The sequence below is a fragment of the Topomyia yanbarensis genome, chromosome 2 (genome assembly GCF_030247195.1).
Source record: "Topomyia yanbarensis strain Yona2022 chromosome 2, ASM3024719v1, whole genome shotgun sequence".
NCBI classification, from domain to species: domain Eukaryota; kingdom Metazoa; phylum Arthropoda; class Insecta; order Diptera; family Culicidae; genus Topomyia; species Topomyia yanbarensis.
This window is the reverse complement of record NC_080671.1, coordinates 134398018-134512274: the sequence shown is the minus strand read 5'-3', so window position 1 is coordinate 134512274 and position 114257 is coordinate 134398018. Positions and strand designations below refer to the sequence as shown.

General features: G+C 39.8%; 4 protein-coding genes and 1 long non-coding RNA gene across 13 annotated transcripts; 4 read left to right on the top strand and 1 right to left on the bottom strand.

The window, feature by feature from the left end:
* Positions 1-38358: 38358 nt before the first annotated feature.
* LOC131681413 (adenylate cyclase type 10-like) lies at positions 38359-113611 on the bottom strand. Of its 5 annotated transcripts, XM_058962185.1 has the most exons (22): positions 91400-91509; positions 91254-91348; positions 90951-91194; positions 62512-62937; positions 62237-62443; positions 61959-62178; positions 61472-61903; positions 61126-61411; positions 60828-61070; positions 60452-60720; positions 53001-53482; positions 52803-52943; positions 52587-52740; positions 52392-52527; positions 52307-52331; positions 51968-52242; positions 51752-51912; positions 39772-40049; positions 39579-39717; positions 38874-39497; positions 38679-38817; positions 38359-38603 (listed from the first exon to the last, which is right to left on the bottom strand). In XM_058962185.1, exons 1-22 carry the CDS (start codon positions 91410-91412, stop codon positions 38403-38405), a joined length of 5190 nt encoding a protein of 1729 aa, XP_058818168.1. In that variant the 5' UTR covers positions 91413-91509; the 3' UTR covers positions 38359-38402. The 5 variants fall into 5 exon arrangements, with proteins under 5 accessions (XP_058818168.1, XP_058818166.1, XP_058818171.1 ...); XM_058962183.1 differs by having other exon boundaries at positions 38359-38817; XM_058962188.1 differs by lacking the exons at positions 90951-91194; positions 91254-91348; positions 91400-91509 and adding exons at positions 113235-113343; positions 113519-113611 and having other exon boundaries at positions 38359-38817.
* On the top strand, positions 76025-84994 carry LOC131681414 (juvenile hormone epoxide hydrolase 1-like). Of its 4 annotated transcripts, none has more exons than XM_058962189.1 (4): positions 76061-76163; positions 82487-82809; positions 83500-84255; positions 84317-84994. In XM_058962189.1, the coding sequence occupies exons 2-4, from the start codon at positions 82788-82790 to the stop codon at positions 84937-84939; spliced, it is 1401 nt and encodes a 466-aa protein (XP_058818172.1). In that variant the 5' UTR covers positions 76061-76163; positions 82487-82787; the 3' UTR covers positions 84940-84994. The 4 variants fall into 4 exon arrangements, with proteins under 4 accessions (XP_058818174.1, XP_058818172.1, XP_058818173.1 ...); XM_058962190.1 differs by having other exon boundaries at positions 76062-76163; positions 82487-82696; XM_058962191.1 differs by lacking the exon at positions 82487-82809 and having other exon boundaries at positions 76025-76163.
* Positions 89191-90838, top strand: LOC131681415 (juvenile hormone epoxide hydrolase 1-like). Its single transcript, XM_058962193.1, has 2 exons — positions 89191-89993; positions 90055-90838. Exons 1-2 carry the CDS (start codon positions 89240-89242, stop codon positions 90693-90695), a joined length of 1395 nt encoding a protein of 464 aa, XP_058818176.1. The 5' UTR covers positions 89191-89239; the 3' UTR covers positions 90696-90838.
* Positions 97060-98659, top strand: LOC131681417 (uncharacterized). Of its 2 annotated transcripts, XR_009303919.1 has the most exons (4): positions 97060-97114; positions 97304-97573; positions 97626-97954; positions 98007-98659. It is a non-coding gene; the product is annotated as an uncharacterized LOC131681417 (long non-coding RNA). The 2 variants fall into 2 exon arrangements; XR_009303918.1 differs by lacking the exon at positions 97060-97114 and having other exon boundaries at positions 97174-97573.
* Positions 100800-102469, top strand: LOC131681416 (actin-like protein 6A). Its single transcript, XM_058962194.1, has 4 exons — positions 100800-101127; positions 101188-101321; positions 101374-101595; positions 101654-102469. The coding sequence occupies exons 1-4, from the start codon at positions 100929-100931 to the stop codon at positions 102365-102367; spliced, it is 1269 nt and encodes a 422-aa protein (XP_058818177.1). The 5' UTR covers positions 100800-100928; the 3' UTR covers positions 102368-102469.
* Positions 113612-114257: the final 646 nt, after the last annotated feature.

Genomic DNA, 114257 nt, shown 5'->3' with positions numbered 1-114257 from the left:
ACGTTTCGGCTCATGTATTTTGCCTTCTTCCGGGAATCACTAGGTCTGTTCCAGTGCCAGGAGAAACTGGAAGTACTCCGGAGAAAATCGTTCCTGTACTCTATTGTTTCCTTTTTCTTCCTCAGGTAGCAAGCCGGAGAAAAAAGGAGCAAAGATTTTTTGCTCCTGTTTACTCCGGAGTGACTTCCGTGTACTGGAACAAACCTACTATTAAAAAAGTTGACAATCTTTATGTAGTACATGTATGTCTAGTGTATTTTTACTTACTAGGTTTCTGTCTTTTGTCATACTATGTTGTATTTCAACATTCGTTCGTCTGTTGTCTGTCCTGGTCGTGCACATAACTGTACTAAAGATATTCTTTAAATTTATTATGCGTTATTTTGTTTGCTGATGTACTGTTTCATACATGTGGGGTGGACTGAAAATATAAATTGGCGTGTACACTGCTCCGGCATTTATATCTAAAATTCAAATCAGTCAACCTGACCAACTAACTAAACAACACTCGGCCGTGTACGAAGTAGTATCTTGGCTACGTACCCGCCTGGAAAGTGGAGATTGATGTTGTAGTCTCCGACAGGGGCCTTAATTGCGAAATATGGGGTTGGCTCATTCCAGAACCCTTTGCTTCAGTCAGTGCAAGCAAATGCGTTCAGTATAAATCGAGGAGTATAAGAACTTATTTTTAATCAGTCTCGTGACGATCCTTTTGCCGGATCTACTCTTCCAAACTTTGTGCTTTTGAACGGTGCTCGTCTACCTATTCGTCTTTTTGTGCCTCAGGGCATGCCGCCATCGCGAACAATTGGGCCATACAGCTACCCAAAGTAGAAACGTAGAAACCACGACTAATTTCTACGCTCCTTGTCCACAAAAGAGTGAGAGTCTGACACTCCCATTGAGGGAACATGTTCTAATGTCATACTATGTTGCGTTTCGGCTTCGCCTCATCAGAAACCGACACTAACACTTTGTCGGAATAGATTAGCGCCGGCTTGACGCAAATCCCTTAAAACTAAAACACACTATGTGTTTCAATCAAACGACTGATCAAACGTGATGTCTCGTTCGAGCAGAAGTTCTGTTTATGCCGATGAGACACAAGTGAAGCCGTCAAGCCGGCGCTAATCTATTCCGACAATGTGTTAGTGTCGGTTTCTGATGAGGCGAAGCCGAAACGCAACATAGTATGAAATAAGGATTTGTGCCCTCCTGTACAAAGACTGGTTTTTACCAACAAATTTTCACCCTAGTGAGAAATTTTGGTTTTTACCAAATTTTCCTCCTTAGGGTGAAATATAGCATAGTGCTTTCGCATAGGCCTGCTAAGCCAAGACAAGTTTCGGCTTCACTTGTGTCTCATCGGCATAAACAGAACTTCTGCTCGAACGGGACATCACGTTTGATCAGTCGTTTGATTGAAACACATAGTGTGTTTTAGTTTTAAGGGATTTGCGTCAAGCCGGCGCTAATCTATTCCGACAATGTGTTAGTGTCGGTTTCTGATGGTTTTTACCAAATTTTCCTCCTTAGGGTGAAATATAGCATAGTGCTTTCGCATAGGCCTGCTAAGCCAAGACAAGTTTCGGCTTCACTTGTGTCTCATCGGCATAAACAGAACTTCTGCTCGAACGGGACATCACGTTTGATCAGTCGTTTGATTGAAACACATAGTGTGTTTTAGTTTTAAGGGATTTGCGTCAAGCCGGCGCTAATCTATTCCGACAATGTGTTAGTGTCGGTTTCTGATGAGGCGAAGCCGAAACGCAACATAGTATGAAGTAAGGATTTGTGCTCTCCTGTACAAAGACTGGTTTTTACCAACAAATTTTCACCCTAGTGAGAAATTTTGGTTTTTACCAAATTTTCCTCCTTAGGGTGAAATATAGCATAATGTTCTAATGTGCCTATAAATTTCCAAAAAGAAAATCATTTGCTCTCCTAAGCTGCCTGGTAAAGGCCTGAGAGTGTCCTTTGATGGGTGACATTACAAAACCGAAGTAAGTGGCTCCTCGTCCCGGAAATCTTAGAAACTAACAGGAATTTTGTCATGGGACATCCAAAACCCCACGTGTCCCATGATTTTCCTAGGTTTAACACGAAGTATTTGGTTAACTTCCGACGTAGATCTTCAACAATTTTAACATTATTCGCCAGAGCCGAGTTAATCCTCGGTACCAGATATTGAAGTTGTCGGTTGTCAAGTCCGAATCAAAGGCAGACATTGTTCCGCTATACATCGCACCTCAGCTGGTTCAAGAAGACTTCAACTCCTACGGTATGCCATAGGGTTGTCTCCACGTTGATAACCGATCTATCTTATTGCATGATATTCGCGGCAATTTCAATATTATCATGATTACTTCATCACCTATTGATTAGAACATCTACGCGTGGACGAACAGTCCACTATATCCGAAACAATCGAATCAAAACAAGAAATTCCTCCGGTGGAAGCATACAAGGTTTTAACTGGCTTGATTATCAATACTACAATTAAAGGTCTGACGAAACGAGTTCCGGCGCAAACAGCAGTGGACGGTCTTCCACTTCGTGGTGGGTAGAGAACACTCAGAATTGTATGTGAAAAGGTCCTAGCAGGACTTTTTGAATGTCGGATCGCCCGATTTTTTTCCGAATATATGCAACGTTAGAAACGAATGAAATGAAAAACTTAATGCATGCTGAAAACGCGGTTATTGGCACCGGTTTGTCGACGGATTAACGAGAGAAATAATGTTTCATCTGGTGGCTAGGTCCTACATTGTGCATTCTATTCAACCGTTGATTGTAATATACGGAACCAAAAATCCTTTTTCGACGACAGAATCAGGAATCAGAATATATTGGCTCAAATGGCACGTTCCCCGTACATAGTCGGGGATTTGTGCCTAAAACATGATAACAAAGATGCTCGCGCAAAGCATTGTAGTGCGCATATCACTGTAGCGTTCGTTAGATGATGACAGCTTCTATACTAATTATTGTGACAGCAGTGGTGAGGGTGATCATAAAAGAGGCTGTGCTGCATACATTCTCCCCATTAAACTGATGGTTTTATATTTACCCTTCAACGACCACGTACACATCGTTACAGTTCCAAGGATGCTATCCATTCGATGGAGCATGGAAAACACTCCTTGCATTTGTGGACACTTAGATTGGAATGATAATGAGAAAAGGCGAACAGTTAGGAGAATTAAAGCGTCATTTAACTGTCAAAGAAAAATTAGGTAACTCCTCACAACAACGAGAGTTGCATTTAATTTGCACCATCACTTATCAAAATCTTCATAATTTGCATATTTTCCGTGGACCTACCACATTTAATCCATAAAAACCGATAATAGATGTTTTGAAGATCTCAGCCTAAATTACCACCGTTTGCAGTCGGTTACCTTTACCTTTACCTGTTACCGATTATACTTTATTGAAAAACGTAAATATTAAGCGACTCTAGTGAAGGTGATGATAAGTTTTCGTTATTATGCGCTCGTTTCATGTGGAACTGACAAATAGATTGCAAAATATGATTCAAGACCGATTAATCCCAGTGGCACAAACAAGCCTTGGTTCAAGGGGATGGATAAGGCTCGTGACTTCATTCGGATGATATCTCGGGTCCAGTCATTACACGTTGGATGAGCATCTCCGTGGGGTCATAGAGAGCAGTCTCTACGCTTATGTTGACGATTATCGCAACATTAAACATGTTGTCTGGTAATGCGCTACCGGACCTACTAGCTACCTGTAAATATGAACACAAAAGAGTTCCCAGCGGATCCAAGGAGGGCAGTCGGTGATCCGGTTCATGATGTCCTGAAGTATACTTCCATTTTCCAAAACGCAGCGTGTTTAGTTTCTCCTTTTCCGTAACATTGTTGTCCGCCTTCTCTTCACTTTCCTTGATACGGCCTCTGCTACTCTGACATTGAAATGGATTCTTTTGACTTCCTTATAATGAGCCTAATAGTGTTTCCCCTTATTTCAATTATTAATCAAATAACAGTTCGTGCTAAAGAAAAAAAAATCGTATATCTAATCTGAAAATATTTCTAACTTCATCCTTCACTCTGAATAAAAATGCACTAATATTTTTTCTACACATCGATCTGAATTCCTTGTTTTAAAATGTAGATGTGTCAAAATATATTCCCCTTAGTATTACTAAAAAATAAGTTTAAATTTTAAACAAATCCTAATTATTGAACCATATTTTCAAGAAATTTAAATTGTAAGCCAAAAGAAATTTGCATGTCAATAAAAAAATGAAATTATTGTGCATCGAGAATTTCAGACGCATGCATTTTGTGCGCAAGACAAATATGCGATTAATTTCAGGGGTGACATTGCGCATCTTGAAACGAAACGTTTATTGTATGCAAGCTTGTATGAAAAAGTCGATTCGAAATGGTTCCATAATGTCGCACCAGGTTTTAGTTTGTTCCAAACTTTCGAGTGGGTATGTCCCCTCCCAGTTTTTTTGAGTGGGTAGTAGTACCCATACCACGGAATAAAGTATCAGTGTACTCTGTTATAAACAAAAATGTTTATTTAGGAAAAATGTTTATTTAGCAGAAACATCTCTTTTTTCAGCATAAATGAAAATATGTGTTCTATTCTCGCCTCAATAATCCAATTACCGCCTCCTAGGTGTGTCAAATTTTACCTCATCGAAAAATAATCTGGTTAAAACGTAATGCCTTATATTCCACTAGCTAATATCCATCGCACGTTGCTGCGACTTTCAATGAAATAGGAGTAAAACAGAATTTGTTCCGAAGTGCCATCAATTGCTTACCACGCATAAATTTTTACGGCAATCGGTTAAGCCGTTTGGGAGTCCATAAATCACATACATACAAACATTCACTTTTATATAGATGGATAGATATAGACATAGAATATAGATAGAAAGATTTGCGATTCTAACTAGGTATCCATATTATGGATCCAAGCGCATGATCGGTAAAACGAATCATTCTACTTTTCTCACCCGATCAAAACGAACGTAAACATGACGCACATGAAAGAACCTCATCAGCTGTTAGAAAAAGAGCGCCCAGTGGGGAGCCGGACATAGCGTAGTTGGTAAATCGTTCACCTGGGTTAAATTCTCAACTCCGCATATAGGGTTAGAGATTTTTCTAACCCGAAAAAAGCGGCGAATGACCTTAAAACCTCTATAACCGAGTTAAAAAAGAGCGCTCAGTATTGCACTCGCAAGAAATGCCTACAACTGGTAATGACTAGTTTCACATCAAACATTACATTGTCTCGAGCCGAACTTTATGTTCAGATGAAAATAAAATTTCTGCAATTAATAATCAGTTTCAGTTATATCTGAAATTGCATTACAATATACTTTCAACTTTATATTTTAGCTTTAGCAGACTCTTGATTCTTTCCTGTGTACTGGATGCAAAAATCTTGTTTTGATTGTGGTAGTGTATCTGAAAAAACAAGGCGATAATATGTACTACCGGGAAACACGTATTATAACACCGGGCCTATCCTAACGTGTAACGAGTGCTTTTGTAGTGAATTAAACAGATATGAATTCTCCTGCTAAAATAAATGTATGTATCAGTGTATTTAACTTATTTCTGGTGGAATACTGTGATATGAAGCGGTAATTGCCGGCTCATAACACATAGCTTTGTTAAGCGCCGTTGTGCCCTGCTTCGGTTCACTACGTAAAAGAGGCGAAAAAGCAGATATTTAAAGGTGATTTTATTTTCATCAAAAATGGGAGCTATTTTTGTACACCTCTTTTAGCAATATAGAATTTGTTATTATCCAATATGCTTGGTTCAGAGGTGCGAAATAGGGTCTACTGCCATAATAGGCACATTATTGTACACTGAGCAAAAAGCATCTGAGAATTTCATAAGTCTCGGCATATGAACCAGCCTTCTGACGATGCCATTGAACGCTTTCGAATGTCATAGACAGGCTTATGAATTCATTTATTTTTATTCATGCACTCCATAGACGCACAAATAATGTATTTCATAAAACAGTCTTATGATTTCGCTACAATATATGCGTTTAAGAATTTCATAAGTTTTTCTCATGAAACCCATATGAGATCTGTTATTGATTCTATAAAATTATATTTTGGTTGATCGTCCAAGCCAGTACTGAATTCATAAGAAATAATTGTAAACTTTTCACAAAAGAGACGTTTATGAAAAACGTCTCTTTTGTGAAAAGTTTATAATTATTTCTTATGAATTCAGTACTGGCTTGGACGATCAACCAGGAGCTAATAGTTTCAGTCCAGCACTTTTCGGTTACCGCTGTTTGAAACAAAAGAAGTGAGATTTCTAGTAGAATTGCAGCAAAATTTTAAATAATTGTTTTTTATGTTATTCAATAAATTATTGTGAGCATTAAATCAGTTTACGTGGCTATGATTTTTACAGAAGATATCCGATTATTTGAAATGAAATAAGTTGTGCATATAATTAGTGTCTGGCGCATATTTTATAATTATCAAAATCATTTGAGAAGAAACATTCACTATCCTTCAGTTGTCAAGTCCAGTTTCCCAGTTGTCTAAGCCCAGTTTGCCAGGAAATATTGACGAAGCGTTACAAATTTACAAATTTTAATATTTAATGAGATTTTTCTCTTCAATCTTCTGAAGGAATCTACACTTGGCGGTTCATTTGTCCCGAATTGAGTTCTACAAGATGAGCACACTAATGAACTCATGATGAATGACGTTCATGTTTGACAATTCTCGGTGGTTTGTTTACTTTGTCAGTTGCATGAGTTCGAGTGCAACTGGTGTCCATCTGTTAAATTCAAACTGACGTAACTCCCATGTAAACAAACCACCGAGAATTGTCAAACGAAGTTCACCCGGCTCATTTTGTGGGGTTATGTCGGTTGGTGTAAAACCTAATATCCTCTCAAGGTTGTTTTTACTGTTGATTTTTTGTCTACTAAAACGATCGAGAAATGTCAGCCATGTTCTATTTTTTATGTAATAATAATATCCATAAATAAAAAACTTATGGTATTCATTCGAACATTGTGATGAATTTCATAAGACTGTTCTATGAAAATCATTATTTCTACTATATTTTCTGCTTATAAATGTCAGCAATTTTCATAAATGGGCACCTATGCCGTTCAATCGGACATTTTCATAAATTTCATAAGACTGTCTTATGAAAATAACAAGAGATGGATTCGGAAAATTTCCCCTCCAAATCATAAGACAGACTTATAAAATCCATTTAAAATCCTTATGTCTGAAAGTCATAAGACGTTTTTAGGAAATTCAATGTAAATTTTGCTCGGTGTAGGGTTAACGTGCCCTTATTCATGTCATTAGTCGCGATGTCACACTATTTCACTGAAAACTCGGCTTACAATTCTTGGGTTGCGCTTACATAGATGTCAACATCTTTGCTTCGGTCTTAAGAAGCATATTAATAAAAAATCTGCCTTGAAAAAAGTGAAATACTCGCGTTAGAGCGAAGCGAAAAGTCGAGTACAACGCAGCCTTATTCATCCTACCATTTGAAATAATGCGTTGAATAGAGATAGCAGACACTGCTCTAACTAATGTGTTCAAATGGGTGGGATGAATAGGGGTGCTAAGATGAATTAGGGCGCAGTAACCCTATGTGTTGTTTGCTCGGTAAAAAAAATCACAAAATGTTTGAAATACTCATACAAGCAGACGTCATGAATCCAGCTTCTGATGTCAATATCACAACAATGACGGCAAAAATATATCTACTTTTTAACGTAGCCTTTGGCAGAACAATTCCAAACAATGCATCTATATGGCTGATTTGGCTAGTATCACTCCCAGGTATCCTGTGAGTATTATCCAACCGAGTTGTAACCATAAACGTTCCAGTTGATGACTGCGATGTTCAAATCTACCTCCATGTTTGAGGCATTTCAAACTAGAAGGAAATTTGATAATAAGATTGGAATGGCTTTGAGGTTTTCTAATGACTTGAATTAATGCAATTGGTAAACTAACTGCAGGGGCTGCTGTTATAATTGCTGCTCATGTATAATTAATAGGAAATGTGACTTTTATGCTTTTTTGTGAACTTTTTTTAATATTCATTATTATTCAAAGTTACACACCACTTGCACATACCCATACGGTTATTTTGCTTTTCTTCGTAAGGCTCAAACAGAATGTTTCGTTACTGATGCAGCGCTATACCGATTTGAAAAGTTTTAAAGCTGCCGACCCGTTTCATTTATCTGTTTCATTTCTGATATTAAAATAACTCCGAAGCATAACAAAATTAAAGTATAAGGAATCATCCATAAATCTAAGACAAGACATGACAATAGAGGGGGTCGTTTTTGTTCCAATTTTACGTCAGAATGTTCCAGCTCCTGATTGGTTGATTCTGACTTTTTGCACCGTACGCAATGTTACTGCAGGGATAAATAAATTATGTTTGGCAGTGTTGCTATATTGATAGAAAAATAATGTAATTACTTTTGACAAATAATATTATTATCGTTAGAAGAGTAAAAATGAATAAATGAATCTAAAATTTGTCAGAAAATGGTTTCATCAAACCTTACTAAACACCCATGACATGGAAAAACGACGCCCTTTATTAATACAATGGATTCAAGATACAAAATATTGCAGGCATAAAATAAATTAACAAGAATCCATTTTCATTTTAAAAATAGCACCACTGTTCGGAAGATTTCAGCAGGGTGGAAATCTGCGAAAAGAAGAATGTCGAATGAAAAATAAGAAGCCGATTGTCACGTCTTGTCTTAGCCATAAATGACGTAGCATTATATGGGGGAGGGGGGAGTTTTGTATTTTGTGATGATGTGTGACGACAGGGGGGTAGGGGGTCATGTCATGCTACGTAGCTTTTTTAAAGGGGAATAACTAACATCGTTTTTTATATTTAAAAAAAAATGCGGGAACAAATGGGGGTAGGATTACCGTCAAGCTACGTAATTACCAGGGGGGTATTTAGAGGTGTGTGACGAAATGCTACGATGGGGGAGGGGGGTGTTAAGAATCACTCAAAAAAAGCTACGTCATTTATGGATCGTCCCTAACTAGGATGACCATTCGTCCTGGTTTCCCAGGACATGTCCTGGTTTTGCATTCACTGTCCTGGTGTCCTGGGAAGTCGAGGAAAATGCTTGATTTGTTCGGGTTTTTCTCCTGTAAGCCTAATATATTTCTTTTAATTCAGTCTTTGCTTTTCACTATGCTTCTGATCGCAGTTACGACCGACCGCAATCATAACTGCAACTCATCCTCAATCGGAATGCGACAAACAAAACTTAATGCAGTCGAATCTCCCAATTGTACCTTCCGATGGTTTTTTTCTCTCAAGAGTGCTCGTCAATATCGATGAAACAATGGTTACCAGCGCTTCTTCTCGGCTTCAATCGTCTTTCAATCCGGGGGCCGAAGAATTCCCTTTCGTACCTCTGAAAAGACACATCGGCGATTTGGTGCTTCTCCTTCTACTTGAGTTCTCTTACTAGTGGCTTTTTTTCGTCTTACTGGAAATCCATTCCATAAAAAGAAAAATAGCAACTATCGTGGAATAATTTCATTGAGCGCTCTCTCGAGCTGTGGATTATGGAATTACTACAGGATCGATACCAGTATCTAATCAGTCGTTATGCTTTTTTTTTATTCAAATCGTTTATTTGATAAGGCACGTTGCGTTAGCTTAAAGGTGCCAATTTTGTTTTGTTTTACATTTTAAATTGCTTAAAACTAGGGGATTACATATTGATTTTTTTTAAAATGAAACTAATGCAATTTTATAGCTATCTTATATATCTACACAAGGGGATAATATTATTTTCGTAAGATTAGGGGGGTCATTTAGTTTTTGTGGCAATATGGTTTGACATTATTATCAGTGAGATTATTGGAGCAAATAATGTTTAACTAAGGGGGACAATTGTTTATGACTAACTTAAAACTAGGAATAACTAGAGGGCATGATTGAATTTTGTGAAGATTCGTAATTATAGTTATTTTTGTGGGTAGTAGAGTTGGGCATTTTCAACGAGATTATATAATATAATAGTTAAAACTAGAAGAGACAAGAAGAGCTAAATGCTTCGTGATGATTATGGGGGGGGGGTAGGGGTGTTACTTCTGGGTATAAGAGTCAGGGGAGGGGGGGTAGACAAAGATGGCAGGGAGAGAAAATTATTTCAGTTTCAGGCATCGTGAGATCAACGGATGGATTACAAACTCGGGTGGCCTTCATCAGGGGAATCATGTACTGGGACGCCGGGTGGTCCTCCTCAAGATGGCAGGGGTTTTTCCGGACGATTTCGTAGTACGGCTCAGATGTGGATCGGCTACATTTCGAGTTAAGCGTGTTATGTTCGTGCCGTAGGTCCCGTGTCTGTTGGCTTATTCGATAGAGATGCTCTGATACAGGTGGAAGAGGGTTCTGAGAATGATAAGGAAAATAAGAAGGGGCAGTTAGACTTGTATATTGATGGTTTTCACAAAGGTGTATATAAGGGACATATAGAGGACATCGCGGCTTGCCAACACATCTCGAACCGGGACGTTGGTTGGTCTTCCTCGCCGCCCAATACGCCGGAGATGTGCATCCAGCGTGTAATGGTTTGCCATGAGTCGGGACATCACACGAATGAAGTCACGACCCACATCCATCCCCTTGAACCAAGGTTTCGTCGATACCTTAGGGATTATCGAATGTAGCCACCTTCCCAGCTCTCCACTGCTCCACGAAGTTTGCCAACTTTCGAGGGTTCTCTGATGAGTAATACTGAAAAATTCGCTGAAGCAAATTGGTCTTTCGTAAACGTCTCCTTCTAAGGCACCCATCTTAGCTAAGGAGTCTGCCTTCTCATTGCCCGGAATGGAGCAATGATGATACGCAAACAACGATACTGAATTCTTTCGAGTTTGATGAAATGTATGTTCGCGGCGGAGCGAAAGCAGAAGCATCCGTATTCCATTACCGACAGTATCGTTGTTTGATACAACCTAATTAGGTCTCCTGGGTGGGCACCCCACCATGTTCCGGTTATTGTACGAAGAAAGTTGATCCTTTGCTGGCATTTCTGTTTCAGATACCGAATATGGCATCCCCATGTACCTTTCGAGTCGAACCAGACCCCTAGATATTTTACTGTGAAGACCTGAGCGATAGTTTGACCCATTAATAGAAGCTGTAGTTGTGCTGGTTCACGCTTCCTTGAAAATACAACTAGCTCAGTTTTCTCCGTGGAGAATTCGATACCCAGCTTAATAGCCCAAGCAGACAAATTGTCCAAGGTATTCTGTAATGGTCCTTGTAGATCGACAGCTTTGGGTCCCGTAACAGACACCACGCCATCGTCTGCAAGTTGCCTTAACGTGCAGGAATTGTCAATACATTCATCAATGTCGTTGACGTAGAAATTGTATAACAGGGGGCTTAGACATGAGCCCTGGGGAAGGCCCATGTAGCTAAATCGTGATGTCGATAAGTCACCATGCGAAAAATACATGTGCTTTTCCGACAACAAGTTTAGTAAAAAGTTGTTTAAAGTCGCTGAAAGACCATGCTGGTGCAGCTTCTCTGAAAGAATGTTGATCGAAACTGAATCAAAAGCCCCCTTAATATCTAGGAACACTGATGCCATCTGCTCTTTGCTAGCATAGGCCATTTGAATTTCAGTTGAGAGCAACGCAAGACAATCGTTCGTCCCTTTGCCTTTGCGAAAGCCAAATTGTGTATCTGACAGTAAGCCATTTGCTTCGACGCAATTGTCGAGGCGGGATAGGATCATTTTCTCGAACAACTTCCGGATACAGGATAGCATTGCGATCGGACGGTACGAATTGTGGTCGGAGGCTGGTTTTCCTGGTTTTTGGATGGCGATGACCTTCACTTGTCTCCAATCGAGTGGGACAATGTTAGCCTCGAGAAACTTATTAAATAAGTTCAACAAGCGTTTCTTGGCAGAGTCTGGCAGATTCTTCAACAAGTTGAATTTGATTCTGTCTGGCCCCGGAGCTTTATTGTTACACGACAAGAGAGCAAGTGAGAACTCCACCATCGAAAAAGGTGCTTCGTTCGCGCTATCGTGAGGAGACGCGGCGCGGTAAATCTTCTGTGCCGGGGCGGAATCCGGACAAACCTTCTTGGCGAAATCGAATATCCAACGGTTTGAATATTCTGCACTCTCGTTAGTACTGTTCCGGTTTCGCAAACGCCGGGCCGTGCCCCAGAGAGTGCTCATCGATGTTTCTCTCGTTAGTCCGTCAACGAACCGGCGCCAGTAACTACGTTTCTTGGCTTTCATCAAACTCTTCATTCGCGTTTCTAATGTCGCATATTGTCGATAGCTAGCGGGTAACCCGTCCTCCTGGAAGGTCTTATACGCGGCGGCCTTCTCCGCGTACTCGTCTGAGCACTCTTTGTCCCACCACGGATTAGGAGAGCGTTTTTGTATGTTCGCGCCGGGTACCGGCTTAGTCTGAGCTTGATTCGCGCTGTCGAGAATCAAGCCAGCCAAAAAGCTGTACTCTTCCTCCGGAGGAAGTTCTTGGGTAGATTCGATGTTGTCGGATATCGCGGCAGCATAGCTCTTCCAATCGATATTTCGTGTGAGGTCATACGAAATATTGATTGATTTCAATGGCCTTGAACCGTTATTGATTGAGACTACAATCGGCAGATGGTCGCTGCCGTGGGGATCAGGAATTACCTTCCACGTGCAATTTAACCGCAGCGATGTTGAGCAAAGGGACAAGTCTAAGGCGCTCGGGCGCGCTGGAGGAGCAGGAATCCGTGTCATTTCACCCGTGTTTAAAATTGACAAATTGAAGTTATCGCAAAGATCCTGAATTAAGGAAGACCGGTTATCATCATAGAGGCAACCCCATGCTGTACCGTGAGAGTTAAAGTCTCCTAAAACTAGTCGCGGTGCTGGCAGGGATTCTAAGATGTCTTGTAGCCGTCGGTGCCCAACCGCGGTGTTGGGGGGAATATATATGGAAGCTATGCAAAGGCTTTTGCCTTTGGTTGTTACTTGACAAGCGACAACTTCAATACCTGTTAACGAGGGAAGGTTAATTCTGTAGAAGGAATAGCACTTTTTGATCCCCAAAAGCACTCCTCCATAGGGGGTGTCTCGATCCAGGCGAATAATATTAAAGTCGTGGAAGTTGAGATCTATGTCGGAAGTTAACCAAGTTTCACATAATGCAAATGCATCGCAACTCAAATGATTTATTAAAATTTTGAAGGAATCGATTTTCGGGATGATACTTCTGCAATTCCACTTCCAACGGTGTTTGTTTCGTGAGAATGCGAGTGACGGAACCTATTCCTTCATATCTAAACTTTCAATTCAAAGCAAAGCGCGTGACTAAATCTCAAATCTCGTTGTGCACGTATGAAGGACAGACCCCTGCGTGCCCTACGTTGTCACACAAGAAGACACACTACGACATACCTCTAACGAAGCGATATCAACTGCAAGCATACCCACAGCCCTGCATCAACATCAACTAAATCACAAACCACCGGAGTTGCAGCTCAGGCACCAACGAATACTGGAACAACAGAACCTACGCACAACGTGAACGATCATTGTGATGCGCCTACTACTTCCCAATCAACTACCAGCACCACCAATAATAAAGTAAATAACAAAGAACACGGATAAGCGATCGTGACCCGTAGGCCCCACAAACAACTCAAACCAAGTAATCGTGAAAGCCCACAGCGAGGTTAGCATGAACGAAAACAATAAATCGAGAGAAAGCGGACTAAGTGATCCACAAGCAACAAAGGGCAATGAAGTAAATAAATCTTTAACAAGAAATGAGATCATTACGCAAAGTGACAAATCGCGCACACAAGATCCGATGGATATACAATAAAATTCTATTTATTTATTTTTATTTACGCATTGATAATATTAAAAGATCCACGGCTCAGGTAATGCATTGAGGCGTGTCAAATAAATGAAATAGCTAATGGACGATTAACACGTCTTCACGCCTGGACGCTGAACAGCGACCAACCGCCGAGTCTAGCCTCCTACATAACAGAGAGTATGGAAAGTCGCGCTCAAACCAGTGCTGCAAAATTTCAAAAGCAGTTACTTATTTCTGCTTGTATTTACGGAAACCAAAATTAAGATTCATCGCCTCCCTCATTCATTTACTTCCTAACTGACTGAAAATTCATGCAGAATGGAATGCTTGAGTGCAGAGGAAATATAAATTCTTTCACCAACCAAAGCATTTATTTATTTTTATGTGGACAGTTTGAAGGCAGAAGCTGGCATCTTCTACATTTTTGAGCATAAGTGAACTGCATAATCTATATCTGGTGCACTTTTGCTCAATAATCCCTCTCATAGATAGAATGGAAACAAAATTCAGTTTGTTTCTCAAACCGAACATGTCCGAACCCGAATGCGCTGTGTCGAGAGAACGAATGACGAGGGAAATGATCATTCATTCATCGCGACGGGCATGAATTGAATTTTGTTTTCTTTCAAGTTCACGCAGGGATATCAATTTTTTCAAGCTCGGACTCAAACTGATATTATTTACACCAAGCTATCCGCTAGTTTTCATATATAACAATCGATTAAACGGAGAATTTTTTGGTAACAACAGTAGGTTTTGCAGCTCTCAAATCGAGAGATAATGGTTATCATTGGAGATTGTCAGGCATAGCGAAAGGAAGCTACTTGGGATCGCTGATGTTTCTGATTTACGTCAATGTCGTGTTTTTAGTACTGAAAACTCCTCGCCGGTCCTGCACAGAACATCTCAGCATGAAACGTTTGTCGATGGTGGTTAGCAAGAACTGCTTTTGTGTAAATCCGAAAGTTCTTGGTGATCGAATTCCGATGAAAGACTTTCTAGCAGAGCTATTCCTCCCAGACTCTCAGAACTTTTTTACTGTCGAAGCTCTGCCTGCCAGACCCCAGAACTTTTTAACTGTCGAAAACATGCGGAAAGGCAATGTCGATTGAGAGGTAACGGAAGTAGAACCCTTTCGACTGTCCTGGTTTTTTACTCGTCTGATATGGTCACCCTAATAACTAGAATCTTCTAATAAATTTAACTTTCTACAATACTGTAGCGCCACATAGCTGGTTAACCATAGCGCAAATGGTAAAAAATAATTTTAAAAAAACATGTCAGGACCCGAGAAAAACCAACAGGTCGACGCATCGAAAATTTCACTGGCAGTAATCGTCTCGATTACTATAGGAAGCAATCCATGGCTATATGGATTTTTTTCCGTAAGCGCCGTAGAATTCTTTTTGGCGCTTAATTTATTGATCTGTGTAATGTTTTGAAACATGCATCAAAGAAGAATAGTTCTCTGCGATTCAGCTAAGTCCGAAGTTCGCAACAATTGTTTCCTCCCTACTAATTTACATAAAGTCCACCTTTCAACTTGTTGTGGTTCTTCTCGTGGGGCGATGCAACACATCTCACGCCTTATTTTCACCGAGAGATCTCAGTCTACTCAGATATGTCTTACCACAAAACGCATACATGGCAGTAAATGCATTAGCATGCTGGAGGGTAGCGAGTGCTTGATATAACTTAAATTTGGTTGAAGGATTATGGAGTAGTTTTTCTAAATTGGCATGGATTTGAAATTTTACATTTGTCCTAATGACTTACACATTTGAGCATGAACTGAATTTTCACTTTCACTCGTTATTCTTCACAAATTACTCTACTTTTCACTACTCACTCTTTACTGTTTACTCTCTTTAATCTTCATTCTATACTCTATGATCTACAATCTCTATACTCTATGATCTACAATCTGTTCTCTATATGTATCCTCTTTACTCTTTACTCATTACTTCGTGTTCCTTACTTTTTACTCTTTCATTATTTTCCTTTTTCTTCTATTTGCATAATTCTTTGTTTTTTGAACGCAGCAAAGAAATAATCAACTCACAAAATGCTATTCTGACATAGAGAAAGTGAATCTAAATTGCATACAAATCCACATTCAGTGTAAGAGGATACCATTGGAGCGGAATTTTCCAGCGACCCGGAGCGTGGCATTTGCTTCTCATCAAGACACATACAACGATCAAACACGAAAGAAATCGGGTATGATTTCGATTACTGATGAATTTTAACGAACTTTGTTAACGTTCCCCCGAAATATTCGTTTTCGTTGCACTATCCGTTCCTTCATTGTCCGCATTATTCTTCTACACAAGAGAAGCACCGAGTGCAATTGGAGTCAAATTTTCAAGGTTGAAAGGTTAGATAAATATTCTGAATTGCATCAAATCAGCTCGTAGAATTTGTGGGAATAAAGTATATGCTAAACGGTTGCGAAACCATGGTTGAACTTTGATTCTAGAAGATAGTATAGAACCAAGAGAAAGAAATATGCTAAGCTCAAGTATACCACAGACAACATATGTCCGCTTCATGCGTTAATGTTGTGTAAACATTAACGACCTATTCAAAGGGAATTGAGATATATTCCCCAGGTGTGCTACCATCGTCATTTCGTATACTGAGTGAGTTTAACTGAGTTGGCAGCAGATCGATCACAAAGATATTTTAAAATGCTCGTCAAAGGATAAACGGGAGTAATATGCCCCCCCCCCCCCGAAGCAAAAATAGCTATATTTCAACGCTGAACACTATGATCTCCGTATCAACAGCTCTAGTTAATTGCGACACATTTTTCAAAGAAGTTCAAATTCTAGTATCTGACTTCACCCCGGGGTAAGTGCACTATGCCCCACAACCAAAGGATGGTATGCCTCATAGCAATCGGCGAGTATGCCTCACAACAATGGGGTTATATGCCTCAATCGAATCATTAATTTTTGCCTTTCTCATATAAAGAAAGGCTATGCAATCACTGTAAAAATCGACTTTTTAACCGAGGCCCGGAGGGCCGAGTGTCATCCACCATTCGATTCAGTTCGTCGAGATCGGCAAATGTCTGTGTGTGTATGTATGTATGTGTTTTTTTTTTTTTTTTTTTTACAATGGAGAAGACCTTTATGTCCTAGCCCAGTACACGTGCTAACGGTAGGGTCCAATCTACCACACGGGGTGCACTGGGGGCGTGTCGGACTCGAATGGTGACCAGCCATTAATACCGACTAAACTCCATTGGGCTCCGCCATCATTCCTCCCAGGAACTACCTCTCGGTATTACTTCTGGGGGGATGGCTGTACTATATGTACTCATTCACTCTCACTCACGCGATCATACATCCTGTATGAGGCTTACTTGGGTGCTCTCTCAATCACACTTTGATTCACTCTCAAACACTCCCACATGAGGCTGACTTTTGTGCTCACCTTTTACGTTCCATGCGAGGCTGACTTGTGTGCTCACCTTACTCATTCCTTGCTAGGCTTACTTTTGTGCTCGCCCTACCCATCCATGTGAGGCTGACTTGGGTGCTCACCCTATCACCTGATTCACTCTCAATCGTGCCACTCTATTGTACCTTTGTCACTCCCTCTGGCATCCCATGTGGGACATTTTTCTTAGGCCCCACTTCTGACATACCATGCGAGGCTGACTTTTGTGCTCACCTTTTTCATTCCTTGCTAGGCTGACTTTTGTGCTAGCCTCTACCAACCTGTGAGGCTGACTTTTATGCTCACCCTTAACATGCAGTGTGAGACTGACTTGGATGCTCACCCTTTCACTCCTCTGCCACGCCATGAGGCATCGATAGCTTAGTTCCAACATACTACGCTACGACCCTCCCGTCTTGGCATGAGGCAGTCCACTTATACGCCTATACACTCACTCTTCTGTCTTGCTTCGGGGTGGCTGGGTTTACCCCTTACGCGGTTGCCATTCGCTGCGCCAACCTACCTCGGCATGAACAGACCATTCACTCTCTTATTTTGCGCTTGGCCTTTTTCGCTCCAACTAACCAATCACTAGTTAGCCGTGCCCGCCGTCTGTTGCTCGGTTCGCCAGATTACCTGTAGCCTACTGGCAATCTGGATGGTAGCAGCCGAGACTGCGTTCCACTTCTCCACCGTTTGACACATCCGCTGAATAAGGGTATCCGGGGTTGTGTCCCAGCCACAGACGTCAAGCATTGCTCTTCTTTCGACGTCGAACCGATGACATACGAACAGTATGTGCTCGGCAGTTTCATCTACACCTGGGCAGTCCGGGCAGACTGGGACCTCCGCGTGTCCGAACCTGTGGAGGTACTGACGGAAACAGCCATGGCCTGACAGGAATTGTGTCAGGTGGAAGTGAACTTCCCCATGGGGTCTTCCCACCCAGCTCGATATGCTAGGTATCAGCCGGTGGGTCCACCTACCTTTCGAGGAGTTGTCCCACTCACGCTGCCATCTGGCGACCGAGGTCACCCTGGTGCGCTCGCGGGCTCCCCTATTTCCACGTAGCTCAAAGCACTCCTCATCTTCCCGAATGACCAGCCCGACTGGCATCATGCTCGCTATCACGCAGGATGCATCGTGTGATACCGTGCGGTAGGCAGATATCACTCTGAGGCACATCACGCGGTAGGTGCTCTCCAGTTTCTGTAGGTAACTGGTTACCCTCAGTGCTCTTGACCATGACGGGCCGCCGTACCTGAGGATAGATACGGCAACGCCTGCCAGTAACCTACGTCTACTGGCGCACACCTTTGAGCTGTTGGACATCATTCTCGATAGTGCCGCAACAGCAGTCGACGCTCTCTTGCACGTATAGTCGACATGGCTGCCGAAGGTCAGCTTGTCGTCTATAATGACTCCGAGAGACTTCAGACTTCGCTGTGAAGTGATCGCGACTTCTCCCACATGGATAACTGCATGTTGTGCCGACTTGCGGTTGTTGACGATAACTACCTCCGTCTTATGATGAGCGAGCTCCAGGCCTCTCGCGCTCATCCATTCCTCCACCGTGCTAATCGCGTGTTCTGCGGTTAGTTCTACCTCAGGAATTGACTCCCCGTAGACCTCCAAGGTTACGTCGTCGGCAAAGCCGACGATCTTGACCCCAGGAGGGAACTTCAGTCTCAGAACCCCGTCATACATGAGGTTCCATAGCACCGGGCCTAGGATCGAGCCCTGCGGGACTCCGGCGGTAATCGGAACCCTTTTCTGACCGGCATCGGTCTCGTATAGCAGTACGCGGTTTTGGAAGTAACTTTCCAGGATCCGGTACAGACCCACCGGTAGGCTAAGCCGGTGTAACGAGAGCGCGATGGCATCCCAGCTTGCGCTGTTGAATGCATTCTTCACGTCAAGTGTCACTAACGCACAGTATCGAATACCTCGCCTTTTTCGTTGGATCGCTATCTCGGCAGTATTTATCACTGAGTTGAGAGCGTCCACTGTGGACTTACCCTTCCGAAAGCCAAACTGGTTGCTTGACAGACCGTCCGTACCTTCCGCGTACGGGGTTAGCCTGTTGAGGATGATCCTCTCAAGCAGTTTGCCAGTCGTGTCTATCAGACAGATTGGTCTGTACGCCGATGGGTCGCCTGGCGGCTTCCCGGGCTTCGGCAACAGCACCAGTTTCTGCCTTTTCCATCTATCGGGGAAACGGCACTCGTCAAGGCATCTCTGCATAGCTAGCCTGAACATGTTCGGGTTCGCTATGATCGCTGCCTTGAGAGCGTTGTTCGGGACTCCATCCGGCCCTGGAGCTTTGTTCATTGCTAGGGATTTAGCCACTGCGAGTAGTTCTTCGTTCGTCACTGGAGCCACCATTTCGACCGTGCCCGCACTGTCTCGTAGTGCAGGTGGCCAGGGGCTTGTGGCTCGAGACGGGAAGAGTACTTCGATAATCGTTGCCAACCGGTCCGGAGACCGTTCTGGGGGTGAGGAGCCCCCTTTGGTCTTGGCCATCACAATCCGGTAGGCGTCACCCCACGGATTCGCGTTGGCACTCTCACACAGGTTGTCGAAACACGCTCTCTTGCTGCTTTTAATAGCCTTGTTAAGGGCTAATTTCGCAGCTCGAAACACTTCACGGCGGTTCTCTCTTGCATCCTCGGTGCGAGCTCTTTGCATCCTACGTCTAGCTCTGAGACAGGCTGACCGTAGAGCTGCAATCTCGGCACTCCACCAGTATACCGGGCATCTACCGTTTCTTGGCAGTGTTTTTCTCGGCATAGTGGCGTCGCACGCGCGTGATAGAACAGCTACCAGCGCATCCCCGCTTAGACTGTCGGTGTTGGCCTCCAGTCCCAGGGCCGCGGTGAAAGCTTCGCTGTCGAAGTGATTGGACTTCCACCCGCGTACCTGACAGGGATCTCCCGCCCTCGGATGCTGCACACCATAGTTGATCTTAAAGCGGATTGCTAGATGATCGCTATGGGTGTAGCCTTCGTCTACCCTCCATTCCATGCCTGGAGCCAGACTCGGGCTGGCAAAGGTCAAATCAATCCACGCCTCCACTCCGTTTCTACGGAATGTACTAGCGGAGCCATCATTAGCTAGCACAGTATCGAGTTTCGCAAACGCTTCCATTAGCGCTTGACCCCTGCTATTTGTACAGCGGCTGCCCCACTCCACTGCCCAAGCGTTGAAGCCTCCCGCTATTACTACCGGTTTCCGGCCCACGAGGTCCGACGAGAGCCTGTCGATCATCTGGTAGAACTGTTCTATTGGCCACCTTGGTGGGGCGTAGCAGCTGCAATAGAACACACCATTGATCTTGGCAATCGCCACACCCTCGGCGGAGGGGTGTATTACCTCTTGAACCGGGAACCTTCCCGTTGTACAGATTGCCACCATTCCAGACCCGTCCGACACCCAATTGCCGTTGCCGGCAGGGATGCTGTACGGGTCTGATAAGAGGGCGACATCTGTCCTCGACTCCGAGACCGACTGCCACAGCAGCTGCTGGGCTGCTGCACAATGGTTAAGATTTAGCTGTGTGACTCTCACGGCTTCTTCTTATTTAACTCGCCGAAGGGACACGAAGGTCCGCCCATAGCATGTTTATGGGCTTGCTTCTTAGCGGTGCAGATAAGGCACTTATATGCCTTAGTGCACCCCCGCTCTTTATGCCCCTCCTCGCCGCATCGACGACATAGCTTGCTCCTGTCTAAGCCTTTGCATTCGTAAGCTTTATGGCCGGATTCTAGGCACCGATAGCACCTGTCCACTGAAGGCGGCTGGGGTATACTAATAGGGCATACCGACCAGCCGATCTTCAGCTTCCCTTTCTCGGTTACCTTTTTGGCATCCGCATTGAGTAGCCTGAGGTAGGCTACTTGGGTGCCAGAGGGTCCGTCCCTCAATCGCACAGAGGCCCGCTCGATTGTGACGCCGCAGTGCTCCTTGACGGCTGCGACGACGTCTTCTGCGGTCGCGAACTCGTCCAAGTGCTTGCACTGGAGAGTTGTTTCCGCACCTAGCGACCTGATTTGGGCGCCCTCGCCAAGGACCTCTTGAGCCAAGGCCTTATATATTGCACTTGATTGTGCGCCTCGCTTCAGCACCAGGAGCATCTCTCCCGTGTTGGTGCGTCTTACGCTACGCACATCCTGCCCAAGGGCCGAGAGGCTTTCGGTCGCCTTCATCGATTTAAGGACATCGGCGTATTTGTCCTTGTCGGTTTTTAACCACAAGGCTTCGCCTCTGTCCTTGGCCTTCCTCGCAGGCCGCGGTACCTCCGGTTTCGGTGCCGGCTTTTTCTTGGTAACCAGCGTCCAGGGGTTTGAGCCCCCCTGCCCCGGTCGTGCCGGGTTGCTGGTACCATCGCTCTCCACAGCGAGGTCACTCTCGCCCTCGCTTACCTCACCCAGGCGGCGTTTGACCTTGACGGTTGCACGCCGAGTGGTGTCGGTTTTGGCACCCTCTCCTGGCGACTTCCTAGGGCGCTTCGCATTCGATGCCGTCTTGCGATTGCCCTTTCCTTTTCCCTTCGAGGGGAACTCGGTCGCCGCTCCGATCGACGTGGCTGCTCCGTAGAAGGTAAAGGCCACTGTCTGTGAACCTCTATTGACCTTCTCTCTTTCCTCCCTATTGGAGGCCACTGTCTGGGTTTCTCTGTCGGGCCTCTCCCGACATTCCACCCTCTCAACATATGCCTGCTGTTCCTGTCTTGCGACACGAACAGCTTTCCGGAGCTCCAGAAGGCTCAACTTCAACTCCTTGGCTATGTTCTGCTTTGCGCTAGCGAAGTCGATTATAGCATCGAGTTGCTTCGCTACTTTGCGCATCGCAGCTATTGGCCCCTCCGATGCATTGGTGGGGGTATTGCCTACCGCTGCTGGGGGGTCACTGGTGCTTTCGGGTGCAGCACTCATCGCTCCACTACTCTCCCCACGGGGGGGAGACCTCGCCAAACCACCTCTTGCGAAGGGGTTTGGCACCTCCGTCTGTTTATTTTTATTTTTGTTTGCCTCCATGTATAGTCCCACGAGTAGCGCGAGAAATATATGTCCGCCACGCCAGAGCTCCGCATTAGCGTGGTAAGGGACGCTTACTGTGGGGGTTGCCCAGGTACCCCACAGGCTCCGTTAACGATCGAGCATCTTTTTCACCCCCTCGATCACTCATCCCTCGGCACGGGTCGCTTCACGCCTTGGAATTGGGGTTATGCCCTACCTTGCTTTACGTGGTGATCTCGGCCCGGATCATCACAACCATCCTCCTTTACCAGGGCTTTGGACCTGTAGCTCTGGATCTCAATAGTTCCATGTACGTATGTTATTACAGACATGCTACTATTGGGATCCGTCATTCGCTAGCGGAGTTATGTATGTATGTGTGTGTGTGTGTGTGTGTGTGTGTGTGTGTATGTGTGTGTGTGTCATTTAAACTCACACAATTTTCTCAGAGATGGCTGAACCGATTTTCGCAAACTTAGTTTCATCTGAAAGGTATAACGCTCCCATAAGCTGCTATTGAATTTTTAGTTGATCCGACTTCCGGTTCCGGAGTTACGGGTTGAAGAGTGCGGTCACACAGCAAATTCCCATATAAACTGGTACCACCATGATGTTCAAATGATGTAAAACATATTAAAATTGATGTAACATTACTCTAGTTTGCGGGTCTGGATCACTAATGATCAATCAAAGTAGCTTTGACCACATTGACCACCTATGACGGCTCATGACGCCCCCGGGGAACCCGCCAAGTTCCTAAGCTAATATCACACCAATTCCCCAACGAATTCTCTACCGATTTTTTTTACAAACTTGATTTCAAATGAAAGATACAGTAATGCCATTGACTGCTGCTGAATTTCATTCGGTTCTGACTCTTGCTTCCGGAGTTACAGGGGTGTTAGTAAGGATACACTGGAATTTCCCATATAAATCAGTACAATCGTAATACCTCAGAGGCTAAAAACTATTGAAATGGTCACCAAATTACTTCTAATCGCAGATCTAGATCACTGATTGCCAATCAAACATTCTTTGAATATATTGTTCACTATCGACGATTCCGGAAGTCCGGAATTCCGGGCATATTCCACAATTAAAGTCACATCGGTTCATCGGTGAAGACTGAACCGATTTTCTCAAACCAAGTCTCAAATGGAAGGCAAAATATGCAGTTGAGTATTGCGTCGCCGCCCCTTCCCCCCCGCCTTGCCCTTACACCTTCCTCCTTCATCACTCCCCTCCTCTTGGACCACCCTCATGCCCGCATTTCCTTCATCCACCCCGTATACCGAAATAAGATGATGGATTTCTGACGCATCCTCCACTCCCACTCTACTAACCCCCCATTCCCTACACGTTCAAACCCATTCCACCAACCTTTCCAAATTATAATCACATGAAGATAACATTGAACTCATGCTTATTAAGCTAATTAAATATTATTCTTTTGCCTTTCTTATATAGAAAGGTTTCGCAATTGCTCCAAAAACCGACTTTCTAATCGAGGCCCGGAGGGCCGAGTCTCATATAACATTCGACTCAGTTCGCCGAGATCGCAAAATATCTGTGTGTATGTATGTATGTATGTATGTATGTATGTATGTATGTATGTATGTATGTATGTATGTATGTATGTATGTATGTATGTATGTATGTATGTATGTATGTATGTATGTATGTATGTATGTATGTGTGTGTATGTGCGGATTTGTTAACAAAATGTCCACATCGGTTTCTCGGAGATGGCTGAACCGATTTTTACAAACTAAGATTCAAATGAAAGGTATAATATTCCCATAGGTTGCTATTGAATTTCATTTTCAACTGACATCTTGTTCCGGATTACGAGTTGAAGAGTATGGTTACAAAACAAAATTTGTTGATTTGTCCACATCGGTTTCTCGGAATTTTCTGAACGAATTTTGACAAACTTGATTTTAAATGAAAGGTCCATAAGCTGAAATTTGTGTGGATCCGAGTTCTGGTTCCTGAATTACAGGTTAATACGTACGATCACGCAGCAAATCCCGATTCTAACGAATTCTGCGATGAATTGGTGAGGTGATTTTTTTCCAAAATATAAACACAACTGTTGAATTTGTAGATCTAGGTCACCAACAGTCATTCAAAGTCTCTTTGGCCACACTGGCCACCATCGACGGATCCGGAAGCATCCAAATCCAGAATAACGGTTATATTGGTTTTTCGAAAATGGCTAGAACGATTTGATCAACTTAGTCTCAAATGAAAGGTGTTGCGTCCCCGGAAACTGATATTAAATTCCATCTCCATCCGACTTCCAGCTCCGGAGTTACGGGTTGTGGAGTGCGATCACATAGAAAACTCCGATTCAAACCGATACCTGGTTGAATGCAAAAAGGTGCTCTTATATATACTTACCAAGTGTAATAAGAATGAAAGACATTTCCATAATGTTATATTGTACGAACCAGTTATTAAATCATAGTTTGGAGAAATGAGAAAGGCACAATTGCACCTATAGGTGGATTAAAACAGGTTTTTATTATGCTAATGAAAAGGTTATACGACGTATGAAATCTCTATTTATCTAAAATATCAATATTGCTGTTTTTGCCTTTCTCATATTAAGAAAGGCTATGCAATCACTGTAAAAATCGACTTTTTAACCGAGGCCCGGAGGGCCGAGTGTCATACACCATTCGATTCAGTTCGTCGAGATCGGCAAATGTCTGTGTGTGTATGTATGTGTGTGTGTATGTGTGTGTGTGTGTATGTGTGTGTGTCATTTAAACTCACACAATTTTCTCAGAGATGGCTGAACCGATTTTCGCAAATTTAGTTTCATCTGAAAGGTATAACGCTCCCATAAGCTGCTATTGAATTTTTAGTTGATCCGACTTCCGGTTCCGGAGTTACGGGTTGGAGAGTGCGGTTACACAGCAAATTCCCATATAAACTGGTACCACCATGATGTTCAAATGATGTAAAACATATTAAAATTGACGTAACATTACTCTAGTTTGCGGGTCTGGATCACTAATGATCAATCAAAGCAACTTTGACCACATTGGCCACCTATGACGGTTCATGACGCCCCCGGGGAACCCGCCAAATTCCTAAGTAATATCACACCCATTCCCCAACGAATTCTCTACCGATTTTCACAAACTTGATTTCAAATGAAAGATACAGTAATACCATTGACTGCTGCTGAATTTCATTCGGTTCTGACTCTTGATTCCGGAGTTACAGGGGTGTTAGTAATGATACACTGGAATTTCCCATATAAATCGGAACAATCGTAATACCTCAGAGGATAAAAACTATTGAAATGGTCACCAAATTACTTCTAATCGCAGATCTAGATCACTGATTGCCAATCAAACATTATTTGAATATATTGTCCACTATCGACGATTCCGGAAGTCCGGAATTCCGGGCATATTCCACAATTAAAGTTACATCGGTTCTTCGGTGATGACTGAACCGATTTTCTCAAACCAACTCTCAAATGGAAGGCAAAATATGCAGTTGAGTATTGCGTCGCCGCCCCTGCCCTCCCCCCGCCTTGCCCTTACACCTCCCTCCTTCATCACTCTCCTCCCCTTGGAACACCCTCACGCCCGCATTTCCTTCATCTACCCCGTATACCGAAATTAGATGAAGGATTTCTGACGCATCCTCCACTCCCACTCTACTAACCCCCCCCCCCCCCCCCCCACCATTCCCTCCACTTTCAAACCCATTCCACCAAAATTTCAAAATATAATCACATGAAGATAACATTGAACTCATGCTGATTAAGCTAATTAAATATTATTCTTTTGCCTTTCTCATATAGAAATGTTATGCAATTGCTCCAAAAACCGACTTTCTAACCGAGGCCTGTGTATGTATGTGTGTATGTATGTATGTATGTATGTGTGTGTATGTGCGGATTTGTTAACAAAATGTCCACATCGGTATCTCGGAGATGGCTGAACCGATTTTTACAAACTAATATTCAAATGAAAGGTATAATATTCCCATAGGTTGCTATTGAATTTCATTTTCAACCAACATCTTGTTCCGGATTACGAGTTGAAGAGTATGGTTACAGAACAAAATTTGTTGATTTGTCCACATCGGTTTCTCGGAATTTTCTGAACCAATTTTGACAAACTTGATTTTAAATGAAAGGTCCATCAGCTGCTGTTGAATTTTGTGTGGATCCGAGTTTTGGTTCCTGAATTACAGGGTGATACGTACGATCACGCAGCAAATCCCGATTCTAACGAATTCTGCGATGAATGTAAAAAGGTGAAATTTTTTCCAAAATGTAAACACAACTGTTGAATTTGTAGATCTAGGTCACCAACAGTCATTCAAAGTCTCTTTGGCCACACTAGCCACCATCGACGGATCCGGAAGCATCCAAATTCAATAACGGTTATATTGGTTTCTCGAAAATGGCTAGACCGATTTGATCAACTTAGTCTCAAATGAAAGGTGTTGCGTCGTCGGAAACTGTTATTAAATTCCATCTCCATCCGACTTCCGGCTCCGGAGTTACGGGTTGTGGAGTGCGATCACATAGAAAACTCCGATTCAAACCGATACCGCGATGAATGCAAAAAGGTGCTCTTATATATACTTACCAAGTGTAATAAGAATGAAAGACATTTCCATAATGTTATATTGTACGAACCAGCTATTAAATCATAGTTTGGAGAAATGAGAAAGGCACAATTGCACCTCTAGGTGGATTAAAACAGGTTTTTAAAACCCATAGTTGGTTAAAAAGTGCTAATAATCCACATCACTTCGAGTGTGCTAATAATGGAGCATGTCATCAAATTAGTAGACAATCTAACTTTCAAACGAGAAGAGATAGCGCATGGCTGTCTTCAAACAGTTTTAGAGGACAGAGCCTCATACAAAAAACTTGAAAGTTTCAGCTCATTCTACACATTTCTTTTGCAAACAATGTGAAACGGTGATAAAACCAGAACTTATACACTATTTAAATCTACGTCACTATTTAAATCTATATCTCTTTCCTGAAGTTATGTGAATGCTTACTATACGAGTAACAGCTGGTGCTTAAACTATACGAGTAACAGCTGGTACTTAAAGACGCTTTCGCTTGATTTTCAGAGCAGCGGGCACTCAGTGTACTAGCGCGTCAGCGTGATATACAATTTCGTTTTGATACGGTTTATCGTGTAAATTTTAGTTTCAGGATATGGAAAAAGTTGCAACAAATGCACATTTTTCATAATTTTTCTGCATGCGTCGCAAATATTTCCTACATTTTATTATAGGAGATAATATGGTATGGTAGTCCCCAGCGGAAAACTCACCCCATTCCGACTGAGAATTTCCCGGTGGCGGAATTCCTCTCAAAATAGCATGTGTTGATTGCCAACAATGACAGTTTTCATGTAATCTTTTTAATACATGCTAGTTTTACTGTTTTACCGCTAGTCTATGTAGTAATGTGTCTATGCTGGTAATAAAAACCCATCCATTACGCTGCGTATGGGATGGAGAGTTTACCAACAGAGTCGTCCTTGGTCATATTTTTACTCTGGAAAAGGTAGTTGACTGTTTTTAAATTCAATGACGGATACGCTACCTAACTAGCTTCCTGACCACCGTTTATGAGTTATTCAGAGATTCAGAAGAAAAAACTGCAGAAATGAATTGAGTAATGCACGACGACTTCCAGTTGACTACCAAATGCCATATGGCGATGAAACGCCGTGACTGTAGGAAAACCAAAGTCAAATCGGATTTGTTTGTCTAACTTGCATATCTATTTTTTATTTCAAGTATAGTGCACACTGCACATTCAACCGGACGTAAATCATCATTGAATCCTGTTCCTTATGAATCGAATCAATTTTCATGCAGGCTTCTTTTTCAACTTGTTACTAGCAAACCAACTGCATTCTCGATGACTGTTTGGTGTTTGGTTGATACCCATATCGGCTTTGCATTCTGCCGTTTACTGAATGAATGTTTGTGGTTTGCACTGATTTGTAGTGTGCGTGCACCGAGAATCAATTTTCATAAATTTTGATTTGCGCTCGGTGTCGTCCGTCGCTTCGATTCGTCGTTTCCTGTGTTCATTAGGATGTTGATCAAATAGAAGATACAGGGTCGTAATGGGCGAATTACGAATCAATTTAAAATAATCTATCCTGTAAAAAAACTGGTAGACTAATCATATTTTTTGTTCTGACTGTGGAGGCGTCTAACAGCGTCACCTGCAAAGCTATTTGAATGTGAGCTTTATGAAACTGAAAAGGACCGTGCAAACCAGCGGAGCTTTAAGCCAAATTTACTATATGGGACAAAGGCATGACGCTCAAATCAATATGGGACAACATCAATAAGAGAAATCTCAAAGGCTAAACCAAATCAAAGGTAAAGCAAAAAAACCAACCTATAAAATACGACAAACGAATATTACTAATGCTTAGTTAATAAAATATCTAAGTTATGTAGGGAAAACAAAATTTTCCTAAAGGGACTATATATGTAGCGCTGGGCAAAACAAATCGAAAAAATAAATTATTGCATATATTTGAAGTGCATACTCCCAATAGCATTTACTCAAATTTTCAACGGACTGAGAACTAAGAACTGAAATTGCAACTATTGATATCACGCTACCTCTAACGTGCATGCGTGCGTACTTCAAATTACATTTATTTATTTATTTAAAGGCATTAACCTCATAGGTCATTCGCCTTGCGAGAAAGAAAAAATATGGTAATTAACATCGCATTATATAGGGTAGACGAGCCCTTATTCATCTCATTAGTCAGGATGTCACACTATTTCCTTGATAACTCGACTTAGAGTGACTGGATGGCCCTTACATATGTAACATCATCTTTGCTTAATTCCTAAGAAGCAACACAGTTAAAATTTTTGCCTGGAAAATGTAAAATGCTCGCGTTTGAGCGAAGCAAAAAGTCGAGTACAACGTACCCGTATTCATCCTACCATTTTATCTAATGCGTGGAATAGAGATAGCAGATACTGCTCTAACTAATGTGTTCAAATGGGTGCGATGAATAGAGGAGCTAAGATGAATTAGGGAGCAGTAACCCTACATTTACAAATGACTGTTTTGTTATATAGGTGTGGTTGCTTTTGTATTTTTTTTCTGGAGAAACGGTGTGGTTGATTCGTCAGAGAAGGTCAAAAGGTCCCGCATTCTTTAAAAAAGCTAGTAGCACTTCCTCTCGGGTGGATGATGAAGTTCGGTAGATTATGGTGCTGTCGGAGGTCGCTGTACTCCGGCCAGTTCACTAATATATATTCCACTGTGGTTCGGGCTCCGCATGTAACACATGTTGGTGGAGGGACCCGCGATACGGTGTGGGCATGGGAGACTTTTGTATGTCAAATCTGAGTTACGATTGCATCTTCCGGTTTCTGGACCATGGCGAGGGTGATAACTGACGTCTCCGTTGAGAAAACCGAGGATTGTGCCGGTAGGCGGAAGGAGAACCCTTCCCCTATTCCTTACTCCTATACCGACCTCATCACCAATCTTGGAGCCGTCGGTGAAAATCCGCGCATGATTGCTATACCTGGTGCGGTCCGGTCACGAACTCGGTGTAAGCGGGACGATCGGTGGCAGATCCATGTCTGTGTGTACCCGGTGGATCTCGTTAGCTGTCTATAGCAGGAAACAGTCCTCTCCGGCTGTACGTTCCAAAAATCCCAATCCTCTTCTAGCGATGGTGAGTGCGGCCGCCTAACGAAGGGGAGAATCCCGGCTTCCATTCAGACCGCCTCGTGCAGGCGTGCTGGGTAGCAGACTAGAGGAAACGCGAATTGTTTCGTGGTATAGCGGGTCCAAAGTGTTGATGAGCCCTTCCATATTCCAACACGTCAGCTCAACCCCGTAGAATATTTTGCTGTGGACTGGGGCCTAGCTAATGTTCATTACAGTGTATCGATTGCAGCGCTTGTGCCGGGAGCTGATTGTTTTAATTAGTTGCGACCGGCTCCGACAGTCGGTTTTGATATGTGAGTCGACAGTTCACGGCTATCCCCAAGATTTTCGGTTCCTTGCGGTAGAGAGCGACCTCTCCGTCTAGTAGGATCGGCATTCCTGTTGCAATGTGGTTTTTGTTGCAGCAGTGTGTAATCACGCTTTTAGAGGGTGCCATGTTAAATCCGACTAATACCGCCCATCAGCTCATCGCGCTTACCGCGGCGGCTTGAAGTTTACGACGGGTTCGCCCAATGGTCCTTCCTATGGCAACCAGACGGCGTAGACGAAAACATATATTCCAGCCGGCAGGTTGGCGAACAAAGAATTAATGCCCACCAGGAACATTGTTACAGCGAAAACGGATCCCCGAGGGACGCTGATGGCCTCCGGAAAGGCGTCGATTGGGCACCTCCGATTTCTACGCGGAATGTGCGGTTGGATAGGTAGTCGCATAGGAAGTGGTCCATGTTTCCGGTGATCCCCCAGTTGGCCAGCTGTTGTAGTAATCCATGACGCCACACGGTATTATATAGTGCAGGCCACCGGTTCCTGCCCCATGTCGGATCGCGAACCTGCGGTGGTTCAGAATTTTTCGCTCCTCCAGTAGGTCCATCAGGCGTCTGTTGATCATTTGCTCCATCGCCTTCGCAAAGGAGGGGAGTAAACTGATTGGGCGGAAATCATCTGGCGTTCTGTTCCCCTGACATCGCTTTGGAATGGGAATTGCTAGGGCGGGCGTCGGTTCACCGCTACAGATGCGGTTAATACTGTCCAAAATCACCCGCTTGACTACTGGCGGGGAATGTTGAAATAGAGAGTAACCAACGTCATCAAATCCGGCAACCTTGCCGTGTACCGATTCTAGTGCCGTACATAGTTCGCTTCCTGCCTGCCTAGTTCGCTACCGATGGTAGTGGGATCAATCGGTCGGTTTGATTTAAAATGGCGTTTAGAATCATATTCAGAAATAAAATTGTATTTTTGACTTCAAATAGTATGAGTTATAAAAATTGTTAAAAGTTGTTGTTAAAAAAACTTTTTTATTGAAAGCTTCTCCATAATCCGAATACACTGAAAAAGTTTATAAAAATATATAAAAACGGAAATAAAAACCGCAAAACTAGCAACTAGAAAAACAAGCATGTGAAGCTGACATCACCTAAAACTACGCAAGCTCGAGCGTGCTCGATTATCTGTTTTTATTAAGATAATTTTTCCAGTGGTTCAATATATGAATCAAAAGACAAGTTATACGTTTAATACTGAGCAACAAGAAATAAAGAAAAGCAATAAAAACATCCAATTTCTTCAAAAACACAAAGTTGATGAAAAAGAACATCAGTAAAATGCTTTTTATGCAATTAGGCAGAACACAATAAATTTCTTTCTAAATAACATTGTAAAATACTAATACGGACATGAAAAGTTAGGCTTTACTGTGAATAACAAACTACATTTGGTCGGTGTTAAGTCAGACCGGACTAAGTCGCAAAACATCAAAAAATGAGATAATTATAGCAATGGATAAAGAATTTCGTCAGCTACATTCGACTCTTGCCAGATTTGAAATATGTAACAATAAACAAGAATTATGGCAAAAATTATTTTCCAATCATAATGTAAAGGATGCTGCGATTCAAACTTTAAACTCGTTTTTCTCGAAATCAATATTTTGTCACTTAGTCCGGTCTGACTTAACACCGACCATTTCTAAAATAAAATCACAATACCTGTTCTCCATGTTTCCGTTCTATGACGTCATGCTCGTTTGGCTCCGGATTTTGACAGTTTGTTTGGCTCGATAAAAGTACCTTCGCTGGTCTATTGCTATGAGTGTCTATTAGAGTGACAGGAAAAAATGACCCCTATCGGCCCACCCCTGAGTCGATTTCTAGTCCCACCAGGAGTACTTGTTCCAAATTTGAAGCAAATTGAACAAGTCTAGCTACCGGACCAACGTGCCTGAAGTTTGTATGAGATTTTTCGACAATTTGCATGCAGAAAAGCCACTAGCTCACATTTTCGCCGCTAGGTGGCACTGTTCGCAACGTATTATCACTGTAAGTGAAAATAAGAAAGGTAATTTAATTGTCTACTTTGTCGAAGACTGCTGGTATATCCGGCTTTGTCAAAAGAAGTTATTAAACTTTTAGGGAAGTGATGTCTGAGTCAGTTTTCCATAGGGCCTAGCAGTGCATGGTTGTGCATCGGTACTCGATTCGCACGAACTAATCATTTTTGTGAAATAACCGTTAGATTTAGCTCAATAGTATGCTCCGAAGAATTGTAGTAAATAATAGGAGTCATGTTTTGATTAGAACATTTTAGTTCCACATTGTACCGCATAGAGGGCGCCAACACTAACTTTTCAACGGAGAGAGATAGAAATTAGGTGTCTTCCACAAAGTTGTAGAACAGGCATTTTTCAATAAATCTCCCGAACATCTCGATATTCTATCTCTCTTCTATGAAAAATTAGTGTTGGCGACCTCTATGCGGTCGCAGTTGGAACTAAAATTTTCCAACCAAAACGTAACTCGTATTATGTGGTAGAACTCTTCTGAACATACTATAGAGCTAAACCTAACGGTTATTTGACAAAAATGTATAGTTCGTGGGAATCGAGTACTGATACACAACCTTGCACTGCTAGGCCCCATGGAAAACTGACTCAGACATCACTTCGTTAAAATTTTAATAACTTCTTTTAACAAAGCCGGATTGACTAGCAGTCTTCGACAAAGTTGTAGACAATTAAATTATCTATCTTATTTTCACTTACAGTGATAATACGATGCATACAGTATCACATAGCGGAAAAAATGCGAGTTAGTGGGTTTTCTCCATATAAATTGTCGAAAAATCTCATACAAACTTCAGGCACGTTGGTCTGGTAGCTAGACTTGTCCGATGTGCTTCAAATTTTGTGCAAGAACTCCTGGCGTGACTAGGAATCGACTCAGGGTGGGTCTAGTGTCTATATTTAATAGATTGTTGACATTTTATGATGGGGTAACCCGAACCACTTTTAAAAAGGGCATAATTACACGAATTAATTGCTTTAGTTGGAGCAAAATTCCAAATATTTCATAAATTATTGCTTTTTGGAAGATATTTGTTAAATGCATTTTGATTTAGAATGATACTTAGAATTTATATTCTGTAATAAAATTACATTTCTGTATGTCAATTAGTATGAAATTTAAAACATGTAGAAAGTTATTGCTAGAAAAACTTTTTTACCGATAAGTTTTTCATCACGCAATAACATTCAAAGTATTTATTTTCTCTTTGGGTTTTTGTTGACAAAATATAAAAAATTTAAAATTTTTTTTTGCGATTTGGATTTTTAACATATTTTTTTGTTTTTGTGAAAAACGACAACATTTTTTTCAGAGTATATTTTTTTCGTGAAGAAGTATTCATCCCCCGTAACTCGTTCTCAGATAGTTTTACTGTATAAAATAGAGTAAACGAACAAAAAACTGAAATTGATGCACGTAGAAACGTCCAAGCCCTTTTAAACAATTGTGCTTGAGTCAAAATAATCTTATTAACAGTGGAAAATGTTTAGTCTTCCATGCCGGTGAAACCTGTAAAGTTTCATCGGAATATAAGACGGTCGGTCACGATTTGGAAGATTTTCAGATTGATCTTCGTGGATTTCTCACAAAAAAAACTCCACTCTATACTTTTGTAACTTTTGCCTTTCTTTGATTTTCGCTTGTCCATTTTCATTTTCTGCTCACATCAATCTTAAAACCGAAAACAGTGCAAATTCTTGGGGCTCCGATAGTTGGGGCATGTCCTGTTTAAAAGACGTCGTCATGTCAAAATAATCTTATGTCGAAATAACTTTGAAAATCAAAAAGACAATAGGCAAAGATGTGAACAGATGCATTTTACACTACTACCATCTCATTTGGACTATTCTTGACATCTGCCAGTCGACCCAATTAACGAATCGATTTCGTTAGTTGGGGCGAGGTTTGTAACATTTTAAATGCAAGAAGTTTTGATGCCATTTAATTCATAAAATATTAGAAACACTTTTTTTATAAACAATTTCGAACTTTTGATTATTTATTTAATAAATTATTAAAATTTTAATTTATTTTTATTATTTATTTCTCATATAAAATATTAGCATAATATCCAATTTCGCTCAGAAAACGGTTAGTATTTCACGAATATCAAAGGGCACATTGCTCTATGCTAAATTTACAACTCGGCCAAGCAATCTCGCACAAAATTAGGCCAACCTACCCCAATGCATGTTCTCGAGAACAATCACGATTTACAGAAACAAAAGTAAGGTTACACTGAAAATCATTATAACATTTTCATGGGTTTTGAGTACCCTTTCCAGTGGCACCTCGGTTTTGAAAATCGTATGTAAATTTATTTGCGTTACACATATTACTTTACTTAACAGAAATTTACTCATCAGCACCGGAAAAAGAACAAAGCTCCTGTACAAACGGCAACACAAAAACACCTGAAATTGCGTCGGTACATGAGCGACCTAATACCCCACTAAATTAACAATAGATGTCGCTACTGCGCATACTATCCTTTTCATAGAAGACATTTTCCATTTCCACAATTTTCGTGATGCTTGAAACAACAATAGGTTTTAAATGTACTGATCCGACAATTATTATCGTCATATTAAATTAAATCAGCCTGCATCAATACTTTTTTCTTCTATCCCTTTTATTTTGGTATATGGGTAGAGGGGTAGGTTATCCAACGAAACCTATCGCTTGGCTACGGCGCCGCTTGGAGTGATTTATTTTGCTTCTCATTTTCCGAGATATGTTCCAGGTCGATCCAATGGTTATGGTTAGAAAATTAGCTGTCAGAAGGGTCGTGTAAAGGAATTTTTTTGCGCCTTTTTTGGAATTGTTCAGGTGGTTATTTCTAGCGGTGGTAGACAGGTAAATGAAATACGAAATATTTCTTGATTATCCTTTCCCGTTATAGAAATGAAATTCGGCACACGGACCATTACTATATTGAACAATAAATAGGCGAAAAAGTGCAATCCACAAACAACATGCCATACCATTCAAGATAGATATGTGGTGTCTTCAGTAAAGTTTTTTGCATGATTTTGGTTTTCTTTCTAGCTATGGGAAAATGATGAAAATCTTTCGTCCGAATTCAGTGTTGAATTCCAAGGTAAAATCATCGATATTCAAAGTACGCTATGCACATACCTTGCACAGACACACATCACGGTACCTTTGATAACAATCCGGTTATAATAATCTAAAGCTTGTTGGGAAGTTATTCGGACAAAACTTTCTGGTGATGTTCAAAACATTTGTCTTTGTTGTAAATTTTGACAGATAATCTAAAAAAACTGCAAAAGATGCCTTCTTTACGCACACAATTATCCATATCTTAGAAAATAAACATCAGAATCAAAAACAAATTAGTAGCGTTCTGGCTGAGTGTTAATCCTTTCATTTGAATTTGATTTGGATAAGATTGGTTCAGCCATTGCTGAGAAACACAAATGAGAGTTTGCCATATATATACACACACAAACATTGTCCCAAATCGTCCAGCTAAGTCGATTGGTATATAAGATTCGGCCCTCCGAGCCTCGGAAAAAAATCTTGAAAGTTTGAGTGAATTCTTTACATTTCTCTTAGCAATGTAAAACGTGAACCCCCGAAAATTTTCAACCTGTTGAAAAAGTTTTATTTGGTTCAATTTTAAATTAGGTAGTTTCAAACTCCAAATCATTTCAAAACAAATTTTTCACTGATTTTCATTAATTGAGGTTGTTATGTATTATAATTGTACAAAGTTCATTTCAAAAGCGAAATTTCAAGCACCCACCGAATTTTTTTCTGGATCCACTTCTGACAGAACATGTATCAACTTAGAAAACATTTAAAAACACTAATAGCTGGAGAGTTGTCCTAGACTATTTATTGTTGGCGGATGTTTGGATGCATTACAGATTTCGGTTTTGTTACACATTTTTTTATAATACTGCTTTTTCAAACATTCACCAACGGTTGAAAATTGGGCTAAAACCTCTCAAGACCAAACTACTGGGTGGTGCTAAAGGCCAATGTAGGAAATAATTGCAAAGTAGGAAGTAGTTAGTTTCCAAAAATGGGACACGTATTTTTGTATGGTCTATTATACCTTGAAACGTGAAATATCGCATGCTTTTGGATTACTTTTTTGGTCATAGCTACCCTAGAATTCTAGTCAGATCTGACGCTAGATCCTTGAATACAAATGCCTCACTACAAATGCAACAATCTCGATTCGATTAATATTAATGATACCTATAACACACAAGCGTAACGCTACTTCCTTCCGTTTAGCCTTGGTACTGATTCGATTGCATAGATGAAAACCGAGACTAGTGTAAACTCAGCACCCAATCGCATAGAAGGTGTTGCTGAAAAGCAAAGCTTCGAGTAGAAAATTCATTCATCGATCATCGCAGGTTGCCCGTCGGTAAATGTAGTTCGTGGGTGACTGACGACACAAGATTACCATAAAAACGTCCGTACAACATAGATAAACGAGCACGAAGCGGAAATTGCTGTTGGTCCTGCTGCCATCGCGAAATCGCATAATGTGGAGTACCTTCGCATTTTTTTTCGTTCGGCGGCCGCAGATCAGCACGTTTATGTTAACTGACAGTGGCCTAAAAATAGTCATCCGCATCCCAACAGAGCGATTTTCTGGCCACAGTCGAAAAATCTCCGAGTGGCAACGTGAATCGCTTAACCTCAAACGTCGGGTACGGCGGGTATAATTTAATCAAGCATCTTTAATTCATCGGCGGCCGATCAAGCCGATCCGCGACTATAGGGGACAAAAATCAGCTTCGTTTTCAAGCAACCGAAAAATTTGAATCGCTTACGTTTCACTTCCCAGAGAGGGGTCATATGATTGCCAGGGGAGGCTCGTGCCAGCTGGGTGACGCCCAATTACGAATGCAAAGAATTTTTTTGAAAGTTAATATATACGCACTTAAACTTCTGTACACAGATTCAATGTCTCTCTTCTAGTTCTGTGCGCTTTGAATTTCAAAAATTTGTTTTATTTTTTACGGAGAAATTTGGGTGCGTAATCGCGGTTATTCGGTGCACGACGCGTCAATCGACTACGAATAGCGATTATCCCTTCGGCAACGGTCCGAATAGGAAACGGATGACGGTGTGGTTGGTTCGTTTCATATTCATACTTCGTTGTTCCCAGATGCCATGACATTGTACATTCTATCAGCAATTTTTCGAGCAGATGAAGACAATAGAGGAGTTTGCAATTCGTCTAATTTTAACTGCTCTCGACAAATTGATGAGTTATCAGCGAAATCGAAATAGATATAATCAAAATTTTTGTATGACTGTGTAAAAGATGGTTACCGTTTGCATGACAATGATGGTACCATTACTCAATGCTATTTTAAAAATGCTCATGGATGATTGAATGTTAGTATGTCCATCTCCACTGTCTGGGCCTAGGTGTCACCTGGCCCGTAGCCCCCGCCAAATGCGCTAACCTTAGGGAAGCGCTGAAATCTTGATCTGTTTTTATCAAATAATTGGACTTCAAATTAAAAAATGATGAACACTATAGTAAACTATCGCTCATTCACTAAGTTTTAAAGAAACCTAAATAAGTCGTTTAAGGACAGTAAAGTAGGCAACCTCCTTAAATCTGTAGCAAAGATTGTGAAGTACGCAGGATCGATTAATTATTTTTAAATGCAAACTAAACAATTATTTTGCATAAACCTGAGGCGCCAAAATATTTTCACCTTTGGTACACTGCCCATGATCGCATGTTTGTCCCCTTTTCTATGGGATAATCTTTATAGGACTGGTTTACGATCATGGGCAGTAAAGGTTATGTGGAGCTCATGATATTAATAAAATGATCCGCGTTCCAAAAAAGCCAACATTCTTAACAATTTAAAACACACACTACAGTCTACAAGCAAATCACAAATAATTGCATGTCATTCAATAATTTATTAATAGTTCATCAAAAAGCCTACAAAATTCCATTAAAAATATCTTGCTCTTGGTAGTGGTAGCGAGTAAGGATAAATCCGTTCATAATTAAGTATGCAATTTGTATAGTTATATCGATACTCCGTTGAGGTCGACTCATCATCTCGCACATCATTTTCAATCGTCACGCTTTCGTTTGAACAGTGATCTAACCAGAATGTTTCGATCTTCGGCGACAGCTCGCAGCGCCAGTACTGTTTGTTACGATCAAAATGATGCGACACCATGCATTTATAATGGATTGGTTGATGGAAATATGAGTACTCTACCTGCATTGTATGAAGAATTTTCTCCGCGCAGAGGTGATCATTTCGCGAAATCGCCAGCTTTCGAAGTTTTGCCAATTTGTTTAAAGTACTAACACTCGGATGAGTCACTTCGTTGTAGTAGACTTCCAACAGTCGGTACCTGAAATACGAGCAATTTTCAGAACAAGGTGCAATGAAAAACTGAACTGTGACTACTTGGCTTCGTGACACTTGCTAATGTCTAGAGCATCTTCAATATTTTCCAACAGCTTTTCAATTTCTCCCTGCAGTCTAACAATAGCTAAAATACTCCTGGCTTCAACCTTACTGACCAGCGTCAAAATAAAACCTTCCAGTACTCGAATAGCCGTGTGTACGTTTATCATTGAATCGTGTGGAGTGAGCACAAAAACCTCCTGCAGCTTATTCATCCAAGTATCTGCTGTTTCCCAGGCATCGTAGCGAACGCACCAAAGCCATAAGTCTGCGTACAATCTGGTGACGGCATACGCATCCCGTTCATAACCTATAGCCTCGCAATTTTTCAGAATAAAACTTTCGCAGCTTTTGTACGTTTCGATGCAGCAACTCGAATCCAATAGAATGTCCAAAGCAATGGCGTAATACCAAGCCCTGCCTGAACTATCCCTATTTCGAGCCGTTAAGCTTTGGAAGCTCCAAAGCATGCTGACCGCTTCGGAGATTTTTCTGTGTGACATCAAAAGTTCGGCTAGAATTGGTATGATGTCCCAGTCGCCTGTTCGATATTGTAGAGTGTCCGTAATTCTCAAAACGACTTTTCCTAGCTCGATCGAAAGCAGCTTTGTGGACCGGATGGTTCTGAAAACGAAACTGCATTATATCCAGTACAAAATGTATAGAAAATCGTTTATCGAATGGTAGAAATTTAGTGGACTTTACTGGCACATCAGCAGGGCAGTATAGTATTTGACAATAGATTTCATGTAGTCCATGTTGATGTAATCTACATTGTCGGCAATAATGTTAAGGGATTTCTCCTGCATCCACGTAATATCATCGGAAAATCCCATGTGGAAAGCTGTAATGACAATTTCTTAATGAAAAATGAACTGTCATTTCAAAGAATACGAACCAATTTGAAACATTCCGGCGAAGGCATCCACCAGAATGGATGGATTTCTTCGATATTTGAGAGCATGTTTTAGGCTCCACACAGCGGCCAGTTGGGCAAGGGTCCATTTCGTTAACTTACGGAATAAGTTCAACATTCCAGCAAAGCAGGATGACAGCTGAGACGCGATCAGTACATACCACATTGATTTTGGTTGATTGTCCAAGCTGAGCTCTCGCCGGCGTACCAGACTCTTCACCTTACGGAAAAGCCTGATAAATTCAATCTTGGCGATATTACTGAAATAAACATTTAAAGAGGTCAAGTTTGAAAAGAATGGGTTTTATTGATCTTGTGTTGAACACGGTATGCCAAGTTCTAATCCTAGGTTAGAAGGGTCAATGTATCTCATATTATTAGGCTGATCTAATATTAATTCTTGGTCGTATACATTGAAGTGAGACATCCATAGAAGCAAAGAAAAGGTATTCAAAGGTTTGAGGTATCTTAAGATAATTGTAAAGTTCTATATTTTCTTCAGATGGTATTTCACAAACATTAATTAAATCAATTGAATTGTTATCCTTAAGCCTTCGATCACACAGCAGCGAGAGTAGTGGATCGTTCGAAGAAAGGATCTGGTCTGGTGGCTTCGCCGAATTCAAAAAAAATTTACAATGCTTTGCTGAACGAGACAGAAATCGTTTGGGGTAATCCAGCGCCATCCTCGACACATGACTGCAGACCAATATGACTGCAATAAAAGAGATTATAACTACTAGAGAGAGCAAAGCGCTACTGTCTCTATGTATTCACGGACTGAAACATGGGTTCTCGCTCTAGCATGATGTATCCCATTACTTTGACATGTGTGTACCCGGGGCAATAGGTGTCAAACTAATGAGCCTAGCATATGTGAGAGCGAGTTGATAAATTTTCAGTGTTAGTAGCGACATGCGACCTCTAGTAGTTATAATCTCTTTTACTGCAATTGACGAAAGAAACTTCTGAGGTGATCTGGCATTGCATTTATCGCTCATATGAGTAAATGCGCCCGGATAGTTTGCTACTGCGACAATAAACTCTCACATTTTCACACGAAAAGTTATTGGCACTCACAAAACTTCTCCGGATAAATACAACGTGTTATTTCTCCGGATAAATAAATCAGCCGGAGAATGAGTGAATGAGTTTATCACGGTATCCTTTTTGCGTTCGCTGCTTTGCTGTCGTTATTACAAAACACGAAAAAACAAGTGTATCATACTTCTTTGCCGCTTTTCTTTGTAATTAAATGTATTTTTTGGAGATTTAATTGATTTCCACGAAATTAAAATTTTATCACCTTCTCCGGTGAGAAGGAAAAAGTCAAATAAATTTTATCCGGAAAATCATTTTCACGCTATTTGTGGAGACGGAGAATTTTGCGACTCATCTTATCCCGGAAAAGTTGGACATCGGATAAGCTTCTTCTCGCGTGAGTGAGAGAGAATTACAATGCCGAACGTCGCACAGAAGAGTAACTGAGGTCGAATCCTGGTCAAAATTATTTACTGCAGCTATTGCTGTTATTGTCCCTTAATATGAACAAAAAATAGACAATAACTAGTTTTTGGAACAATTTGGCATCTATCCACCTATCAGTGCAGAGGTCAATTTTCTATATCCTTTCGAATACTAGTAATCTCGAGGATATCTTTGTGATTACATATGTTTTTCTAGTTGCATAAACAAATGATCAGTGGAAAGGAAGAGGGGAAGGGACGTCTGTGCACGTATTCATAGAGATAGATTTTTTCAAACATAGTATTTGGCCCAACAGCATTCCGGTGTATGTTCATTGGATAGCTGGAATCTTGTTTTGTAATACTGCTACAGCTACTTTGCCGGATCTAGCCGTATAATATAACTTTTTTATTCATTCAAGTTTGGAATAAAATGTTTTTTAAAGTTGGAATTTTTTAAAGTTGGTGCAGTGCACAACAACACTACTATTTTCAGTTAGTTTTAGGCTGAAGTTATGCAAATGGTTGTGTTCAACTACGTTTATAATAATATTGTCTTATTTAATACAGTCATCATCACTAAAAAGCGATATTGCTGGATATATAAGGGTCATTCCACGTCAGATTTGCAACCAGAATTTTTATTCATTCCACAAAATTTTTCTTGCATTCTTTAAGGTTGCACAGAGAATGCGCAAAATTCGCAAACGAAAAAAGCAGTTTTTTTCCACACCGTATGTCAGATCTTCATAAAAATCAATCAGCGTATTTAGAATGTTGTTACAGTACTGCTGATTGATTTTTATGAAGATCTGACATACGGTGTGGAAAAAAAACTGCTTTTTTCGTTTGCGAATTTTGCGCATTCTCTGTGCAACCTTAACTAGAAATAATTGAAACGTATTTGTTTGTTTTTGCTGAATTATATTTTTTTCAAGTTGTTAGTTTTTGAACTTTTGAAGTTTAATAAATTGAACATTTTTCAATTCAATCGCGAACGATTCGATATAAGGATTAAATAAATTAAATAAAAAAGTGGCATTTTCAAATAAGCTTACCGAAAAAATTTTACAAAAAAATATTTTTTGTTACATAACTTATGAAATTTGCAATTATTTGAAACAAATTGATTTTTTTTAAAGTTGGATCAAATTTTTTTACATATTTTTTTCTTAAAATAATAAGAATCTTGTTAAAAAGATTGTAGAAAAATTTGCGAGTGGATATTAAAATACTTTGCGAGATGTTGCAATTGTAAACTTAAAACAAGGTAATTTTACACTAAACGCCCAGTGATAGGCCTTTTATAATTGAAATATCTCGTAAAATACTTTAAGTTCCATTCTGAAATTTTCAAATAATCTTCTTAATATTTTTCGGTAAGCTCATTTGAAAACGCAACTTTTTTTATTTAATATTTTTTTCCATATATCGAATCATTTCCGAGTTATCAATGATTGAAAAACGTTCAATTTATTAAACTTCAATAGTTCGAAAACTAATAACTTGAAAAAAATATCATATTCAGCAAAAACAAAAAATACGTGTGGTGTCAAATATTTCTAGTTAAAAAATGCAAGAAATTTTTTGGAAGGATTAAAAATTTTGATTGTAAATCTGACGTGGAATGACCCATAATGAAAATGATTAAAAACCCCTTAAAATATCATCATTTTGCATCAATGCAAAAATTCTATAACAATTTTCGACATATTAATAATTTTGCCACGTTGTACAGTAGGCTTCTAGGTGTGTAAAAAATATATAATGAAACAAAAAATCGAAAAAAAAAATATTGTTTATTGTCCAGGAATTTATTCTAGTTACTCCTCTGTGCGTCGGCGGAGATTGCTGCACTACGTCCAGTTATTTATGAGCATGACGGTAAACATTTAATATTCTTTACTAAGTGCACTTAACTATGGTAGACGGCGAAATTAACAACACCATACAACGTACATCAGTACAGAGGTGCTATTTGTGCGGGGTAACGTGTTCACAATTCAAATGCCCATTAACGAATTGTTTTAATTGCGTATCAGTTCCTTACATTCTTTAATCAGAATTTATGAATGTATTAGTCATATTGCTTGCCGTTTTGCTTTCAAAAAATGGATTTAGACAGGGCACAAATATGTGTACGAGGCTATAAAAAAAGAATACAAGATGATTCTTTTGAAAATCTTGGTCTGAGAATTGACAAACCAAGATCCAATTTTGGATTTTCAAATTTTTTGAAAACGCTAACCTATCAGCGGACATAACAGGAGTTGACGTTACACTAATTGAACGCTTGACCACCATCCTGATTGCAATATCATGTGGGGAACCAATTAATGCTGAAAAATACAGTGCATTTGCTCGTGAAACAATGGAACTTTACGTAAAGCTTTTCACGTGGAAAAATATGCCAACCACACTGCACAAGATTCTTATCCATGGTCATAAAATTATAAGTGTATCCGTACTTCCTGTAGGAGAGATGTTTTGGGAAGCGCAGCAAGCTTCGAACGAGGAAATACAGCGGCTACGAAAGGTTCATTCAAAAAAATGTCTCGAGAATCCAGAATGGAGGATATTTCCAAAGGATTACTGGTAACCACAGATCCACTCATATCATCTTACCGGAAAGCAGAAAAACAGGAAGAAAATCGGGTTATCTGCTAATGTACAGTACTGCCCATAAACGCATAAGAGTCCCATGTGGATTTTTGTCGAAAATGAGTTATCTGTTGGATTGTATTCTGTATCACCACTAAATCACACTGCACAAATAAGATTACCGGGTTTGTTCAGAAAATATCAAAAAATAAATACCAAAACATGGTTGTCCCATCCATTTGGCTCAATGGATGGGACAATCTTGAACAGCATTTTTCTCGGCTTGCTGTTTTTCAACATGGGACTCTTATGCTGTTATGGGCAGAGTAGGGCAATGCAAAAAAAATATTTTTTTGAATTCTCAAAGGCCTCTCATATTGTGACAATTGTCAAAGTAAGCTCATATGCCAAATTTCACATCATTTGGACAATTCTAGACTCCCACCCACATCTCTTGAATTTTTTTAGATTGGTACTATGGGAAAATATGTAAGAAAAATATATTAAATGCTATAACCTTTGAAGTAACAATCAGAAAATTACAATTTATATCTCTTTTTAACGGAAATAACAGCCTATTTGAAAGGAGATATTCCTGTTTCTAGAAAAATACGGGAAAGTGGGGTACTGGGTCATTTTGGCCCCATATTTCCCTATTTTTATTATTTTTCTGCCCCGTGATGCAAATCATACATATTTTGCAGTTTTTCTGATGTAAAAAATCTCAGAAATCGAACGGAACCTTTTTGACCTTTGTCCGAATACGAACAGCTTGGGTTATAGGGTCTATTGTCATTCATACTAAATTTTATCATTTTCTCGTGCATATATCTCTATTATTCTTCACTCAATTTTGATAAATTGTACCTTGTTGAACGTGGAAACTCCTTAGGAATAAAATAAAAATAGACTCGTTAGTAGTAAAATTCAGAAACATCATATTATCTGACATATAGTCTCGATTTCAATTTTTATCATAAAATCGCACATATTAACTCCATTTAACCACAGAGAATAGACATATAAGCTAGAACAAACTTTCCCGAAAAACCTGTGTAAACATTTAAATAAAAATACGTTGAAAATCACCATCGCATACAGGTTCGCATGCATCAGTCACCATTGTATCCAAGTTCGCACAGAAGTCCCGTATAGCGATTGCTGGTCGATTGAAGCGCCAGCCAGTGGCAAGTTGCTACTTGCTGATGTCATTTTAAAGCGACAGTTTTATCTCTTACACAAATTGAAAACTTTACTTGAATGTCAGTTCTTAGTGATTTAACAACAAAATTTTTAGCGTTAAATACGTTTAGGGATCACATGAAAAAGTCTCATTTCTGAAAAAAAGAGGAAGTTGAGGTACTAGGACATTTTATACCACAATAGATCTAAATACTGGTCGCAGTATTTAGATCTATTAGACATTTAATGAAAAAAATGTGATTTGTAGAGTCAATGTCCAAAAAATTGATGCTTCTGAATTTTACCGCTAACGAATTTATTTTTGAGAATTTTCTACGTTCAACAAGTTACATTATATGAAAATTGATTGAAGAATAATAGAGATATATGCACGAGACAATGATAAAATTTAATATGAATGACAAAAGGCCCTATAACCCCAACTTCTCGTATTCGGACAAAGGTCAAAAAGGTTCCGTTCGATTTCTGAGATTTTTTCACATCAGGAAAGCTGCAAAATATGTATGATTTGCATCACTGAGCAGAAGAATTATTAAAAATAGAGGATTTTGGGGCCAAAATGACTTTCCCATATTTTTCTAGAATCGGAAATCTCTCCATTTAAATACTAAGATTATTTCCTTTAAACACAGACATAAAATTTCTGATTGCTACTTCAAAAGTTATAGCATTTAATATATTTTTCCTACATATTTCCCCATAGCACCAATTTAAAAATTTCAAGTGATGTGGGCGGGAGTCTAGAATTGTCCAAATGATGTGAAATTTGGCATCAGAGCTTACTTTGTCACAATATGAGAGGGAGAATTCAAGAATTTGAGAATTCAAGAATTTTTTTTGCAATGCCCTAATGTACAGGCACCGGAGATTCATTGTCACGCGCTCAAACTTTATTATTTGGCAATGGAAATATAGGAAAAGATTTTTCAAATGTTGCATTTTAATATAGAATTTGGCTTATTATACTAACACTCTATATCGCCATACAAAATTCACAAGCGCTTCTTTTTACGAGTTTACCCTGCAATATTCCCCCCCCCCCCACCTACCATGATATCTTCAAGCATTAGGACTTTGTACACCTCATATTTGTAAGCAGTGATCAAAGATTATCCAAGAAACCATTGTTAGAAAAAATATTTAATACATTTTTCAATTTTATCCTACTTTTGTATGAAGAGGAATAACTATGTTTCGTTATCTATCCATTAATACAAAGTCTTAGACTATTTCATATCGTCACATATATTAATCCCAATTCTACGTAGTGGGACTTTCACAATGAGGGCTTAGCGGCTAGTGCTATGGGTATTTTTCAACGATTGAATCTTCAGGTGACTTGGATGAGGTCGTGGATAAAACAAACTCACTCATAGTAGCAGCATACCAAGAGGTTTGCCCACTTCAAATTATGCGTGCTTCTAGAAGAAACTTTTGGTGAAATGTTGAATTTACTAAACTCAAAAATGCACATTGAAGATCTTGTATTCCCAAATGTTGTAGGTGGATGGAGGGCAGTTATAGGTGTAAATGAGAGGTAACCTACGCCCCTGTTAAAATTCAGAAAAACTATCACAGTCTAAAAAAATTACCGGGATTCAGTTTTCGATTTTCAGTGACGTTTTTTCTGAAACACGGCAAAAAACCCATTTTATGAATATAAATTGCCCATTATTGGAAATTATTCGAACTGACAAAAATGGGGACTTTTTCTGGGTTTCGAACAATGGGTACTTTTTATCCATTTCACAGCTACTCGATGAGGTAATGCCAATGGGTAATTGATCCTAATAATGTGTGAAAAATCCTTTAAGAATAATTTCAAGCGAGTTAACCTGCAAAGTATGGATCGTAGCGGAACCCGTGGCGGAATCGAAACATTTCGGTAATGCTCCGACATCAACGGCAGTTTAAACTATTGAGGATGTTGCAAATATGCAATTTTGACTGCTCTAGAAGATCCAGCGAACAAAAAAATCTCTCCTGTGACAGGTTTTATTTAGTTTTGTGGCTTTAAAATAGGATCCCTATCGAGATTTCATTATTTTTATGAGAGGAATAATGGGAAATAGATGTTCTATAATGTTTTTTTAATTCGAAATAATTCTATTTTCAGTACCGTAAAATGGGGGAAGATCATTTTTTCAACATTTTTTCGAATAACTATCTTCATTTCATGTAGATGTAACTGTTTACATTTTTAAAACAAGTACTGATTACCATAGATTAAAAGTGTTCTAATTGTAGCGCATTTTATTTCGTTTTACTATAAAAATAAAACTAATTTGTTGTAAATTTTCATTAATTGTTTTCGGGGTAACTTTGATCAGCTAAATATGTGTACCGAAATGAGAGATAACGCTCGAAATTGTGTTGTGTAAATTGCTTATCTGCAGGCAATTGCATGATCAGATATTATGACGTCCCGAACGAGAACAAAATTGCCTAGAAGCAAACAGCTGACCTTTTTCGAACTTTTTCGGTAAAGTAGTCGAAATTAAATAGTTAACAACAAAAAATATCGGATTTTTAAAATGAATTATTGGACAAAAATATTTACGGTTTCTAAAAAGGTGATTAGTTTAACTGGAGTTGATTGATGTCATTAATATGCAAGGGATTGTTTGAACTGATTGAAACGATGCATGAGAGTTGTATCATTTTCAATTTGAATTTTTGTTAGTAACAGAAATTATCATTGTATATAGATTTTGAACATGTTAAGAATATGTTTTTTTTTGTTTTAATGGTTTTGTTAGAGGGAATCATCTTATCATACGTTACTGAAAAAGTCTCATTTGATCAAACTTACCCCGGTGATCAAAGATACCCCGTTTTACGGTATTTTTTCATTCGGGGGCGATTTCCATAAATGGGTTTTTTTTAGACATTTTGTTGTAACTGTTCTGCGAAATTTAATGGGTAAAACGTACCCAGGTTGACGTACAAAGTCTGTACTCATTATTTGGTACAAACTCTTTATCCATTAAGTGGGTTATTCCACTTTTATTGAAAATGGGTAGTTTTCTATGCATTAATCGGTACTTAATTTTATCAGTGTACTACTCAACTCACACTCATACGCATCTTTTGTAGTGTGGAAGGTTTACAAGCAGATATTTTTCGATAATAGTTGTCGCTCATGAGAGATTCCTTCAATTTTACTTCACTTCCGTGTATACCCAATCTTCTCTTATGAAACCAAATGCTTCTGCTTCATTAATATCTTGCAGGCCTGCCTAAATTTTCATAGGTTATTAGTCTGCATGACGTATTTTTAAAATGCGGTAAACAAAGTGTAGCCTTTGTAAAATACGGAGTTCTGCATACAATATATATTAACGCTCAAAAATCTTAGATTGCCGGCTTGTCTGGTTTCATACCGGTGCACATCTCTTCCGTACACAACAGTGTTATACAGGTACTACGGCGTAATGCAATTTATCAGTCTGAAGATGGAAACAAGTGAGTTATACAGTAAAGACCCGTTTTTATGGGCCCCTTGGTGAATTTTAGGCTGATAAAACGGTGACATTGACAAAATCGGAACATATATTTTATTTTTTTAATAAACCGAAGCTCTTAAACTATTCTTTTTTAGTCCCTAGATATAGCCTCATTTCTGATTATTTAGTTTAAATTTTCATTAAGGAGGTCTGATAGCGCAAAATAAAAAAATTGCATATTTTGGATCTCTAAGATACGAAAAATATGCTTAAGAGAGGATTTACTCGAAATCAACTTAGTTCGTCTGCTAGAGCCCATCAAACTATCAACTAGGGTGCTGAGCCGTAGGTTAGAGCAGTTTCTACCATATTTGTTCAACGTATTGAGTCAAACGGTAGTGCAACAATAGGGGCACTCGATTCGAGTTTTCGTTGCGCTCAAACACGCGAAGTGTTTTCAGCGCATTTGTGATATTATAATGGTTCTTAACAACGAAGCAAAGCTGTTGATGTCAATTTTTTTGCGTTAGATTGATTATAGGCCGAGAAATTAATGAATTATTGGGGCACCCTGCTTAGTATGGTGATAATAGGCACTTTACCCTATCAATTTTCATATGACGCTGACAAAATCCGGTCAAAGACTGATAAAATCGGGGGTAGACAAAATCGGGGGCCGATAAAATCGGGTCTTCGCTGTATTCTTAATACGCTGCTGAGCTGTCATCCATTGTAAGCAATTTGGCATTAAATGTTGCCGAGTTAATCTGTCTCATCGAAGTAACAGCCGCATTACCTTATTTTGTAGGATCTGCATTCACTTACGCTGTTTATTGTATACAGAATAGAAACACAGTAATAAAAGTGAGGAGCTTTAATGGTCTTGTAAACAGTTATTCTTGAGTTAAATATGAGAAACCTATTAATCCTACAAAGAACGGCAAACTTTCTAGCAGTTTTCCGGATCGTATAGTTCACGTGCTCATTAAAACTCAGTTTTTCCTCCAATGTGACCCCAAGATATTTGATAGTTGGAACTCGTTCAACCACCTCTCCATCAATTTTAACTGTTGTAGTACTTTCATTTATTTGCCGCGTAGTAACAATCCTATATTTGGTCGGGAATATGTTTGTTTGAGTTTTGTCCACTTCAAGCAATCACTAAACTATGTCAGTTCAAGGTTATCTAGCTAGATGCACTCATCGAAACTATTACCGATGAAAAAACAAAACTGTGACATCGGCAAACAAGTTCATTCCTGCATTTTCCAAAATATGTCTGTAGTACTACGATATGAATGTAAATAATATCGAGCGGCCCCTCGAATAACTGGTCCGCTCATCAGGGGTAAAAGCTTCTGTAATTTCTCCCGAAATGTGAATGAGAGTGAGTGGTTGGTTGGAGTTCCTTCGAATCAACTGTCAGATGAGTGGTTGAGCACCCACCGGATCCAGTCGTGGTTGGAGCCGAGTTACTTTTGGCGGGTGGTCGCGACGCAGGCGTCGCCCCGCTTTTGAGATAACCCTTTCTGCGACCTTTAACCGCAGAATAAGCTATAGTGGAAAGGAAACTATTTGTCTCTGGGTTTTGAAAGCCATTCGGCAGCACCCGGGATTTGGTGGTAGAAGATCGAGGTCTGGGGATATTCAAAAGAAATTGAAGCCGTATACAAAAAGGCTTCGGGGAAACTTGCGTAATTTCGTGAACGATTGCGTAGCTCCGGTCACCAAGTTGGAAGGCCTGGGTTCGAGACCCGAAATGTGAAATAATTTTTTTTTTGTAAGCGAATTATGAGTTGAAGTGATTAAACAGTTTTTTTGCAGTAAACTATTTTTTGGTATTTTCTGGTATAGGTAGTTTCACGATTTTCGGTCGTTTCCGTTTTTAGCGAGCAGAGTTGACTCCTTTTTCCTTCGACTCCACCTTTCCTAAATCGGCCACGATTGGGGACCTTGTGTTTGAGTAGAACTTTGCCCGTGATGATAAAAAGCGTTAGAGCTAATCAATTATACCGGTCTGAGGCCTTCTTTGTATACTGTTGTTGATTTCTAGCTAATGTTATAGTACCCGCCGGTAGGAGGGGTCTCAATAGCTGCGCAAACCGAACAAGGCGAATGGTCTCCTTCGGGAGTGGCGCTGAAGCCATCCGCTAAATATTGATTTAGGCTTCGGCTCCAACTGTCTCGGGTTACATGTCTCATGTCGTTAATGTATAAGATCAACAAAATTGGTCCTAGTACACTACACTACACTAGTCTTTCTACATAACTGCGAAACCGCTCAAGAGCATTTCCTCTTACACCATATTTCTCCAAAACACAAATCAGTTTACGGCGATCAATTGTTCTAAATGCTCGTTTCAAGTTAACAAAAACTGCAAAGAAAACTTCTACATTCTCAATGGCCTGCATCCTATTCAATTCCAAAAATGTGCTATATCCACTAAGTCCAAAAAAGTCTACCTTTATAAAAAAAATTTCCAGATTATATGAAATCTCAAACTTTCAGGCATTTTAATGATATGTATCATCAAAGATACGATGGTGATTTTTGAAATTTCCTTTACTTCCTTTTACTATGTTTTGTTGTGATTATAGACATTTTAATCTTAGCGAATGATCGCTTCTTTTTTCAGCTTAGAAATATATCTAACCCTATGTGCGGAATTGGAAACTGTACAAAGCAATCGATACCCTTTGAACATTTTCCATTTACTGTTTATATGGGATTAACAACCCTGTTAGATGGCTAATGTGGTCAAAGTGATTTTGGCTAGTTATTAGTGTTCTAGACATGTAAATCTAAGTAATTTGCATCCATTTTAATGAATTTTGCTTCATTTTTATATCATGGTGGTACCAGATTATATGGAAATCTGTTGTGCGACCGCACTTTTTAACCCGTAACTCCGGAACCAGAAATCCGATTCAAGTGACAATTAACAGCAGCCTAAGCCGATACTCGAACTTTCATTTGAGCCTAATGTTCGAATCGGCCCAGTCATGACTATGACAAAAATGAATGACATTTGACACATGCACACACACTCATACAAACATTTTCCTATCTCGTCCAACTGAGTGGAAAGGCATATGACACTCGGCCCTTCGGGCCGGGTATAAGTTATTGATTTTCATGGCGATTGCCTTTATACACGAGAGACAAAAACGCAAAAACTAGTTCAAAATAGATAAATAAATCAATTCATTCAGTTCCTCGTGGAAAAATAATTTCAACTGACTTACCTAGACTTTGGAAAAGGCATACCCATTACTTCGCAAGCGGTGTAGAAAAATTCAGTCGCTAGACTGTACTGTTCCAGCTTGAATCGGCACACTGCTAGTTGCGTGTACAAGCGTCCTTTCAAATATATTACTAATGCTATATTATCCGGTCGATCGATATCCTAAAAGATTAGCCTTAGAAATATGTATCTTGTTGAATATAACTCTTTTCTCCACCTTTATCTGCTTCTGCACGCTTTCTAGCATCTGAATCGCTTTAGGAATATTTGCAATCTTGATGCAGCAGTTTGCCCACTCAATTTGCGCCTCAACATGCTTCTCCGTCATTCCCGCACCATGGCTATGGAACACGATTTCTTTATACATGGAGTAGAGAATCATATGGCAGCGACAGCGGGTGAAATCGTACTCTCGGTAACTTAGAATAGGAACCCTGAGGCCTGGCTTATCTTGCTTTCGCCACCAAAAGCAATCAAACATAATGTCTTCGCCTACAAACAAAATAACAAAATCAGGCCAACTTTAGCTGACAATATCTAATCGTAAAGCATTCACGTTTGTAGGACTGCATTGAAAACCTCTGAAATTCAGATAGCGAAATAAAATCACTGACACAAAGACAAACAACTATTGAGCTTACACTTGGACCACTTTTATAAAGTAGAGTTTTGTATGATAGATCCGAATCCCTGCGTTTTTTAAATCCCGTGATTACATCGAATTGATCGTCGCTGGTTATCAAATTACGAAAAGACCCTCCTCCACAAGAATCACACCTAAAAAACAAATTTGTAAACTTGCATGGTTGATTAATAAATAATTAATGTCACTTCACCGCTTAGTCTCACGTTCTATGAATGTTAGCGCCCGGCTGTGAAACTCGGTCTTCTGTTCCTCGGTTAGTAAATTGTAGACCGTCTGGCGGAATAGATTAGAATTGAATTTTGAGTATCCACACGCTGCATATCGCGGAAGATCGCGGCAGGACCCTGAAGAAGAGAATAAAAAAAGTCAAAGTAGCATTGTTTGCGTCAGCAGCAGCTCTACATACGTGCGATCGTCAAATCGATACAAGCACAAGTACCCTTTGGAAGATTTTCGGTGTTGACATTCTTTTGATATAGACTGAGTCCTGAACTGAAGTCCCCAATGGCACATGATAATATTTGGAGATCAAAAAGCTTTTGAATTGCTGCGAGTATTAAGCGTCAAAACTTCGCCTTGAATAATAGAAATAAACTATACTTACTAATAGCAACGTCTCGTTCTTTGTACTGTGCGATCACAAAGATTAGCGCAACTCGTAGAAATTTCTCCCCGAGGACAGCGGCACATTTACACACGTACTGTTCATAAGAGGAAAGCGAATCGTACAACATCAAATGGAACGCATCCAGGCAGGAAGATGAAAAGTAGTTTTGGGTATCGATGTCCGCTTTCAAACAAGCCACGTCCACCAGTTTGTTGGAAAGGTTTGCCAGGGCGTACGGAAGGAATTGCTCCTCTTCGCAGCACGTTTCAAACAATTCCCAATCGGCACAGCTCATTCGAAAGGATAGTGTAGATCGTGTGCTTGTTCGAATCAGAAAGTTGGCTTCGCAGAACACATAACCTATGGCATGAGCTTCGAAGGAACCCATCCGGACGATTCGCAACAAACCACTCTGCTTCAGGGACATCATGAAGGTATTCATCCAACCGGGGTTTCCGCTGCTCATTGTATGAATGGCGCTAAATGATAAATAGTTTTAATTAAATAACGTACGACTCCGTTGCCCATTTTTTTTAGTAATTTTTCAAGAATACATGGCCTGTGTTAAACCAAAGAGCATTAATCTTGTATATAGAATCTTATTTCTAGTCTTAAAGTTGCACAGAGAATGCGCAAAATTCGCAAACGAAAAAAGCAGTTTTTTTCCACACCGTATGTCAGATCTTCATAAAAATCAATCAGCGTATTTAGAATGTTGTTACAGTACTGCTGATTGATTTTTATGAAGATCTGACATACGGTGTGGAAAAAACTGCTTTTTTCGTTTGCGAATTTTGCGCATTCTCTGTGCAACCTTAAGATAGCTGTAATTTTTTTCTCCTTTATAAAAAAAATATTTCAACATTGTAACCCCCTAGTTTTAAGATATCCAAAATGTAAAAACAAGATTTTGGCACCGCCAAGCTAACGCATTTGTGCCTATCAAATAAACGAAATGAATAAAAAAGCCAAAGACGACCAAGCGCCATCTTGAGAACCATGCTTTAAAAACGTTATCGCATCCAACATAGGGCTAGCAACACTCACATCTATTTGGGTAATTCCACGCGAAGTGATCAAAAAAAGATGCAAACTTGAAATCGACCTTCACGGATTTGAACTAAATTTGGAGGAATTGTTCATCTAGGGCCAATATATAAAAACCCAAATTTTTGTGTCAATTGAACCACCCCTCGGGTCATGGGAGCACCCCCCGTTTTGGAAAATTGCCAAAACCCTTGATTTTCTTTTGATCATATCTCCGGTTCTATTTACTCTAGAATCAAACCGCAAGTTGGATTTTGAAGAAAATTGTTCAAGAAGTCTAGAAAAAATATTATGTTTTGCCGGCAGTGCTGCCAACTATGGAATTTTTTCAGTTAAATATTAAAAGTTAATTTTTATCTCAATACATATATTTTAATTTTGAAAATTTTAATGCCATCGCGTTCCTCAGACATTTTTACATAAAAAACACTTATCATCCCAATATAATATGAGCGCATCCTGAGATATACCGTTTTGAAGGAAAAAACTCCCACTTTCTCATATAAAAATCCATTTTTATTGGTCAAAATTGAGAAAATCTTCAAACGATCGTAAAAATCGACTCTGATCTGCTAGAAGCAAACCAAAAACGTAGTTTTTCATCATTTCTCGTCTACTTCACGAAAAATTGTGTTTGAACACAGAATAATCAAGTTGGTTTTTTAGTGTTGTGCGATTGCGATTTTATATGGGAAATTGCGGTTTTTTCTATTCAAAACGGTGTATCTCAGGATGCGCTCATATTATATTGGGATGATAAGTGTTTTTTATGTAAAAATGTCTGAGGAACGCGATGGAATTAAAATTTTCAAAATTAAAATATATGTATTGAGAAAAAATTAACTTTTAATATTTAACTGAAAAAATCGCATAGTTGGAAGCACTGCCGGCAAAATATAATATTTTTTCTAGACTTCTTGAACAATTTTCTTCAAAAGCCAACTTGCGGTTTGATTCTAGAGTAAATAGAACCGGAGATATAATCAAAAGAAATCAAGGGGGGTGGTTCAATTGTCACAAAAATTTGGGTTTTAGATATTGGCCCTAGATGAACAATTCCTTCAAATTTGGTTCAAATCCGTGAAGGTCGATTACACGTGCCTTGATCACTTCGCATGGAATTTATTTTTGGGAAAAGAAACGAAAGGAAATAAGTGGAAAAAACGAGTAGGCTTTGGATTAAACTGGACGCGTTTTCGCAACATGTCACGTTTTTTCACGTGCATAATTCAGTTCTCGGTACCTGGGACCTCGGTACTACTAACATTTTACAAAATTGAAACCAATTCAAACGCCGAGGAATACCAAGTAATTGTCCGGATAGAATTTGGAGACAGTTTGTGGTCAATGGTTTAAAGAGTCCTTCGTGTGGAATGTGAAAATTTTAAGCTTCCGTCAAAATTTTGCAAACCGGTTGGGCTGTTTTCGAGAAATTTTCTAATGTTACCTCGAGTTGAAAGGATCGCGCATGGGAATTAAAGCGATGATGTGATTGGCCAATGAATAATGTGTGACGCTGGTGCCCAATCACCCGGACGTATTTCGATGATTATCGCGAGTGATCAACTGGTGCTTGCCCGGAACAAGGCGGATGTGAGTTTGCTTCGATTTCGTTCTTATCAAGAGGAGGCAGGTTTCGGCGGAGTAGTAAATTCAAGATCAACGGATTCTTAAAAAGGTGGACCGAATTTCAAGAGATTAAATGTCAAATGGATCTTACGCTGCTCATAGTTTAGATGAATGTCCATCGCAGCTACTGAAATTCGGTGCGGCCGTTTCTTTCCCTTTCCCTTATGAATCCACTCAAAGGTAAATGACTACCAGTATAAGGTATGAGGGTAAAAGGTAAATCTTGAGCGCAATTAAAATTTCATGATTCACTAAGTACGTGTCAATTCCATGCGAACTTATTCATGGCAAGGAATCGAAAGATTGATAATAATACTGGTATAAATTTGATACTCGTATTATAGTTGAGCGGGGCTTGCCGGCGGGGAAATAACCTCGGAACCCGATCAGAATGAAATAACAAAATTATAACAGAACACAATTTTTGTAACATATTGTGTTATAAATTAGGTCTCGTTAGTAGTTAAAATAACAGAAATTTATAACAAGTAACAATACGAAATATAGTTTTGAAATATTTCTGTTGTGTGTTTCTGATCGGGAATGTACCGGTAGGTCTCTGTCATTCTGAAATGGAAAATTGGCAGAGCTAACACCTTCTACATCCCGAAATCATGTTGTTTGCATGGGGAAGCCAGACCATATGCAGAAAACTTTTTTTTCATAATACCACTGTCGGTCAGTGGGATTTCGAAGGTTAACACACACAAACGAAAGGAAATAAATGTTCCTTAACTTGCTATGTTAATGGTAAGTTATCTAAAAAGGCATTTTAATATGAAAAATACTAGGAAAAAATTATGGCACTCAGTTCGGTTTGGCTTACGCAGGCCATATACAAATGATCTATGATCTTAATTTTGCAGGAGGTACATATTAACTGATTTGAAAAGATCTAATTGTTTCCACTAAATGTTATGTCTATTGGTATCAACACCCATAGATATTCTGAAAAGTTCTTTTAATTTAATAAAGAAAATATCTCCCCCGTTCCCTAAAGGGTTACATGCGCGCGTACCTGATATTACATAGTATTACTTTTTATTTACACTTAAAATCCGACAGGTATGTTTCTATTACTTGTGGGTAAGATTCTATTGTCTTTTCGGTAACAGACCACGTAATTGCGCATTGCGGTATTAAACTCATATTCCCGCAAAGGTAGTAAACGGTGGACTGACGAATTTCGGTTGCTGTTCATGTATGTGCACCACATAACCAAACACATTTTCAGTATGTGTCAACCCTGTTCGTATGTAGGATAATATTTAGTCGATTTTTACAATAGTATTAGTGTCGAACCAAACCAACCGGAGTTCTGGTGGATTTCTGCCCAAATTCAGACTGAAATCTGCCCCAATGTTGGAAGACTTCAGTCCCCTTTTTCTCTGACTAGGTCCGCACGTGAACCAGGCCCAGACTTGGTGCTTAGATCCAGGGTTGCCACTATTTTTCAAAGAAAATCTGGCAGTTCAAATAAAAATGTCTGGTAAAATCTGTCACTTGACAGCGACCTCAAAGTCATCGAAATTTGGCATACATTTTGGATTTCATAGAACATTAATTTATTTTTGTTTTGGAAAATATGACGCAGATTTCCAAAAATTGTGTGTAACAATCTCTATAATTTAAAAATCTGGTAGAATGAGAGGTTTATCTTTTTTCTAGAAGCTCAAAAAACTCTAGCTGTGCCAGATAAATCTGGCATAATGTCATTCCCTCTGGAGTGTAACGTAGAATTCAGAATATCTGGAAAAATCTGGCAAAATTTAAAAAATCTGGCAAAATGTCTGGCTTGAACAAATGTCTGTTCAGTTAGGAAAAATCTGGAAGATTCCAGATAAATCTGAAACATTGGCAACGCTGTTGGCCGCTGGATTCCTAGACCTGTCGTCGTCCCCACCCCCAGCGGTAGCAGTGATCAAATGCAGCACTCATCGCAGCGCATTGTCAACATGCCTGATTGCTACTACTGCTACTGCTACGGCCCGACGTTCGACGAGAGAATGAACTCGAGTGCGTAGTACGAGACGCTATATGCACGATGTTACTTGTCTGGCAAAAAACAACTGATTCAAACATGCACGCGGCACATTTATTTATAACTTTTCGTGTTCGTTTGAGTCACTAAGATGCTTCCTATTGACGGCTCTACCGGGAATAGATTGACTGATGTATGGGAGTTTTCACGTTTCCCGAGATCTATTAATTTTTGCTTGTTTTTCAATAGTGTGCTATTTAAATACAAAAACACTATAGCAATAAAACATAATTTCAGTTAATTCCGAATTGTTTGTTAACCAGAAGGAAATCCGTTCATAAATAACAAAGTTATTAGCGGTCAAAAAAGTGACGCAAACAGGTGACATCGTTTGATTTTAGATTTTAGAATGACACCCTGCCCCAGATAGTGCAGTAAGACATTTTCAACGTCAAAATCCTACAGCTATATAAGAAAAATCAAAATAATGAGCACTTGGAACAATATCTCGACATTTGCGATAAACTGAATATGGCCTGTACTTGCAGATTATAATTCCAAAACAGAACAGAAGATTAAATCCACTCCAAAGAATTTTAAATATTCACTGATTCCAATGGACAAAGGAAACTACGTGACTTTAGTGAAGCATTTGATCGAATCGATATCCCAATGCTACTTTATAAATTAAAAAAGATGGGAATTGAGCCTGAGCTGCTTACGTAGTTAGAATCATATTTTTCCAACCGCCAGCAGATAATCAAATTCAAAGGAAAGCAATCTAATCCAATTGAAGTCACCTAAGAAGTTCCACAAGGCTCTCATTTAGGCCCTCTATTGTTTATTTTATATATGAACGATATTTTCTTCATTCTCAAAAATCTGAAAGTACTAATCTATGCAGATGACATGAAACTGGCATAATAAAAAAAATACATTCCAAAACGTTTTCCACACGTGGTGTCAAAAAGTCTCCTATAACTGACCGTGAAAAATGCAAATCAATCACCTTTAGTCGAAAACGACAAACACCGAATGTTGTGATTACCTTAGGAAGTCAGACTGTAGCAAAATGTGACAGAATTAGGGATTTAGGCGTTATATTAGATTCCAAGTTAAATTTTATTGATCATTATAACACAATTAGTTATCATTTTGTAGATCCGTTTACAATCAAAACATCATATATTGCATATGTGAGGTCGATATTAGAATATTGCAATATCATTTGGTGCCCTTTTTCAAGCACACATGAAGAACGAAAAGAATCTGTACAAAAACAATCCATATTATTTACCCATCGTAAACAAGGCTGGACAGTATTTCCTCTGCCGTCTTATGAAGCACGCTGCATGTTTATCAATATACAAACATTGAAGAATTCGTCGTGATTTTGTAATGCTTTCGTTCATTAATAACATCGTGTCGCATCGTATTGATTCAGCCGAAATTTAATCCAAATTGAACTTTTATGCACCTTCTCGACAGCTACGAAATCGAAGTACACTCGTTTTTTTTTACGCGGTTTTTTTTGCGCGGTATTTTTTACGCGGTTTTTTTTACGCGGATTTTGAAATTTACGCGGTTTTCATTTACGCGGATTTTGAAATTTACGCGGTTTTCATTTACGCGGATTTTGAAATTTACGCGGTTTTCATTTACGCGGTTTTTGAAATTTACGCGGTTTTTGAAATTTACGCGGTTTTCATTTACGCGGATTTTGAAATTTACGCGGTATCCATCAATGAGGTTCCCTTTATCGCGGATTCTTAAATTTAAGTGGTCTTCATTTACGCGGATTTTGAAATTTACGCGGTTTTCATTTACGCGGATTTTGAAATTTACGCGGTTTTCATTTACGCGGATTTTGAAATTTACGCGGTTTTCATTTACGCGGATTTTGAAATTTACGCGGTTTTCATTTACGCGGATTTTGAAATTTACGCGGTTTTCATTTACGCGGTTTTCATTTACGCGGCTCGTATCCCCCGCGTAAAAAAAAACTTGAGTGTATATTTTCAATAACTCCATATCGTACAAACTAGGTAAAATATGGCTCCATGAATCGAATGATGGCTTTTTATAAGCACTATTACGAATCAATTGAATTTACGATGTCCAAACTAAAACTAACACAATATTTTGTTTATAAAATAAATTCTAACGTATAGGAAAATGATTCTGTAAAAGTTGAAATTGCTTTATTCATAATAAAATTACGTAAAATTACGTAAAGAACCTAATAGAAAAAGGTGTTCATTTCACGAGGAATGTAATGCTGATTTCGTTTTCAGATCAGCGTTGCTCTAGGTTCGCTCGGAACTGTTACTTTTACATGGATATTGTAAACATTAGAGCGAATCTAGGGCTACTCGATTCTAAAACCGCAAACAGCATAAGTTTTCTGAAAGGGAACGTAGCGCTATCTGTTTTCAATCGAAGCATGAACAGCGTAGCAATGAATGAATATTATAGTAGTGAATATCAGTTAGATTTTCAAGTGACGGCGAACAATATTCAGTCAATGGAAATGAATAATTTTACCTCTGTTTAGGAAGTGAAATTTGTTGGTGAACAACTCCAGCAGGCTTTTCCATCTACCAACAATGTCGAAAAGACTACGAGTCGAATGATAGTAAGAATTAAATAAATAAAGAAGCCGATTAATAAACATGTTTCAGAATACAGCATAAACAAACATAAAACCGTATTTTTCCAAAGACCCACCTCACTGGCTCATTGCAAAGCAACACAATTAGCATGATTTTACAAACAGTGCAGCGATACTTACCGCTCCAGATCCAATGGAATAGCAGTCACATTCAAAAACTGACACGCGATCGCCTTGTGCAGCAGCGTATCAATCGGGGTCAGCTTCAACTGACACACGTAAGGACTATCGAATAGCTTCATGTATTGCGGTGTTAACCTCCGCTGGTAGCCCAGTGCTAGCACCGTGATAACTTGAGGCATTTTCCAAAGAAATTCGAACAACTCAAACGATTCGTCGTCCATAAATTCAACATCATCAATGATCAGTACCCACAGGTTTTGGAAAGCCTGTTGAAATAGACAGCCAGCAGCTTTAAGCGCCTATCAGTTAGGCAACCGACAGACACATGCTGCCAGTCACAGTATCAACCCGATTTTATGTACCCTAATCATACCTTTTGACACAGCAATTCAAATAGTTTTTTCCTCATAGCATCTTGTTCGGGCTTGTTCATCATTCGCAGAATATCCGTCTCCGCGAACTCAGTGTCCAGTATTTCGTTGAGCAGTGCCAAATGCTGATTGAAGTTGTACTCTTTAAGGTACTGTTTGACCCGATTTTGTCTTGTTATGCTGGTGATAGTCTCTGTGAAGCCGAGTGGCCTTGAGAGGTACAAACAGGCAGCCGAAAAGGGTTTCTACAGGAAAAGTTAATCTTAAGAAGATACAATGTTTATTAATAAATAATTTTACTTTAACATCGTTCATCGATAGCGTTAATCTAAGCGTACTAATTTTTTTGTTCTTCAAAGAGATGTGAAAAATTTCATTCAAAAGGCGAGTTTTTCCCATTTGAGCTTCGCCTCTGACTAACAAGCAGCTTTGATACGTGTATTCTTGAATTTTACTTTGATCGTTTGCGGTCATATGTTGCGTGAGAAATAGACCATCATCTAGCATCTCTTGAAACACTTCGAGAATTTCATTCCTTCCAACTAAAGGGTATTCATATTCTATCGGTTTTACCATTTCTCGTTCGCTGTGAAACGAAATAAACAATATCAGTTTCACCCAACAAACTTTCGCAGCTGTGACTAACGGGATAATTTCCTTGAACTCGTAGATAGGTCCCACATTTTGCAGTCCCTTCAACTCTATCGCTTCTTGCAGTGTAAAGTGTACCGGATCTAGCTTGCTCATCATGAACGTATCCTTATCACAGGTAACCTTATTCGGGTATGCCATCATCAAGCGAGCCGCTTTATTTACCGTAACGCTAATAACTGAGTACTCACGGCGCACGAAATGGCCAACAACTCCACAGTAAGTCATTCCTGTAGTAACGCCGATCGATGCCGAGAGCACTTTTGGATTAACTTTGTAAAGTTCGCGAATTTCCGCAGCACAACGTAAAGCCAATTGACTATCCAGGTCATGTTTATATCCTCGTAGACCGAAGATAATTAAGAACATCACGTCTTTATCGAATAAGGATACTTTGTTAACCGTTCCTTCGTAGGTGTCTACAAGACTGGGGTAAATTATTAGAATAAATAGTTCAACCGATAATGAAAAAAAAAACTTACGCAGTTAAGGATGTTAAAATAGAATTAATTTCGTAAATTACTGGTAGTATATCCTTCGGTCTTAGTACAATGTTTAGGAAAACGGTTACAATCTGACGCATCTCTGTTAAAAATTCCATTGGCTCTTCATTGTCAATCGCATAGAGAATCGGTTTTATCAAGAACCTCCGTAGAGAAGAAGATATCACACGAGTTCCTACATGCTTAAGACTGGGTCGAACTTAAACGAAATCGTTGATGACAATCTATGAAGAATAAATCCTCTATCATAGACTTACTTCCCAGGGTTTCGGTGTCTAACTTCATTTCATCGGCACCAATCATAATCTCAGAACGATCATCATCCATGCGGTCTTCTTGTAGCATATCGAATATATTCAAACGTTGAGTCGACCGCCAATCACTTGTGAAGCCTTTGATACGAAAGTGTACCCTGTCCTCACATTGTTCCGAGATGTATTCATTATCGTGAATATAATTCCATGCTATATTTTATCATTAGGCAAATTATGGTTCTCAGTCAGAGATACAAACACATCTCATAGTTACGTACCTAAGTAGTTGACAATAATTTGGCCTGCTTCGGCGATACGTTCCGCAATTTTCACCTTCCAAACCGGCTGTCCAATCACGACATAGTGGGAAAAATTTTCGGTACCAATCAGCGAAAAGTAAACCTCTCCGGCTGAAATCGCAATCTTCACCCTCAGCGTTACTCCGACCTCCGTTTCATAGGCTCCAAAAGACTTCTGAATGATGATTGCCGTATCGATGGCACGATGGGTAGCATCCGGCAGAGAAACGGACGAAGTGACCTTGAACAGTACTAGAAATGCATCGCCGGAAAACTTCAATATATCGCCTCCGTGGGACAAAATCTCTTGTACCATCGCACCGAGGTACGAGTTCAATACTTGCGAAAGCTTGGAGGCTCCTCCTTTGCCAGGTTGGTTGAACTTTTCCGAAAGATCCGTAAACCCTGTGCGGCGCGAACAGAGGTTGAATATTTAATATCGTGATGATGATTTATTTAGACTACTCAAATTAGCTACTATCATGGATTTCTTGGCCGAGTCTTACAATTTGCCTCAGTTAGAATGCGGAAGTCAGAAATCTATCTCTAAATTAAGATAAGTTTCACGAAGAATAAATGCTTAGTCATTGCCATTGATCAGCCACCACCTTGGCAGACGTTCATCCGCCCATCTAAACCCTGTCAAGATGAGGACCTACTAAGCCTAACTGTTCGTATGTACTAGACCATACAGCACACCAGTTTCTTCCACAAGCAGGCGCCGATCAGTTCCAGTTTCGCATTATTCTGTACGGGACTCTAATAATGTACAGACTTTAGACAAACGACGTCTAAATCAAAAACTAAATAAGGGCTACCGCGCAAATAAGGAACAATGCATAGATGAAGAAAATCTAACCACATAACTCATTCCTGTATTAGTCAAATTCTGATAGTATTTTCAATTCAAAGATAACATTGCTGAAGAAGCTCTATCTGTGAATTGGATGATAAGAGAAGCGGACGAAGTTAGCCAACTATCACCCAAACGCCTCGGGAAGATATTTCGTTCGTAAACCATGAAAAAACATGTTCAATTTTAGATATCATTTCCATTTATTTGCTATCACTCTGCGAGCACATGTTTCGGATTGCGTGGTCAGTTTGCAATATAATTTTAACGCGCACATTCGATAGTGTCATTTCGCCGAAGGTTATATCACAGGTACCAGGCATTTAGGCTAGAACAAAACTTCCTTCAAAGCCTGTGTAAGCTTTTAAATTGCCAACTGTTTGGTACACGTGTTTGTCAGCTGCACTCTAACTGCATTGCACCGATCACTGCGCCACCTACAAACGTTTGCCAAACGTGTTTGACGTCTCGTTTTTTTCCGAATTTCAGTAGCGGATACTTACACACATTTCTAATCGGACGGACAGAACATGCTTCGTAAAACCCGCTTCAAATATATTGGAAAGTAAAAATCACATATAAACTTCGTACATAAAAATCGGAATGGGGTTCTCCTCTGTTAGTCGGATAAAAAAAACTTTAGTATAAAAACCACAGAAAATATATCCGATTCATAAGAAGTAGTTTTGTTTAGCCGACTTTTAAGCTCGAACGTCACAATATACGGAAGATCCTGCGTACGAAGTATTTATTTTTAATCGCTTCTTATACGGGAGGATGATCCTTGCCGATTCTTGCGATTAACAACTTTTTGAATGATTCTTATGGTGAAGGATCTAAGTCTATTTCCGGTTTGTTACATTCTAATATATTTTAAGCGAATTTTACGAAGCATGTTCTATATATGTTCAATTTTCGCTCGCTCAAATCTCAACTGAGCAATATAACTTCATTCTAGGCAGATCAACAACTAGAAACGTAGTTCAGCTGTCATTGCATTAACAATATGGGACATTGTAAGATGACGTCATACGATAAAAAATGTCCGAAACAATGACAGCTCAGCTTGTTTATACGGTGTAAGAATTTAAATCAATTCGAACACAGTTTCTTGCACTGGGTGGAATCAATAATTTTCTAAGCCCATGTAAACAAGCTCTCTGAAGTGTCCGAAAAGTGAGGTTATACATTTTCATGCAAGGTTCTATAACGGCCCTAATGCGTTCAATATTTTTGTCAATACTAGAGAGTAAAACTATTGTATAAATAACGTAAAAGAGTTGTATTGACGATGTGCACTTCAAAGGGATTGACGTCATAAAGCAATATCGTCAAGGGACATAAATTACGTAACCCAAAAATTGCCCAAAATTGACTCCCCCTCCTCCCATACAACAAAGTACAGTTAGACACGGTATTTTTTTTTTTTTACAATGGAGAAGACCTTTATGTCCTAGCCCAGTACACGTGCTAACGGTAGGGTCCAATCTACCACACTGGGTGCACTGGGGGCGTGTCGGACTCGAATGGTGACCAGCCATTAATACCGACTAAACTCCATTGGGCTCCGCCATCATTCCTCCCAGGAACTACCTCTCGGTATTACTTCTGGGGGGATGGCTGTACTAAATGTACTCATTCACTCTCACTCACGCGATCATACATCCTGTATGAGGCTTACTTGTGTGCTCTCTCAATCACACTTTGATTCACTCTCAAACACTCCCACATGAGGCTGACTTTTGTGGTCACCTTTTACGTTCCATGCGAGGCTGACTTGTGTGCTCACCTTACTCATTCCTTGCTAGGCTTACTTTTGTGCTCGCCCTACCCATCCATGTGAGGCTGACTTGGGTGCTCACCCTATCACCTGATTCACTCTCAATCGTGCCACTCTATTGTACCTTTGTCACTCCCTCTGGCATCCCATGTGGGACATTTTTCTTAGGCCCCACTTCTGACATACCATGCGAGGCTGACTTTTGTGCTCACCTTTTTCATTCCTTGCTAGGCTGACTTTTGTGCTAGCCTCTACCAACCTGTGAGGCTGACTTTTATGCTCACCCTTAACATGCAGTGTGAGACTGACTTGGATGCTCACCCTTTCACTCCTCTGCCACGCCATGAGGCATCGATAGCTTAGTTCCAACATACTACGCTACGACCCTCCCGTCTTGGCATGAGGCAGTCCACTTATACGCCTATACACTCACTCTTCTGTCTTGCTTCGGGGTGGCTGGGTTTACCCCTTACGCGGTTGCCATTCGCTGCGCCAAACCTGCCTCGGCATGAACAGACCATTCACTCCCTTTTTTTTTTGCGCTTGGCCTTTTTTGCTCCAACTAACCAATCACTAGTTAGCCGTGCCCGCCGTCTGTTGCTCGGTTCGCCAGATTACCTGTAGCCTACTGGCAATCTGGATGGTAGCAGCCGAGACTGCGTTCCACTTCTCCACCGTTTGACACATCCGCTGAATAAGGGTATCAGGGGTTGTGTCCCAGCCACAGACGTCAAGCATTGCTCTTCTTTCGACGTCGAACCGATGACATACGAACAGTATGTGTTCGGCAGTTTCATCTACACCTGGGCAGTCCGGGCAGACTGGGACCTCCGCGTGCCCGAACCTGTGGAGGTACTGACGAAAACAGCCATGGCCTGACAGGAATTGTGTCAGGTGGAAGTGAACTTCCCCATGGGGTCTTCCCACCCAGCTCGATATGCTAGGTATCAGCCGGTGGGTCCACCTACCTTTCAAGGAGTTGTCCCACTCACGCTGCCATCTGGCGACCGAGGTCACCCTGGTGCGCTCGCGGGCTCCTCTATTTCCACGTAGCTCGAAGCACTCCTCATCTTCCCGAATGACCAGCCCGACTGGCATCATGCTCGCTATCACGCAGGATGCATCGTGTGATACCGTGCGGTAAGCAGATATCACTCTGAGGCACATCACGCGGTAGGTGCTCTCCAGTTTCTGTAGGTAACTGGTTACCCTCAGTGCTCTTGACCATGACGGGCCGCCGTACCTGAGGATAGATACGGCAACGCCTGCCAGTAACCTACGTCTACTGGCGCACACCTTTGAGCTGTTGGACATCATTCTCGATAGTGCCGCAACAGCAGTCGACGCTCTCTTGCACGTATAGTCGACATGGCTGCCGAAGGTCAGCTTGTCGTCTATAATGACTCCGAGAGATTTCAGACTTCGCTGTGAAGTGATCGCGACTTCTCCCACATGGATAACTGCATGTTGTGCCGACTTGCGGTTGTTGACGATAACTACCTCCGTCTTATGATGAGCGAGCTCCAGGCCTCTCGCGCTCATCCATTCCTCCACCGTGCTAATCGCGTGTTCTGCGGTTAGTTCTACCTCAGGAATGACTCCCCGTAGACCTCCAAGGTTACGTCGTCGGCAAAGCCGACGATCTTGACCCCAGGAGGGAACTTCAGTCTCAGAACCCCGTCATACATGAGGTTCCATAGCACCGGGCCTAGGATCGAGCCCTGCGGGACTCCGGCGGTAATCGGAACCCTTTTCTGACCGGCATCGGTCTCGTATAGCAGTACGCGGTTTTGGAAGTAACTTTCCAGGATCCGGTACAGACCCACCGGTAGGCTAAGCCGGTGTAACGAGAGCGCAATGGCATCCCAGCTTGCGCTGTTGAATGCGTTCTTCACGTCAAGTGTCACTAACGCACAGTATCGAATACCTCGCCTTTTTCGTTGGATCGCTATCTCGGCAGTATTTATCACTGAGTTGAGAGCGTCCACTGTGGACTTACCCTTCCGAAAGCCAAACTGGTTGCTTGACAGACCGTCCGTACCTTCCGCGTACGGGGTGAGCCTGTTGAGGATAATCCTCTCAAGCAGTTTGCCAGTCGTGTCTATCAGACAGATTGGTCTGTACGCCGATGGGTCGCCTGGCGGCTTCCCGGGCTTCGGAAACAGCACCAGTTTCTGCCTTTTCCATCTATCGGGGAAACGGCACTCGTCAAGGCATCTCTGCATAGCTAGCCTGAACATGTTCGGGTTCGCTATGATCGCTGCCTTGAGAGCGTTGTTTGGAACTCCATCCGGCCCTGGAGCTTTGTTCATTGCTAGGGATTTAGCCACTGCGAGTAGTTCTTCATTCGTCACTGGAGCCACCATTTCGACCGTGCCCGCACTGTCTCGTAGTGCAGGTGGCCAGGGGCTTGTGGCTCGAGACGGGAAGAGTACTTCGATAATCGTTGCCAACCGGTCCGGAGACCGTTCTGGGGGTGAGGAGCCCCCTTTGGTCTTGGCCATCACAATCCGGTAGGCGTCACCCCACGGATTCGCGTTGGCACTCTCACACAGGTTGTCGAAACACGCTCTCTTGCTGCTTTTAATAGCCTTGTTAAGGGCTAATTTCGCAGCTCGAAACACTTCACGGCGGTTCTCTCTTGCATCCTCGGTGCGAGCTCTTTGCATCCTACGTCTAGCTCTGAGACAGGCTGACCGTAGAGCTGCAATCTCGGCACTCCACCAGTATACCGGGCATCTACCGTTTCTTGGCAGTGTTTTTCTCGGCATAGTGGCGTCGCACGCGCGTGATAGAACAGCTACCAGCGCATCCCCGCTTAGACTGTCGGTGTTGGCCTCCAGTCCCAGGGCCGCGGTGAAAGCTTCGCTGTCGAAGTGATTGGACTTCCACCCGCGTACCTGACAGGGATCTCCCGCCCTCGGATGCTGCACACCATAGTTGATCTTAAAGCGGATTGCTAAATGATCGCTATGGGTGTAGCCTTCGTCTACCCTCCATTCCATGCCTGGAGCCAGACTCGGGCTGGCAAAGGTCAAATCAATCCACGCCTCCACTCCGTTTCTACGGAATGTACTAGCGGAGCCATCATTAGCTAGCACAGTATCGAGTTTCGCAAGCGCTTCCATTAGCGCTTGACCCCTGCTATTTGTACAGCGGCTGCCCCACTCCACTGCCCAAGCGTTAAAGTCTCCCGCTATTACTACCGGTTTCCGGCCCACGAGGTCCGACGAGAGCCTGTCGATCATCTGGCAGAACTGTTCTATTGGCCACCTTGGTGGGGCGTAGCAGCTGCAATAGAACACACCATTGATCTTGGCAATCGCCACACCCTCGGCGGAGGGGTGTATTACCTCTTGAACCGGGAACCTTCCCGTTGTACAGATTGCCACCATTCCAGACCCGTCCGACACCCAATTGCCGTTGCCGGCAGGGATGCTGTACGGGTCTGATAAGAGGGCGACATCTGTCCTCGACTCCGAGACCGACTGCCACAGCAGCTGTTGGGCTGCTGCACAATGGTTAAGATTTAGCTGTGTGACTCTCACGGCTTCTTCTTATTTAACTCGCCGAAGGGACACGAAGGTCCGCCCATAGCATGTTTATGGGCTTGCTTCTTAGCGGTGCAGATAAGGCACTTATATGCCTTATTGCACCCCCGCTCTTTATGTCCCTCCTCGCCGCAGCGACGACATAGCTTGCTCCTATCTATGCCTTTGCATTCGTATGCTTTATGGCCGGATTCGAGGCACCGATAGCACCTATCCACTGAAGGCGGCTGGGGTATACTAATAGGGCATACCGACCAGCCGATCTTCAGCTTCCCTTTCTCGGTTACCTTTTTGGCATCCGCATTCAGTAGCCTGAGGTAGGCTACTTGGGTGCCAGAGGGTCCGTCTCTCAATCGCACAGAGGCCCGCTCGATTGTGACGCCGCAGTGCTCCTTGACGGCTGCGACGACGTCTTCTGCGGTCGTGAACTCGTCCAAGTGCTTGCACTGGAGAGTTGTTAGACACGGTATACACTGATCTAAATGTGTGTTGATCATTCTCTGTTGCCAGCCTACAATAAGCAGCTGAGTGCCGTTTCTAGTTTCACTGAATGACTTCAGTCGTGCCTTAAAAATTGGTTCTCATCTGCGAAAATTCGAAACACAGAGTCCTATAGTTTTACCAATACATCGGGTGTGCATCAAGCATAGGGGTATCATCCCTAGATATACAGACTTTGACAGTAATCGACATATAATGGGCCTCGCCGTTTCTAGGCCCATGTCGCCCATGCTATTGCATTGGGTTGTTTTGATTTTAAAAAAGGCAGCCGGGGCCTGGCGTCAAGGGATCAATCTTGGATCTTTGTTGTTTACCATATTCTACAGCGATATTAGCTTTACTATATTGATTGGATGCAAGCTTATTGATGCGGATGATATGTTCAACTGGTAAAAACTATAATCACAGACTATATTGAGCTGCAGCGACGCTTATATGCTTCTATTGACGTTTAGTATATCCAAATACCCCGTGAATTCTTTCACCCGCTCGAAAAGCCCAATCTTATGGAACTACTCTTTCTCTGGGAAAATTTTCGAAAGAATATCAATAGTTAGAGAGCTGGGTATTCAGTTGGGTTCCAAACTTTCTTTCAGAAATCGTCTTTCCCACATCATAGCACAGGTAAACAGAAGCCTTTATCTTAATATTATATTTTCAAGGAGTTTACCCAACCGTACCGCTTGGGATCGTTGCACTTTTCTCTTGTTTGTTCCATCATGGTAACACCTCATCTATCGTGAGGGGTTCCTATAACGAAGATTTGATTAACAAGTTCGAAGCAATGCAAGCTTGATTAATCCGTTATTCTCTTAGATATTTACCAAGACGGAATCTAGTTGAGTTACTAGCAGACACACAGGTCAACATGGTTTAGTTATTGGAAAACTAAGGATCACTTCGGAAGTAATTTACTGCGTAGAATCCGAATCATGGGTCAGGAATGGCCCATCAAGTCAGGATTCTGATATATTTAAGGTTATGTACCCGAAAAACGGCATTTTTTTTCTACTTTTGAGATTATGTACTAAACAAAATGTCTGGTCTCTTTTTCCAGTTATACCAATTCCAAGTTGAAGAGATCTTTTTTTCGATCCATCGACTTTTTTCGCAAAGTTATGGCTATTCGATGTTACGAAATATATTCCTTACTTGTTTTTTTAAGCTAATTATACCCATACCAAAAGTTATAGTTGTTTAAATACGTTGTTGTTCATAAACAATATGGACATGAAGAGATTAAATAACCTATTAATTTTGAGAGATGGAGGCTTATTTTGAACCACAAAACATCTTGTTTTGAGACAACAAATAGCTTCCAAATACCTTTCATCAAGACGCACGAAGTTATCTATGACTTGGTCGGTGTTAAGTCAGACTGGACTAAGTCGCAAAAAAATGAGATGATGATAGTATTGGATAAAAAATTCATTTCACTCTTACCAGATTTTAAATATGTTGTATTAAGCAAGAATAATGGTAAAAATAAATTTCGATTTTTTTTTCTTCGAAACCAAGTGGAACAGTCCTGGTACGGGTCAGGTGGATAGTTTGGGTAATGGCTGAGCTGGTGGGTGGGTGGGGAAGGTTTGAAAGGTTATTCGATCGTAGTGTCAAGTATACCAATCTGTGAATCATCCGTATGGTAATGTGTTTGTGACGGATCCTAGCGCGAATGTGACTCCGCGTATATAATTCGATTTTGTAACCGTATTGCCATTTGCATATTTGTGTGTGTGTTCTAAAATGATCGCGCGGCCCGTGAATATAATACTTAATTTTGGGGTGCGTTTCAGATTCTAGAAGAGATTCCCCTGATATCACTGGATTTCCCGATCATGTCGAGTTGTCTAGTAGATATGAGCGTTATTTTTTTATTGGTCCAACTGAAGGCATGAATCTAAGCCGTTAAGAACGAGGACGATTTCGCGAGCGGTGGGTTAATGCTTGAGATCGCGTTTGGAAATTTGTTCTAAAACGTTCATTTAATTCTCGGGATGTTTTAATGTTAGCGAGATCGCGGGTGTAAATATGCGTGGATGATTGCAATGGCATTTTCGCGTTTGTGACCCGGTTTGTATTATCGCGAAAGCTAGGGGCGTTTGTTAGTGTATATGAAAAAATATGCAATTGATTGTGTTAGTTTGTGTTATTATGAATCTAACTTAAAATATAGTAATAAAAGCAAAAATAACATGCCGAATTAAAAGAAAAAAGATATCAAAAGATATTAAGTAGAAGCGTAGGGGAAAGAGGGTAACAATGGAACTATGAAAACGTATTGTTTTCATAGTTCCTCACGGAGTTTTTCCCTTCAAAACGGTATATCTCAGGATGCGCTCATATTATATTGAGACGATAAGTATTTTTATGTAAAAATGTCTGAGGAACGCGATGGCATTAAAATTTTCAAAATTAAAATATACGTACTGAGAGAAAAATTAACCTTTAATATTTAACTGAAAAAATTGCATAGTTGGCAACACTGTCGGCAAAAAATAATATTTTTTATAGACTCCTTGAACAATTTTCTTCAAAAGCCATCTTGTGGTTTGATTCTAGAGTAAATAGAACCGGAGATATGATCAAAAGAAAATCAAGGGTTTTGGCAATTTTCCAAAACGGGGGGTGCTCCCATGACCCGAGGGGTGGTTCAATTGACACAAAAATTTGGGTTTTTATATATTGGCCCTAGATGAACAATTCCTCCAAATTTTGTTCAAATCCGTGAAGGTCGATTTCAAGTTTGCATCTTTTTTTGATCACTTCGCGTGGAATGACCCATATATATATATATATATATATATATATATATATATATATATATATATATATATATATATATATATATATATATATATATATATATATATATATATATATATATATATATATATATATATATATATATATATATATATATATATATATATATGTGTGTGTGTGTGTAAGCAAGTCCTTTGTTCTCAATTAAAGGTATTTAACAAATTTATCAGTATAACTAGAGTCATGAGAAAACACACCTCAAATCCAGTGAAAAAATATTTCTGGTGGAGTGAAGAAATCCAAAAGTTCAAATGTATAGTGGAAGGGTGCAAAACAGGTGTACTATCTAGACATGATACATCTAATTTGAATCGTCATATAGCTCGAAGCCATCCGAATATTGCCAATCAACTAGGAATCAAACTCAAAGGAATTAATGATGAAGATAGAAAACGCAGAACTGACGTACCAGCCGCAGCAACACGTGACCAGAAGCGAGTCAAAGTTTCCGTGACAATCGATGAGAATGAATTTAAGGAAGGGCTCATAGAACTTGTGACGATCCACTCCACGCCTTTCAGGTTATTCAATTCAGCACCATTCCACAAGGTAGCGGGACAATTAGCGGGGGCAATCAATATGACCGTAAATGAATCCAATACATCTAGGTACGAAGACATATAATCGACAGTTATGGCTTTTCTATTCACACCTAGGCTACATATTCTAGGTTTGTGAAAGATGTGACAAATATAACTAGGACAATTATTTCGCAGTCGCTTAAAAATCGCATGTTTTCGTTAAAAATCGATTCGGCCACTCGAATGAACCGGCATATACTTGGCATAAATGTTCAGTGTATTGAAGAAAGCTCGGTGAAGGTTTACACTTTGGCAATGACAGAAGTTTTTGATAAACAAACGTCTGAAAATTTATGTGCGCACATCAGAAGAGTTTTGCATGAATATGACCTTTCACTGGCACATGTGTACGCAGTAACAGCAGACAATGCAAGAAATATAACAAAATCTATTAAAAAATTAAATATTGCGCAGGAAAGCGAATTATTACAAACTTTTGATGATCAGCAATTGTTATATAGAAAATATGAGGATGAAGAAATAGGATTTGAAGATATTGAAATTAGGGACGAAAATGAAGGAAAAGACTTTTTTGATAATATTTTAGATGACGAGATTGACCTAGATAGTAAATCTTGCATTCAAAATGGTAGATATGGTGCACATACAATTCAACTAGTTGTAAAAGACAGTATGAGTTCTCCAATAACCGCACATTTATCGAAAATTCGAGAAATTATCAAGTTAATGAAGCGACTGGAGTACCGGATAATATTCAAAGAAGCTGGAGTACGAATGCCATGCTTGGATGTTAGCACTAGATGGGGGTCGACATATTTGATGCTGCATTCATTGAAACATGACGAACCATTTTTTAGGAAATTGGGAACCAATAATTCCAAACTTCGTCTACAAGACATACGGTGGGATTTCGTAACGCGATTCTTAGAAGCATTCAAACCTTTGCACGAAGCAACGATAGAACTGCAAAAAGTAAGACTCGTTTTGGGAGACATGTTTAAAATAATCCGCGAATGTAAATTTAAATTAACGAAAATTTCGAAGTCCAATTCACTTGTCCCTACTATACTAAACCAACTCGAGAGTCGAGAGCAAACTTTGTTTGGAAAGGTTTCTTTCAAAGTTGCACTTTACTTGGATCCTCGCTGGAATTTTCACAGCACACCATACATATTACCTGCTGACAAGACTATGGCAATTGTATGTTTCTAAATTTTTAAACTCTTATGCTCCTCGATTATAAGAATTCTTATTGGGGATCATCCATAAATGACGTAGCATTTTTTGAGAGATTTTTAACACCCCCCTCCCCCATCGTAGCATTTCGTCACAAACCTCTAAATACCCCCTGGTAATTACGTAGCTTGACGGTAACTCTCCCCCTCCCTTGTCCCCGTAAAATATTTAAAAAAATAAAAAACGGTGTTAGTTATTCCTCTTTAAAAAAGCTACGTAGCATGACATGACCCCCTCCCCCCTGTCGTCACACATCATCACAAAATACAAAACTCCCCCCTCCCCCATTTTATGCTACGTCATTTATGAATGGTCCCTTGTAGGAACATATTTTGAAAACTTTTAAAATATTGAAGTCAGTGAAGTCGCAGTTTGCAGAAGAACCGATTGTCGAGGAGGAGATGCAGCCTGATGAAGACGAATTTAAAAAAAAATGATCGAAACTGAGTGCAAAGTTGCATCTGGATTGGGTAAACACGAAGTTGACGTAAAATCTAAGCTGATGAACTTCGGTGCTAGAACGACAAGAGAACATTCGAAGCTTGATGTTCTAAATTGGTGGCATGGGCAGCAATACGAAGAACCGGATCTTTATGATTTAGCATGCACAGTTCTAAGTGCACCGTATACACAGGTATCGGTTGAGAGATGTTTCTCAACATTAAAAATTGTGCTTGACGATCATAGATGTAGATTGGGTTCTGAAAAATTAGACAACCTTCTATTACTTCGCTGCAATCGGGACTTGATATCAAAAGCAGTATCTATGGTAGATTATGCTAAGAGGGAGTAGCATTGATATGTTTTATAGTATGATACCTATCTCTTATTTTAATTGTTGAAACATTATTCCATCGTTAAACCTACATACATAAGTTTGTTCATTATTCAACAATAAATACACTTCAAAATATACTGTGGCAGTTATATTATATTTTTATTATTCACTGTAATAGCCGAGTACGCCAGCCATCGAATGCTAACCTGCGAGGTCTGTCGAAAAAGAAGGTTTCGCCACGATCTGTACCAAGGTTCTGTTTTGCTTTTACGCATGATACAATGAAAATTGAAAATCTAAATTGAGCCTAAAATCGAACTTTCAAACTGTATAAACAGCTAATGCTGCAATTATAATCTAGTAACCTGTTTTCACTCCTTGGCGGTTTTCACTCCTCAGGATCCAATAAAACCCACGAGGGATGAAATCATGGATTTTAATGATTCGTCAAACTTTGGTTTTTTCAAAGCATGCTGATTGGAGTGATTTTTGAAACACTGATTTGAATTGATAAGGTCCCAATACTTTGGATAGTTCACTGAAATTTTAAATTTAATACATTATGCAATTGATTGATGATAATTTAAGATATGGGTTTGAATTTGATTGATCCAAATACTTTGGCCAATTCACTTAAGTTTTAACGCAATGTGCAAATGGAATATTTAATTTAGATTATATGTAATGAACCAACAACCATAGGATACTGCATCGATCTGGATCTAATTGAATTGACAGCAAAAATAATTCAATCTGCCAATCGTCGGGGTATCCCTTTGCTTCTATCCACCACCTGAAGCATGCGCCGTGTTGCTATTAGATTCTAGGGACCTTGCGAATCCAAGGTCTCCAAGCTACAAATCTCTAAGCATAAAAAATTGTAGTCTGGAGTCCACCGCCAAGCCCACGGAATTATGGTAAAAATAAATTTCGGATTATAACATAAAGGATGCTGCGATTCAAACTTTAAACTCGTTTTTCTCGAAATCTATAAAATGTCACTTAGTCCGGTCTGACTTAACACCGACCACTTGATAAACACTAAAGTTAGACATTAATGTGTTTCATAATTTCATGTCGTATATGATAAACTACAAGCTCTATCGAAATTTGCTTGAGTAAAAAATACTCTACCACTCTCACTCTACCTAATTGGGTGAAAATACGTACTCTACCAAATAACAGTTCTAAATTATTTTCAATTGCATGACACAGCATTTACTGAATGAAGTTCTGATTTAGACATCTGCTATCCGGCCTTCTATCACCTACTTACACTATGAAACAATTTCGGGGGAGCAGTTACTTCAGATTTGGCAGTGACTCGCCAAAATACAATCGATCACTTTTATTATTTAATAGATAAACACGTTGACTGTTTCTTCCGCTGATACTATGCCACTACTACTATTTGAAAGGCCTGCTTATAATGGGTGTCTGTTTGGAGTAGGTAAAGTTGCGGGAAACAATAACTGATCAGTGTTTATAACGGCGTCAACCGGTTAAAACATAAACTGTGAAGCAGTAAGTGCTGCGTGAAGTGCCAGTGTCTAAAGTTCGTAAGGTAAGCTTTAACAAAATTATGAAGTGAAATACATAGTAGCATTGGAACTATTGTAAATGATACAATAGCAGAGATCCATGGGCATGATTCTTAACGCGACAATGATAATGAATTCAACAGGAATATGATAATAGTTATCATGCGCGGTTTAAATGGAACCACCCGTATGAACCATAACGTAGCTGGTACAACGATTGCCTCGTACACAGCTCGCCTACAATAAAAAATAAATGAAAAATACTACAATAAACGAAGTTTCTGTAACCAAATATGCATTAGATAGTTACTAAGAAACCTTAAAACGTTTACCCTTTTTGGACGCAAGTTAGTATTGGGTTACCTAGATGGTCAACTGTGATTGCTAAAAGCAAAAAAAAAACTACCAATATTTTTCAAATTTTTCAAACGATAGTACGCGTGCATTACTTAGAACTGTTATAAAATTCAAAAAAAAAAGTCAATGCCGATAAAAATATGTTACCCCCTTTTGGACGTCAGTAATTCATTTGATAATAACATTAAATCCAACTTTATTATAGTAGGTCTTATGAACCCTCTATAACAAAGGGAAATAATATGTAGTATTTTTTCGATTTTGTATTTACTTTCTCGTATATCTGGGAATAAGAGAACATTAAAATAATTTATCAAATTAGGTTCGAAACAGTCACATTCCCCTAGTGGAATAGGATAAGAATTGTTTACTTTTAGTTCGCCATAGAAAGGATGACTGATATTCAAGCGAAATTAGAAAGTGAAACTGCCTATGATATAGGGTGGATGTACCAATAGTTGCATGCTTAAGGAAAACTTTTGATAAAAAATAGAATAATAATAGACCTATGGGCAATGTTAATACATTAAACGAAAGCTTTCAGTCCCTACTTCATAGGAAAAATATAAAGATGGCTTAATAACCAATTTATGTATTCAAAACCGCTTGTACCACTATAGGAACACATGTACCAATAGTGGTGCTAATCGCTAATTTCGGTTCCTATTGTTGCAAATCCCATTGCTTTCTTATGGGACTTGCAACTATAGGTACACTACATCAACTATAGGTGCAAGGGAGCTCAAAATTCTAAGAAAATCATTTTTTTCAATAGTTATTTGAGCAAATTTCAAGGATAACAGTTTTATTGTCGCATAATTTTAGTGCGATGAATCGATAAAAAAATATTTGTTGATGGTTGGTACCTTAGTTAGGCGTATAACCCACTACTGCAACTATTGGTACACCTCAACTATAGGAGCACCCACCCTAGCGATACATAGAACAGCGAAGATTTAGTGTGCGTGACCCGTGATGTTTATGTTGTCAAATGCTTCCCTTTGATTATATTGACATTGTGGTTGTTACGCTGTGATGTGTATATATTGTACAACCCAAGAAACGCAAGTCATCTTATGTTTGAACTACAGAATAGAGTTTGGTTTAAAGTCAATGCAAAACTGTCTGATCATCATTACAATGTATGTATGTCGGGAAATGATCGCGAGAACAACGTCGAATACAACCGAATCCATGAGATTGCTGTTTAGTGCGAACTAATATATTTCGAGTAAGCAATCGAGTAGGTACAGCGAGTCACAGTGAAAACCGTCCACCTGTTTTTTGCGGTGTCATCTAAAACTTCTAAATAAATGAAAGCTTTTACGTCTTCAAGTTTGTTAATTATTCGCGCGTAATCAGAAAATTACTTTCACTTATAATTTTTTATAGGGGAGAACAAGGTTATAACACAGAAGAGTTAAAACAATACAGTTAAGGGGGTCCTCTACAAATGTGGTTTCAAATAATTGATTTCTGTTTTGCATTTTTTTACTGTAAAACAAGTTACAAATACACTCCTCCTAGTTTAGTTTTCCGGAACTTTGAAACATGGCTGCGCGCTGTCTCCGCATGTTTCGTACAAGTTGTGTTTTTGCAATTGGTTGGCAAGATATCTCAGAGAATTCATCAATCGACTTGGAACAACTTGGTAAATGTTCGAAAAATGAACCGCTGTCGTCTGACACGATATTTTTCCACTTTTGCATTTTTACAAAACATTTTATTCCAACCAAAAACACAAAAACATTTTTTTTTGTCTTAAACTCGGCCAATTTGCCAAATTTTCGAATTTTGGAAGATCCGTGTGCCAGACTATAGCCAAGAGTATACAAAAATAAATCCTTTTTGAGTTTTCTGTTCCTGAATTTCATGGCGGGAATCCTGCCAACTGTTTGACCTTGCATTTTGAGAGGGAGCTTTCAAGGTCAAATAGAAGTCAAACCACATCTAACAAAATTCAAAGAAGTGTATATTAAGAGTTCAATAATAAACTATCTGAACCTAAAAAGTCTAACCCCATTCGCATTAATAGTTCTAATGCAATCCATCCTTAAGTGTTTGAAACATTATTATTGCCAGTACTACTGGCACACTAATTTTTTGGGGTTGTGCCAATAAATGTACCGTGTACAGTTGTACACACAATACTCCGAGCAGTTGAGATATTTTGGATTGTCGGTGTAGACGAGAATTAACGTAGCAGCATACAAAAATTCAGAGATGTTGAAATTAACCTTCTTAGCCTTGTATTACTCCAGAGCAACTTTCGAGTAATAGCACGAGACTAAATTTGGTCAGAAAAGCGTAGGGCTCTCGTGAGACCTCAAAAGTGGTAGTAGACGCCTTTGGTTGCATTCTTTCTAGTAACCCTACCTATTAACCGTTCCCGTTGACACGAACGAAATACTCCGCTTTCCGCACGAATTGCCTGCTAAATCATATACTTTTGCCAATCTTGGGCATCTTCTGCATTGAATTTATGACGAGTAGTGAGGAAGACCAGTCCAGAAAGCTACCAGGAATCTGCTTCAAACAACTAATGCGGTGTCGTTAACCCTCCAGCACTCGCGCGAATGGCTCCCCGAATGAGCAGCCGCTGGTGCTGTAGGAAGATTTCGCTAGAATTTTGGAAAGTGTTGCACAAAATACAACGGCGCGAGTGCCGGAGGGTTAACAGCCGAGTGAAGAACTTCCTAGCACGCGGTTTTTCCACTGTATTCTGTCGTTCATCTCGATTCGGAATCTGTTGTACTTTGTAGGTATGCAGTCCTTCATGTTTTTTTGCATCTTGCACAAGCGTTTTGCTGAAATGCAGTTTTTCCCCACGTCTCTCGCTGAACTATTACGATTCCTTTTGAAACCTTCGACTAGCCTGTAATCCTCCACACTGCATGAAAGTCCGTTTTGGTCACCTTTTCTAGCCAAACATGTCAAATGGTCCTAAGTGCAAATGACAGTTTCTCTTTGTTTACTTTCTCTTTCGCTAATAACTCGGCCGTTTATTGCTTAATTCTTAGTATAATATGCTAGTCGAAATCAGAGTTTTTCGATATATCCACAAACAATATTGAAAAGTATTATGATGATGCCATAATAATCGAAATAGAAAGTAAACAAAGAGAGGCGCTCATTTGCAGTTAGGACCATTTGACATGTTTGTCGAGTTTTTCCTCCAATCGACAGTCAAACGTTTGTTGTATCGTTTCAAAAAACGTAGGTTGAACTAAAGAGACTAGAATAACAAAGAGACGCCATCTTAATTCAGTGAAAACAATTCAACTAGCAACCAAGTTACGGGTCACAAGCAACACTGCATATGTGCAAACCTCACAAAACTTGTTTGTTGTTATTCCGTTTGTTTCTTCTAGCCAATATGAAAATCTGATGCGACTTCTTGTCTGCTGAGTTTCTCGACCAGCCAAAACATAGTTATATCCGCAGGAATGGTATTTTGTAGCAGCAAAACCATATTAGGCCAAGATAAAATGCGATTTTTTCGAAGTCTTGTACATATATTCCTGTCTTGTCAGTTTGCTAAAAACAAAAGAGCTTTGTTTTGTTTTGCTGATTCAGACCAATAACGGAACGACTTTCACTTGCTCTTTAGCGTTTCTAAACACGATGGTATTGCAATAAATTTGGTTTTGAATATATCACTTTTATCTTTAAAATATTTAATAGTTTTAATGAATTGGAACAATACTTACTTAAAAACAATACCACATAATGCTAAACGTTTACGATTGACAACTCTCTTGTTCGTTTGGAATGACATTGACAGCCGCATTGGAATTTCAAACGAAACATGGCGTCTCATTGTTATTCTAGTCTCATATGTAACTATGTTTTAATTGCCGCAGGGTTCTACTGTATCGATTTTGTTGGTTATTTTCGGCAAATTTGAGACTAAGAGAAACGAAAGCAATGAAATTGAAAGACGGATAGGTATTCTAGAGCGAATCAGTTATAAACTTAGAACGGAAAACTAGCACTAGGCAAGCTCATATGGACATTATCGAAAGGAAATGTGAAGAATTCTTTGCCGACGCCGGCGGTAAAACATGATGATGAGTTATGTTCTACCATAGACCATGCGGTAGACTTGGGTGCAACGCTCAACTCCTACTTAGCAGAAGGCAAAGAATTCTTCACATTTCCTTTTGATCATATACATATGAGCCTGCCTAGTCCTAGTTTTCCGTTCTAAGTTTATAACTGATTCGCTCTAGAATACCTATCCGTCTTTCAATTTCATTGTTTTCGTTTCTCTTAGTCTCAAATTTGCCGAAAATAACCAACACAATCGATACAGTATTCTAGTCTCTTTAGGTTGAACCATACCCAGCATCTTGCTTATGGCAACAGTGAGAGATCGAGTTTTTCTAGGTACGTGAGTAAAATTTATTTACGCCGCTGATGTTCTTTCGACTCCATTTTCTCAACGGTTGCACAATTATATTTTTACCATTTTTTTTGTTAACCATTTTTGTTAACGACCTATTGAGTCAATTTGTCAACAGTTGTTATGGCATTTAATTAGCAAGGGACTGGAAGGTGAAGTATATTTTTCAATATTTAGAGCCATAGTACTCAAGGGAGAGCAAGGAGTTGAAGGGAGAAAGTTTAGAAAAGCGTGGAAGGATCATATATGCAAGCTTGGAGCTCACCGGCGACTTAACTTTTTGTCTGCTACCGTAGGAGTCAGGGTCTTTTGGCATTAGAAATATTGACAAACGACTCGGTGACGAAGCTTTTTGTAGAACATCTCTGGGAAAACATGATTTGATATGTTACCTGCTATTCCAAAACTACTTAACCGATTTCTTTCAATCTTAGCATACACATTCTATGTAAAAAATACCTAACCCCTACGATGAGTTTTTGAGATAATTTTTTAATTAAGGGGGTTTTCACTCATTTTAAATAAAAATTACTATTTTTCACGAAAAATTCCGCCTTTTTATGAGTAAACACCCCCTTAAATGAAAAATTCTAGCATACTCCTGGAAAGGTCATATCTTTTTCTTTCTAGAAAACTCACAAAATTGAAAATTGATTGAGAAATGACCGAGAAGAATTATTTTAGTGCCGAAAGTCCCAAAAAATAGTTTTTTTTTTTGCTATAAATCAAGATTTTGTGGGTATACAACATTTTTCAAACATTATTTTGAATTTCATTTAATGAGATCTAGAACTTATACTAAGTTACTGCAAAAGTTCAAAATCACTGTAGAACCGTGTAATTATTCAGATCTTGGAAACTAAGGATCAGAATCAAAAACAAATTGAAATTATTGCTTGTGGCACTAAAAACTGAATTCGAATCGCACTGCGCACATTGTTCTAATAAACTCTTCTCATAGACATAGTTCGACTGTTCTGTCCATGAGAGTACCATCTCTATCAGTTGAAATACATGTGTTTTGACAACCTCAATTCATGAAGGTGATTAGTATGTAGAAGACTCGGCCCATAGAAAAATGTTCAAAATTTCAGCGGGTTCCATACCTTTCTTTTTCAAGAATGGTAAAAAACAACTTGCTTATACAGAAAATAAACTACTTTGAGCTCAAAGATATATTCAACTGGTGGACAATTATCCCTGCAACTCACTGTCTTTGATGGAGTTAGTATTTCATGTGTGTTCATGAAAAACGAAAACAACCGTGATAGGCAAAAATCAATGAGCAAAACTGGAGAATCATCTCTCGCTCAGAGGCCAAGAGACACACGAAGATCACCCTCCATTACCATTACCTTTACTGCCGTAATACGCATAATTGTCCCATGTATACGGAGAATTCCATAGGGCATGGAACATATATGCATATCATGCCAGTATATTAAACGACCTTCGGAACGAAAGCTTACCAGCAGAGGCAGCAGATTACTCCAGATTACGGTGCCTCGCGATTACATAATCTGGTTAAAATTTTGACAATGACTCTCAAAAATACTACCAATTTGTTTTATTATTTACTTATAGATAAACACGCCAAGAACATTTGCCGGTAAGGTCACAACTACTAGTTAAAAAGCCGGTATTTTTATGGGTGTATGTTTTGTGTAGGCAAATATCAGCGAGACGTTCAGTTGTAGAGAGCCAAGACTGGTCAGTGTTATTAACAGCGTCTACCCGTTAAAACGCAATATTGTGAAGCTGCAAGTAACATCAGTTTGAAAAAAGAATTGAAAGGTAATTATCAAACTATGAAGTAGAATATAGGCAATGAAATTGTATCATTCTGGTACTGAATAATGGTCTTCACTCTTGAACTGCAGTAGTAATGGAGTACACCAATATCATAAGTAATTATTAATAATACAGTTTATAACTTAGAGAATAACAAGTTACCTTATTTTAAGATTACACAATAGTATAGTTAACATTACAAGGTTCGCAGAACTAGTTTAGCAATATTGGTATAAACCTATGAAAGTGAGAATAGGTGCCAAAGGACAGTCAGAATTTGCACTATTTTTCGTTTGATTGTTTCCTTATCTCTGCCATTCTTCACCAACATTCTGGTTCAAACCGATCGAGTAGACGTTTCATGTATATTCAGGAATAACAAACACATGATATACATAAATCAATTGGCCGGACTGGAGATGCATACTATCGCAGAGTCAAGGCAAAACGAAAATCATTCTTAATTGGAGTCTACTCGTCCCACGCTTATCAACAACGGATTGACGTGGCCACTGGTAAGACAGTGTTCTGATCACCTGACAATAATTTAACTATTGCGTGTAAGGTTAAAGGTTGTTGTTAACCGTACAACAGGGTATCTTTGTGTAGTGCACAGATTTTGAATCAAAGTGCATCTTCGTTACACCTACTTAAAACTGGAGTACTTATGTAAAACTTGTTATATCTTTTTTACACTCCGTCGGTTCAGCACAGTTTGAAAATACTATCAATTCGATGTGGCATATTGTTTATCTTACACAAGTATGTTCGTTTTTATAAATAGTTAACCTTTTGTTTTGTTTCAGCAATGGGATTCACGGGTCGTGTTTTCTTCGTCGTGCTATTGCTAATGGTGGCTGTAGGTTATAAGCAATATCAAAACCTAACGGTACTAGCACCCCCACCGACAGTGAAGGAATTGGATCAATACTGGGGTCCTGGTGATGGTAAACTATACAAAGAAGACCCTAGCATCAAACCGTTCAAGATCGCGTACACCACCGGAGTAATCGAAAAACTTCGTACTAAATTGAATGATACACCAAACTTAGTCCCACCGCTGGAAGGAGTTGCTTTCGAGTATGGTTTTAATAGCAATCACCTGAAAGAGATTGTTACGTACTGGAAGACAGAATATCTGGACAAATGGAACACACGGGAGAAGTATTTAAACCAGTTTCCCCATTTCAAAACGCAAATTCAAGGTCTAGATATACACTTCATTCACGTGAAACCGAAGGTACCGGCGGGCACCAAAGTTTTGCCACTGCTGCTGTTACACGGATGGCCTGGATCCGTACGTGAATTCTATGAAATCATACCAAAATTGACTAGTAAAACAGACGACAAGGACTTTGTGTTTGAAGTTGTTGTTCCTAGTCTACCTGGCTATGGGTGGTCCCAAGCTGCGGCCAAGCAAGGGATGAGCACATCGAGAATGGCACTAATAATGAAGAGGCTTATGGATCGTGTAGGTCATCAGAAGTTCTATGTTCAGGGTGGTGATTGGGGATCGTTAATTGGAAGCCAAATAGCTGCTTTCTTCCCGGATAACGTGATTGGTAAAGTTATCTAATACCTTATTATGCTATTTCTTAATATTATTTTCATATATTTTTACAGGTGTACACTTAAATATGTGTGCTGTGCACACTCCTTTAGCAATTTTAAAAACCATCATCGCCAGTTTCAGGCCATCTTTATTCGTTGAAGAAAAATATGTCGATTTATATTTTCCCGCTTTGCCAAAACTGAAGGAACTTGTTATCGAAAGTGGTTACATGCACTTGCAGGCCACCAAACCGGACACCGTTGGAACCGCTCTCGTCGGCAATCCGGTGGGTCTGGCAGCGTACATACTGGAAAAATTCTCGACCTGGACCAATCCAGCTTACAGAGAGCTTGCCGATGGTGGCCTCCTAAAGTACTTCACTCTAGACAGTCTACTGGATAATATTATGATCTATTATCTCACTGATACGATCACCACATCGCAACGCCTCTACTACGAAACCTTTACCATACGCGAGATGGCGGCCGGTTACGATCGCGTACCAAGGAAGGTACCCTCCGCTTGTGCAAAATTCAAGTACGAATTAGCGCAAACCGTCGATTGGGCGTTGCGAGATAGTTTTGTAAATTTGGTGCAAAGTAATCATTTCGACGATGGTGGCCACTTTGCGGCAATGCAACTGCCGGCAGTGCTGTACAAAGATGTAGTGGAGTTTGTGAAGAAAACGGTGTGAAAGCGCAATTTTGTATTCTGTTTTTTAAAATAAAATGTAAATTGTTTAAAACTGATTCAATTATTAAATTGTTCGATTGCGTGGCCAAATCTGTTAACAAGTAGGCACGACACCACGAAACTTGGCACATGTCTTTGATGTGAAAGGTGTATTTTTCTGAGGACTAGAGGTTATTTTGACCTATGTATTTGATTATATGTTTGTCAAGAGAGCTCGTAATCACTTAGCTCCATTCAAATCATGGCTGAGAAGAAGCTGTGAAGCAGTGATTTTCAATCAGAGGTAAATCGATCCCTTCGAAAACAATTCTGCACAATGGCAGAGAATTTTTTTTCGGACTCTTAGTAACAGAATCGACAAATGTTATCATGACTTTTGTCATTTTTTTGGCTCTCGTTGTATCTGAATGTATGATTTTTTTTAGCGCATATAGGGTTCCAAAACTATTTTTTCCTTGAAAATGGTGGTGAAATTGAATTTTTTTTTTCAACAACCCCGAAAAACTTTTTTTCATAAAGATAGATGCTTCTGTCGCAATTTTTGAAGCTGCTCAATTTCTATCTTCCAATGCTCAAAACAATTCTCCTAAAATATTTACAATAGTCTCATTACGTGGAAAATGTATCCAAAAACAGTCTAAATTTGTAGATTTTACCAGTTTTCAATAATATTGCAAAATAACGAAGATATCTCAAAAATTAATTTTTCATCGTCAACGCAAACTGGGCCTGCCAGAACTGCTCCACCGGAATCCAATCAGATTAATTGTAGTACCTTTAGTTCTTGAGCTAATATTTGTAACTGTTAGAGCTCAAAAAGAGCAATAGTAATACTGGTAATAGTGACATTTATTAGCCTTACTTGATTTTGTGAGACAATTTGGCCTAAACCAAAAGTTATATTTTTTTTATTTTGACTGATGTAGTCACACTTTCTTTTTAACTTTTTAACGATATCCAATTAGCCAGAGATTACTATGTAGGGAAAGTTATGAAAAGTTAGAGCCATAGTACTCAAGTGAGATGTGAAATATACATATCGGAAAACTAGAAGTTGTCGGTTATCGTGGTAAAGAGGAACAAGTCTGTCTTTGCCGTGAGACATGTTAGTAGACTTAAGCGATTCGAAGTAACGCTGCGTAAACACTACTCCTGCCAGCAGAAGACAAAAGATTAGTCCGCCAGATTTTAAGGCTGTTTCTAATGACCCTGCTACTTCTAGTTTTCCGATCTGTATTTTTCACATCCTTGCTATCACTTGGGTACTTTGGCTCTAAATTTCTAAACTTTCCCTACTTAGTAATCTCTAGCTAATTGAATGTCGTTAAATAGTCAAAAGTTATAGCTGTTTGAAAACGTTGTTGTTTAGAAAGAAAATGGGCATAAAGGGGTTAATAGCTGGACTCTTGCTCAAGTTAAAAGTTCTAGTTCTGGCACAGATAGATTTATCTAGAAATGGTTCTGGTCCAACAAACATGAAATATGAACAACGCCTGCCTAATTCGTCGACCACTTCGTTACCAACGATTCCTTGATGGCCTGGTACCCAGAATATCATTACTTTATTCCGAGTTACCAGTTGTTGTAAAGATGTGATGCGCTCCCAAACAAGTTTGGACTCACATTTCAATGACTTTATTGCCAACAGTGCTGCTTGTTTGACTGAGAAGATTCCGATTTTTGCATGTTTGTAGTTTCGTATCCTGCAGACCATCAAGCAGATGTAAATTGCATATACCTCTATCTGGAAAACTGTAGGCCACTTTCTCATTGATATCGCTTCTTCAATTCTTGGTCTGTAGACTTTCGAACCAGTTAACTCATCCGTATAGAATGATATTGTATCTTGAGGTAGTGTGGGACCCCCTACATCTCATATCTGATGACCCACTATGTGTACGTGTACCTCATATGAGATGTCGAGGTTCGGTTTTGCCTCCATTTTATCTTGAACTGTGGTCAAGACAGGATTTAGTTTCAGTTCCTTTATTATACTCAGGTGATCATTTAATTCCCCATCAAAGAGTAGTTTACCCTTAATCACTCTTACCTTCCCCATAACATGTTTGAGAAAAGAAGATAGATGAAGCATGGCTCCATAGCTGTAGTGAATGTTGATTTCATAGTGTCTGTGATAGAGGCAGGCTAGCCTCTGAATTTTAGTTCGTTTTGTTTGGGCGTTCTTTTGTTTAACTTTGGGCTACAATGGAGGAATAAGTTAATCGTGGTCAAGCGATGGGTGTGTAGGACCAATAAAGCCAAACTCGGTTTGTGATCCCAAAGGTTTACTGCAAGCCCACAGTGCTGTAGTCACTTAATTGATGCTTATGTCAGGTGCGAGTTCTAATTCCGTTTTTTTGTCTAGGATAGCACTTAGGTGTTTCGCTTCTGCTACGTAGTTTATTGTAGTTCCACTGAGAGTTGGGATAACCAACTCCAGTTTCTTTCTATTGGAGAACGGTGCAATGACCGTTTTTACAAGGTTCACGCCGAGTCTCTCTTTAGAACACAAGGTCATGGAGAAATTCAGGGCTTATTGAACTCGATCGCTTAGTAGAGATTTATGTTTCCGTCTCACAATTACGACAATGGCATCTGCATATCCAACAATCTCGAAACCCATATCCTGTTATTGTTGCTTTCGGGTCTCCCAACGTGACTGTGATCTCTCGACACTTGAGTATTGCAAGAATCCATGTTTCCATTCTCCTTTTTACCACAGGGCCTTGTGAATTGACATGTGGGTCGTAGGACGTCACGGAATATATACGGCGGCCTTCTCCGTTTATAAGTCACCCTTTGTCCCACCACGTTTTCGGATGCTCGCGCCTGGTACTGGCTTAATCTGAGCTTGATTCGCGTTGTCGAGATGTTTGAACTATTGGTATCCTAGTCGCACGCACCGAGTACTCGGGTTAGTCATCAAGTTGACGCATCGATGCACGGAACCGAATAAAATGAAAAATAAGAGGCGTTAATTTTATTACTGAGTGTTAATTCGATTCTAATTCAAAGTGAGAACAAAGGGTAAAAATAGCCTTTCCAACAAAGATAAAAAAGATTAAGAGACCAAGCAGAAACGTAAATATTGGTCGAGATTATTGTTGGTATGCAAGGGTAATGTTTAGGAAATAAGCTGCGTTATCACCAGGGCTTTATGTTTGGGAGATAGAGGGCGTAGTTATGCGAGGATGAACGCGAAGGGCTGCCAAAGATCATCCGGCATTTCCGCATCTCCAAGGCTCATCGCAAAGCCCAGGTATCTCCAGAGAGAACCAAGCCCTCAACCCACTTCGTACATTATATCGATTTTCATTTATTTATTATTAGGTGGGTAATAAAGAGATAAGTACAATGCAAGTATTAAAGAAAAATCAGTCGTAGCCATAGCTTCTATGTGATATAATCACTGTTTTAACACTGCTTTGGTGGTAAAGCCCCCGGACCACGTCAAGGTACAGTATCGTATCGAGGGGATCGGACAAGATCGGATGGGTTTGAATGTTTTTTTTTTATAAATAGCTGGAAGCTTGTGTTGTAATACTACTTCACCAACTTTGCCGGATCTCGCCGTATAATGTAACTTGCGCCGAAAACAAAGCTATGTTCACAACTCCCCACCGTCTCATACTGACAAAGATCACCTCGAAATTACTAGTATATATTCGAAAGGATATAGAAAATAAACTTTGTTCCAAAAACCAGTAATTGTATAATTTTAGTATACAGGCATAACAGCAATAGCAGCGGTATATAATTTTGACCAAGATTCGACCTAAGGTACTAGAAAACTTTTAACACATTTTTCAGTATACATAAATCAAAAACCGATGGTTTCAGCTAGACTATTATGGAGAGTTGAAGCGGTTGAGGCGAAAACGTAAAATCGACCGAGTAATTCACAGAAGAGAAAACAAAGAGAGTCTCTCATTTGCAGATCGAACCGAATGAAAAAAAAATCCTCTTTTAGCATATTAGTCACTGTCGAAATAATGCTGAACCCGGGATATTTCAATTTAGCTGATTTTAAATTTGAACAGAAGATAAATCGCGAGAACTTTTCTTAAAGGAGCAGTTATAATTGCATGGCAATGCTTTATTCCGTGATTTAGCTGAACCAGCATGATTAGTGTACTTGTTTATCTTATCATATATGTATGTATTAATTATTATCAGCCAGTTTAGTCCGTTCAGCACGCAGGACGATAGTGTATGTACCTATATTTTAATTTTCACTTTCTGTCGAAGACCAGCAACACCTCATCAGTCGTCACTTTGTCGGTGAAAGAGGAAGTTTCACGATGGGTTTTGCGGGACGGTTTGTTTTTGTGATCACCACCCTCATGGCTGCCGTACTGTTCAAGCAGTATCGAGACCTTACTGAACAATTACCCGCCCCACAAATTAAATACCAAGAATACTGGGGACCGGGGGACGCAGACAACTACACGAAAAATATCGATATTTTGCCATTTGAACTGAATTATGGTGAGAAAGTGATCGATATACTGAAGAACAAATTGAACGACGTTCCGAATCTGGCGGAGCCCCTTGAAGGGGTTGCCTTCCAATATGGATTCAACAGCAGGCGGCTTCGTGAAGTTATAGAGTACTGGCGGACAGAATATCTGAGTCGGTGGGACGAGCGACAGAATTACTTGAATCAATATCCGCAGTTTAAGACCCAGATTCAAGGATTGGAGATACATTTCCTTCACGTGAAGCCAAAGAACGTAAGAAATCCGAAACGAATCCTACCCATTATAATGCTACATGGATGGCCTGGATCGGTGCGTGAATTCTACGAAATAATTCCGCAGTTGACCACAAGAAGTGACGAGAAGGAGTACGTATTTGAAGTGATTGTGCCAAGTCTGCCTGGCTATGGTTTTAGCCAAGGAGCCGCCAAACAAGGGCTCAGTCCAGCAAAAATTGCCGTTATCCTACGAAACCTGATGATACGACTAGGTTTCAAGAAGTACTACGTGCACGGTGGTGATTGGGGAGCTATTGTGGGTAATCTCATGGCAACTTTCTTCCAGAATGAAGTGTTGGGTAGGTTTCAATGGTTATCTTTTCGCGATAACTTATCGCTTATTATTATTGTTTCGTTTAGGTGTTCATTTGACCATGTGTACGAATTCAGCGCCCATTGCAACAGTGAAAAATATCGTTGGCAGTCTGGTACCAAGTTTCGTGGTCGATGAGAAATATACCAGTTTTTATTACCCTCTAACTGATAAATTAAAAAAGCTGCTGACCGAAACCGGATACATGCACATTCAAGCTACCAAACCAGATACAATTGGTGCAGCGCTAACTGGGAATCCCGTGGGGCTGGCTGCGTATATTCTTGAGAAATTCTCTACATGGACAAACCCGGCATACCGAGACCTACCCGATGGGGGTCTCGTAAAATATTTTAGCTTGGACGCGCTGTTAGATAATGTCATGATATACTACTTAACTGATTCAATTACCACATCCCAGCGGCTATACTCAGAAGCATTTAATAGTGTTGAACTATCCAAAGACTACGACCGAATTCCAACACGTGTTCCAGCTGCATGTGCCAAATTTCGGCACGATTTGATGCACCAGACCGATTGGGCTTTGCGAGATCACTTCCGTAATATGATTCAAAGCAACCACTTTGACGATGGAGGTCATTTTGCAGCACTACAGCTACCAGAGGTGCTTTATAAAGACATTGTTCAATTTGTTAATCGATTGTACCGCCGCGAAGATCAGTATTAATTTTAAAAGTTCCGAACAATTTTTTTATTATAGATGTTTTAACCTGAGGGTCATTCGCCTCGTAAGACAGCCAAACTAGTCAACCCTCAGAAAACTGTACAATAATTTTTGGAACAAAATATGTTTTTCGAAACCAATGACAATCTAGTCTTTTAATCCTGTACCTAAATTTTAACTAAATTGCAATGTTTAAGAGAATATATGAATTATGCTTGCGATGAACGTTATAAGGTTATTTTAAATCTCAGAACTTACCGGACACGTCAGCAAACATCATTGCGGTCATGAAACGGTGTGGCCGATAGTCTTCCGCATTCCATAGTACCTCGTCCGGAATCATTGAACTGATGATCTTGTTCTTGATGTCGTCCGAGCGACCTGCCTCTCCGAGGAAGTCCTTGTAAATGTTTGTTTTCAAGTTTAGATCTCCCCCGGCAGTGCCCAGAAACTCATACAGAAAGCTGGATCGTTCAGGCAAATACTTTTGAAGTTTCTTTTTCTGAAATATTTCCGTTTTTTATATGGAGAAATTTTGGTTAACAGAATATAGAACGTTACCCCCTTGATTCGATTTTTGCAACGAGATATAAATAATTCCTTGTTGATAGCCTGTCGTAGCCGGGCAGATCCTTTGTCAGCAGCCGAAATCGGCACTAAAAATGATTTGTTAAAAAAGATATCTAAAAATCCATCTAAAATCTTACATATTTCCATCATTCTGTCACCCAAGTTTTATTCGTTTTTCAAATTAAACGGAAACTCGTGGGTTGCTTTTCCACCCAGAATAAAATTCCTCCACTTGTTTTGTCAATTCGATCACCGCGCCGTCACAGCAATGCTGCGAGCTTTTTAAAGCTTTAAGGACCGCATAAAACAAAGCTTTTACACTCTCAAAAAATGAATCACTTTAAATTTACGTGACTATTTTCTTAAATACAAACCTTTTGCCGTTCAACATATGCCCGCTTGGAAGAAAAACCCCGCTCGGACGTGCCTGGCAGGATTCCCCCCAGATAGCCGGCAGCGAAATAAAAACTCTGGCAGAATTTCTGGGGGTCTGGCTGGCAGAGCGCTGCCCAGCCGGCCGGCTCAAATGCAACAACCGTTTCTGGCAGACTTTTTCGCCTTACGGTTATTAACGGTTTTTTCTGCCGGATTTCTGCCAGGCACGCACCGGCAGGACCGGTTTTGCACCGCTTCAGGTTTTGCTTGTATTTTTTTTAATTTTTTTTTAATTTTATGTAAATTTATAATAAAAACATGCCTGGAGACATGAAATCCATATTACTTACCTTGTTTAAAACCAAAATCTTTGTTTCTTCCTATTTTTTTAACTGCCAAAACTATCCTTCTTGGAAAAATATTAATATGGCGAAAATGAAACAACGATGAACAAAACAGAACCGGTGAGGCGAATCTGCCTGCCATAACTGGAAGGAGTATAGCTGAATTCTGGCAGCGCCATTTTGATAATTTTGACAGCTGCCGGAATCCTGACGGATTTTTGCTGGCTGCCCGTTTTTCTTCCAAGCGGGACGGGCAGCCAGTAAAAATCCGTCAGGATTCCGGCAGCTGTCAAAATTATCAAAATGGCGCTGCCAGAATTCAGCTATACTCCTTCCAGTTATGGCAGGCAGATTCGCCTCACCGGTTCTGTTTTGTTCATCGTTGTTTCATTTTCGCCATATTAATATTTTTCCAAGAAGGATAGTTTTGGCAGTTAAAAAAATAGGAAGAAACAAAGATTTTGGTTTTAAACAAGGTAAGTAATATGGATTTCATGTCTCCAGGCATGTTTTTATTATAAATTTACATAAAATTAAAAAAAAATTAAAAAAAATACAAGCAAAACCTGAAGCGGTGCAAAACCGGTCCTGCCGGTGCGTGCCTGGCAGAAATCCGGCAGAAAAAACCGTTAATAACCGTAAGGCGAAAAAGTCTGCCAGAAACGGTTGTTGCATTTGAGCCGGCCGGCTGGGCAGCGCTCTGCCAGCCAGACCCCCAGAAATTCTGCCAGAGTTTTTATTTCGCTGCCGGCTATCTGGGGGGAATCCTGCCAGGCACGTCCGAGCGGGTGAGTCCACAGTTTCCCAGTTAAACTCATTCCGGAACCGGTTCGGATTTCTTAATGGAGTCATTATGGATTCCAAATCAAATGCAACAACCGATTCCGACTCAGAATCGGTTGTTGCATTTGATTTGAAATCCATACTGACTCCATTCAGGATTTCGAATCAAATTCTGAATGGTTTGACCGGGTTATAGAGACCCAGTCATCAAATTGGCAGCGACTGCTCTGCTAGATTTCTGTAAGTCTTGGTTTGGCAGCCCTGCCAGATTTCTGCGCGCATCCTGTCGGGTTAGTTGAGCTAGGGCGAACTCGGTTTCGCTTGCGTTTTCTGGCAGATTTTGACAGGAACCGAGCAAAACCCTGGCATAACTCGGAAATAAATCGTGCAAAGATCCTGGCATTTCCTACCTGGTAGAATTTAGCACGAATCGAGCAAAACGTCTGACAAAGGTGTGGCAGGAAGCATACAGAAAGCATCGGTTAGTATAACCGCTTCTGTCAGAAACGGTTGTTGCATTTGAGCGAATTCTCTGCCAGAATTCTCGCGCAAATACTGGCAGAAACGCTGCCAGCATCAATTTCGCTTTGCTCAACTTTTGCTAACTTTCTGCTTGCCACGATGACTGGGGAACTGGCGCAAAGAGCAGGGATCCCAGGTGATATTTTGAAAAATCTGTGCGCGGCCCATTTAAAAATCTGTGTCTGTGCAACGGAAAACGTATAAATTTGGCTAAAATCCAGATGACCTTTTTTTTGGTTTTTGCGCGAGTCAAAAATTGAGCGCAAGGTAAAAATTGAGAAATCTGTGCTAGTCTGTGCATTCTAGAAGAAAGCTGTGGAAATCTGTGCGTTAAAACAGAAAACTGTGGAAATCTGTGCAGTTTTTGCAATCTGTGCAGCATATTGAAAACCTGTGAAACACAGATAAATCTGTGCACCTGGCATCCCTGGCAAAGAGTGAAGTAAAAAAAAAGTCTACTTATCGAGTACAGACACTTTATACACAGACTAGCGAAGTGTCAAAAATTGCAGCCAAACGGGCTGTCAAATAATGGAGCCAAACGAGCTTGAGGGTTTTGAGAGGGGAAGTACAAGAGGAAGCCCATGAAAACTAAGACAAGACAACTAATAAGGGATTTCTGAAGCCAGCGTGGAGCCCAAATGACGTCTTCGAATTTGACTAATGCGATACTGTTTTCGTTACCACAGGACCCATTTCGCAGTGTTGGCATCATGATCAATGCAAGTTATCTAATAATATAATTTGAATTCGTCAATTCTGTATCGTAAATATTTAATATATTAAATAATGCTGAATATTTGAATAAAGACTTGATATATTAATCATTTGTTTACCATTCATATATTAGTTTCCTTCCGATCAAATGCCTGTCAATAGAATTCATATGAATCAAAATCTTTTCGATTTCTTTTTGAAGAACATTTGTATTTATATGTGAATTTGTGACGTTAGCCTATTAGCGTATTTGCAATATTCAAATTTACTATTCTCGTGTATGATTAGAATGTCACTGACCTATGTATAAAAAGAAAACAAAATATATAGATGTGGAGTCATTATCCAGTGATTCCGCGTTTTTATTATCGTTCTTGCTTGAGGCAGAAACTAACTCAGTTTCGGACCTAACTGCTGTCAAACCGTTTGTTTGAAACCAGTTTCGAACCTAGGTTATGCATCATTGAACTGAAAACCGAGTTGGGTTTCAACCTGAAATATATTTCGGTTTCGCTCACACCACCGCTGTTTTGCAAGAACCCAACTCAGTTCCATTATAAACGTTTGTTTGAAGCAACTATCCTGGGTTAGTGCCTAAGTTCTCAATCGAAAATGACATGGAATCGGCGAAAATCCAGCACAATTTTAAAAAATTTTGAGGAAAAACTAAAAGACTTACGAACTTCTGCTTTTGAACTCCTTAAATAAAAAGTGCGTAGTCTGCAGACTGTTCTGTAACGAGTCGTTCACATGGTAATATGGCGGAAGGGTGAGTCGAATAGATTTATGAATGTTAGTTTTGTTCGTGCGGTCTGATATGATATACTGGCCAGATTTGCTAGAAATATGTAGTGTTCAAACATTATATTGGCAGTGCAGCCAATTTTTTTTCATATTTAGATATGTTGCTATAATACACTATGTCCGTTTCATTAACAAACATTTCGCCATATCAATATGGCGAAATGTTTGTTAATGAAACGGACATAGTGTATTATACCAACACATCTAAATATGAAAAAAAAATTGGCTGCGCTGCCAATATCGCTAGCCGCATACAGTCAACTGTCATCAATTATTCAGCAAGGCACAAAAAAACAAGAAAACCAAAAATAAGAAGCCAGTTGTCTCGTCTTGTCATAGCATGACAAGCTCATGGGAGCTTCTGTGATCCCAGTTTACATTCATGGTTGCTAGTTTTACTGTTTTTCTCTCCGCAAGTCTGTTATATAAAGTGTCTGTACTATCCGGCACAATCGTAATCCATCTCTGATACCTCTGCAGCAAAGCTGGATTCTAATTTTGCTCGATAGGTAGACTTTTATGACTTCACTCTTTGCGTACCTTTATACTAAGGCCTTTGATGATTCCCAAAGAGAATAGGGATCTTTAGGGGTGTGCGGGTTAAGGCATATTCTGGTGCAGATTAGTACCGTGAGTTAATGTCTCAGTCCTTTTTCAATTTTTGTGCCCGAAACTATTGAAAAAAACATTTATTAGTTTGTTTCCTTTTATGACAATAACACATCCAAACCCATGCGACTTGCACGACTCTTTAGGTTGCCTTATCAGATCTACCATAGTTTGCAGATGAAAATTGGGATGGCAGACTGCTAGCGGATTGACAATGTACCAGATCATGCTGTGTGGGGTGCTGTCCCGATTAACAATGAGGCGAACGAGATATTTGCAGAGACGTCATTTAGTGGGACAACTGTCAGTTTGTTGGTTGAATTTAATTTGGTTTTTTTAAATTTAAAAATCAGAAAAGAATAATTAAGGTTTAAGAATTATATGAGTGCACTCGTAAGGACACCCGCTATCAATACATATGAAAAACTGGCACTATTTTTCCAAATTAAAGATGCCTATAGAGAAAGAGACGACCCAGTTGAACTCATTCCGGAACCGGTCGGACTGCTGATTGGAGTCAGTATATACTTTTCTACGGCTCATGTACGTACACATCACATGGCACAAATACTACATCACTAGCTGGTGGAAAATAAACAAAGACGGCAACAGCAAATGGGATTGTTTTCAACCAGGAAGCTGCAGAAGTGTTCGTGAGACCGGGCGACATGAACTCAATGGTTTCCAACTCAAATGCAACAATCGATCCCGGTCAAACCATTCGGAATTTGATTCGGAATCCTGAATGGAGTCAGTATGGATTCCAACTCAAATGCAACAACCGATTCTGAAACCTATTGAGTCGGAATCGGTTGTTGCATTTGAGCTGGAATCTGAGGGGCAAGCACTACATCTTCAATACGACGCAATACCATAATTCTTACATACTTAGTTACTTTATGTGCTATTAAGTACCATAAAGCACATTAAGTACCGCAAAGATTCCAAAAAGTACGTGTCAAATTCATTGTACTTGAATTACTGAAACGATTTTAAGTACAGCACCTTCGTACTTTAAATACGCAAAGTATTTTAATTACCATCAACATGTACTTTAAATACTTTAAGTACGTACATATCGATATTAATTACATTAAGTACCTTACTAAGTACAACAACAGAATTTTTAAATACTTTCATTATTTGCTTTTATTATATTCAAAATACGCTGGTATTTTCAATACGACGCGCTAAACCAGCTGGTGCTTGCCCCTCGTTGGAATCCATACTGACTCCCCACTAAGACGTCCAATTGTTGCAAAACCGTTCAACACGGGTCCAACGATGGACGTTTGTTGAACGGCTATTTGGACATTGTCCAAATTGGTCCAACGAACGTCCTTCATTGGACGATTTTGAAACCAGCCTTTCTTAGAGGGTCCATTCAGAAATCTGAAACGGTTCCGGAATGAGTTTAACTTGGTACCCGGTCAAACCATTCGGAATTTGATTCGGAATCCTGAATGGAACCAATATGGATTCCAGCCGAGGGCGTGACACTCTTTTATAAAAATATATCACCTGGTTATATATTTTTTATATCGATCTATATTTATTTATAATTATCTATAAAAGTTATAAACGTATTCGAATTGTTGAACGTTCGAAAAATAAATTCGAACAACCGTTACCATAGTACTCAGCTTAGTTACGCGTGCGATTGTAAACAATGAAAAAATTGTATTGCATCAATAAGTGGTAAGTAGCCAAATATTTATTCATAGTTCTTGCTGGTTTAGTTTGTATCTGCCGGGTACTAACTAGAGCCAGCAAGAATTACGACTTATCCTGGTATAGTGAAAGCGGAGCCAGATAGAAAAACGCGGCTTTGGAAAATCCCAATCTTGTTTCTAATCAATTATTTACACCATCTCTTAACATCGGTAGTGATTCAGCCCTCCCAACCGCAACAACAGCAGCAAACAACCATTATTCCAGCGCCTTTAGTCAACATTTCACAGCTGTAGGAGAAATTCAAGATGTTCCATCATCCGACCGGTCGGTAGCAATAACGTTAAAACAACGATTCTGCCACAAGGTTTGACGCTACAGCTACTTTACATATACAATACAGTTCGGGAGCACCGCAAGCAGGAGGCATCACTATTGAATTGACAGTAATTCAGTTCACTACGGCGTTGTGGCTGTAGCACCGGGGTGAGATATTTGTTAACATAAAAACAGCCCAATGACTTTTTGATATTTTTAGTTGTTCTCTGAGACATACCAACACACCGATTTCCTTCGATCGTTTTTGAAGCATGCACGATGAAAATTCAAACGGTCGCAGATCAAACGCATTCACCCTAGTAAATGGACATACTGAGGGATGTCAACAACCTGCGGGTAATGGGGATCATCACAATGGCCGATATAGCGATCTTTCGTCCCTCAAAGTTTTCAACAAGCTAATTTCACGAGAAAAAGTATTCTTCCTACCGGAAGAAAGAGAACACGGAAACAATAATTGTAACACTTATGTGCCAGTGGCAGCAGTTCCGGTAACACAGAGTTCCACACCAAAATCGGTTGTTTCCCGTTAGTATCTCGTCCATGCTTCTAGTACCGTGACTAATAGATTTTATTTTAGATCCAATCATGACGGATGTTCCCAGAGCGCAAAATTACCTGGATCAGGGATAGATATCAATAGAGGAAAAACTCAATGAAGTTTCACAAAAGAAACCATCTTTTGTGCCGTCCGGCCACTTTGGTAAGAAATCTTGTGTTTTCTTTTTCTTGATTCTTACGGCATTTTTTTTCTTCATTCTTGTGAGACAACATTGAAAATCGCCTAGATTCAGTGGGAAGAGATTCGTCTTATTCGATAGTTTCTCGGCTCGATGAAAAAAATAAATGGAAACAAATGATGCGCGATATTCTTCAGAAGATGTAATTCTACAAATTGATCCTCGTCAACCAAAGGACCTCGATTGCGATTCATCGAGCGGGAAAGTACCTGTTCGTCTCGGCAGTTTACCAAATCGAAAGCAGTTATTGCCACTGCGCGGACGGTAGAAAAGTTTTGCGTGCATTAAGGCAATCCTTCCTCTCATGATGTTCCTAAAACTAAATTTTTGCGCAACTATCCTGGGCATTACATTATGCTGTGTCATAATAAACGGGTGTAACGATTAAACAATGAATAAATAAAACTTTTTTCGACTCTTTCAAACACTATTTATTCTTAATCATATGATCCCTAATATGATCCATATCAACACAGAACTGGAGTTTATGTTGGTTTCCCCAAGTCAGGCAAAACATGATTATGTTACAAAATTATGATGTCCGTTAAAAAACTTCACGCGCCGTTCGACCAGAGCATGTATTGCTCCCACATCCTGTTGGCCCAAGTATTACTCCCGCATCCTGGTACAGGTTGAAACATCCCCCGTGGCAACGAACCTGTCTGTACTGCAGCAATATTGCTACGAGAAGACCTCAAGAATCGCATCCGAGTGCCTTTGCCTTCAACGCTACATTTTCAAACTTGCCGTGAAAGTTCTACAGAAATATTTTACAATTGAAGTTGGTCGAAACGAAGTGCTCACATTCCGGATGGAATTCCGTATGTAGATTAAATTTCTTTGTGATTCTTAGAATGTTTGTTCAACATTCTGGAAGAAAGGAAAAATAGTAAGATTGGTTTGCAGATTAATATAATTGTTTGTTTACCTGCTGTTCCGTAAGTATTCTTCTACGTCATATGCAATCAGATCGGTTCCGGATGAAATTATTTTGAAGCGGATTGCGATTTTTTTTTCAATTTAACATTGTCAACAATAAAAAAAAACAACTCATAAATTCACCGCACACTGAGAATAAGTTCGAATATAAGTTCGAAAGTTGTTGAATGTATAGGTGTATAAAATTATAATTAGTTTATAATTTTACAAAAACATTATATTTTTATAATAATTTATAATTTATTGAAAGTGTCACGCCCCTTGATTCCAGCTCAAATGCAACAACCCATTCTGAAACCGTTTGAGTCGGTATCGGTTGTTGCATTTGAGTTGGAAACCATACTGACTCCATTCAGAAATCCGAACTGGTTCCCAGTCAAAAAGGGCAAGTTGCTGGCTAGCGGGGGGCTATTTGCCAACTCGGATGCGCTAATGCCCTACAATTTGCCAGCAATTTGCTGGTAATTAGGGGGCTATTTTAAATGCAACATTTGGGCGATTTACCGGCGTTATTTTTTTGCCACTCTACCCGCCTTTAAATCGCTCAAGGAATGCGCCATTCAATCGCCCTTAATTGCCTGATATGAAAATTAAAAATGATTGTTTTCGGATTCATTATCCACTCACATAAATTTATCAGTACGCTAGGTAATCACCACCAAACTATAGGAAGAATCGATGGTGAAATTCATATTGCGCTCCAAAACTTACCACAATCTGACTTTCATTTAGATTTTAGGTCAGAGATCTTGTTCCACTAAACTTACACACGATTCCACCATTTCCCACATTCGTTGGCTAAATTAAACGCACTAAACAAGCAAAATACAAGCGAGAACACACAAATTGTTTAAAAAAAACTATTTTAAACTTAAGCCAAACATGAACCGCCATGTTTGAAAAATACAAAAACAACCAAGTCCGTTTCAGCCGCCAGAAAATTTCTCTAATGGCGAAACTGAGTCAGGTTCTAACCCCAACCGCTGTCAGTTCATACATTTTGACAGCAGTTGGGGTTATGAACTGACTCAGTTTCGCCTCAAACAAAAACCACATAAGTGTTGAAATTGCTTTTAAATCGCATTCGCAAATTGCATTTGTTTCTAGGGGCAATTAGCAAATCACCTGACCATGTTCGTCCGCATTTTTTTGAGCGGGTTCCGGAATGAGTTTAACCAAAGAGAATAGGGAAAGAGACGAATAGTGTGAAGCCAAAAATACCTTATTGAGCAGACCAATCGTGCAATGTAAATAAACATTACTCATGCCTGAGTTGGAGGAGATAAGTATTGTACTTCTATCAAAAAAGAAATTTTAATTTTCGTCAGAATTTAGTTCAATCGTGATTGTAAGGTGCATTCTAGAGTATATGTATGAGTAAAAATAAGCTTTAGAATTATTTCATCTCTTTGTTTCGAAATGCACATCGTTTGATAAACAAATCCATCGATCGACATACGGTTTGTTTTCAAAATATAATAGGAGTCATTTAAAGTGCTGCCTATAGAAGCGGTTGCCAAAATTCTAGTGTTGAAATCATCATAAAGGGCGTGTTGCCGTTTTGACTGATTTTCACTCTTCGTCTCTTTCCCTATTCTCTTTGAGTTTAACTGGGTACCTTTCTCTAGGTTTATTCAGTTTACCGTGTAAGCCTTTTCGCATATATGCTTTCACCGGCAACCCTGCTGTTTTGTTTTCGGCCTTTTCAAGTGTCAGTGAAAAGGCAAAAACTCAAAAGACGCCGAGTTTGCCAGATTTTCGGCTTTCCTACATTTTGAATTAAATAATAATTATTGTTCCGGAACGTAACAATCGCGATCGCAATGAGTGCCGGGGGAATGTTGTATGGTGGTGATGAAATCGGTGCTCTGGTTTTCGATCCCGGCCACCATTCGCTGCGTGTAGGATACGCACAGGAAGACACGCCAAAAGCAGAGATTCCGGCCGTGGTTGGTGTCGGACCAGGGGATGCAGCACTTAATACTGATCTGGAGACCAAGGCGGACAACAATATTGGCAGTGGTACGTTTTTGTTTCCGAAAATTTTATTTTGTGTGTTTTTTCATACATTTTTTACCCCAGCGAACAAATACTTTGTTGATACAACTTTTGTCAGCGTACCGAGATCTAATACGGAAATTCAAACCTACATGAAGGATGGCATGGTTGACAATTGGGACTTGTTTGAGAAAGTGTTGGATTATATATACGCAAAAGTGAGTTTCATGATTAGATACATATACTGTAAAATAAGTGATCCCCCCACAGGTGGTGCAATCCGAATCGATGTACCATCCGGTTCTGTTTTCGGAAGCAGCTTGGAATGTGCGTAACAATAGAGAACGTTTAACTGAACTAATGTTCGAGAAATACAGCGTCCCAGCTTTTTTCTTAGTAAAAAACGCAGTTCTTGCTGCGTTTGCCAACGGACGTGCAACGGCTCTAGTTGTGGACAGCGGAGCTACACATACATCAGCCGTTCCCGTTCATGTGCGTGTAATTATTCGCACACCATTATGCATTGTTTTGATTGACCTATATTTTTTAGGAAGGATACGTCCTTAGTCAAGCGGTGGTCAAGTCGCCCTTGGGAGGTGATTATTTATCTCTCCAGTGTCGTCAATACTTAGAAAGCCAGAATATTGATCTAACACCGGTTTACGGTATCGCTGCCAAGGATGTCATTAAGGAGCGGGATAATGCACGATTCACTCCACGCCAACTTCCGGACAAACTAACAACCTCTTGGCAGCAGTATATGCTCAAAGGTCTGCTGCAGGACTTCCAAATGTCGGTAGTTCAAGTCCTAGAAACGCCATTCGACGAAAGAACAGCCGCTCAGATTCCTGCCGTTCACTACGAGTTCCCCAATGGATACCATCAGGATTTCGGTCCAGAGCGTTTCAAACTGGCAGAAAGTCTATTTGATCATACGATGCTGGGCGCTGGTCAGTTGGCTTCAACAAGCGTCGGGATGTGTGATGCTGATGTACGTTTGTCTCTGTATGGCTCAGTTGTGGTCACTGGCGGGAATACCTTGCTACCGGGATTCCCTGAACGACTCAATCGGGATTTACAGCATCGGGCTCCTTCCAACACACGGTTGAAGATGATTTCCGCCAACGGATCGGTTGAGCGTCGGTTTGGAGCATGGATCGGCGGATCTATTCTGGCCAGCATTGGAACGTTCCAGCAAATGTGGATTTCGTCTCAGGAGTATGAGGAGTCAGGTAAAAGTCAGGTGGAAAGGAAATGCCCTTGAAGACAGCTTCACAGGTTTAACAGCCCTAGTTGAATAAGATTTTACAAATTTGGAAATAATTATTAAGAGACTTGGATGGAATCAAGATTCAACTAAATTGAACGAAGGTGTTTTATTTTACCTTTTATGTTGGTAGTGGGAACTGTTACAAACCGAAAACTGATAATATTGTTGATATGTTAGTTTGTCCTAAGAACCTTCGGATCAGCCTCAGTCACTGTCTCACGAATGCCTTATCAATTTATTGGCTTACTACTAGCATTTGGCGTTGAGCTATTTGCTGATAGTAAATTACCACGCTTATCAATAATTGAATCGGAACTTTGTTTAAAATTCAACGTTTGATTTGAACTGGGTACGTGTCGTAACCTCTCTATGATCTCATGGCGATCGAGATAGAACCGCTTTATTCGTGGACTTTGTTTCAACAGGAGTGGTGTTCAGCGTAGGTGACTGTCACTCTGTTCTGTATTACGATGGCTTTTTTCGTACGAATGCAATATTGTGCGTTATGCGTGGAGAAGGTCGAATTCGTTATGCTGAATGGTTCAAAGTATTTTTGGTATATCAGATTAGTCTGTTTTAAACTATAAGGGGGTTATTCCGAACAGTCACTTTAGGTGAGGTGACACTCTTTCTCACTCGCGCGATCACCGAAGTCACCTAAGGTGAGACGAGTCACTCACATGACTCTGTCACGCTATTCTGGTGTGTCACCGCATTCTGTTAGTCGTTTCAGGTGACAGCAAAGTGAAGAAAAAAATGAGGGATGACGATGGTAACAACATTAAATACGGAATCGTTGGCTGTTTAAATTTTGATTAACTGTTATTCGTCGTATTTGTTACTTTTTCAAGCAATTTCATAATATATTACAACTACTCGTAGTAGTGTTGTTAATTTAATTTAAGCTGACTAATAAGTTTGTATTTGTAAAATTCACTGGCAGCATTATCAAAAGGCGGCATGAATTTTTAAAAAGTATAAAGTTAAACAAAGGTTTGATTTTTCAATCAAATGCGGTTCGATCGAATCCGACTTGTGTCGTTATATTGAGAATGCAAATCAAAAGTGATCCGTCGTAATGCAGAATAAGCTTAATAATAATGATATGACTAATCTGAAGTTCTTCGGATGACAGGTTTCGTAGGTATTGTTTCATTGGACACAGAAACTTGGGGATAGATTTTTCTGCGTTCTTAGGTATACTTAAATATTATTTTATTCACAGTTCTATGTACACTAGGTTGATATGTAATAACTACACATTAAAGGGTACTTTTTTGCTTTGATGTTACTAATGTGGTCGTTAGCCTGACATCCCGGATGATTTCTTCGACGATAGTTTTATCTCATCTAGCTTAAATTCTATTTGGTAGAGTGATTGAACACGGGGTGCCATTCAATGGGGGGCAAGGTTTTACTGCGTGAGAATTCTATTGATTGGGGATCTGTTATGGTGAACGACAGACTAGATTTTTTTGGTGAGACCGAAAACAGTTTATCTAGAACCGTATAATAATTTTCATCAATTGTGAATAAAGAACTGCTCTAATCTAGGTCGTGATGTGTGATTGTGGGCTTTAAATTAGCAATTGGTTTTGAATTTGACATTAAAAATTAGATCAACATTTAGGGTCATTATTTTAGCCATTTATTATTCGTTGGCGCATCGTTTAACTTTTCCCTATTGAAAATTTTTAAGTTTAGTAGAACTAGCAATTATTTTTATTAGACAAGGTAAATGTCATAATTTATGCTGATAATGATGTGGTCCTACTACCTCCCTGCCCTTTTGCTCAGTAAGTGAATGGGCACGTTGTGCCAGGTTGGTCGAGGCAAAATTCGATTGTAAGTCAGTGAATGCTTGACGCGCAAAAGTGCCTGAGCCGATGGCAATCACTGTCAAGGATCAATCGAAGACTTTGAAATGGAAACATGTACCTCATTAAAAGCAGTTTAGTTTACATTGTCATAATTTGCCAACCACTTCGGGTCAAAAAACTATAATATAATATATTTAAAAATACTTAATATTCACGTGTGTATGTATCACAAAATATGACTAACTATGTTCCTGTTTCATGTCCGCTGAACCATACTGAGTGGCAAAAATAACTTTATTTATCCATAACACTCACCTTTTTCCTTTCTCTATCGTTTTAGCTTTTTTTTCTTTGGAGAAGCGGACAAGTAATCGGACAAGGATTTATTAAGGCTTAAAGATGTTCAAAAACTCATACATGGGATTTTTTAGAGTGAACAAAAAGATGATGGTACTCAGTATATAGGGTGACCATATGAAGCGAGTAAAAAACCAGGACAGTCGAAAGGGGACTCCCTCCCCCCGTCACCTATCAATCGACTGTGCCTTGTTTTCGGCAGTTACAAAGATCTTGGGTCGGGCAGGCAGAGCTTCGGCAGTAAAAAAGTTCTGTGGGTCTGGAAGCTCTACCAAAAATTTTCCGTGGGAATTCGGTCACCGTGCTTTTTAGGATTTACACATACACGCAAAGTTCTTGCTACACCACCACCAGCGAAAGTTTCATGCTGATTTTGGAGAAATCGGAAATCCTGAATTGAGCAAATGAGACGAATTATTATGAGATCGTCTGTGCAGGAACAGGCGAGGAGTTTTCAGCACTAAATACACATCATTGAAGCAAAGCAGAAAGATCAACGGTCCCAAGTAGCCATTGCCCATGCGCGAAGCCTTGTAAATCCTTTAGTCCGCTTTCACTCGGTTTATCGTTTTGGTCTATGCAGTCCTCTTGATGTTGTATGGGTTTTCACGATTACCTGCTTTGAATCGTTCGTGGGACCAACGGGTCACAATCGTGTATCCGTATTCTTTGTCATTTACTTTATTGTCGGGGGTGCTGGCAGTTGTTTGGTAAGTAGCATCACAATGATCGGACATGCTGTGTGTAGATTCTGTTGTTCCAGCATTCGTTGGTGGCTGAGTTGCAACTCCGGTTGTTGGTGATTTAGTTAATGTTGTTGGGTTTACTCGCAGTTGATGTTGTTTCATTAGAGGATTTCGCACATGGCTTGGCACGTAGGGATCTATCCTTCATATGTGCACAGCGTGATTTGAGATTTGCTTACTCCTTCTATTTCGTATTGAATGTTCAGTTATGAAGGAATAGGTTACGTAAATCGCATTCTTACGAACACCATTGGATACGCCTAGAAAAACGTTTCTCCAGGTTTCAAACTTTCACCGTTACGTACTTTGAAATCAATATTGAATTTTTTGGTTGTACGCGGGGATAGATCGTGCAGACGCACACCAGTCTTATCATCGTCAATCTAAACGTATCTTGATTCTAACATTGTCATGTGCAACGACGTGTTGCATGTTGTTTCCCATAGCCATACTTTTCGCCATGGGCAAAGTTTTAAATGCTATCAGTACCGCATTACGAATATGCACCTTTATAAATTGTTCCACTTCGCGAGCACAAGGATTGGATTGGACAAACGACCACTGTATTGTATCGAAGATTGTTCAAATTTTGTGCTGAGTTTCAATCATTTTTAAATAAACGATCTATACCGCATCAATGAAAGTAACGATGCATTATTTTCCACACTGGTTTGGGACAACTATTATTTTTCGATTGTTTTGCTGGCGCGGTACATATAGACAGCAGACTGTATGTAGAAACGTTCGTTTGATTCACTGCACTGTTAACAAGCAGCGCGGTTATAGTTTCCGATCTGTTTGAGATGAACTGATTAGGAACTGGTATTGATCCTAAAGGGGTTCCATAATTACCAGCTCGAGAGGTTATTCCACGACAGTTATTGTTGTTTTGCCATTTTCCTTTTTATGAAATGGATTTCCAGTAAAACGAAAAACTGCCACTTGCAAGAGAACTCTAGAAGAAGCAGAATCGCCAAAACTTCGATGTGTCTTCTTAGAGGTAGGTATTAAAGGAAATTTTTCGGATCCCGGAATCACTAACTTGCCCCAGTGCAGTTGTTGCAAACAGACTACAGCTCATTCATATGGTACGTACATACGAATGCCTCTTTCTCTTTTCAATTTCCATGTAAAAAGTAAGTTTGAAAAAGAAATAACGAGGTACTATCGAGAGATTAAAAAAGACATCGGATGGTATAATTGAGAGATTCGGGTGTATTAGTTTATTAGTGTATTAGTTTAAGAAACCATCATTGGGGCCAAGGGGCCTGTTGGTGAAGGTAATAAACAAAACATATTATGTTTTGTTTGTCGTACTCTGGAGCAGAGTGAATAAAGCGAAAACTCAATAATTAGAAATATAACGGGTGTTCAATAAAAAATGAGAATGATTTCAATACCTTCCTGTAATTAAAGAAAAGAACATAAATTCTTTTCTCTCCAAGAGAATTGCTCTCTGGACTCCCTATAAATGGGAGACATGTTTCTTTTCGCTCGGGTGCTGTCAGTTCAATCGAAGATGGCGTCGAAACAGCAAGTACTCCGCGAGCGTGTTGTGCGGATTTACGAAACACTTGGCCATCGTGAAAAAAAGTTTACGGTAGACCACTTTCGAGAGGAAAACGTGCCCGTGAGTACAGTTTACCAGATCCTGGCATCCCTGAGCGTGGAGCGGAAGGCCAGTAGCGGCCGCCGGCGAAGATAATGACGAAGAAGAAGGAATCGTTGAAAAAGCTGTTCGACAACAAGGACGAAACGAGTTTGCGTAATGCCGGCCTTGATTCACCGAGCCCTCAAGATGGAGGACATCATCTGTCGGAAAAAGACTCGGTCCCCCGATGACACGGACGAGCAGATAGCGATCGTGAAATCGCAGTGCCGGTGGATGACGAACAACTACCGCGAGACGTCGTTCGTGCTGCTCTCGAACACCCACATTCTAGGAAATGACAGCTTCTATTCCAGCGACAAGTCGGCCACACACCCCTACGTAAAATATAAGTTTAAGCAGAAATTTAAAAGAAATGTTATGCTGTACATTGCCGTATCGGAGGTATTTCAAAACCGTGGTTCAAGCCGACCGGTCTGGCCATCAATCAACAAGTGTACCAGGAGGAGTGTCTTGAGAAAATTCTTCTGCCGTTCTTAAAAGCGCATCATACGGTTGGGAAGTACGTCTTCTGGTCGGACAAGACGTCTTCCCATTACGCCAAGAAGACGCTGAGCAGAATAAGATACCGTACGTGCCGAAAGAAAGAAACCCGACTAACTTGCTCCAGTGCCGTCCCATTGGGGATTTTTTCGGCTCCCTCAGTGCTTTAGTGTATAAAAATAATTGGCGAGTCAAGGATACGAAGCAGTTGACCACCAGGATCCGGAAGAAGGACGTCAGTGCTGTCCAGTACTCCTGTGAGAGCATCGCGACTAAGTTGCGTCGTACGGCTGACCAGGGCCCCTTCTCCAATATTCAGTGACGTGTTTTTGGAGAATAAACATTATGTTTTTAATAAAAAATTATGAATTCGTTGACGAACTTTTTATTTGTTTTTCAACTACATGACTGAAAAATCTTTTATTTTTATTGAATACCTGTTATTAGGCTTACAGAAGAAAAACCAGGACAAATCAAGCTTTTGCCTGGACTTCCCAGGACACCAGGACAGTCAGTGAAAAACCAGGACATGTCCTGGGAATCCAGGACGTATGGTCACCCTACAGTATATATCGCTGATCGAAGACCCGCAACCATATGCACACATAGTGTTGACACCTCAAGCAATATACGATCCCACAAAGCTGAGAAATACAATATGTACTGCTAGTATCGCACAATTCAGTGCCCCCACCGGAAGGATAAAAGAATCCACATCAACATTCCCATAAATAAGATCGCCATTAAAGATATCTTCGTCTAATCCATCTTTCATGTAGGAGCGGAATAACCCATGAAATCGTGGACACATAAGAAACTGACTAACAGAACGGAAAAAGGACTAACAAAGAACAAAGAAATAACAAAGGGAAGCACCAACTGACCCAGGACAGGCGGAGAACGCCGACATAACCGGGGATTAAGGTAACATCAAATGTCCTAATCCACTCGTACTTTACAGAGAAAGAAGGTGAAATCTAAAATGGAATCTATACTCTCAAAAGAACAAGGAATGATAAAGTGGAAAAATAGACGGTAAATACTAGCATCAAGGTAAATTATGAAAACGGAAAGGTAAGAATGCATAACCAATGATAATAATAATAATGTTATCAAATAGTACCAAATGATATTTTTCATATTGAAAAAGGTGTTTAAATGGCGCCCATGCGCTAATCCGTCCTAGTTTAAAATTTGGGTTGAGGGGCAGAAATGCCGATTAGACCGGATCTACACCAAAAATGAACTATAAGGAAACTATAAGGATAATGATGTGGTCCTACTACCTATTGCAGTAATCCTTATACAATGGACAGTGGTTCAGAACAACAATTTAAGGGGAAAATGCATTTTCCGCAAAAGTTTTTCAACAAATTTTTCATCTTCAGAAGAATTTTTATACACGATTTGAATTTTATTTTATTGTTCCATTCCAGCAAACACCGAACTCGATACATTTTGCATGTGTGTCTGAAAACTTAAACATTTTTTATTAAATGATGGCTGTTGCTGTTTCCGTGAGTGAATGGAGAACAGTGAGTCAATTTATGTAAGCAATCCAACCTAGGTTCAATGGAACTATCCAAGTCAGATTTGGATCACATATATTTGGTGGAACATCAGATGTTGCTTCAAGCTGTCCTCAACCCGTATTCGGCAGTTTTCACTCCGTTGTCTGACGTATTCTTGATGGTCACATCATTAGCATTTCTGCATTAGAATCGGCAGACAGCCTTTGTTGATTATAGGATAAGGGAATATGTTTAAAGTGATAAATAATGTCTTTTTCGCGCCAGTAGAGTTCCTTGAGCGTCTCACATGCGAATTCCGAAGGAAATTGAGGTTTCGATAAAATGCGGGAAGAGATGAGGAGTGGTAAGCGAGTTTTACAAGAGGGACTAAGACACTTGCTACCAATGAAATGAAACCTGTAAGTGCACTAAAACATATCAACGCTTTTTTGTGAAAAGGGCGATACTTACAAATGTAAACATAAGGTTTTTTTCATACATGCGAATGAGAGCTTTGAAACGCAACAAATTAATCTAAAAATTTGGATTATACGATATTGCTTTCTTAAACTACAGCAAAAAATACAACGGGCGAAACTGTATTTTTGTTTGTTTATTTAAAGTTTCGCCCTCCACGCTCCATGCAAACAAACAGGGCGATACTTTTTTTGCTAGCAGTTTAGAGGCGAAACTGTTTTTTCGTATTTTTTTTTTTGGATTATCAAGCTGATACCAACTGTAAATAGTAACAATGATCGCTATTGAAAAAACCCGGACAAAATCGGTGGTGTAAAACGGTAGTTATTGTAAAAAAACGTAAGGGCTATACTTCAATGCTGATAGGTGGGATCGAAAAAGTAAACAATCGCCAAAGGGGCGACACTATCATTTTGTCAATTGCAATAGTAAAAACAAATTTTAATTTAATAATTTCAAATACTTTATGAAGTTTTGGGTTTCGATCACTGAATCATGCAATCTAGGATGTAAAAACACAATAGTTCTTAAATAGGAAATAAAACCAAGTCTGGAAATATTCACTGTTGATTTTCTTTGAATGGTTTCACTGCTAGTATCGCCCTTTTCAAGAAAATTATACAATTTCAGGACACGGGCGCTGGGCCTGTGATGTTCGACTGACATGGTCTATTCTCATTGGTTCGGAAGTCTTCTTGGCTGGTTGTGGTAGATGTGTGCTCCTACTCGCAAGTGGATAGATTAACTCACTTGGGTGGGGGACATTTGGATTCTGCTAGTTGTCGACTCTTTTGACTTTTGGTATGAAGCTAGTTCAGAAAAGACTGAAAGACTGGCACCTAAGAGATAGATCAGTATTCAGGACATGTTTTTATAGTTATTTAGCTCGACCAAGTACAGCAGCTTCTGGAAATGCTGAGTAGCCTTTTTGGGTCGGAGTGATTTCTTCGAGCCGTACCAGATGGACATTCGGTTCGAGAAAACTTTATGGGGAATCGCGGATAAATTTTACCCAAATTCTTTATGGGCAGAGATTCTTTTTGTGAAACTTTGAAGTGTCTTAAACCATCCAGTTAGTTAGAATAATGATAATAGAAAAAAATGAATATAATAATCACTGATATTGACTAGTACAGGGATAATCGAATTCTGTTTTAAGATGAAGGTGAAACAGCACAGTTGTAGGAAAAGTATTCGCGAGTAAGGACTAACACTGGTAGTATTTTACCGCATCCCTAAATAGTTGATTGATCTAGGAGATAAAAAGGAAATTAGAAAGAGTCAGAAGCGGATTTAATGCGAAATTTCACTATTGTTAGTTTTTGCCTTTCTCATATAGAAAAGTTATGCAATTGCCTCAAAAACCGAATTTCTAACCGAGGCCCGGAGGGCCGAGTGTCATATACTATTCAACTCAGCTCGTCGAGATCGGAAAATGTCTGTGTGTATGTATTATGTATATATGTGTGTGTATGTGCGGATATGTTAACAAACTGTCTACATCGGTTTCTCGGATATGGCTGAGTCGATTTTCACAAACTTAGAAGAAAATGAAAGGTACTATGGTCCCTTTTATATACCTAACTAAACCGGAGCAGAATAATTCCCTACTTACACTTCACTATGGCACAGGATTTCGGATGACGAACTACACTTGTTCACTGTCAGCGTTAAAAGAGGACCAGTCTCGATATATTTTTAGTTTTATCTCTAGTATTGATCGACTAATCGATTGCAAATAAATCTTGAGCTGTGGGTAATGGATAGGTATTTGGTATAATTATTTTGTTTACAGAAACCTTGCAATCTATTACAAGTCTGATTTGATCGTTTTTCTTCGCTACAACAATTACTGGAGAAGCCCATTCGCTGGTTTGAATGGGGGTAATTACCTTCTCCCGTTCCAATTTATCTAAGTATTCTAAAACTTTATCCCTTAAACGATAGGGAACGTCATACGCTTTTTTAAAAATCGGCTTGTCTGATTTCAGATCCAAGTCTGCTTCATATCCCAATATTGGTGAAGAGAAGTCTTTTTTAAATAAAATTCCAAATTTTTGCTTAATTTCATCGACAATTGTATCACTGTTGTTAACAGTCAGACTGTTTACCGATAAAAAATCTGAGAAAAATGTTCTCCAGTTTGGAATGAAAGCATTCAACCATGGTCTGCCAAAAAGAGGAATCAAATTATTTGTGCAATTTAGCACTAAAAGTTTCAAAATATTTTGTTTTCCCCTAAAGTCAACCCTGACTTTAACCTCTCCGACTAAAACAAGTTTAGCACCATTGACAACTATCAATTGCTTAGAGGATTTCTGTAAAGGAATATCAAATTGCGCAAAATACTGTGTTTTACTAATTACAGAAACGGAGGAACCACAGTCAACCTCCATTTCCAAACTTTTATCTTCAACTCGTACCTTCACCAAACATGGTTTATTTAATTTGTTAATAGAAGTAACATTCATGCATTCTAATCCTAAGTTATCTTCGTCCATATCATCGGTATCGGAGTCCTCAGCGCGCATCCTGTTCATCAGCTCCGCTATGTCTGCCTGATTGCTTCCTGATGTCCCTGGCTTCATTTGTTCAACTAATTTAACTGCGTCTTTTTTTTTAATTTTTCAGTTTAAAGCATCTCTTTTTGAGATGACCTTTAACTCCGCAAAAATGTCTATTCTCAAAAGCTTCTCGAAAATCTGCAGGTTTAAAATTGCTGTGCTGTTTCCAACGACCGTGTTGGTGAAACTTATTGAACCTGAAAGCCTTTTGTCCAGGTTGGGAGAACTGACGCGGCCTGAAACCCAGCCTATCCCTTACTGGAATCCTACCATCTTTCCTAGGGGATATTGCTTTATTTGCATTGTATACAGCTGCTAGCTTACTCATTGCCCTCCCCATCGGCTGGCCGTTGGACAACGAAACTAGCTTATGAATAGAATATGGCTCAGCAGCTAAGCCCTGCGCATGGCTCTTCGTCGCCTCCCAGGTTTGAATAACTTTTTCAGCTGCCTCAAGGGTTTGCTCAGCCTCGCTCAGAATACGCTGTTTAAGCATCATATCCTTTAAATCAGCCAGCAACCGATCCCGGATGGCTGTTTCCTTAAAGGCTCCGTAATTACAGAGTTCGGCCTGCAGCTTGAGCGCTAGCAAAAAGTCTTCAGCCGACTCGTCAGCATTTTGAGTGCGCTGGTTGAAGGATATTCTCTGGCAAACCCCTGAAGCAGTCTTGTCCAACCGCATTTTGAGCTTTTCAACCATGGCAGTTAACGGTACGTCGGTTAAACTACCTATTGGAAAAAGCAATTTATGCTCTGAATAGACATACGGTCCAACCAGTGTGATAAAATGTGCCTTTCGATCGTTTTCTGGGATCTTATTGGCAATAAATAAAAATTCTAATCGCTCTACCCAATGGGTAAAAGAAGTTCCTTTCCTAAAAGGCTCCATTGTGGTCGAGAACGATTGAGCCTTCTTATACTACGTTCACACTACGAGTTAAAACGTGTTTTAACGCTATCTTGATGACATTTTTCTTGTTGCCAATTATTATAATATGTTTTAACTCTGTAGTGTGAACGTAGTATTACTCAAATAAATTTGTAAAAAAATAAGCAAAATATCTGGCTGCACTAGATCGCAAAATTTCTTCGATATAAATATATGATAAAAAAAAACACTTCACTTTTTCGGACAATTTTTCGTTTTTTTCACAATATGGGCAAAAAATTAAAAATAACGGAGAAATCACATTAGCCCAATCGAATAACAGAAGAAAAATAGAAAAAAACTCACCCGATCAAATCCAGATCGTGTTGTTACCCTCAATTTTTATCCGTTCAATCCGATTTTGATTTTCCTTACTCTCGTCTCAGCACCAGCTAGCAATGGATGAGCGAATCTCCTACCGGTAAGCATGAAAAGAAAATCATAAATTGTATTAGTAATTGATTAAAACAAAAGCTTTTTTCATCTGAAAAAACAATGAAAATAAAAGAATTTTTGTACAACTGCTTTACAATTGAAAGAAAAAAAATCACACAAAAGGAAAAACTGGAGTAAAAAGCAATTTCACTCACACAATAGCCTTGAAAAGCACGTGGTTTTCTATTAAACTTAGTTTTCTAGATACCGATCTGCCAGCACCGTAAAATCTTCCGAATCTAACGCTGCAAGTCCAAGGGTTCCGTCACCTACTTCAATCCAGTCCTGGAAGGTTGAACTGTCGAATTTCACCAGAGAAAATGTCCGTCGTACCGGTCCGTCAAGCGAAACTTCCTTCCCGCTGGAGATCCACACTTCGGTCCGTTGAACACCTCGTCGCCACTTTTTATATACCTAACTAAACCGGAGCGGACTAGTTCCCTACTGACACTTCACTATGGCACAGGATTTCGGATGACGAACTACACTTGCTCACTGTCAGCGTTAAAAGAGGACCAGCCTCGATAGTTTGAATAATTAAATATTATTCTTTTGCCTTTCTCATATAGAAAGGTTATGCAATTGCTCCAAAAACCGACTTTTTAACCGAGGCCCGGAGGGCCGAGTCTCATATAACATTCGACTCAGTTTGACGAGATTGCAAAATATCTGTGTGTATGTATGTATGTATGTATGTATGTATGTGTGTGTATGTGCGGATTTGTTAACAAAATTTCCACATCGGTTTCTCGGAGATGGCTGAACCGATTTTTACAAAATAAGATTCAAATGAAAGGTATAATATTCCCATAGGTTGCTATTGAATTTCATTTTCAACCGACATCTTGTTCCGGATTATGAGTTGAAGAGTATGGTTACAAAACAAAATTTGTT

Coding starts and splice junctions, on each gene's coding strand:
- LOC131681414 (XM_058962189.1), top strand. CDS start 82,788: ATGGAGTACACCAATATCATAA. Junction 82,810..83,499: donor GGAGTACACCAATATCATAA/GTAATTATTAAT, acceptor GTTTTGTTTCAG/CAATGGGATTCACGGGTCGT. Junction 84,256..84,316: donor CTTCCCGGATAACGTGATTG/GTAAAGTTATCT, acceptor ATATTTTTACAG/GTGTACACTTAAATATGTGT.
- LOC131681415 (XM_058962193.1), top strand. CDS start 89,240: ATGGGTTTTGCGGGACGGTTTGTTTTTGTGATCACCACCCTCATGGCT. Junction 89,994..90,054: donor CTTCCAGAATGAAGTGTTGG/GTAGGTTTCAAT, acceptor TGTTTCGTTTAG/GTGTTCATTTGACCATGTGT.
- LOC131681413 (XM_058962183.1), bottom strand. Junction 52,741..52,802: donor TATCGATTTGACGATCGCAC/GTATGTAGAGCT, acceptor TCTCTTCTTCAG/GGTCCTGCCGCGATCTTCCG. Junction 40,050..51,751: donor ATGCCTTTTCCAAAGTCTAG/GTAAGTCAGTTG, acceptor TGTTTATTTCAG/TAATATCGCCAAGATTGAAT.
- LOC131681416 (XM_058962194.1), top strand. CDS start 100,929: ATGAGTGCCGGGGGAATGTTGTATGGTGGTGATGAAATCGGTGCTCTG. Junction 101,128..101,187: donor GGACAACAATATTGGCAGTG/GTACGTTTTTGT, acceptor TTTTTACCCCAG/CGAACAAATACTTTGTTGAT. Junction 101,596..101,653: donor CATCAGCCGTTCCCGTTCAT/GTGCGTGTAATT, acceptor TATATTTTTTAG/GAAGGATACGTCCTTAGTCA.